This window comes from Heptranchias perlo, chromosome 35 (genome assembly GCF_035084215.1).
Source record: "Heptranchias perlo isolate sHepPer1 chromosome 35, sHepPer1.hap1, whole genome shotgun sequence".
Taxonomy (NCBI): domain Eukaryota; kingdom Metazoa; phylum Chordata; class Chondrichthyes; order Hexanchiformes; family Hexanchidae; genus Heptranchias; species Heptranchias perlo.
The window spans coordinates 396,501-540,679 of NC_090359.1; positions in this window are offsets into that span (position 1 = coordinate 396,501).

The following is a 144,179-nucleotide window of genomic DNA, read 5'->3' on the forward strand; positions in this document are numbered from 1 at the left end:
CTGCTTCTTCAGTCCTGCTCCATCTCCACCTCCTGCTCCTGCTCCTCCACCTGCTCCTTCTCCTCCTCCTGCACCTTCTCCTCCTCCTGCTCCTTCTCCACCTCCTGCTCCTTCTCCTTCTCCTGCTCCTTCTCCTTCTCCTCCTCCTTCTTCTCCGCCTGCTGCTACTTCTCCTGCTCCTTCTCAATTCTTGCTCCATCTCCAGCTCCTGCTCCTTCTCCTCCTCGTACTGCTCCTCCCCCTCCTGCTCCTTATCCACGTCCTGCTCCATCTAACCCTCCCGCACCTTCCTCCCCTCCTGCTCATCCTACCCCTCCTGCTCCTTCTCCACCTCTTGCTTCTTGTCCACCTCCTGCTCCTTGTCCACATCCTGCTCTTTGTCCACATCCTGCTCCTTGTCCACCTCCTGCTCCATATCCACCTTCTGCTCCTTCTCGTCCTCCTGCTCCTTCTCGCCCTCCTGCTCCTTCTCGCCCTCCTCCTCCTTCTCGCCCTCCTGCTCCTTCTCCACTTCCTGCTCCTTCTCCACATCCTGTTCCTTCTCCACTCCTGCTCATTCACCACCTCCTGCTCCTTCTTCTCCACCTTCTCCTCCTCCTTCTCCTCCTATTGCTTCTTCTCCACCTCCGGTTCCTTCTCCTCCTCCTGCTCCTTCTCCACCGACTTCTCCTCCTCCACCTCCTTCTCCTCCTCCTGCTCCTTGTCCACCTCCTCCTCCGTGTCCACCTCCTGATTCTTGTCCACCTCCTGCTCATTGTCCACCTCCTGCTCCGTGTCCACCTCCTGATCCTTGTCCACCTCCTGCTCCTTCTTCTTCTCCTGCTCCTTCTCCACTCCTGCTCCACCTCCACCTCCTACTCCTTCTCCTCCACCTGCTCGTTCTCCTCCTCCTGCTCCTTCTAATCCTCCTGCTCCTTCTCCACCCCCTGCACCTTCTCCTTCTCCTACTCCTTCTCCTTCTCCTGCTATTTCTTCTCCACCTGGTCCTACTTCTCCTCCTGCTCCTTCTCAATTCTTACTCCATCTCCAGCTCCTGCTCCTTCTCCTCCTCGTACTGCTCCTCCCCCTCCTGCTCCTTATCCACCTCCTGCTCCTTCTCCACCTCCTGCTCCTTCTTACCCTCCTGCTCCTCGTCCCCCTCCTGCTCCTTCTCCAACTCCTTCTTCTTGTCCACCCCCTGCTCCATATCCACCTCCTGATCCTTGTCCACCTCCTGTTCCTTGTCCACCTCCTGCTCCTTATCCACGTGGTGCTCCTTCTCGCCCTCTTGCTCCTTCTCGTCCTCCTGCTCCTTCTCGCCCTCCTGCTCCTTCACGCCCTCCTGCTTATTCTCGCCCTCCTGCTCCTTCACCACCTCCTGCTCCTTCTCCACATCCTGCTCCTTCTCCACTCCTGCTCATTCAGCACCTCCTGCTCCTTCTTCTCCTCCTTCTCCTCCTCCTGCTCCTGATCCACATCCCGCTCCTTGTCTCCCTCCTGCTCCATCTCCACCTCCTGCTCCTTCTCCACCTCTTGCTCCTTCTCCGCCTCCTGCTCCTTCTCCTCATCTTGCGCCTTCTCCACCTCCTGCTCCTTCTCCTCCTCCTGCTCCTACTCCTCCTCCTGCTCCTCCTCCTGCTAATTCTTCTTCACCTGCTCCTTTTCCACTCCTGCCCCATCTCCACCTCCTGCTCTTTCTCCACCACCTGATCCTACTCCTGCTCCTTGTCCACCTCCTGCACCTTGTCCATCTCCTGCTCCTTGTCGACCTCCTGCTCCTGATCCACCTCCTGCTCATCCTCGCCCTCCTGCTCCTTCATGCCCTCCTGCACCTTCTCCACCTCCTGCTCCTTCTCCACTCCTGCTCATTTACCTCCTCCTGCTCCATCTTCTCCTCCTTCTCCTCCTGCTGCTCCTTCTCCAACTCCTGCCCCTTGTCTTCCTTCTGCTCCTTTTCTCCGTCCTGCTCCTTATCCACCTCCTGCTCCTTCTCTAAAATATCCTGCACCTTCGCCACCTCATGCTCCTTCTCCATCTCCTGCTCCTTCTCCATGTTCTGCTCCTTCTCCTCCTCCTGCTCCTTCTCCTCATCTTGCGCATTCTCCACCTCCTGCTCCTTCTCCTCCTCCTTCTTCTACTCTTACTCCTGCTCCTCCTTCTTCTCCTGCTCCTTCTCCACTCCTGCTCCTGCTCCTCCTCCTGCTCCTCCTCCTCATGCTCCTTCTCCTCCTCCTGCTGCTACTCCACCTTCTGCTCCTGCTCCTCCTCCTGCTCCTTCTTCTTCTCCACTCCTGCTCCAACTCCACCTCCTCCTCCTGCTCCTTCTCCTCCTCCAGCTGCTACTCCTCCTCCTGCTCTTGCTCCTCCTCCTGCTCCTTCTGCTTCTCCTGCTCCGTCTCCACTCCTGCTCCATCTCCAGCTCCTGCTCCTTCTCGAAAAAATCCTGCACCTTCTCCATCTCCTGCTCCTTCTCCATGTCCTGCTCCTTCTCCTCCTCCTGCTCCTTCTCCTCATCTTGCGCCTTCTCCACCTCGTGCTCCTTCTCCTCCTCCTTCTTCTACTCCTCCTCCTGCTCCTCCTTCTTCTCCTGCTCCTTCTCCACTCCTGCTCCTGCTTCTCCTCCTGCTCCTCCTCCTCCTGCTCCTTCTCCTCCTCCTGCGGCTACTCCTCCTTCTGCTCCTGCTCCTTCTTCTTCTCCTACTCCTTCTCCACTCCTGCTCCAACTCCACCTCCTGCTCCTGCTCCTCCTCCTGCTCCTCCTCCTCCTGCTCCTTCTCCTCCTCCTGCTGCTACTCCTCCTCCTGCTCCTGCTCCTCCTCCTGCTCCTTCTTCTTCTCCTGCTCCGTCTCCACTCCTGCTCCATCTCCAGCTCCTGCTCCTTCTCCTCCTCCTCCTCCTCCCCCTCCTGTTCCACTCCACCTCCTGCTCCTTCTCCCCCTCCTGCTCCTTCTCCACTTCATGCTCCTTCTCCCGCTCGTGCTCCCACTCCCGCTTCTGCTCCTTCTGACGCTTCTGCCCTTTCTCCCGCTTCTGCTCCTTCTCCTCCTGCTGCTACTTCTACTCCTGCTGCTTCTTCTCCTCCTGCTGCAACTTCTCCACCTCCTTCTCCTGCTCCTTCTCCACCTACTGCTCAACCTCCTCCTGTTCCATCTCCTCCTCCTGCTCAACCTCCTCCCCCTGCTCCTTCTCCACCTCCACAACCTTCTCCAACTGCTCCTTCTCCATCTGCTCCGCCTGCTCCTTCTTCTCCTCCTGATCCTGCTCCTTCTCAACCTCCTGCTCCTTCTCCTCTTCTAGCTCCTTCCCCACCTCCTGCTAAAGCTCCTCCTCCTGCTCCATCTCCAGGTCCTGCTCCTTCTCCACTCATGCTCCATCTCCTCCGACTGCCCCTTCTCCTCCTTCTGCTCCTTCTCCTCCACCTGTTCCTTGTCCACCTCCTGCTCCTTCTAGCACTCCTGATCCGTCTCCCCCTCCTGCTCATTCTCCTCCTCCTGCTCCTTCTCCCCCTCCTGCTCAAACTCCTCCGCCTGCTCCTTCTCCTCCTCCTGCTCCTTCAGCTCCTCCAGCTCACCCTCCTGCTGTTGCTCACCCTCCTGCTGCTGCACCTTCCCCACCCCCGGATCAATCGCCTCCTCCTTCTTGTTCTCCACCCCTGCTCCTTCCCCACCTCCGCATCATTCTCCACCTCCTGCTCCTTCTCCACCTCCTGCTCAACCTCCTCCTCCTGCTCTTTCTCCACTTCACGCTCCTTCTCCTGCTCCTGCTCCTACTCCCGCTTCTGCTCCTTCTCCCGCTTCAGCTCCTTCTCCCGCTTCTGCTCCTTCTCCTCCTGCTGCTACTTCTACTCCTGCTGCTTCTTCTCCTCCTGCTGCAAATTATCCACCTCCTTCTCCTGCTCCTTGTCCACCTCCTGCTCAACCTCCTCCTGTTCCATCTCCTCCTCCTGCTCAACCTCCTCCCCTTGCTCCTTCTCCAACTCGACCTCCATCTCCAACTGCTCCATCTCCACCTGCTCCGCCTGCTCCATCTTCTCCTCCTGCTCCTGCTCCTTCTCCACCTCCTGCTCCTTCTCCACCTGCCGCTCCTTCTCCACTCCTGCTCATTCGCCACTACCTGCTCCTTCTTCTCCTCCTTCTCCTCTTCCTGCTCCTTCTCCACCTCCCGCTCCTTGTCTCCCTCCTGCTCCTTCTCCACCTCCTGATCATTCTCCACCTCCTGCTCCTTCTCCACCTCCTGCTCCTTCTCCTCATCTTGCGCCTTCTCCACCTCCTGCTCCTTCTCCTCCTCCTTCTTCTACTCCTCCTCCTGCTCCTCCTTCTTCTCCTGCCCCTTCTCCACTCCTGCTCCTGCTTCTCCACTTGCTCCTCCTCCTCCTGCTCCTTCTCCTCCTCCTGCGGCTACTCCTCCTTCTGCTCCTGCTCCTTCTTCTTCTCCTACTCCTTCTCCACTCCTGCTCCAACTCCACCTCCTGCTCCTGCTCCTCCTCCTGCTCCACCTCCTCCTGCTCCTTCTCCTCCTCCTGCTGCTACTCCTCCTCCTGCTCCTGCTCCTCCTCCTGCTCCTTCTTCTTCTCCTGCTCCGTCTCCACTCCTGCTTCATCTCCAGCTCCTGCTCCTCCTCCTCTCCCTCCTGTTCCACTCCACCTCCTGCTCCTTCTCCCCCTCCTGCTCCTTCTCCACTTCATGCTCCTTCTCCCGCTCCTGCTCCTACTCCCGCTTCTGCTCCTTCTGACGCTTCTGCTCTTTCTCCCGCTTCTGCTCCTTCTCCACCTGCTGCTAATCCTCCTGCTGCTGCTTCTTCTCCTTCTGCTGCAAATTCTCCAGCTCCTTCTCCTGCTCCTTGTCCACCTCCTGCTCAACCTCCTCCTGTTCCATCTCCTCCTCCTGCTCAACCTCCTCCCCCTGCTCCTTCTCCACCTCCACATCCATCTCCAACTGCTCCATCTCCACCTGCTCCGCCTGCTCCTTCTTCTCCTCCTGCTCCTGCTCCTTCTCCACCTCCTGCTCCTTCTCCACCTGCCGCTCCTTCTCCACTCCTGCTCATTCGCCACCACCTGCTCCTTCTTCTCCTCCTTCTCCTCCTCCTGCTCCGTCTCCACCTCCCGCTCCTTGTCTCCCTCCTGCTCCTTATCCACCTCCTGATCATTCTCCACCTCCTGCTCCTTCTCCACCTCCTGCTTCTTCTCCTCATCTTGTGCCTTCTCCACCTCCTGCTCCTGCTCCACCTCCTGCTCCAACAACTCCTCCTGCTCCTCAACCTGCTCCTTCTTCTCCTGCTCCTTCTCGACTCCTGCTCCATCCCCATCTCCTGTTCCTTCTCCTCCTCCTGCTCCTTCTCCTCCTCCTGCTCCTTCTCCTCCTACTCCTCCTCCTCCTCCCCCTCCTCCTCCTCCTCCTCCCTCTCCTGCTCCTTCTCAACCTCCTGCTCCTTCTCCCTCTCCTGCTCCTTCTCCCCCTCCTGCTCCTTCTCCCCCTCCTTCTCCTCATCCACCTCCTTCTCCTCCTCCTGCTCCTTGTTCGCCTTATGCTCCTTGTCCACCTCCTGCTCCTTGTCCACCTCCTGCTCCTTGTCCACCTCCTGCTCCTTGTCCACCTGCTGCTCCTTCTCGCCCTCCTGCTCCTTCCTGCCCTCCTGCTCCACTCTTGCTCATTCACCACCTCCTGATACTTCTCCCCCTCCTGCTCCTTCTCCCCCTCCTGCTCCTTCTCCCACTCCTGCTGCTTCACCCCTCCTGCTCTTTCTCCCTCTCCTTCTCCTCATCCACCTCCTTCTACTCCTCCTGCTCCTTCTCCACCTCCCGCTCCTTGTCTCCCTCCTGCTCCTTCTCCACCTCCTGCTCCTTCTCCACCTCCTGCTCCTTCTCTCCTGATCCTTCTCCACCTACTGCTCCTTCTGCACCTCCTCCTCCTTCTCCTCATCTTGCGCCTTCTCCACCTCCTGCTCCTTCTCCACCTCCTGCTCCTTCTCCACCTCCTGCTCCTTCTCAGCCTCCTGCTCCTTCTCCTCATCTTGCGCCTTCTCCACCTCCTGCTCCTTCTCCTCCTCCTGCTCCTTCAGCTCCTCCAGCTCACCCTCCTGCTGTTGCTCACGCTCCTGCTGCTGCTCCTTCCCCACCCCCGGATCAATGTCCTCCTCCTTCTTGTTCTACACCCCTGCTCCTTCTCCACCTCCTCATCATTCTCCACCTCCTGCTCCTTCTCTACCTCCTGCTCAACCTCCTCCTCCTGCTCTTTCTCCACTTCATGCTCCTTCTCCTGCTCCTCCTCCAACTCCTCCTCCTGCTCCACTTCCTGCTCCTTCTTCTTCTCCTGCTCCTTCTCCACCCAGTCTCCATCGCCATCTCCTGCTCCTTCTCCTCCTCCTGCTCCTTCTCCTCCTCCTGCTGCTTCTCCTCCTCCTGCTCCTTCTTCTTCTCCTGCTCCTTCTTCTCCGCCTGCTCCGTCGTCTCCTCCTGCTCCTTCTCAATTCCCGCTTCATTTCAAGCTCCTGATCCTTCTCCTCCTCCTCCTCCTCCTCCTCCTGTCCCTCCTGCTCCTTCTCCACCTCCTGCTCCTTCTCCCCCTCCTACTCTTTCACCACCTCGTTCTCCTCATCCACCTACTTCTCCTCCTCCAGCTCCTTGTCCACCTCCTGCTCCTTGTCCACCTCCTGCTCCTTGTCCACATTCTGCTCCTTGTCCACCTTCTGCTCCTTGTCCAGCTGATGCTCCATCTCGCCCTCGTGCTCCTTCCTGCCCTCCTGCTCCTTCTCCACCTCCTGCTCCTGCTCCACTCCTGCTCATTCACCAACTCCTTCTCCTTCTCCCCCTCCTGCTCCTTCTCCCCCTCCTGCTCCTTCTCCCACTCCGGCTCCTTCACCCCTCCTGCTCTTTCTCCCCCTCCTTCTCCTCATCCACCTCCTTCTCCTCCTCCTGCTCCTTGTCCACCATCTGCTCATTCTCCACCTCCTGCTCCTTGTCATCCTCCCGCTCCTTTTCTCCCTCCTGCACCTTCTCCACCTCCTGCTCCTTCTCCACCTCCTGCTCCTTCTACACCTCCTGCTCCTTCTCCTCCTCCTGCTCCTACTCGTCCTCCTGCTCCTTCGTCATCTGCTGCTCCTTCTCCACTCCTGATCCTTCTGCTCCTCCTGCTCCATCTCCTCCTCCTGCTCCTTCTCCGCCTCCTGCTCCTTCTCCTCATCTTGCGCCTTCTCCACCTCCTGCTCCTTCTCCTCCTCCTGCTCCTTCAGCTCCTCCAGCTCACCCTCCTGCTGTTGCTCACCCTCCTGCTGCTGCTCCTTCCCCACCCCCGGATCAATCTCCTCCTCCTTCTTGTTCTACACCCCTGCTCCTTCTCCACCTCCTCATCATTCTCCACCTCCTGCTCCTTCTCTACCTCCTGCTCAACCTCCTCCTCCTGCTCTTTCTCCACTTCATGCTCCTTCTCCTGCTCCTGCTCCTACTCCCGCTTCTGCTCCTTCTCCCGCTTCAGCTCCTTCTCCCGCTTCTGCTCCTTCTCCACCTGCTGCTAATCCTCCTGCTGCTGCTTCTTCTCCTTCTGCTGCAAATTCTCCAGCTCCTTCTCCTGCTCCTTGTCCACCTCCTGCTCAACCTCCTCCTGTTCCATCTCCACCTCCATCTCAACCTCCTCCCCCTGCTCCTTCTCCACCTCCACAACCATCTCCAACTGCTCCTTCTCCACGTGCTCCGCCTGCTCCTTCTTCTCCTCCTGCTCCTGCTCCTTCTCCACCTCCTGCTCCTTCTCCACCTGCCGCTCCTTCTCCACTCCTGCTCATTCACCACCTCCTGCTCCTTCTTCTCCTCCTTCTCCTCCTCCTGTTCCTTCTCCACCTCCCGCTCCTTGTCTCCCTCCTGCTCCTTCTCCACCTCCTGCTCCTTCTCCACCTCCTGCTCCTTCTCTCCTGATCCTTCTCCACCTCCTGCTCCTTCTCCACCTCCTGCCCCTTCTCCTCATCTTGTGCTTTCTCCACCTCCTGCTCCTTCTCCTCCTCCTCCTCCAACTCCTCCTCCTGCTCCTCTTCCTGCTCCTTCTTCTTCTCCTGCTCCTTCTCCACCCAGTCTCCATCGCCATCTCCTGCTCCTTCTCCTCCTCCTGCTCCTTCTCCTCCTCCTGCTCCTTCTCCTCCTCCTGCTCCTTCTTCTTCTCCTGCTCCTTCGTCTCCGCCTGCTCCGTCGTCTCCTCCTGCTCCTTCTCAATTCCCGCTTCATTTCAAGCTCCTGATCCTTCTCCTCCTCCTCCTCCTCCTCCCCCTCCTGCTCCTTCTCCACCTCCTGCTCCTTCTCCCCCTCCTACTCGTTCATCCCCTCGTTCTCCTCATCCACCTCCTGCTCCTCCTCCAGCTCCTTGTCCACCTCCTGCTCCTTGTCCACCTGCTGCTCCTTGTCCACCTCCTGCTCCTTGTCCACCTCCTGCTCCTTGTCCAGCTGATGCTCCTTCTCGCCCTCCTGCTCCTTCCTGCCCTCCTGCTCCTTCTCCACCTCCTGCTCCTGCTCCACTCCTGCTCATTCACCAACTCCTTCTCCTTCACCCCCTCCTGCTGCTTCTCCAACTCCGGCTCCTTCTCCCCACCTGCTCTTTCTCCCCCTCCTTCTCCTCATCCACCTCCTTCTCCTCCTCCTGCTCCTTGTCCACCTCCTGCTCATTCTCCACCTCCTGCTCCTTGTCATCCTCCTGCTCCTTTTCTCCCTCCTGCTCCTTCTCCACCTCCTGCTCCTTCTCCACCTCCTGCTCCTTCTCCACCTCCTGCTCCTTCTCCTCCTCCTGCTCCTACTCCTCCTCCTGCTCCTTCGTCATCTGCTGCTCCTTCTCCACTCCTGATCCTTCTGCTCCTCCTGCTCCATCTCCTCCTCCTGCTCCTTCTCCGCCTCCTGCTCCTTCTCCTCATCTTGCGCCTTCTCCACCTCCTGCTCCTTCTCCTCCTCCTGCTCCTACTCCTCCTCCTGCTCCTTCGACTTCTCCTGCTACTTCTCCACACCTGATCCTTCTCCACCTCCTGCCAATGCTCCTCCTCCTGCTTCTTCTCCAACTCCTTCTCCTACTCCCGTCCTGGTCCATCTCCGACACCTGATCCTTCTCCACCTTTGCTTCTTCTCCGCCTCCTGCTCAACCTCCTCCTCCTGCTCCTTCTCCACTTCATGCTCCTTCTCCAGCTCCTGCTCCTAGTCCCCCTTCTGCTCCTTCTCCCGCTTCTGCTCCTTCTCCCGCTTTTGCTCCTTCTCCTCCTGCTGCAACTTCTCCTCCTGCTGCTTCTTCTCCTCCTGCTGCAACTTCTCCACCTCCTTCTCCTGCTCCTTCTCCACCTCCTGCTCAACCTCCTCCTGTTCCATCTCCTCCTCCTGCTCAACCTCCTCCCCCTGCTCCTTCTCCACCTCCACAACCTTCTCCAACTGCTCCTTCTCCACCTGCTCCGCCTGCTCCTTCTTCTCCTCCTGCCCCTGCTCCTTCTCCACCTCTTGCTCCTTCTCCTCTTCCAGCTCCTTCTCCACCTCCTGCTAAAGCTCCTCCTCCTGCTCCAACTCCACGTCCTGCTCCTTCACCTCCTCGTTTTCCTTCTCCTCCTACTGCTCCTTATCCACCTCCTGCTCCTTTTCCACCTCCTGCTCCTTCTCCACCTACTAATACTTCTCCTCCTCCTTCTCCTTGTCCAGCTCCTGCTCCTTCTCCCCCTCCTGCTCCTTCTCCCCCTCCTGCTCCTTCCCCACCTCCTGATCAACCTCCTCCTCCTTCTTGTTCTCCACACCTGCTCCTTCTCCACCACCTCATCATTCTCCACCTCCTGCTCCTTCTCCACCTCCTTCTCAACCTCCTCCTCCTGCTCCTTCTCCACTTCATGCTCCTTCTCCCGCTCCTGCTCCTACTCCCGGTCTGCTCCTGCTCCCGCTTCTGCTCCTTCTCCTCCTGCTGCAACATCTCCAACTCCTTCTCCTGCTCCTTCTCGCCCTCCTGCTTCTCCTCGCCCTCCTGCTCCTTCTCGCCCTCCTGCTCCTTCTCCACCTCCTACTCCTTCTCCACCTGCTGCTCCTTCTCCACCTCCTCCTCAACCTCCTCCTGTTCCACCTTCTCCTCCTGATCAACCTCTTCCCCCTGCTCCTTCTCCACCTCCACAACCTTCTCCAACTGCAACTTCTCCACCTGCTCCGCCTGCTCCTTCTTCTCCTCCTGCTCCTGCTCCTTCTCCACCTCCTGCTCCTTCTCCACCTCCTGCTCCTTCTCCACCTCCTGCTCCTTCTCCACCTCCTGCTCATTAGAATCATAGAAGTTTACAACATGGAAACAGGCCCTTCGGCCCAACATGTCCATGTCGCCCAGTTTATACCACTAAGCTAGTCCCAATTGCCTGCACTTGGCCCATATCCCTCTATACCCATCTTACCCATGTAACTGTCCAAATGCTTTTTAAAAGACAAAATTGTACCCGCCTCTACTACTGCCTCTGGCAGCTCGTTCCAGACAATCACCACCCATTGAGTGAAAAAATTGCCCCTCTGGACCCTTTTGTATCTCTGCCCTCTCACCTTAAATCTATGTCCCCTCGTAATAGACTCCCCTACCTTTGGGAAAAGATTTTGACGATCTACCTTATCTATGCCCCTCATTACTTTATAGACTTGTATAAGATCACCCCTCAACCTCCTACTCTCCAGGGAAAAAAGTCCCAGTCTATCTAACCTCTCCCTATCAGTCAAACCATCAAGTCCCGGCAGCATCCTCGTAAATCTTTTCTGCACTCTTTCTAGTTTAATAATATCCTTTCTATAATAGGGTGACCAGAACTGTACACAGTATTCCAAGTGTGGCCTAACTAATGTCTTGTACAACTTCAACAAGACATCCCAACTCCTGTATTCAATGTTCTGACCAATTAAACCAAGCAAGCTGAATGCCTTCTTCACCACCCTATCCACATGTGACTCCACTTTCAAGGAGCTATGAACCTGTACTCCTAGATCTCTTTGTCCCATAACTCTCCCCAACGCCCTCCCATTAACGGAGTAGGTCCTGGCCCGATTCGATCTCCCAAAATGCATCACCTCACATTTATCTAAATTAAACTCCATTTGCCATTCATCGGCCCACTGGCCCAACTTATCAAGATCCCGTTGCAATCCGAGATAACCTTCTTCACTGTCCACGATGCCACCAATCTTGGTGTCATCTGCAAACTTACTGACCATGCCTCCTGCTTCTTCACCTCATCTCGCGGGTTCTTCTTCTCCTGATACTTCTCCTGCTCCTTCTCCACTCCAGCTCCTTCTCCACTTCCTGCTCCTTCTCCGCCTCCTGCTCGTTCTCCACCGATTGCTTATTCTCCACCTCATGCTCCTTCTCCTCCTCCTGCTCCTTGTCCCCCTCCTGCTCCTTCTCCACCTCCTGCACCTACTCCACCTCCTGCCCCTTCTCCTCATCGTGCGCCTTCTCCACCTCCTGCTCCTTCACCTCATCTCGCGCCTTCTTCTTCTCCTGATTCTTCTCCTGCTCCTTCTCCACTCCAGCTCAATCTCCACCTCCTGCTCCTTCTCATCCTCCTACTCCTTCTACTCCTTCTGCTCCTTCTACTCCTCCTGCTCCTTCTCCACCTCCGGCTCTTTCTCCACCTCTGGCTCCTTCTTCACCTCCTCCCACTTCTCCTCCTCCTGCTCCTTCTACTACTCATGCTCCTTCGATTTCACCTGCTCCGTCTCCTATTCCTGCTCCTTCTCCACCTCCTGCTCCTTCTGCACCTCCTTCTCCTCCTACTGCTCCTTCTCCTCCTCCTGCTCAAATCCTGTCCTGCTCATTCTTCTCCTCCTGCTCCTTCTCCTCCTCCTGATCCTCCTGCCCCTCCTGCTCCTTATCACAATCCGGTGTAACCTTCTCCTCCTGCTCCTTCTCCTCCTCCGGCTCCATCTCCTCCTCCTGATCCTTCGACTCCTCCTGCTCCTTCTTCTCCTCCTGCTCCTTCTCCACGTCCTTCTGCTGCTCCTGCTCCACCTCCTGATCCTTCGCCACCTCCTGCTCCTTGTCCACCTCCTGCTCCTTGTCCACCTCTTGCTCCATCTCGCCCTCCTCGTCCTTCTCCTCCTCCTCCTCCTGCTCCCAATCCAACTCCTGCTCCTTCTCCACCTCCTGCTCCTTCTCCACCTCCTGCTCGTTCCACACCTCCTGCTCCTTCTACACCTCCTGCTCCTCCTCCACCTCCTGCTCCTTCTCCTTCTCCTCCTCCTGCTCCTTCTCCTCCTCCTGATCCTTCGACTCCTCCTGCTTCTTCTTCTCCTCCTGCTACTGCTCCACCTCCTGCTCCATCTCCACCTCATGCTCCTTCTCCTCCTCGTGTTCCTAATCCACATCCTGCTCCTTCTCCACCTCCTGCTCCTTCTCCTCCTCCTGCTCAAACTTCTCGTCCTTCTCCTTCTTCTCCTCCTGTCCCTCATGCTCCTTCTGCCCCTCATGCTCCTTCTCCTCCTCCTGATCCTTCTCCTCCTCCTGCTCCTTCGACTCCTCCTGCATCCTCTTCTCCTCCTGTTCCTTCTCCATCTCCTTCTGCTGCTCCTGCTCCACCTCCTGCTACTTCTCCACTTCTGCTCCTTCTCCACGTCCTGCTCCTTCTCCACTCCTGCTCCATCTCCACCTTCTGCTCCTTCTCCACATCCTGCTCCCAATCCAACTCCTGCTCAATCTCCTCCTCCTGCTCCTAATCCACCTCCTGCTCCTTCTCCACCTCCTGCTCCGTCTCCTCCTCCTGCTCCCAATCCACCTCCTGCTCCTTCTCCTCCTCCTGCTCCTTCTCCTCCTGCTGCACAAACTTCTTGTCCTTCTCCTTCTTCTCCTCCTGATCCTCCTGCCCCTCATGCTCATTCTGCCCCTCATGCTCCTTATCATCCTCCTGTGCAACCTCCTCCTCCTGCGCCTTCTCCTCCTCCTGCTCCTTCGACTCCTCCTGCTTCTTCTTCTCCTCCTGCTCCTTCTCCACCTCCTTCTGCTGCTCCTGCTCAACCTCCTGCTACTTCTCCACTTCTGCTCCTTCTCCACATCCTGCTCCTTCTCCACTCCTGCTCCATCTCCACCTTCTGCTCCTTCTCCACCTCCTGCTCCTTCTCCGCCTCCTGATCCTTCTCCACCTACTGCTCCTTCTCCACCTCCTGCTCCTTCTCCACCTCCTGCTCCTTCTCCACCTCCTGCTCCTTCTCCACCTCCTGCTCCTTCTCCACCTCCTGCTCCATCTCCTCATCCTGCTCCTTCTCCATCTCCTGCTTCTTCTCCAACGCCTTCTCCTACTCCCCCTCCTGGTCCTCCTCCGACTCCTGCTCCTTCTCCACCGATTGCTCATTCTCCACCTCCTGCTCCTTCTCCTCCTCCTGCTTATTTTCCACATCCTTCTCCTCCTCCTGCTCAAGCTCCTCCTCCTGCTTCTTCTCCAAAACCTTCTGCTACTCCCCCGCCCTGGTCCTCCTCCGCCTCCTGCTCCTTCTCCACCGATTGCTTATTCTCCACCTCCTGCTCCTTCTCCTCCTCCTGCTCCTTTTCCACATCCTTCTCCTCCTCCTGCTCCTTGTCCACCTCCTGCTCATTGTCCACCTCCTGCTCCTTGTCCATCTCCTGCTCCTTCACGCTCTCCTGCTCCTTCTCGCCCTCCTGCTTCTTCTCGCCCTCCTGCTCCTTGTCTACCTCCTGCTCCTTGTCCACCTCCTGCTCCTTCTCCACATCCTCCTCCTACTCCACCTCCTCCTCCTACTACACCTCCTTCTCCTTCTCCATCTCCTGCTCCTTCTAATTCTGCTGCTCCATCTCCGACTGCAGCTCCTTCTCCACCTCCTGCTCCTTCTCCACCTCCTGCTCCTTCTCCACCTTCTGCTCCTGCTCCACCTCCTGTTCCTTATCCTTCTCCTCCCCCTGCTCCTTCTCCTCCTCCTGCTCAACTCCTAGTCCTCCTCCCTCTTCTCCTCCTGCTCCTTCTCCTCCTTCTGATCCTCCTGCCCCTTCTGCTCCTCATCACCCTCCTGTGAATCCTCCTATTTCTGCTCCTTCTCCTCCTCCTGATCCTTCGACTCCTCCTGCTCATTCTTCTCCTCCTGCTCCTTTTCCACCTCCTTCTGCTGCTCCTGCTCCACCTCCTGCTCCTTCTCCACCTCCTGCTCCTTCTCCACCTCCTCCTCCTTCTCCGTCTCCTGCTCCTTCTTCGCCTCCTCCTCCTTCACCTCCTCCTGCTCCTCCTCCTCCTGCTCCTCCTCATCCTCCTGCTCCTTCTCATCCTCCTGCTCCTGCTCCTTCACCACCTCCTGCTCCACCTCCTCCTCCTTCTCCACGTCCTGCTCCTTAGAATCATAGAATCATAGAAGTTTACAACATGGAAACAGGCCCTTCGGCCCAACATGTCCATGTCACCCAGTTTATAACACTAAGCTAGTCCCAATTGCCTGCACTTGGCCCATATCCCTCTATACCCATCTTACCCATGTAACTGTCCAAATGCTTTTTAAAAGACAAAATTGTACCCGCCTCGACTACTGCCTCTGGCAGCTCGTTCCAGACAATCACCACCCTTTGAGTGAAAAAATTGCCCCTCTGGACCCTTTTGTATCTCTCCCCTCTCACCTTAAATCTATGTCCCCTCGTTATAGACTCCCCTACCTTTGGGAAAAGATTTTGACTATCTACATATCTATGCCCCTCATTATTTTATAGACTTGTATAAGATCTCCCCTCAACCTCCTACTCTCCAGGGAAAAAAGTCCCAGTCTATCTAACCTCTCCTGATAAGTCAAACCATCAAGTCCCGGCAGCATCCTAGTAAATCTTTTCTGCACTCTTTCTAGTTTAGTAATATCCTTTCTATAATAGGGTGACCAGAACTGTACACAGTATTCCAAGTATGGCCTAACTAATGTCTTGTACAACTTCAACAAGACATCCCAACTCCTGCATTCAATGTTCTGACCAATTAAACCAAGCAAGCTGAATGCCTTCTTCACCACCCTATCCACCTGTGACTCCACGTTCAAGGAGCTGTGAACCTGTACTCCTAGATCTCTTTGTTCTATAACTCTCCCCAACGCCCTCCCATGAACGGAGTAGGTCCTGGCCCGATTCGATCTCCCAAAATGCATCACCTCACATTTATCTAAATTAAACTCCATCTGCCATTCATCGGCCCACTGGCCCAATTTATCAAGATCCCGTTGCAATCCTAGATAACCTTCCTCACTGTCCACGATGCCACCAATCTTGGTGTCATCTGCAAACTTACTAACCATGCCTCCTGCTCCTTCACCTCATCTCGCGGCTTCTTCTTCTCCTGATTCTTCTCCTGCTCCTTCTCCACTCCAGCTCCTTCTCCACGTCCTGCTCCTTCTCCGCCTCCTGCTCGTTCTCCACCGATTGCTTATTCTCCATCTCATGCTCCTTCTCCTCCTCCTGCTCCTTGTCCCCCTCCTGCTCCTTCTCCACCTCCTGCACCTACTCCACCTCCTGCCCCTTCTCCTCATCGTGCGTCTTCTCCACCTCCTGCTCCTTCACCTCATCTCGCGCCTTCTTCTTCTCCTGATTCTTCTCCTGCTCCTTCTCCACTCCAGCTCAATCTCCACCTCCTGCTCCTTCTCATCCTCCTGCTCCTCCTCCTCCTCCTGCTCCTAATCCACCTCCTGCTCCTTCTCATCCTCCTACTCCATCTAGTCCTTCTGCTCCTTCTACTCCTCCTGCTCCTTCTCCACCTCCGGCTCTTTCTCCACCTCAGGCTCCTTCTTCACCTCCTCCCACTTCTCCTCCTCCTGCTCCTTCTACTACTCATGCTCCTTCGATTTCTCATGCTCCTTCTCCTATTCCTGCTCCTTCTCCACCTCCTGCTCCTTCTGCACCTCCTGCTCCTTCTCCTTCTCCTCCTACTGCTCCTTCTCCTCCTCCTGCTCAAATCCATGTCCTGCTCCTTCTCCTCCTCCGGCTCCATCTCCTCCTCCTGATCCTTCGACTCCTCCTGCTTCTTCTTCTCCTCCTGCTCCTTCTCCACCTCATGCTCCTTCTCCTTCTCCTGATCCTTCTCCTCCTCCTGCTCCTTCGACTCCTCCTGCTTCTTCTTCTCCTCCTGCTCCTTCTCCACCTCCTTCTGCTGCTCCTGCTCCACCTCATGCTCCATCTCCACCTTCTGCTCCTTCTCCACATCCTGCTCCCAATCCAACTCCTGCTCCTTCTCCTCCTCCGGCTCTTTCTCCACCTCTGGCTCCTTCTTCACCTCCTCCCACTTCTCCTCCTCCTTCTCCTTCTCCTATTCCTGCTCCTTCTCCACCTCCTGCTCCTTCTGCACCTCCTGTTCCTTCTCCTTCTCCTCCTACTGCTCCTTCTCCTCCTCCTGCTCAAATCCATGTCCTGCTCATTCTTCTCCTCCTGCTCCTTCTCCTCCTCCTGATCCTCCTGCCCCTCCTGCTCCTTATCACAATCCGGTGTAACCTCCTCCTCCTGCTCCTTCTCCTCCTCCGGCTCCATCTCCTCCTCCTGATCCATCGACTCCTCCTGCTCCTTCTTCTCCTCCTGCTCCTTCTCCACGTCCTTCTGCTGCTCCTGCTCCACCTCCTGATCCTTCGCCACCTCCTGCTCCTTCCCCACCTCCTGCTCCTTGTCCACCTCTTGCTCCTTCTCGCCCTCCTCCTCCTTCTCCTCCTCCTCCTCCTGCTCCCAATCCAACTCCTGATGCTTCTCCACCTCCTGCTCCTTCTCCACCTCCTGCTCGTTCTCCACCTCCTGCTCCTTCTACACCTCCTTCTCCTCCTCCACCTCCTGCTCCTTCTCCTTCTCCGCCTCCTGCTCCTTCTCCTCCTCCTGATCCTTCAACTCCTCCTGATCCTCCTGTCCCTCCTGCTCCTGTGCAACATCCTCCTCCTGCTCCTTCTCCTCCTCCTGAGCCTTCGACTCCTCCTGCTCATTTTACTCCTCCTGTTCCTTCTCAACCTCCTTCTGCTGCTCCTGCTGCACCTCCTGCTCCTTTTCCACCTACTGCTCCTTCTCCGCCTCCTGCTCCTTCTCCGCCTCCTGCTCCTTCTCATCCTTCTGTACACCCACCACCTCCTGCTCCTTCTCAAACTCCTGCTACTTCTGCACTTCCTGCTCAACCTCCACCTGCTCAAACTCCTCCTGCTCCTTCTCCTCCTCCTCCTGCTCCTCCTCCTCCTGCTCCTTCTCATCCTCCTGATCCTTCGACACCTCCTGCTTCTTCTTCTCCTCCTGCTCCTGCTCCACCTCCTGGTCCATCTCCACATCCACATCCTGCTCCATCTCCACCTCCTGCTCCATCTCCACCTCATGCTCCTTCTCCTCCTCCTGCTCCTAATCCACCTCCTGCTTCTTCTCCACTTCCTGCTCCTGCTCAAACTTCTCGTCCTTCTCCATCTTCTCCTCCAGATCCTCCTGCCCCTCATGCTCCTTATACCCCTCATGCTCCTTTTCATCCTCCTGTGCAACCTCCTCCTCCTTCTCCTTCTCCTCCTCCTGCTCCTTGTCCTCCTCCTGCTCCTTCGACTCCTCCTGCTTCTTCTTCTCCTCCCGCTCCTTCTCCACCTCCTTCTGCTTCTCCTGATCCACCTCCTGCTACTTCTCCACCTTCTGCTCCTTCTCCACGTCCTGCTCCTTCTCCACACCAGCTCCATCTCCACCTTCTGCTCCTTCTCCTCCTCCTCCTCCTCCTCCTCCTGCTCCCAATCCAACTCCTTCTCCTTCTCCACCTCCTGCTCCTTCTCCACCTCCTGCTCCGTCTCCTCCTCCTTCTCCTTCTCCACCTCCTGCTCTTTCTGCACCTCCTGCTCCTTCTCCACCTCCTGCTCCTTCTCCACCTCCTGCTCCATCTCCTCATCCTGCTCCTTCTCCATCTCCTGCTCAACCTCCTCCTGCTCCTTCTCCACCTCCTGCTCAACCTCCTGCTCCTGCTCCTACTCCACCTCCTTCTGCTGCTCATGATCCACCTCCTGCTACTTCTCCACCTTCTGCTCCTTCTCCACGTCCTGCTCTTTCTCCACTCCAGCTCCATCTCCACGTTCTGCTCCTTCTCCTCCTCCTGCTCCTCCTCCTCCTCCTGCTCCCAATCCAACTCCTGCTCCTTCTCCACCTCCTGCTCCTTCTCCACCTCCTGCTCCTTCTCCTCCTCCTTCTCCTTCTCCACCTCCTGCTCTTTCTACACCTCCTGCTCCATCTCTTCATCCTGCTCCTTCTCCGTCTCCTGCTCAACCTCCTCCTGCTCCTTCTCCTCCTCCTTGTCCTCCTCCGACTCCTGCTCCTTCTCCACCGATTGCTTATTCTCCACCTCCTGCTCCTTCTCCTCCTCCTGCTTATTTACCACATCCTTCTCCTCCTTCTGCTCAAGCTCCTCCTCCTGCTTCTTCTCCAAAACATTCTCCTACTTCCCCTCTTGGTCCTCCTCCGCCCCCTGCTCCTTCTCCACCGATTGCTTATTCTCCACCTCCTGCTCCTGCTCCTCCACCTGCTCCTTTTCCACATCCTTCTCCACCTCCTGCTCCTTGTCCACCTCCTGCTCATTGTCCACTTCCTGCTCCTTGTCCACCTTCTGCTCCTTCACGCTCTCATGCTCCTTGCCCTCCTGCTTCTTCTCGCCCTCCTGCTCCTTGTCTCCCTAGTGCTCCTTGTCTACCTCCTGCTCCTTCTCCACATCCTCCTCCTACTCCACCTCCTCCTCCTACTCCACCTCCTTCTCCTTCTCCACCTCCTGCTCCATCTACTTCTCCTGCTCCTTCTCCACCTCCTGCTCATTCTCCACCTCCTGCTCCTTCTCCACCCCCTGCTCCTTCTCCTCCTACTGCTCCTGCTCCACCTATTGCTCCTTCTCCTTGTCCTCCTCCTGCTCCTTCTCCTCCTCCTGCTCAACTCCTCGTCCTGCTACTTCTACTCCTCCTGCTCCTTCTCCTCCTTCTGATCATTCGACTCCTCCTGCTCATTCTTCTCCTCCTGCTCCATTTCAACCTCCTCCTGCTGCTCCTGCTCCACCTCCTGCTCCTTCTCCACCTCCTGCTCCTTCTCCACCTCCTCCTCCTTCTCCGTCTCCTGCTCCTTCTTCGCCTCCTGCTCCTTCTCCTCCTTCTGTTCACCCACCTCCTCCTGCTCCTTCTCAAACACTTGCTGCTTATCCACTTCCTGATCAACCTCCTCCTGCTCCTTCTCCTACTCCTGCTCATTCTCCTCCTGCTCCTCCTCATCCTCCTGCTGCTGCTCATGTTGGTTTTCATCTAATGAACTTATTTCAGTCAGCTAGATCTTTCATCTTCAAAGCAAAAAGATTTTATCTTCATCACAAGAACTTTTCGTGGTTTTGTTGGTTTTCAGCAAATGAACATATTTCAGCGAGCAAGAAGTTTTTTCTTTACCAGCGGAAGATTTTATCTTAAAATCCAAGTACTTTTCGTGGTTCCTGTCAATTTTTGTTGGTTTTCATCTGATGAACTTATTTCAGTCAGCTTGACCTTTCTTCTTCAAAGCAAAAAGATTTTATCTTCAAATACAAGAACTTTTCGTGGTTTTGTTGGTTTTCAGCAAATGAATATATTTCAGCAAGCAAGAAGTTTTTTCTTCAATAGCTTAAGATTATATTTTAAAATACAAGAACTTTTCGTGGTTCTTGTCAATTTTTGTTGGCTTTCATCTGATGAACTTATTTCAGTCAGCGAGATCTTTCTTCTTCAAAGCAAAAAGATTTTATCTTCAAATACAAGAACATTTCGTGGTTTTGTTGGTTTTCAGCAAATGAACATATTTCAGCAAGCTAGAAGATTTTTCTTTAATAGCTTAAGATTTTATCTTAAAATACAAGCACCTTTCGTGGTTCTTGTCAATTTTTGTTGGTTTTCATCTCATGAACTTATTTCAGTCAGCGAGATCATTCTTCTTCAAAGCAAAAAGATTTTATCTTCAAATTCAAGAACTTTTCGTGGTTTTGTTGGTTTGCAGCAAATGAACATATTTCAGCGAGCTCGAAGTTTTTTCTTCAATAGCGTAAGATTTTATCTGAAAATTCAAGAACTTTTCGTGGTTCCTGTCAATTTTTGTTGGTGTTCATCTGATCAACTTATTTCAGTCAGCGAGACCTTTCTTCTTCAAAGCAAAAAGATTTTATCTTCAAATACAAGAACTTTTCGTGGTTCTTGTCAATTTTTGTTGGTTTTCATCTCATGAACTTATTTCAGTCAGCGAGATCTTTCTTCTTCAAAGCAACAAGATTTTATCTTCAAATACAAGAACTTTTCGTCGTTTGGTTGGTTTTCAGCAAATGAACATATTTCAGCGAGCGAGAAGTTTTTTCTTTAATAGCGTCAGATTTTATCTGAAAGTACAAGAACTTTTCGTGGTTCTTGTCAATTTTTGTTGGTTTTCATCTAATGAAATTATTTCAGTCATCTGGACCTTTCTTCTTCAAAGCAAAACGATTTTATCTTCAAATACAAGAACTTTTCGTGGTTTTGTTGTTTTTCAGCAAAGGAACATATTTCAGCGAGCTGCAATTTTTTTCTTTGAACAGCGTAAGATTTTATCTTAAAATACAAGAACTTTTCGTGGTTCTTGTCAATTTTTGTTGGTTTTCATCTGATGAAATTATTTCAGTCAGCCAGGTCTTTCTTTTTTGATGCAAAAAGATTTTATCTTCAAATTCAAGAGCTTTTCGTGGTTTTGTTGGTTTTCAGCAAATGAATATATTTCAGCAAGCTGGAAGTTTTTTCTTCAATAGCTTAAGATTATATTTTAAAATACAAGACCTTTTCGTGGTTCTTGTCAATTTTTGTTGGTTTTCTTCTAATGAACTTATTTCAGTCAGCTGGATCTTTCTTCTTCAAAGCAAAAAGATTTTATCTTCAAATACAAGAACTTTTCGTGGTTTTGTTGGTTTTCAGCAAATGAACATATTTCAGCGAGCTGGAAGTTTTTTCTTTAATAGCGTAAGATTTTATCTTAAAATACAAGAATTTTTAACATATTTCAGAAAGCCAGAAGTTTTTTCTTTAATAGCTTAAGATTTTATCTTAAAATGCAAGAACTTTTCGTGGTTCTTGTCAATTTTTGTTGGTTTTCATCCAATGAACTTATTTCAGTCAGCCAGATCTTTCTTCTTCAAAGCAAAAAGATTTCATCTTCAAATACAAGAACTTTTCGTCGTTTGGTTGGTTTTCAGCAAATGAACATATTTCAGCGAGCTCGAAGTTTTTTCTTTAATAGCGTAAGATTTTATCTTAAAATACAAGAAATTTTCGTGGTTCTTGTCAATTTTTGTTTGTTTTCATCCAATGAACTTATTTCAGTCAGCGAGATCTTTCTTCTTCAAAGCAAAAAGATTTTATCTTCAAATACAACAACGTTTCGTGTTTTTGTTGGTTTTCAGCAAATCAACATATTTCAGCGAGTGAGAAGTTTTTTCTTTAATAGCTTAAGATTTTATCTTAAAATACAAGAACATTTCGTGGTTCTTGTCAAATTTTGTTGGTTTTCATCCAATGAACTTATTTCATTCAGCGAAATCTTTCTTCTTCAAAGCAAAAAGATTTTATCTTCAAATACAAGAACTTTTCGTGGTTTTGTTGGTTTTCAGCAAATGAACATATTTCAGCGAGCGAGAAGTTTTTTCTTTAATAGCGTAAGATTTTATCTGAAAATACAAGAACTTTTCATGGTTCTTTTCAATTTTTGTTGGTTTTCATCCAATGAACTTATTTCAGTCACCCAGAACTTTCTTCTTCAAAGCAAAAAGATTTTATCTTCAAATACAACAACGTTTCGTGGTTTTGTTGGTTTTCAGCAAATGAACATATTTCAGCGAGCGAGAAGTTTTTTCTTTAATAGCTTAAGATTTTATCTTAAAATACAAGAACATTTCGTGGTTCTTGTCAAATTTTGTTGGTTTTCATCCAATGAACTTATTTCATTCAGCGAAATCTTTCTTCTTCAAAGCAAAAAGATTTTATCTTTCTTCCTCAAAGCAAAAAGATTTCATCTTCAAACACAAGAACTATTCGTGGTTTTGTTGGTTTTCAGCAAATGAACATATTTCAGCGAGCGAGAAGTTTTTTCTTTAATAGCTTAAGATTTTATCTTAAAATACAAGGACATTTCGTGGTTCTTGTCAAATTTTGTTGGTTTTCATCCAATGAACTTATTTCATTCAGCGAAATCTTTCTTCTTCAAAGCAAAAAGATTTTATCTTCAAATACAAGAACTTTTCGTGGTTTTGTTGGTTTTCAGCAAATGAACATATTTCAGCGAGCGAGAAGTTTTTTCTTAAATAGCGTCAGATTTTATCTGAAAATACAAGAACTTTTCGTGGTTCTTGTCAATTTTTGTTGGTTTTCATCTAATGAACTTATTTCAGTCACCCAGAACTTTCTTCTTCAAAGCAAAAAGATTTTATCTTCAAATACAAGAACTTTTCGTGGTTTTGTTGGTTTTCAGCAAATGAATATATTTCAGCGAGCGGGAAGTTTCTTTTTAATAGCGTAAATTTTATCTGAAAATACAAGAACTTTTCGTGGTTCTTGTCAATTTTTGTTGGTTTTCATCTAATGAACTTATTTCAGTCAGCTGGATCTTTCTTCTGCAAAGCAAAAAGATTTTATCTTCAAATACAAGAACTTTTCGTGGTTTTGTTGGTTTTCAGCAAATGAACATATTTCAGCGAGCGAGAAGTTTTTTCTTTAATAGCGTAAGATTTTATCTCAAAATACAAGAACATTTCGTGGTTCTTGTCAATTTTTGTTGGTTTTCATCCCATGAACTTATTTCAGTCAGCTAGATCTTTCTTCTTCAAAGCAACAAGATTTCATCTTCAAATACAAGAACTTTTCGTGGTTTTGTTGGTTTTCAGCAAATGAACATATTTCAACGAGCTAGAAGTTTTTTCTTTAATAGCGTAAGATTTTATCTTAAAATACAAGAACTTTTTGTGGTTCTTGTCAATTTTTGTTGGTTTTCATCTAATCAACTTATTTCAGTCAGCGAGATCTTTCTTCTTCAAAGCAACAAGATTTCATCTTCAAATACAAGAACTTTTCGTGGTTTTGTTGGTTTTCAGCAAATGAACATATTTCAACGAGCTAGAAGTTTTTTCTTTAATAGCGTAAGATTTTATCTTAAAATACAAGAACTTTTTGTGGTTCTTGTCAATTTTTGTTGGTTTTCATCTAATCAACTTATTTCAGTCAGCGAGATCTTTCTTCTTCAAAGCAAAAATATTTTGTCTTCAAATACAAGAACTTTTCGTGGTTTTGTTGGTTTTCAACAAATGAACATATTTCAGCGAGTGAGAAGTTTTTTCTTCAATAGCTTAAGATTTTATCTTAAAATACAAGAACATTTCGTGGTTCTTGTCAAATTTTGTTGGTTTTCATCCAATGAACTTATTTCATTCAGCGAAATCTTTCTTCTTCAAAGCAAAAAGATTTTATCTTCAAATACAAGAACTTTTCGTGGTTTTGTTCGTTTTCAGCAAATGAACATATTTCAGCGAGCGAGAAGTTTTTTCTTTAATAGCGTAAGATTTTATCTGAAAATACAAGAACTTTTCGTGGTTCTTGTCAATTTTTGTTGGTTTTCATCCAATGAACTTATTTCAGTCAGCGAGATCTTTCTTCTTCAAAGCAAAAAGATTTTATCTTCAAATACAAGAACTTTTCGTCGTTTTGTTGGTTTTCAACAAATGAACATATTTCAGCGAGTGAGAAGTTTTTTCTTCAATAGCGTAAGATTTTATCTTAAAATACAAGAACTTTTCGTGGTTCTTGTCAATTTTTGTTGGTTTTCATCCAATGAACTTATTTCAGTCAGCTGGATCTTTCTTCCTCAAAGCAAAAAGATTTCATCTTCAAACACAAGAACTATTCGTGGTTTTGTTGGTTTTCAGCAAATGAACATATTTCAGCGAGCGAGAAGTTTTTTCTTTAATAGCTTAAGATTTTATCTTAAAATACAAGAACATTTCGTGGTTCTTGTCAAATTTTGTTGGTTTTCATCCAATGAACTTATTTCATTCAGCGAAATCTTTCTTCTTCAAAGCAAAAAGATTTTATCTTCAAATACAAGAACTTTTCGTGGTTTTGTTGGTTTTCAGCAAATGAACATATTTCAGCGAGCGAGAAGTTTTTTCTTTAATAGCGTAAGATTTTATCTTCAAATACAAGAACTTTTCGTGGTTTTGTTGGTTTTCAGCAAATGAACATATTTCAGCGAGCAAGAAGTTTCTTCTTTAATAGCGTAAGATTTTATCTTCAAATACAAGAACTTTTCGTGGTTTTGTTGGTTTTCAGCAAATGAACATATTTCAGCGAGCCAGAAGTTTTTTCTTTAATAGCGTAAGATTTTATCTTAAAATACAAGAACTTTTCGTGGTTCTTGTCAATTTTTGTTGGTTTTCATCCAATGAACTTATTTCTGTCAGCGAGATCTTTCTTCTTCAAAGCAAAAAGATTTTATCTTCAAATACAAGAACTTTACGTGGTTTTGGTGGTTTTCAGCAAATGAATATATTTTAGCAAGCAAGAAGTTTTATCTTTAATAGAGTAAGATTTTATCTTAAAATACAAGAACTTTTCGTGGTTCTTGTCAATTTTTGTTGGTTTTCATCTCATGAACTTACTTCAGTCAGCTAGATCTTTCTTCTTCAAAGCAAAAAGATTTTATCTTCAAATACAAGAACTTTACGTGATTTTGTTGGTTTTCAGCAAATGAACATATTTCAGCGAGCAAGAAGTTTCTTCTTTAATAGCGTAAGATTTTATCTTCAAATACAACAACGTTTCGTGATTTTGTTGGTTTTCAGCAAATGAACATACTTCAGCGAGCAAGAAGTTTCTTCATAATAGCGTAAGATTTTATCTTCAAATACAAGAACTTTTCGTGGTTTTGTTGGTTTTCAGCAAATGAACATATTTCAGCGAGCGAGAAGTTTCTTCTTCAATAGCTTAAGATTGTATCTTAAAATACAAGAACTTTTCGTGGTTCGTGTCAATTTTTGCTGGTTTTCATCTCATGAACTTATTTCAGTCAGCTAGATCTTTCTTCTTCAAAGCAAAAATATTTCATCTTCAAATACAAGAACTTTTCGTGGTTTTGTTGGTTTTCAGCAAATGAACATATTTCAGCGAGCGAGAAGTTTTTTCTTTAATAGCGTAAGATTTTATCTGAAAATACAAGAACTTTTCATGGTTCTTTTCAATTTTTGTTGGTTTTCATCCAATGAACTTATTTCAGTCAGCTAGATCTTTCTTCTTCAAAGCAACAAGATTTCATCTTCAAATACAAGAACTTTTCGTGGTTTTGTTGGTTTTCAGCAAATGAACATATTTCAACGAGCTAGAAGTTTTTTCTTTAATAGCGTAAGATTTTATCTTAAAATACAAGAACTTTTTGTGGTTCTTGTCAATTTTTGTTGGTTTTCATCTAATCAACTTATTTCAGTCAGCGAGATCTTTCTTCTTCAAAGCAACAAGATTTCATCTTCAAATACAAGAACTTTTCGTGGTTTTGTTGGTTTTCAGCAAATGAACATATTTCAACGAGCTAGAAGTTTTTTCTTTAATAGCGTAAGATTTTATCTTAAAATACAAGAACTTTTTGTGGTTCTTGTCAATTTTTGTTGGTTTTCATCTAATCAACTTATTTCAGTCAGCGAGATCTTTCTTCTTCAAAGCAAAAATATTTTGTCTTCAAATACAAGAACTTTTCGTGGTTTTGTTGGTTTTCAACAAATGAACATATTTCAGCGAGTGAGAAGTTTTTTCTTCAATAGCTTAAGATTTTATCTTAAAATACAAGAACATTTCGTGGTTCTTGTCAAATTTTGTTGGTTTTCATCCAATGAACTTATTTCATTCAGCGAAATCTTTCTTCTTCAAAGCAAAAAGATTTTATCTTCAAATACAAGAACTTTTCGTGGTTTTGTTCGTTTTCAGCAAATGAACATATTTCAGCGAGCGAGAAGTTTTTTCTTTAATAGCGTAAGATTTTATCTGAAAATACAAGAACTTTTCGTGGTTCTTGTCAATTTTTGTTGGTTTTCATCCAATGAACTTATTTCAGTCAGCGAGATCTTTCTTCTTCAAAGCAAAAAGATTTTATCTTCAAATACAAGAACTTTTCGTCGTTTTGTTGGTTTTCAACAAATGAACATATTTCAGCGAGTGAGAAGTTTTTTCTTCAATAGCGTAAGATTTTATCTTAAAATACAAGAACTTTTCGTGGTTCTTGTCAATTTTTGTTGGTTTTCATCCAATGAACTTATTTCAGTCAGCTGGATCTTTCTTCCTCAAAGCAAAAAGATTTCATCTTCAAACACAAGAACTATTCGTGGTTTTGTTGGTTTTCAGCAAATGAACATATTTCAGCGAGCGAGAAGTTTTTTCTTTAATAGCTTAAGATTTTATCTTAAAATACAAGAACATTTCGTGGTTCTTGTCAAATTTTGTTGGTTTTCATCCAATGAACTTATTTCATTCAGCGAAATCTTTCTTCTTCAAAGCAAAAAGATTTTATCTTCAAATACAAGAACTTTTCGTGGTTTTGTTGGTTTTCAGCAAATGAACATATTTCAGCGAGCGAGAAGTTTTTTCTTTAATAGCGTAAGATTTTATCTTCAAATACAAGAACTTTTCGTGGTTTTGTTGGTTTTCAGCAAATGAACATATTTCAGCGAGCAAGAAGTTTCTTCTTTAATAGCGTAAGATTTTATCTTCAAATACAAGAACTTTTCGTGGTTTTGTTGGTTTTCAGCAAATGAACATATTTCAGCGAGCCAGAAGTTTTTTCTTTAATAGCGTAAGATTTTATCTTAAAATACAAGAACTTTTCGTGGTTCTTGTCAATTTTTGTTGGTTTTCATCCAATGAACTTATTTCTGTCAGCGAGATCTTTCTTCTTCAAAGCAAAAAGATTTTATCTTCAAATACAAGAACTTTACGTGGTTTTGGTGGTTTTCAGCAAATGAATATATTTTAGCAAGCAAGAAGTTTTATCTTTAATAGAGTAAGATTTTATCTTAAAATACAAGAACTTTTCGTGGTTCTTGTCAATTTTTGTTGGTTTTCATCTCATGAACTTACTTCAGTCAGCTAGATCTTTCTTCTTCAAAGCAAAAAGATTTTATCTTCAAATACAAGAACTTTACGTGATTTTGTTGGTTTTCAGCAAATGAACATATTTCAGCGAGCAAGAAGTTTCTTCTTTAATAGCGTAAGATTTTATCTTCAAATACAACAACGTTTCGTGATTTTGTTGGTTTTCAGCAAATGAACATACTTCAGCGAGCAAGAAGTTTCTTCATAATAGCGTAAGATTTTATCTTCAAATACAAGAACTTTTCGTGGTTTTGTTGGTTTTCAGCAAATGAACATATTTCAGCGAGCGAGAAGTTTCTTCTTCAATAGCTTAAGATTGTATCTTAAAATACAAGTACTTTTCGTGGTTCGTGTCAATTTTTGCTGGTTTTCATCTCATGAACTTATTTCAGTCAGCTAGATCTTTCTTCTTCAAAGCAAAAATATTTCATCTTCAAATACAAGAACTTTTCGTGGTTTTGTTGGTTTTCAGCAAATGAACATATTTCAGCGAGCGAGAAGTTTTTTCTTTAATAGCGTAAGATTTTATCTGAAAATACAAGAACTTTTCATGGTTCTTTTCAATTTTTGTTGGTTTTCATCCAATGAACTTATTTCAGTCACCCAGAACTTTCTTCTTCAAAGCAAAAAGATTTTATCTTCAAATACAACAACGTTTCGTGGTTTTGTTGGTTTTCAGCAAATGAACATATTTCAGCGAGCGAGAAGTTTTTTCTTTAATAGCTTAAGATTTTATCTTAAAATACAAGAACATTTCGTGGTTCTTGTCAAATTTTGTTGGTTTTCATCCAATGAACTTATTTCATTCAGCGAAATCTTTCTTCTTCAAAGCAAAAAGATTTTATCTTTCTTCCTCAAAGCAAAAAGATTTCATCTTCAAACACAAGAACTATTCGTGGTTTTGTTGGTTTTCAGCAAATGAACATATTTCAGCGAGCGAGAAGTTTTTTCTTTAATAGCTTAAGATTTTATCTTAAAATACAAGAACATTTCGTGGTTCTTGTCAAATTTTGTTGGTTTTCATCCAATGAACTTATTTCATTCAGCGAAATCTTTCTTCTTCAAAGCAAAAAGATTTTATCTTCAAATACAAGAACTTTTCGTGGTTTTGTTGGTTTTCAGCAAATGAACATATTTCAGCGAGCGAGAAGTTTTTTCTTAAATAGCGTCAGATTTTATCTGAAAATACAAGAACTTTTCGTGGTTCTTGTCAATTTTTGTTGGTTTTCATCTAATGAACTTATTTCAGTCACCCAGAACTTTCTTCTTCAAAGCAAAAAGATTTTATCTTCAAATACAAGAACTTTTCGTGGTTTTGTTGGTTTTCAGCAAATGAATATATTTCAGCGAGCGGGAAGTTTCTTCTTTAATAGCGTAAATTTTATCTGAAAATACAAGAACTTTTCGTGGTTCTTGTCAATTTTTGTTGGTTTTCATCTAATGAACTTATTTCAGTCAGCTGGATCTTTCTTCTGCAAAGCAAAAAGATTTTATCTTCAAATACAAGAACTTTTCGTGGTTTTGTTGGTTTTCAGCAAATGAACATATTTCAGCGAGCGAGAAGTTTTTTCTTTAATAGCGTAAGATTTTATCTCAAAATACAAGAACATTTCGTGGTTCTTGTCAATTTTTGTTGGTTTTCATCTAATGAACTTATTTCAGTCAGCTGGATCTTTCTTCTGCAAAGCAAAAAGATTTTATCTTCAAATACAAGAACTTTTCGTGGTTTTGTTGGTTTTCAGCAAATGAACATATTTCAGCGAGCGAGAAGTTTTTTCTTTAATAGCGTAAGATTTTATCTCAAAATACAAGAACATTTCGTGGTTCTTGTCAATTTTTGTTGGTTTTCATCCCATGAACTTATTTCAGTCAGCTAGATCTTTCTTCTTCAAAGCAACAAGATTTCATCTTCAAATACAAGAACTTTTCGTGGTTTTGTTGGTTTTCAGCAAATGAACATATTTCAACGAGCTAGAAGTTTTTTCTTTAATAGCGTAAGATTTTATCTTAAAATACAAGAACTTTTTGTGGTTCTTGTCAATTTTTGTTGGTTTTCATCTAATCAACTTATTTCAGTCAGCGAGATCTTTCTTCTTCAAAGCAACAAGATTTCATCTTCAAATACAAGAACTTTTCGTGGTTTTGTTGGTTTTCAGCAAATGAACATATTTCAACGAGCTAGAAGTTTTTTCTTTAATAGCGTAAGATTTTATCTTAAAATACAAGAACTTTTTGTGGTTCTTGTCAATTTTTGTTGGTTTTCATCTAATCAACTTATTTCAGTCAGCGAGATCTTTCTTCTTCAAAGCAAAAATATTTTGTCTTCAAATACAAGAACTTTTCGTGGTTTTGTTGGTTTTCAACAAATGAACATATTTCAGCGAGTGAGAAGTTTTTTCTTCAATAGCTTAAGATTTTATCTTAAAATACAAGAACATTTCGTGGTTCTTGTCAAATTTTGTTGGTTTTCATCCAATGAACTTATTTCATTCAGCGAAATCTTTCTTCTTCAAAGCAAAAAGATTTTATCTTCAAATACAAGAACTTTTCGTGGTTTTGTTCGTTTTCAGCAAATGAACATATTTCAGCGAGCGAGAAGTTTTTTCTTTAATAGCGTAAGATTTTATCTGAAAATACAAGAACTTTTCGTGGTTCTTGTCAATTTTTGTTGGTTTTCATCCAATGAACTTATTTCAGTCAGCGAGATCTTTCTTCTTCAAAGCAAAAAGATTTTATCTTCAAATACAAGAACTTTTCGTCGTTTTGTTGGTTTTCAACAAATGAACATATTTCAGCGAGTGAGAAGTTTTTTCTTCAATAGCGTAAGATTTTATCTTAAAATACAAGAACTTTTCGTGGTTCTTGTCAATTTTTGTTGGTTTTCATCCAATGAACTTATTTCAGTCAGCTGGATCTTTCTTCCTCAAAGCAAAAAGATTTCATCTTCAAACACAAGAACTATTCGTGGTTTTGTTGGTTTTCAGCAAATGAACATATTTCAGCGAGCGAGAAGTTTTTTCTTTAATAGCTTAAGATTTTATCTTAAAATACAAGAACATTTCGTGGTTCTTGTCAAATTTTGTTGGTTTTCATCCAATGAACTTATTTCATTCAGCGAAATCTTTCTTCTTCAAAGCAAAAAGATTTTATCTTCAAATACAAGAACTTTTCGTGGTTTTGTTGGTTTTCAGCAAATGAACATATTTCAGCGAGCGAGAAGTTTTTTCTTTAATAGCGTAAGATTTTATCTTCAAATACAAGAACTTTTCGTGGTTTTGTTGGTTTTCAGCAAATGAACATATTTCAGCGAGCAAGAAGTTTCTTCTTTAATAGCGTAAGATTTTATCTTCAAATACAAGAACTTTTCGTGGTTTTGTTGGTTTTCAGCAAATGAACATATTTCAGCGAGCCAGAAGTTTTTTCTTTAATAGCGTAAGATTTTATCTTAAAATACAAGAACTTTTCGTGGTTCTTGTCAATTTTTGTTGGTTTTCATCCAATGAACTTATTTCTGTCAGCGAGATCTTTCTTCTTCAAAGCAAAAAGATTTTATCTTCAAATACAAGAACTTTACGTGGTTTTGGTGGTTTTCAGCAAATGAATATATTTTAGCAAGCAAGAAGTTTTATCTTTAATAGAGTAAGATTTTATCTTAAAATACAAGAACTTTTCGTGGTTCTTGTCAATTTTTGTTGGTTTTCATCTCATGAACTTACTTCAGTCAGCTAGATCTTTCTTCTTCAAAGCAAAAAGATTTTATCTTCAAATACAAGAACTTTACGTGATTTTGTTGGTTTTCAGCAAATGAACATATTTCAGCGAGCAAGAAGTTTCTTCTTTAATAGCGTAAGATTTTATCTTCAAATACAACAACGTTTCGTGATTTTGTTGGTTTTCAGCAAATGAACATACTTCAGCGAGCAAGAAGTTTCTTCATAATAGCGTAAGATTTTATCTTCAAATACAAGAACTTTTCGTGGTTTTGTTGGTTTTCAGCAAATGAACATATTTCAGCGAGCGAGAAGTTTCTTCTTCAATAGCTTAAGATTGTATCTTAAAATACAAGAACTTTTCGTGGTTCGTGTCAATTTTTGCTGGTTTTCATCTCATGAACTTATTTCAGTCAGCTAGATCTTTCTTCTTCAAAGCAAAAATATTTCATCTTCAAATACAAGAACTTTTCGTGGTTTTGTTGGTTTTCAGCAAATGAACATATTTCAGCGAGCGAGAAGTTTTTTCTTTAATAGCGTAAGATTTTATCTGAAAATACAAGAACTTTTCGTGGTTCTTGACAATTTTTGTTGGTTTTCATCCAATGAACTTATTTCAGTCAGCGAGATCTTTCTTCTTCAAAGCAAAAAGATTTTATCTTCAAATACAAGAACTTTTCGTGGTTTTGTTGGTTTCCAGCAAATGTACATATTTCAGCGAGCCAGAAGTTTTTTCTTTAATAGCGTAAGATTTTATCTTAAAATACAAGAACTTTTCGTGGTTCTTGTCAATTTTTTTTGGTTTTCATCCAATGAACTTATTTCAGTCAGCTGGATCTTTCTTCCTCAAAGCAAAAAGATTTCATCTTCAAACACAAGAACTATTCGTGGTTTTGTTGGTTTTCAGCAAATGAACATATTTCAGCGAGCGAGAAGTTTTTTCTTTAATAGCTTAAGATTTTATCTTAAAATACAAGAACATTTCGTGGTTCTTGTCAAATTTTGTTGGTTTTCATCCAATGAACTTATTTCATTCAGCGAAATCTTTCTTCTTCAAAGCAAAAAGATTTTATCTTCAAATACAAGAACTTTTCGTGGTTTTGTTGGTTTTCAGCAAATGAACATATTTCAGCGAGCGAGAAGTTTTTTCTTTAATAGCGTAAGATTTTATCTTCAAATACAAGAACTTTTCGTGGTTTTGTTGGTTTTCAGCAAATGAACATATTTCAGCGAGCAAGAAGTTTCTTCTTTAATAGCGTAAGATTTTATCTTCAAATACAAGAACTTTTCGTGGTTTTGTTGGTTTTCAGCAAATGAACATATTTCAGCGAGCCAGAAGTTTTTTCTTTAATAGCATAAGATTTTATCTTAAAATACAAGAACTTTTCGTGGTTCTTGTCAATTTTTGTTGGTTTTCATCCAATGAACTTATTTCTGTCAGCGAGATCTTTCTTCTTCAAAGCAAAAAGATTTTATCTTCAAATACAAGAACTTTACGTGGTTTTGGTGGTTTTCAGCAAATGAATATATTTTAGCAAGCAAGAAGTTTTATCTTTAATAGAGTAAGATTTTATCTTAAAATACAAGAACTTTTCGTGGTTCTTGTCAATTTTTGTTGGTTTTCATCTCATGAACTTACTTCAGTCAGCTAGATCTTTCTTCTTCAAAGCAAAAAGATTTTATCTTCAAATACAAGAACTTTACGTGATTTTGTTGGTTTTCAGCAAATGAACATATTTCAGCGAGCAAGAAGTTTCTTCTTTAATAGCGTAAGATTTTATCTTCAAATACAACAACGTTTCGTGATTTTGTTGGTTTTCAGCAAATGAACATACTTCAGCGAGCAAGAAGTTTCTTCATAATAGCGTAAGATTTTATCTTCAAATACAAGAACTTTTCGTGGTTTTGTTGGTTTTCAGCAAATGAACATATTTCAGCGAGCGAGAAGTTTCTTCTTCAATAGCTTAAGATTGTATCTTAAAATACAAGAACTTTTCGTGGTTCGTGTCAATTTTTGCTGGTTTTCATCTCATGAACTTATTTCAGTCAGCTAGATCTTTCTTCTTCAAAGCAAAAATATTTCATCTTCAAATACAAGAACTTTTCGTGGTTTTGTTGGTTTTCAGCAAATGAACATATTTCAGCGAGCTGGATGTTTTTTCTTTAATAGCTTAAGATTTTATCTTAAAATACAAGAACTTTTCGTGGTTCTTGTCAATTTTTGTTGGTTTTCATCCAAAGAACTTATTTCAGTCAGCGAGATCTTTCTTCTTCAAAGGAAAAAGATTTTATCTTCAAATGCAAGAACTTTTCGTGCTTTTGTTGGTTTTCAGCAAATGAACATACTTCAGCGAGCGAGAAGTTTCTTCTTTAATAGCGTAAGAATTTATCTTAAAATACAAGAAATTTTCGTGGTTCTTGTCAATTTTTGTTGGTTTTCATCTCATGAACTTATTTCAGTTAGCAAGATCTTTCTTCTTCAAAGCAAAAAGATTTTAGCTTCAAATACAAGAACTTTTCGTGGTTTTGTTGGTTTTCAGCAAATGAACATATTTCAGCGAGCGAGAATTTTTTTCTTTAATAGCATCAGATTTTATCTTAAAGTACAAGAACTTTTCGTGGTTCTTGTCAATTTTTGTTGGTTTTCATCTGATCAACTTATTTCAGTCAGCTGGACCTTTCTTCTTCAAGGCAAATGATTTTATCTTCAAATACAAGAACTTTTCGTGGTTTTGTTGGTTTTCAGCAAATGATCATATTTCAGCAAGCGAGAAGATTTTTCTTCAATAGCTTAAGATTTTATCTTAAAATACAAGAAATTTTCGTGGTTCTTGTCAATTTTTGTTGGTTTTCATCCAATGAACTTATTTCTGTCAGCGAGATCTTTCTTCTTCAAAGCAAAAAGATTTTATCTTCAAATACAAGACCTTTTCGTGGTTTTGTTGGTTTTCAGCAAATGTACATATTTCAGCGAGCGAGAAGTTTTTTCTTTAATAGCGTAAGATTTTATCTTAAAATACAAGAACTTTTCGTGGTTCTTGTCAATTTTTGTTGGTTTTCATCCAATGAACTTATTTCAGTCAGCGAGATCTTTCTTCTTCAAAGCAAAAAGATTGTTTCTTCAAATACAACAACGTTTCGTGATTTTGTTGGTTTTCAGCAAATGAACATATTTCAGCGAGCAAGAAGTTTCTTCTTTAATAGCGTAAGATTTTATCTTCAAATACAAGAACTTTTCGTGGTTCTTGTCAATTTTTGTTGGTTTTCATCCAATGAACTTATTTCAGTCAGCTGGATCTTTCTTCTTCAAAGCAAAAAGATTTTATCTTCAAATACAAGAACTTTTCGTGGTTTTGTTGGTTTTCAGCAAATGAACATATTTCAACGAGCTAGAAGTTTTTTCTTTAATAGCGTAAGATTTTATCTTAAAATACAAGAACTTTTTGTGGTTCTTGTCAATTTTTGTTGGTTTTCATCTAATGAACTTATTTCAGTCACCCAGAACTTTCTTCTTCAAAGCAAAAAGATTTTATCTTCAAATACAACAACGTTTCGTGGTTTTGTTGGTTTTCAGCAAATGAACATATTTCAGCGAGCGAGAAGTTTTTTCTTTAATAGCGTCAGATTTTATCTTAAAGTACAAGAACTTTTCGTGGTTCTTGTCAATTTTTGTTGGTTTTCATCTCATCAACTTATTTCAGTCAGCGAGATCTTTCTTCTTCAAAGCAAAAATATTTTGTCTTCAAATACAAGAACTTTTCGTGGTTTTGTTGGTTTTCAACAAATGAACATATTTCAGCGAGTGAGAAGTTTTTTCTTCAATAGCTTAAGATTTTATCTTAAAATACAAGAACATTTCGTGGTTCTTGTCAAATTTTGTTGGTTTTCATCCAATGAACTTACTTCATTCAGCGAAATCTTTCTTCTTCAAAGCAAAAAGATTTTATCTTCAAATACAACAACTTTTCGTGGTTTTGTTGGTTTTCAGCAAATGAACATATTTCAGCGAGCGAGAAGTTTTTTCTTTAATAGCGTAAGATTTTATCTGAAAATACAAGAACTTTTCGTGGTTCTTGTCAATTTTTGTTGGTTTTCATCCAATGAACTTATTTCAGTCAGCTGGATCTTTCTTCCTCAAAGCAAAAAGATTTCATCTTCAAACACAAGAACTATTCGTGGTTTTGTTGGTTTTCAGCAAATGAACATATTTCAGCGAGCGAGAAGTTTCTTCTTCAATAGCTTAAGATTTTATCTTAAAATACAAGAACATTTCGTGGTTCTTGTCAATTTTTGTTGGTTTTCATCTCATGAACTTATTTCAGTCAGCGAGATCTTTCTTCTTCAAAGCAAAAATATTTCATCTTCAAATACAAGAACTTTTCGTGGTTTTGTTGGTTTTCAGCAAATGAACATATTTCAGCGAGCAAGAAGTTTCTTCTTTCATAGCGTAAGATTTTATCTTCAAATACAAGAACTTTTCGTGGTTTTGTTGGTTTTCAGCAAATGAACATATTTCAGCGAGCGAGAAGTTTCTTCTTCAATAGCTTAAGATTTTATCTTAAAATACAAGAACATTTCGTGGTTCTTGTCAATTTTTGTTGGTTTTCATCTCATGAACTTATTTCAGTCAGCGAGATCTTTCTTCTTCAAAGCAAAAATATTTCATCTTCAAATACAAGAACTTTTCGTGGTTTTGTTGGTTTTCAGCAAATGAACATATTTCAGCGAGCTGGTTGTTTTTTCTTTAATAGCTTAAGATTTTATCTTAAAATACAAGAACTTTTCGTGGTTTTGTTGGTTTTCAGCAAATGATCATATTTCAGCAAGCGAGAAGATTTTTCTTCAATAGCTTAAGATTTTATCTTAAAATACAAGAAATTTTCGTGGTTCTTGTCAATTTTTGTTGGTTTTCATCCAATGAACTTATTTCTGTCAGCGAGATCTTTCTTCTTCAAAGCAAAAAGATTTTATCTTCAAATACAAGACCTTTTCGTGGTTTTGTTGGTTTTCAGCAAATGAATATATTTCAGCAAGCTAGAAGTTTTTTCTTTAATAGCGTAAGATTTTATCTTCAAATACAAGAACGTTTCGTGGTTTTGTTGGTTTTCAGCAAATGAACATATTTCAGCGAGCGAGAAGTTTCTTCTTCAATAGCTTAAGATTTTATCTTAAAATACAAGAACATTTCGTGGTTCTTGTCAATTTTTGTTGGTTTTCATCTCATGAACTTATTTCAGTCAGCGAGATCTTTCTTCTTCAAAGCAAAAATATTTCATCTTCAAATACAAGAACTTTTCGTGGTTTTGTTGGTTTTCAGCAAATGAACTTATTTCAGCGAGAAAGAAGTTTCTTCTTTAATAGCGTGAGATTTTATCTTCAAATACAAGAACTTTTCGTGGTTTTGTTGGTTTTCAGCAAATGAACATATTTCAGCGAGCCAGAAGTTTTTTCTTTAATAGCGTAAGATTTTATCTTAAAATACAAGAACTTTTCGTGGTTCTTGTCAATTTTTGTTGGTTTTCATCCAATGAACTTATTTCTGTCAGCGAGATCTTTCTTCTTCAAAGCAAAAAGATTTTATCTTCAAATACAAGAACTTTACGTGGTTTTGTTGGTTTTCAGCAAATGAATATATTTCAGCAAGCGAGAAGTTTTTTCTTTAATAGAGTAAGATTTTATCTTAAAATACAAGAACTTTTCGTGGTTCTTGTCAATTTTTGTTGGTTTTCATCTCATGAACTTACTTCAGTCAGCTGGATCTTTCTTCTTCAAAGCAAAAACATTTTATCTTCAAATACAACAACGTTTCGTGATTTTGTTGGTTTTCAGCAAATGAACATATTTCAGCGAGCAAGAAGTTTCTTCTTTAATAGCGTAAGATTTTATCTTCAAATACAAGAACTTTTCGTGGTTTTGTTGGTTTTCAGCAAATAAACATATTTCAGCGAGCGAGAAGTTTCTTCTTCAATAGCTTAAGATTTTATCTTAAAATACAAGAACATTTCGTGGTTCTTGTCAATTTTTGTTGGTTTTCATCTCATGAACTTATTTCAGTCAGCGAGATCTTTCTTCTTCAAAGCAAAAAGATTGTATCTTCAAAGACAAGAACTTTTCGTGGTTTTGTTGGTTTTCAGCAAATGAACATATTTCAGCGAGCGAGAAGTTTTTTCTTTAATAGCGTAAGATTTTATCTTAAAATACAAGAACTTTTCGTGGTTCTTGTCAATTTTTGTTGGTTTTCATCCAATGAACTTATTTCAATCAGCGAGATCTTTCTTCTTCAAAGCAAAAAGATTGTTTCTTCAAATACAACAACGTTTCGTGATTTTGTTGGTTTTCAGCAAATGAACATATTTCTGCGAGCAAGAAGTTTCTTCTTTAATAGCGTAAGATTTTATCTTCAAATACAAGAACTTTTCGTGGTTCTTGTCAATTTTTGTTGGTTTTCATCTAATGAACTTATTTCAGTCAGCTGGATCTTTCTTCTTCAAATCAAAAAGATTTTATCTTCAAATACAAGAACTTTTCGTGGTTTTGTTGGTTTTCAGCAAATGAACATATTTCAGCGAGCGAGAAGTTTTTTCTTTAATAGCGTCAGATTTTATCTTAAAGTACAAGAACTTTTCGTGGTTCTTGTCAATTTTTGTTGGTTTTCATCTCATCAACTTATTTCAGTCAGCGAGATCTTTCTTCTTCAAAGCAAAAATATTTTGTCTTCAAATACAAGAACTTTTCGTGGTTTTGTTGGTTTTCAACAAATGAACATATTTCAGCGAGTGAGAAGTTTTTTCTTCAATAGCTTAAGATTTTATCTTAAAATACAAGAACATTTCGTGGTTCTTGTCAAATTTTGTTGGTTTTCATCCAATGAACTTACTTCATTCAGCGAAATCTTTCTTCTTCAAAGCAAAAAGATTTTATCTTCAAATACAACAACTTTTCGTGGTTTTGTTGGTTTTCAGCAAATGAACATATTTCAGCGAGCGAGAAGTTTTTTCTTTAATAGCGTAAGATTTTATCTGAAAATACAAGAACTTTTCGTGGTTTTTGTCAATTTTTGTTGGTTTTCATCCAATGAACTTATTTCAGTCAGCGAGATCTTTCTTCTTCAAAGCAAAAAGATTTTATCTTCAAATACAAGAACTTTTCGTGGTTTTGTTGGTTTCCAGCTAATGTACATATTTCAGCGAGCCAGAAGTTTTTTCTTTAATAGCGTAAGATTTTATCTTAAAATACAAGAACTTTTCGTGGTTCTTGTCAATTTTTGTTGGTTTTCATCCAATGAACTTATTTCAGTCAGCTGGATCTTTCTTCCTCAAAGCAAAAAGATTTCATCTTCAAACACAAGAACTATTCGTGGTTTTGTTGGTTTTCAGCAAATGAACATATTTCAGCGAGCAAGAAGTTTTTTCTTTAATAGCTTAAGATTTTATCTTAAAATACAAGAACTTTTCGTGGTTCTTGTCAATTTTTGTTGGTTTTCATCCAATGAACTTATTTCTGTCAGCGAGATCTTTCTTCTTCAAAGCAAAAAGATTTTATCTTCAAATACAAGAACTTTACGTGGTTTTGTTGGTTTTCAGCAAATGAATATATTTCAGCAAGCGAGAAGTTTTTTCTTTAATAGAGTAAGATTTTATCTTAAAATACAAGAACTTTTCGTGGTTCTTGTCAATTTTTGTTGGTTTTCATCTCATGAACTTACTTCAGTCAGCTAGATCTTTCTTCTTCAGAGCAAAAAGATTTTATCTTCAAATACAACAACGTTTCGTGATTTTGTTGGTTTTCAGCAAATGAACATATTTCAGCGAGCAAGAAGTTTCTTCTTTAATAGCGTAAGATTTTATCTTCAAATACAAGAACTTTTCGTGGTTTTGTTGGTTTTCAGCAAATGAACATATTTCAGCGAGCGAGAAGTTTCTTCTTCAATAGCTTAAGATTTTATCTTAAAATACAAGAACATTTCGTGGTTCTTGTCAATTTTTGTTGGTTTTCATCTCATGAACTTATTTCAGTCAGCGAGATCTTTCTTCTTCAAAGCAAAAATATTTCATCTTCAAATACAAGAACTTTTCGTGGTTTTGTTGGTTTTCAGCAAATGAACATATTTCAGCGAGCAAGAAGTTTCTTCTTTAATAGCGTGAGATTTTATCTTCAAATACAAGAACTTTTCGTGGTTTTGTTGGTTTTCAGCAAATGAACATATTTCAGCGAGCCAGAAGTTTTTTCTTTAATAGCGTCAGATTTTATCTTAAAATACAAGAACTTTTCGTGGTTCTTGTCAATTTTTGTTGGTTTTCATCCAATGAACTTATTTCTGTCAGCGAGATCTTTCTTCTTCAAAGCAAAAAGATTTTATCTTCAAATACAAGAACTTTACGTGGTTTTGTTGGTTTTCAGCAAATGAATATATTTCAGCAAGCGAGAAGTTTTTTCTTGAATAGAGTAAGATTTTATCTTAAAATACAAGAACTTTTCGTGGTTCTTGTCAATTTTTGTTGGTTTTCATCTCATGAACTTACTTCAGTCAGCTGGATCTTTCTTCTTCAAAGCAAAAACATTTTATCTTCAAATACAACAACGTTTCGTGATTTTGTTGGTTTTCAGCAAATGAACATATTTCAGCGAGCAAGAAGTTTCTTCTTTAATAGCGTAAGATTTTATCTTCAAATACAAGAACTTTTCGTGGTTTTGTTGGTTTTCAGCAAATGAACATATTTCAGCGAGCCAGAAGTTTTTTCTTTAATAGCGTCAGATTTTATCTTAAAATACAAGAACTTTTCGTGGTTCTTGTCAATTTTTGTTGGTTTTCATCTCATGAACTTATTTCAGTCAGCGAGATCTTTCTTCTTCAAAGCAAAAATATTTCATCTTCAAATACAAGAACTTTTCGTGGTTTTGTTGGTTTTCAGCAAATGAACATATTTCAGCGAGCTGGTTGTTTTTTCTTTAATAGATTCAGATTTTATCTTAAAATACAAGAACTTTTCGTGGTTCTTGTCAATTTTTGTTGGTTTTCATCTAATGAACTTATTTCAGTCAGCAAGACCTTTCTTCTTCAAAGCAAATGATTTTATCTTCAAATACAAGAACTTTTCGTGGTTTTGTTGGTTTTCAGCAAATGATCATATTTCAGCAAGCGAGAAGTTTTTTCTTTCATAGCTTAAGATTTTATCTTAAAATACAAGAACTTTTCGTGGTTCTTGTCAATTTTTGTTGGTTTTCATCCAATGAACTTATTTCAGTCAGCTGGATCTTTCTTCTTCAAAGCAAAAAGATTTTATCTTCAAACACAAGAACTTTTCGTGGTTTTGTTGGTTTTCAGCAAATGAACATATTTCAGCGAGCTGGATGTTTTTTGTTTAATAGCGTAAGATTTTATCTTAAAATACAAGAACTTTTCGTGGTTCTTGTCAATTTTTGTTGGTTTTCATCTAATGAAGTTATTTCAGTAAGCTGGACCTTTCTTCTTCAAAGCAAATGATTTTATCTTCAAATACAAGAAGTTTTCGTGGTTTTGTTGCTTTTCCGCAAATTAACATATTTCAGCAAGCGATAAGTTTTTTCTTTAATAGCGTAAGATCTTATCTTGAAATACAAGAACTTTTCGTGGTTCTTGTCAATTTTTGTTGGTTTTCATCCAATGAACTTATTTCATTCAGCGAAATCTTTCTTCTTCAAAGCAAAAAGATTTTATCTTCAAATACAAGAACTTTTCGTGGTTTTGTTGGTTTCCAGCAAATGTACATATTTCAGCGAGCCAGAAGTTTTTTCTTTAATAGCGTAAGATTTTATCTTAAAATACAAGAACTTTTCGTGGTTCTTGTCAATTTTTGTTGGTTTTCATCCAATGAACTTATTTCAGTCAGCTGGAACTTTCTTCCTCAAAGCAAAAAGATTTCATCTTCAAACACAAGAACTATTCGTGGTTTTTTATCGTTTTCAGCAAATGAACATATTTCAGCGAGCAAGAAGTTTTTTCTTTAATAGCTTAAGATTTTATCTTAAAATACAAGAACTTTTCGTGGTTCTTGTCAATTTTTGTTGGTTTTCATCCAATGAACTTATTTCTGTCAGCGAGATCTTTCTTCTTCAAAGCAAAAAGATTTTATCTTCAAATACAAGAACTTTACGTGGTTTTGTTGGTTTTCAGCAAATGAATATATTTCAGCAAGCGAGAAGTTTTTTCTTTAATAGAGCAAGATTTTATCTTAAAATACAAGAACTTTTCGTGGTTCTTGTCAATTTTTGTTGGTTTTCATCTCATGAACTTATTTCAGTCAGCAAGATCTTTCTTCTTCAAAGCAAAAATATTTTATCTTCAAATACAAGAACTTTTCGTGGTTTTGTTGGTTTTCAGCAAATTAACATATTTCAGCGAGCCAGAAGTTTTTTCTTTAATAGCGTAAGATTTTATCTTAAAATACAAGAACTTTTCGTGGTTATGTCAATTTTTGTTCGTTTTCATCCAATGAACTTATTTCTGTCAGCGAGATCTTTCTTCTTCAAAGCAAATGATTTTATCTTCAAATACAAGAACTTTTCGTGGCTTTTGTTGGTTTTCAGCAAATGATCATATTTCAGCAAGCGAGAAGTTTTTTCTTTCATAGCTTAAGATTTTATCTTAAAATACAAGAACTTTTCGTGGTTCTTGTCAATTTTTGTTGGTTTTCATCCAATGAACTTATTTCAGTCAGCTGGATCTTTCTTCTTGAAAGCAAAAAGATTTTATCTTCAAACACAAGAACTTTTCGTGGTTTTGTTGGTTTTCAGCAAATGAACATATTTCAGCGAGTTGGATGTTTTTTGTTTAATAGCGTAAGATTTTATCTTAAAATACAAGAACTTTTCGTGGTTCTTGTCAATTTTTGTTGGTTTTCATCTAATGAACTTTTTTCAGTCAGCTAGATCTTTCTTCTTCAAAGCAAAAAGATTTTACCTTCAAATACAACAACGTTTCGTGATTTTGTTGTTTTTCAGCAAATGAACATATTTCAGCGAGCAAGAAGTTTCTTCATAATAGCGTAAGATTTTATCTTAAAATACAAGAACTTTTCGTGGTTCTTGTCAATTTTTGTTGGTTTTCATCTAATGAAGTTATTTCAGTAAGCTGGACCTTTCTTCTTCAAAGCAAATGATTTTATCTTCAAATACAAGAAGTTTTCGTGGTTTTGTTGCTTTTCCGCAAATTAACATATTTCAGCAAGCGATAAGTTTTTTCTTTAATAGCGTAAGATCTTATCTTGAAATACAAGAACTTTTCGTGGTTCTTGTCAATTTTTGTTGGTTTTCATCCAATGAACTTATTTCATTCAGCGAAATCTTTCTTCTTCAAAGCAAAAAGATTTTATCTTCAAATACAAGAACTTTTCGTGGTTTTGTTGGTTTCCAGCAAATGTACATATTTCAGCGAGCCAGAAGTTTTTTCTTGAATAGCGTAAGATTTTATCTTAAAATACAGGAACTTTTCGTGGTTCTTGTCAATTTTTGTTGGTTTTCATCCAATGAACTTATTTCAGTCAGCTGGAACTTTCTTCCTCAAAGCAAAAAGATTTCATCTTCAAACACAAGAACTATTCGTGGTTTTTTATCGTTTTCAGCAAATGAACATATTTCAGCGAGCAAGAAGTTTTTTCTTTAATAGCTTAAGATTTTATCTTAAAATACAAGAACTTTTCGTGGTTCTTGTCAATTTTTGTTGGTTTTCATCCAATGAACTTATTTCTGTCAGCGAGATCTTTCTTCTTCAAAGCAAAAAGATTTTATCTTCAAATACAAGAACTTTACGTGGTTTTGTTGGTTTTCAGCAAATGAATATATTTCAGCAAGCGAGAAGTTTTTTCTTTAATAGAGCAAGATTTTATCTTAAAATACAAGAACTTTTCGTGGTTCTTGTCAATTTTTGTTGGTTTTCATCTCATGAACTTATTTCAGTCAGCAAGATCTTTCTTCTTCAAAGCAAAAATATTTTATCTTCAAATACAAGAACTTTTCGTGGTTTTGTTGGTTTTCAGCAAATTAACATATTTCAGCGAGCCAGAAGTTTTTTCTTTAATAGCGTAAGATTTTATCTTAAAATACAAGAACTTTTCGTGGTTATGTCAATTTTTGTTCGTTTTCATCCAATGAACTTATTTCTGTCAGCGAGATCTTTCTTCTTCAAAGCAAATGATTTTATCTTCAAATACAAGAACTTTTCGTGGCTTTTGTTGGTTTTCAGCAAATGATCATATTTCATCAAGCGAGAAGTTTTTTCTTTCATAGCTTAAGATTTTATCTTAAAATACAAGAACTTTTCGTGGTTCTTGTCAATTTTTGTTGGTTTTCATCTAATGAACTTTTTTCAGTCAGCTAGATCTTTCTTCTTCAAAGCAAAAAGATTTTACCTTCAAATACAACAACGTTTCGTGATTTTGTTGTTTTTCAGCAAATGAACATATTTCAGCGAGCAAGAAGTTTCTTCATAATAGCGTAAGATTTTATCTTAAAATACAAGAACTTTTCGTGGTTCTTGTCAATTTTTGTTGGTTTTCATCTAATGAAGTTATTTCAGTAAGCTGGACCTTTCTTCTTCAAAGCAAATGATTTTATCTTCAAATACAAGAAGTTTTCGTGGTTTTGTTGCTTTTCCGCAAATTAACATATTTCAGCAAGCGATAAGTTTTTTCTTTAATAGCGTAAGATCTTATCTTGAAATACAAGAACTTTTCGTGGTTCTTGTCAATTTTTGTTGGTTTTCATCCAATGAACTTATTTCATTCAGCGAAATCTTTCTTCTTCAAAGCAAAAAGATTTTATCTTCAAATACAAGAACTTTTCGTGGTTTTGTTGGTTTCCAGCAAATGTACATATTTCAGCGAGCCAGAAGTTTTTTCTTTAATAGCGTAAGATTTTATCTTAAAATACAGGAACTTTTCGTGGTTCTTGTCAATTTTTGTTGGTTTTCATCCAATGAACTTATTTCAGTCAGCTGGAACTTTCTTCCTCAAAGCAAAAAGATTTCATCTTCAAACACAAGAACTATTCGTGGTTTTTTATCGTTTTCAGCAAATGAACATATTTCAGCGAGCAAGAAGTTTTTTCTTTAATAGCTTAAGATTTTATCTTAAAATACAAGAACTTTTCGTGGTTCTTGTCAATTTTTGTTGGTTTTCATCCAATGAACTTATTTCTGTCAGCGAGATCTTTCTTCTTCAAAGCAAAAAGATTTTATCTTCAAATACAAGAACTTTACGTGGTTTTGTTGGTTTTCAGCAAATGAATATATTTCAGCAAGCGAGAAGTTTTTTCTTTAATAGAGCAAGATTTTATCTTAAAATACAAGAACTTTTCGTGGTTCTTGTCAATTTTTGTTGGTTTTCATCTCATGAACTTATTTCAGTCAGCAAGATCTTTCTTCTTCAAAGCAAAAATATTTTATCTTCAAATACAAGAACTTTTCGTGGTTTTGTTGGTTTTCAGCAAATTAACATATTTCAGCGAGCCAGAAGTTTTTTCTTTAATAGCGTAAGATTTTATCTTAAAATACAAGAACTTTTCGTGGTTATGTCAATTTTTGTTCGTTTTCATCCAATGAACTTATTTCTGTCAGCGAGATCTTTCTTCTTCAAAGCAAATGATTTTATCTTCAAATACAAGAACTTTTCGTGGCTTTTGTTGGTTTTCAGCAAATGATCATATTTCAGCAAGCGAGAAGTTTTTTCTTTCATAGCTTAAGATTTTATCTTAAAATACAAGAACTTTTCGTGGTTCTTGTCAATTTTTGTTGGTTTTCATCCAATGAACTTATTTCAGTCAGCTGGATCTTTCTTCTTGAAAGCAAAAAGATTTTATCTTCAAACACAAGAACTTTTCGTGGTTTTGTTGGTTTTCAGCAAATGAACATATTTCAGCGAGTTGGATGTTTTTTGTTTAATAGCGTAAGATTTTATCTTAAAATACAAGAACTTTTCGTGGTTCTTGTCAATTTTTGTTGGTTTTCATCTAATGAACTTTTTTCAGTCAGCTGGATCTTTCTTCTTCAAAGCAAAAAGATTTTACCTTCAAATACAACAACGTTTCGTGATTTTGTTGGTTTTCAGCAAATGAACATATTTCAGCGAGCAAGAAGTTTCTTCATAATAGCGTAAGATTTTATCTTCAAATACAAGAACTTTTCGTGGTTTTGTTGGTTTTCAGCAAATGAACATATTTCAGCGAGCGAGAAGTTTCTTCTTCAATAGCTTAAGATTGTATCTTAAAATACAAGAACTTTTCGTGGTTCGTGTCAATTTTTGTTGGTTTTCATCTCATGAACTTATTTCAATCAGCTAGATCTTTCTTCTTCGAAGCAAAAATATTTCATCTTCAAATACAAGAACTTTTCGTGATTTTGTTGGTTTTCAGCAAATGAACATATTTCAGAGAGCTGGATGTTTTTTCTTTAATAGCGCAAGAATTTATCTTAAAATACAAGAAATTTTCGTGGTTGTTGTCAATTTTTGTTGGTTTTCATCTCATGAACTTATTTCAGTTAGCAAGATCTTTCTTCTTCAAAGCAAAAAGATTTCATCTTCAAATACAAGAACTTTTCGTGATTTTGTTGGTTTTCAGCAAATGAACATATTTCAGTGAGCAAGAAGTTTCTTCTTTAATAGCGTAAGATTTTATCTTCAAAGACAAGAACTTTTCGTGGTTTTGTTGGTTTTCAGCAAATCAACATATTTCAGCGAGCGAGAAGTTTTTTCTTTAATTGCGTAAGATTTTAGCTTAAAACACAAGAATTTTTCGTGGTTCTTCTCAATTTTTGTTGGTTTTCATCTTATGAACTTATTTCAGTCAGCTAGATTATTCTTCTTCAAACCAAAAAGATTTTATCTTCAAATACAAGAACTTTTCGTGGTTTTGTTCGTTTTCAGCAAATGAACATATTTCAGCGAGCGAGAAGTTTTTTCTTTGATAGCGTCAGATTTTATCTTAAACTACAAGAACTTTTCGTGGTTCTTGTCAATTTTTGTTGGTTTTCATCTAATAAACTTATTTCAGTCAGCTCGATCTTTCTTCTTCAAAGCAAAAAGATTTTATCTTCAAATACAAGAACTTTTCGTGGTTTTGTTGGTTTTCAGCAAATGAACATATTTCAGCGAGCTAGATGTTTTTTGTTTAATAGCGTAAGATTTTATCTTAAAATACAAGAACTTTTCGTGGTTCTCGTCAATTTTTGTTGGTTTTCAGCAAATGAACATATTTCAGCGAGCTGGATGTTTTTTCTTTAATAGCTTAAGATTTTATCTTAAAATACAAGAACTTTTCGTGGTTCTTGTCAATTTTTGTTGGTTTTCATCCAACGAACTTATTTCAGTCAGCGAGATCTTTCTTCTTCAAAGCAAAAGGATTTTATCTTCAAATACAAGACCTTTTCGTGGTTTTGTTGGTTTTCAGCAAATGAATATATTTCAGCAAGCTAGAAGTTTTTTCTTTAATAGCTTAAGATTTTATCTTAAAATACAAGAACTTTTCGTGGTTCTTGTCAATTTTTGTTGGTTTTCATCTAATGAACTCATTTCAGTCAGCTAGATCTTTCTTCTTCAAAGCAAATGATTTTATCTTCAAATACAAGAACTTTTCGTGGTTTTGTTGGTTTTCAGCAAATGATCATATTTCAGCAAGCGAGAAGTTTTTTCTTTCATAGCTTAAGATTTTATCTTAAAATACAAGAACTTTTCGTGGTTCTTGTCAATTTTTGTTGGTTTTCATCCAATGAACTTATTTCAGTCAGCTGGATCTTTCTTCTTCAAAGCAAAAAGATTTTATCTTCAAACACAAGAACTTTTCGTGGTTTTGTTGGTTTTCAGCAAATGAACATATTTCAGCGAGCTGGATGTTTTTTGTTTAATAGCGTAAGATTTTATCTTAAAATACAAGAACTTTTCGTGGTACTTGTCAATTTTTGTTGGTTTTCATCTAATGAACTCATTTCAGTCAGCTAGATCTTTCTTCTTCAAAGCAAAAATATTTCATCTTCAAAGACAAGAACTTTTCGTGGTTTTGTTGGTTTTCAGCAAATGAACATATTTCAGCGAGCGAGAAGTTTTTTCTTTAATAGCGTAAGATTTTATCTTAAAATACAAGAACTTTTCGTGGTTCTTGTCAATTCTTCTTGGTTTTCATCTCATGAACTTATTTCAGTCAGCGAGATCTTTCTTCTTCAAAGCAAAAAGATTTTATCTTCAAATACAACAACGTTTCGTGATTTTGTTGGTTTTCAGCAAATGAACATATTTCAGCGAGCAAGAAGTTTCTTCTTTAATAGCGTAAGATTTTATCTTCAAACACAAGAACTTTTCGTGGTTTTGTTGGTTTTCAGCAAATCAACATATTTCAGCGAGCGAGAAGTTTTTTCTTTAATTGCGTAAGATTTTAGCTTAAAACACAAGAATTTTTCGTGGTTCTTCTCAATTTTTGTTGGTTTTCATCTTATGAACTTATTTCAGTCAGCTGGATCTTTCTTCTTCAAAGCAAAAAGATTTTATCTTCAAATGCAACAACTTTTCGTGGTTTTGTTGGTTTTCAGAAAATGAACATTTTTCAGCGAGCGAGAAGTTTCTTCTTTAATAGCGTAAATTTTATCTTAAAATACAAGAACTTTTCGTGGTTCTTGTCAATTTTTGTTGGTTTTCATCCAATGAACTTATTTCAGTCAGCTAGATTATTCTTCTTCAAACCAAAAAGATTTTATCTTCAAATACAAGAACTTTTCGTGGTTTTGTTCGTTTTCAGCAAATGAACATATTTCAGCGAGCGAGAAGTTTTTTCTTTGATAGCGTCAGATTTTATCTTAAACTACAAGAACTTTTCGTGGTTCTTGTCAATTTTTGTTGGTTTTCATCTAATAAACTTATTTCAGTCAGCTCGATCTTTCTTCTTCAAAGCAAAAAGATTTTATCTTCAAATCCAAGAACTTTTCGTGGTTTTGTTGGTTTTCAGCAAATGAACATATTTCAGCGAGCTAGATGTTTTTTGTTTAATAGCGTAAGATTTTATCTTAAAATACAAGAACTTTTCGTGGTTCTCGTCAATTTTTGTTGGTTTTCAGCAAATGAACATATTTCAGCGAGCTGGATGTTTTTTCTTCAATAGCTTAAGATTTTATCTTAAAATACAAGAACTTTTCGTGGTTCTTGTCAATTTTTGTTGGTTTTCATCCAACGAACTTATTTAAGTCAGCGAGATCTTTCTTCTTCAAAGCAAAAGGATTTTATCTTCAAATACAAGAACTTTTCGTGGTTTTGTTGGTTTTCAGCAAATGAACATATTTCAGCGAGCGAGAAGTTTCTTCTTTAATAGCATAAGAATTTATCTTAAAATACAAGAACTTTTCGTGGTTCTTGTCAATTTTTGTTGGTTTTCATCTAATGAACTTATTTCAGTCAGCAAGATCTTTCTTCTTCAAAGCAAATGATTTTATCTTCAAATACAAGAACTTTTCGTGGTTTTGTTGGTTTTCAGCAAATGATCATATTTCAGCAAGCGAGAAGTTTTTTCTTTCATAGCTTAAGATTTTATCTTAAAATACAAGAGCTTTTCGTGGTTCTTGTCAATTTTTGTTGGTTTTCATTCAATGAACTTATTTCAGTCAGCTAGATCTTTCTTCAAAGCAAAAAGATTTTATCTTCAAACACAAGAACTTTTCGTGGTTTTGTTGGTTTTCAGCAAATGAACATATTTCAGCGAGCGAGAAGTTTTCTCTTTAATAGCGTAAGATTTTATCTTAAAATACAAGAACTTTTAGTGGTTCTTGTCAATTTTTGTTGGTTTTCATCTGAGGAACTCATTTCAGTCAGCTCGACCTTTCTTCTTGAAAGCAAATGATTTTATCTTCAAATACAAGAACTTTTCTTGGTTTTGTTGGTTTTCCGCAAATGAACATATTTCAGCAAGCGAGAAGTTTTTTCTATAATAGCATAAAATTTTATCTTAAAATACAAGAACTTTTCGTGGTTCTTGTCAATTTTTGTTGGTTTTCATCTAATGAACTTATTTCAGTCAGCGAGATCTTTCTTCTTCAAAGCAAAAAGATTTTACCTTCAAATACAACAACGTTTCGTGATTTTGTTGGTTTTCAGCAAATGAACATATTTCAGCGAGCAAGAAGTTTCTTCATAATAGCGTAAGATTTTATCTTCAAATACAAGAACTTTTCGTGGTTTTGTTGGTTTTCAGCAAATGAACATATTTCAGCGAGCGAGAAGTTCCTTCTTCAATAGCTTAAGATTTTATCTTAAAATACAAGAACTTTTCGTGGTTCGTGTCAATTTTTGTTGGTTTTCATCTCATGAACTTATTTCAGTCAGCTAGATCTTTCTTCTTCAAAGCAAAAATATTTCATCTTCAAATACAAGAACTTTTCATGGTTTTGTTGGTTTTCAGCAAATGAACATATTTCAGCGAGCTGGATGTTTTTTCTTTAATAGCTTAAGATTTTATCTTAAAATACAAGAACTTTTCGTGGTTCTTGTCAATTTTTGTTGGTTTTCATCCAACGAACTTATTTCAGTCAGCGAGATCTTTCTTCTTCAAAGGAAAAAGATTTTATCTTCAAATACAAGAACATTTCGTGGTTTTGTTGGTTTTCAGCAAATGAACATATTTCAGCAAGCGAGAAGTTTCTTCTTTAATAGCGTAAGATTTTATCTTCAAATACAAGAACTTTTCGTGGTTTTGTTGGTTTTCAGCAAATGAACATATTTCAGCGAGCGAGAAGTTTCTTCTTCAATAGCTTAAGATTTTATCTTAAAATACAAGAACTTTTCGTGGTTCGTGTCAATTTTTGGTGGTTTTCATCTCATGAACTTATTTCAGTCAGCTTGATCTTTCTTCTTCAAAGCAAAAATATTTCATCTTCAAATACAAGAACTTTTCGTGGTTTTGTTGGTTTTCAGCAAATGAACATATTTCAGCGAGCTGGATGTTTTTTCTTTAATAGCTTAAGATTTTATCTTAAAATACAAGAACTTTTCGTGGTTCTTGTCAATTTTTGTTGGTTTTCATCCAATGAACTTATTTCAGTCAGCTGGATCTTTCTTCTTGAAAGCAAAAAGATTTTATCTTCAAACACAAGAACTTTTCGTGGTTTTGTTGGTTTTCAGCAAATGAACATATTTCAGCGAGTTGGATGTTTTTTGTTTAATAGCGTAAGATTTTATCTTAAAATACAAGAACTTTTCGTGGTTCTTGTCAATTTTTGTTGGTTTTCATCTAATGAACTTTTTTCAGTCAGCTAGATCTTTCTTCTTCAAAGCAAAAAGATTTTACCTTCAAATACAACAACGTTTCGTGATTTTGTTGGTTTTCAGCAAATGAACATATTTCAGCGAGCAAGAAGTTTCTTCATAATAGCGTAAGATTTTATCTTCAAATACAAGAACTTTTCGTGGTTTTGTTGGTTTTCAGCAAATGAACATATTTCAGCGAGCGAGAAGTTTCTTCTTCAATAGCTTAAGATTGTATCTTAAAATACAAGAACTTTTCGTGGTTCGTGTCAATTTTTGTTGGTTTTCATCTCATGAACTTATTTCAATCAGCTAGATCTTTCTTCTTCGAAGCAAAAATATTTCATCTTCAAATACAAGAACTTTTCGTGATTTTGTTGGTTTTCAGCAAATGAACATATTTCAGAGAGCTGGATGTTTTTTCTTTAATAGCGCAAGAATTTATCTTAAAATACAAGAAATTTTCGTGGTTCTTGTCAATTTTTGTTGGTTTTCATCTCATGAACTTATTTCAGTTAGCAAGATCTTTCTTCTTCAAAGCAAAAAGATTTTAGCTTCAAATACAAGAACTTTTCGTGGTTTTGTTGGTTTTCAGCAAATGAACATATTTCAGCGAGCGAGAATTTTTTTCTTTAATAGCATCAGATTTTATCTTAAAGTACAAGAACTTTTCGTGGTTCTTGTCAATTTTTGTTGGTTTTCATCTGATCAACTTATTTCAGTCAGCTGGACCTTTCTTCTTCAAAGCAAATGATTTTATCTTCAAATACAAGAACTTTTCGTGGTTTTGTTGGTTTTCAGCAAATGATCATATTTCAGCAAGCGAGAAGTTTTTTCTTCAATAGCTTAAGATTTTATCTTAAAATACAAGAAATTTTCGTGGTTCTTGTCAATTTTTGTTGGTTTTCATCCAATGAACTTATTTCTGTCAGCGAGATCTTTCTTCTTCAAAGCAAAAAGATTTTATCTTCAAATACAAGACCTTTTCGTGGTTTTGTTGGTTTTCAGCAAATGAAAATATTTCAGCAAGCTAGAAGTTTTTTCTTTAATAGCTTAAGATTTTATCTTAAAATACAAGAACTTTTCGTGGTTCTTGTCAATTTTTGTTGGTTTTCATCTAATGAACTCATTTCAGTCAGCTAGATCTTTCTTCTTCAAAGCAAATGATTTTATCTTCAAATACAAGAACTTTTCGTGGTTTTGTTGGTTTTCAGCAAATGATCATATTTCAGCAAGCGAGAAGTTTTTTCTTTCATAGCTTAAGATTTTATCTTAAAATACAAGAACTTTTCGTGGTTCTTGTCAATTTTTGTTGGTTTTCATCCAATGAACTTATTTCAGTCAGCTGGATCTTTCTTCTTCAAAGCAAAAAGATTTTATCTTCAAACACAAGAACTTTTCGTGGTTTTGTTGGTTTTCAGCAAATGAACATATTTCAGCGAGCTGGATGTTTTTTGTTTAATAGCGTAAGATTTTATCTTAAAATACAAGAACTTTTCGTGGTTCTTGTCAATTTTTGTTGGTTTTCATCTAATGAACTCGTTTCAGTCAGCTAGATCTTTCTTCTTCAAAGCAAAAATATTTCATCTTCAAAGACAAGAACTTTTCGTGGTTTTGTTGGTTTTCAGCAAATGAACATATTTCAGCGAGCGAGAAGTTTTTTCTTTAATAGCGTAAGATTTTATCTGAAAATACAAGAACTTTTCGTGGTTCTTGTCAATTCTTCTTGGTTTTCATCCAATGAACTTATTTCAGTCAGCTGGATCTTTCTTCTTCAAAGCAAAAAGATTTTATCTTCAAATACAAGAACTTTACGTGGTTTTGTTGGTTTTCAGCAAAAGAATATATTTCAGCAAGCGAGAAGTTTTTTCTTTAATAGCGTAAGATTTTATCTTAAAATACAAGAACTTTTCGTGGTTCTTGTCAATTTTTGTTGGTTTTCATCCAACGAACTTATTTCAGTCAGCGACATCTTTCTTCTTCAAAGGAAAAAGATTTTATCTTCAAATACAAGAACATTTCGTGGTTTTGTTGGTTTTCAGCAAATGAACATATTTCAGCGAGCGAGAAGTTTCTTCTTTAATTGCGTAAGAATTTATCGTAAAATAGAAGAACTTTTCGTGGTTCTTGTCAATTTTTGTTGGTTTTCAGCAAATGATCATATTTCAGCAAGCGAGAAGTTTTTTCTTTCATACCTTAAGATTTTATCTTAAAATACAAGAACTTTTCGTGGTTCTTGTCAATTTTTGTTGGTTTTCATCCAATGAACTTATTTCAGTCAGCTGGATCTTTCTTCTTGAAAGCAAAAAGATTTTATCTTTAAACACAAGAACTTTTCGTGGTTTTGTTGGTTTTCAGCAAATGAACATATTTCAGCGAGTTGGATGTTTTTTGTTTAATAGCGTAAGATTTTATCTTAAAATACAAGAACTTTTCGTGGTTCTTGTCAATTTTTGTTGGTTTTCATCTAATGAACTTTTTTCAGTCAGCTAGATCTTTCTTCTTCAAAGCAAAAAGATTTTACCTTCAAATACAACAACGTTTCGTGATTTTGTTGGTTTTCAGCAAATGAACATATTTCAGCGAGCAAGAAGTTTCTTCATAATAGCGTAAGATTTTATCTTCAAATACAAGAACTTTTCGTGGTTTTGTTGGTTTTCAGCAAATGAACATATTTCAGCGAGCGAGAAGTTTCTTCTTCAATAGCTTAAGATTGTATCTTAAAATACAAGAACTTTTCGTGGTTCATGTCAATTTTTGTTGGTTTTCATCTCATGAACTTATTTCAATCAGCTAGATCTTTCTTCTTCGAAGCAAAAATATTTCATCTTCAAATACAAGAACTTTTCGTGATTTTGTTGGTTTTCAGCAAATGAACATATTTCAGAGAGCTGGATGTTTTTTCTTTAATAGCGCAAGAATTTATCTTAAAATACAAGAAATTTTCGTGGTTCTTGTCAATTTTTGTTGGTTTTCATCTCATGAACTTATTTCAGTTAGCAAGATCTTTCTTCTTCAAAGCAAAAAGATTTTAGCTTCAAATACAAGAACTTTTCGTGGTTTTGTTGGTTTTCAGCAAATGAACATATTTCAGCGAGCGAGAATTTTTTTCTTTAATAGCATCAGATTTTATCTTAAAGTACAAGAACTTTTCGTGGTTCTTGTCAATTTTTGTTGGTTTTCATCTGATCAACTTATTTCAGTCAGCTGGACCTTTCTTCTTCAAAGCAAATGATTTTATCTTCAAATACAAGAACTTTTCGTGGTTTTGTTGGTTTTCAGCAAATGAACATATTTCAGCGAGCTGGATGTTTTTTGTTTAATAGCATAAGATTTTATCTTAAAATACAAGAACTTTTCGTGGTTCTTGTCAATTTTTGTTGGTTTTCATCTAATGAACTCATTTCAGTCAGCTAGATCTTTCTTCTTCAAAGCAAAAATATTTCATCTTCAAAGACAAGAACTTTTCGTGGTTTTGTTGGTTTTCAGCAAATGAACATATTTCAGCGAGCGAGAAGTTTTTTCTTTAATAGCGTAAGATTTTATCTGAAAATACAAGAACTTTTCGTGGTTCTTGTCAATTCTTCTTGGTTTTCATCCAATGAACTTATTTCAGTCAGCTGGATCTTTCTTCTTCAAAGCAAAAAGATTTTATCTTCAAATACAAGAACTTTACGTGGTTTTGTTGGTTTTCAGCAAAAGAATATATTTCAGCAAGCGAGAAGTTTTTTCTTTAATAGCGTAAGATTTTATCTTAAAATACAAGAACTTTTCGTGGTTCTTGTCAATTTTTGTTGGTTTTCATCTCATGAACTTATTTCAGTCAGCGAGATCTTTCTTCTTCAAAGCAAAAAGATTTTATCTTCAAATACAACAACGTTTCGTGATTTTGTTGGTTTTCAGCAAATGAACATATTTCAGCGAGCAAGAAGTTTCTTCTTTAATAGCGTAAGATTTTATCTTCAAACACAAGAACTTTTCGTGGTTTTGTTGGTTTTCAGCAAATCAACATATTTCAGCGAGCGAGAAGTTTTTTCTTTAATTGCGTAAGATTTTAGCTTAAAACACAAGAATTTTTCGTGGTTCTTCTCAATTTTTGTTGGTTTTCATCTTATGAACTTATTTCAGTCAGCTGGATCTTTCTTCTTCAAAGCAAAAAGATTTTATCTTCAAATGCAACAACTTTTCGTGGTTTTGTTGGTTTTCAGCAAATGAATATATTTCAGCAAGCTAGAAGTTTTTTCTTCAATAGCTTAAGATTTTATCTTAAAATACAAGAAATTTTCGTGGTTCTTGTCAATTTTTGTTGGTTTTCATCCAATGAACTTATTTCTGTCAGCGAGATCTTTCTTCTTCAAAGCAAAAAGATTTTATCTTCAAATACAAGACCTTTTCGTGGTTTTGTTGGTTTTCAGCAAATGAATATATTTCAGCAAGCTAGAAGTTTTTTCTTTAATAGCTTAAGATTTTATCTTAAAATACAAGAACTTTTCGTGGTTCTTGTCAATTTTTGTTGGTTTTCATCCAATGAACTTATTTCAGTCAGCTGGATCTTTCTTCTTCAAAGCAAAAAGATTTTATCTTCAAATACAAGAACTTTTCGTGGTTTTGTTCGTTTTCAGCAAATGAACATATTTCAGCGAGCGAGAAGTTTTTTCTTTGATAGCGTCAGATTTTATCTTAAACTACAAGAACTTTTCGTGGTTCTTGTCAATTTTTGTTGGTTTTCATCTAATAAACTTATTTCAGTCAGCTCGATCTTTCTTCTTCAAAGCAAAAAGATTTTATCTTCAAATACAAGAACTTTTCGTGGTTTTGTTGGTTTTCAGCAAATGAACATATTTCAGCGAGCTCGATGTTTTTTGTTTAATAGCGTAAGATTTTATCTTAAAATACAAGAACTTTTCGTGGTTCTCGTCAATTTTTGTTGGTTTTCAGCAAATGAACATATTTCAGCGAGCTGGATGTTTTTTCTTTAATAGCTTAAGATTTTATCTTAAAATACAAGAACTTTTCGTGGTTCTTGTCAATTTTTGTTGGTTTTCATCCAACGAACTTATTTCAGTCAGCGAGATCTTTCTTCTTCAAAGCAAAAGGATTTTATCTTCAAATACAAGAACTTTTCGTGGTTTTGTTGGTTTTCAGCAAATGAACATATTTCAGCTAGCAAGAATTTTTTTCTTTAATAGCATCAGATTTTATCTTAAAGTACAAGAACTTTTCGTGGTTCTTGTCAATTTTTGTTGGTTTTCATCTGATCAACTTATTTCAGTCAGCTGGACCTTTCTTCTTCAAAGCAAATGATTTTATCTTCAAATACAAGAACTTTTCGTGGTTTTGTTGGTTTTCAGCAAATGAATATATTTCAGCAAGCTAGAAGTTTTTTCTTTAATAGCTTAAGATTTTATCTTAAAATACAAGAACTTTTCGTGGTTCTTGTCAATTTTTGTTGGTTTTCATCCAATGAACTTATTTCAGTCAGCTGGATCTTTCTTCTTCAAAGCAAAAAGATTTTATCTTCAAACACAAGAACTTTTCGTGGTTTTGTTGGTTTTCAGCAAATGAACATATTTCAGCGAGCTGGATGTTTTTTGTTTAATAGCGTAAGATTTTATCTTAAAATACAAGAACTTTTCGTGGTTCTTGTCAATTTTTGTTGGTTTTCATCTAATGTACTCATTTCAGTCAGCTAGATCTTTCTTCTTCAAAGCAAAAATATTTCATCTTCAAAGACAAGAACTTTTCGTGGTTTTGTTGGTTTTCAGCAAATGAACATATTTCAGCGAGCGAGAAGTTTTTTCTTTAATAGCGTAAGATTTTATCTGAAAATACAATAACTTTTCGTGGTTCTTGTCAATTCTTCTTGGTTTTCATCCAATGAACTTATTTCAGTCAGCTGGATCTTTCTTCTTCAAAGCAAAAAGATTTTATCTTCAAATACAAGAACTTTACGTGGTTTTGTTGGTTTTCAGCAAAAGAATATATTTCAGCAAGCGAGAAGTTTTTTCTTTAATAGCGTAAGATTTTATCTTAAAATACAAGAACTTTTCGTGGTTCTTGTCAATTTTTGTTGGTTTTCATCTCATGAACTTATTTGAGTCAGCGAGATCTTTCTTCTTCAAAGCAAAAAGATTTTATCTTCAAATACAACAACGTTTCGTGATTTTGTTGGTTTTCAGCAAATGAACATATTTCAGCGAGCAAGAAGTTTCTTCTTTAATAGCGTAAGATTTTATCTTCAAATACAAGAACTTTTCGTGGTTTTGTTGGTTTTCAGCAAATGATCATATTTCAGCAAGCGAGAAGTTTTTTCTTCAATAGCTTAAGATTTTATCTTAAAATACAAGAAATTTTCGTGGTTCTTGTCAATTTTTGTTGGTTTTCATACAATGAACTTATTTCTGTCAGCGAGATCTTTCTTCTTCAAAGCAAAAAGATTTTATCTTCAAATACAAGACCTTTTCGTGGTTTTGTTGGTTTTCAGCAAATGAATATATTTCAGCAAGCTAGAAGTTTTTTCTTTAATAGCTTAAGATTTTATCTTAAAATACAAGAACTTTTCGTGGTTTTGTTGGTTTTCAGCAAATCAACATATTTCAGCGAGCGAGAAGTTTTTTCTTTAATTGCGTAAGATTTTAGCTTAAAACACAAGAATTTTTCGTGGTTCTTCTCAATTTTTGTTGGTTTTCATCTTATGAACTTATTTCAGTCAGCTGGATCTTTCTTCTTCAAAGCAAAAAGATTTTATCTTCAAATGCAACAACTTTTCGTGGTTTTGTTGGTTTTCAGAAAATGAACATTTTTCAGAGAGCGAGAAGTTTCTTCTTTAATAGCGTAAATTTTATCTTAAAATACAAGAACTTTTCGTGGTTCTTGTCAATTTTTGTTGGTTTTCATCCAATGAACTTATTTCAGTCAGCGAGATCTTTCTTCTTCAAAGCAAAAAGATTTTATCTTCAAATACAAGAACTTTTCGTGGTTTTGTTGGTTTTCAGCAAATGAACATATTTCAGCGAGCTAGATGTTTTTTGTTTAATAGCGTAAGATTTTATCTTAAAATACAAGAACTTTTCGTGGTTCTCGTCAATTTTTGTTGGTTTTCAGCAAATGAACATATTTCAGCGAGCTGGATGTTTTTTCTTTAATAGCTTAAGATTTTATCTTAAAATACAAGAACTTTTCGTGGTTCTTGTCAATTTTTGTTGGTTTTCATCCAACGAACTTATTTCAGTCAGCGAGATCTTTCTTCTTCAAAGCAAAAGGATTTTATCTTCAAATACAAGAACTTTTCGTGGTTTTGTTGGTTTTCAGCAAATGAACATATTTCAGCGAGCGAGAATTTTTTTCTTTAATAGCATCAGATTTTATCTTAAAGTACAAGAACTTTTCGTGGTTCTTGTCAATTTTTGTTGGTTTTCATCTGATCAACTTATTTCAGTCAGCTGGACCTTTCTTCTTCAAAGCAAATGATTTTATCTTCAAATACAAGAACTTTTCGTGGTTTTGTTGGTTTTCAGCAAATGATCATATTTCAGCAAGCGAGAAGTTTTTTCTTCAATAGCTTAAGATTTTATCTTAAAATACAAGAAATTTTCGTGGTTCTTGTCAATTTTTGTTGGTTTTCATCCAATGAACTTATTTCTGTCAGCGAGATCTTTCTTCTTCAAAGCAAAAAGATTTTATCTTCAAATACAAGACCTTTTCGTGGTTTTGTTGGTTTTCAGCAAATGAATATATTTCAGCAAGCTAGAAGTTTTTTCTTTAATAGCTTAAGATTTTATCTTAAAATACAAGAACTTTTCGTGGTTCTTGTCAATTTTTGTTGGTTTTCATCTAATGAACTCATTTCAGTCAGCAAGATCTTTCTTCTTCAAAGCAAATGATTTTATCTTCAAATACAAGAACTTTTCGTGGTTTTGTTGGTTTTCAGCAAATGATCATATTTCAGCAAGCGAGAAGTTTTTTCTTTCATAGCTTAAGATTTTATCTTAAAATACAAGAACTTTTCGTGGTTCTTGTCAATTTTTGTTGGTTTTCATCCAATGAACTTATTTCAGTCAGCTGGATCTTTCTTCTTCAAAGCAAAAAGATTTTATCTTCAAACACAAGAACTTTTCGTGGTTTTGTTGGTTTTCAGCAAATGAACATATTTCAGCGAGCTGGATGTTTTTTGTTTAATAGCGTAAGATTTTATCTTAAAATACAAGAACTTTTCGTGGTTCTTGTCAATTTTTGTTGGTTTTCATCTAATGAACTCATTTCAGTCAGCTAGATCTTTCTTCTTCAAAGCAAAAATATTTCATCTTCAAAGACAAGAACTTTTCGTGGTTTTGTTGGTTTTCAGCAAATGAACATATTTCAGCGAGCGAGAAGTTTTTTCTTTAATAGCGTAAGATTTTATCTGAAAATACAAGAACTTTTCGTGGTTCTTGTCAATTCTTCTTGGTTTTCATCCAATGAACTTATTTCAGTCAGCTGGATCTTTCTTCTTCAAAGCAAAAAGATTTTATCTTCAAATACAAGAACTTTACGTGGTTTTGTTGGTTTTCAGCAAAAGAATATATTTCAGCAAGCGAGAAGTTTTTTCTTTAATAGCGTAAGATTTTATCTTAAAATACAAGAACTTTTCGTGGTTCTTGTCAATTTTTGTTGGTTTTCATCTCATGAACTTATTTCAGTCAGCGAGATCTTTCTTCTTCAAAGCAAAAATATTTTATCTTCAAATACAACAACGTTTCGTGATTTTGTTGGTTTTCAGCAAATGAACATATTTCAGCGAGCAAGAAGTTTCTTCTTTAATAGCGTAAGATTTTATCTTCAAATACAAGAACTTTTCGTGGTTTTGTTGGTTTTCAGCAAATGATCATATTTCAGCAAGCGAGAAGTTTTTTCTTCAATAGCTTAAGATTTTATCTTAAAATACAAGAAATTTTCGTGGTTCTTGTCAATTTTTGTTGGTTTTCATCCAATGAACTTATTTCTGTCAGCGAGATCTTTCTTCTTCAAAGCAAAAAGATTTTATCTTCAAATACAAGACCTTTTCGTGGTTTTGTTGGTTTTCAGCAAATGAATATATTTCAGCAAGCTAGAAGTTTTTTCTTTAATAGCTTAAGATTTTATCTTAAAATACAAGAACTTTTCGTGGTTCTTGTCAATTTTTGTTGGTTTTCATCTAATGAACTCATTTCAGTCAGCTAGATCTTTCTTCTTCAAAGCAAATGATTTTATCTTCAAATACAAGAACTTTTCGTGGTTTTGTTGGTTTTCAGCAAATGATCATCTTTCAGCAAGCGAGAAGTTTTTTCTTTCATAGCTTAAGATTTTATCTTAAAATACAAGAACTTTTCGTGGTTCTTGTCAATTTTTGTTGGTTTTCATCCAATGAACTTATTTCAGTCAGCTGGATCTTTCTTCTTCAAAGCAAAAAGATTTTATCTTCAAACACAAGAACTTTTCGTGGTTTTGTTGGTTTTCAGCAAATGAATATATTTCAGCAAGCTAGAAGTTTTTTCTTTAATAGCTTAAGATTTTATCTTAAAATACAAGAACTTTTCGTGGTTCTTGTCAATTTTTGTTGGTTTTCATCTAATGAACTCATTTCAGTCAGCTAGATCTTTCTTCTTCAAAGCAAAAATATTTCATCTTCAAAGACAAGAACTTTTCGTGGTTTTGTTGGTTTTCAGCAAATGAACATATTTCAGCGAGCGAGAAGTTTTTTCTTTAATAGCGTAAGATTTTATCTGAAAATACAAGAACTTTTCGTGGTTCTTGTCAATTCTTCTTGGTTTTCATCCAATGAACTTATTTCAGTCAGCTGGATCTTTCTTCTTCAAAGCAAAAAGATTTTATCTTCAAATACAAGAACTTTACGTGGTTTTGTTGGTTTTCAGCAAAAGAATATATTTCAGCAAGCGAGAAGTTTTTTCTTTAATAGCGTAAGATTTTATCTTAAAATACAAGAACTTTTCGTGGTTCTTGTCAATTTTTGTTGGTTTTCATCTCATGAACTTATTTCAGTCAGCGAGATCTTTCTTCTTCAAAGCAAAAAGATTTTATCTTCAAATACAACAACGTTTCGTGATTTTGTTGGTTTTCAGCAAATGAACATATTTCAGCGAGCAAGAAGTTTCTTCTTTAATAGCGTAAGATTTTATCTTCAAACACAAGAACTTTTCGTGGTTTTGTTGGTTTTCAGCTAATCAACATATTTCAGCGAGCGAGAAGTTTTTTCTTTAATTGAGTAAGATTTTAGCTTAAAACACAAGAATTTTTCGTGGTTCTTCTCAATTTTTGTTGGTTTTCATCTTATGAACTTATTTCAGTCAGCTGGATCTTTCTTCTTCAAAGCAAAAAGATTTTATCTTCAAATGCAACAACTTTTCGTGGTTTTGTTGGTTTTCAGAAAATGAACATTTTTCAGCGAGCGAGAAGTTTCTTCTTTAATAGCGTAAATTTTATCTTAAAATACAAGAACTTTTCGTGGTTCTTGTCAATTTTTGTTGGTTTTCATCCAATGAACTTATTTCAGTCAGCTAGATTATTCTTCTTCAAACCAAAAAGATTTTATCTTCAAATACAAGAACTTTTCGTGGTTTTGTTCGTTTTCAGCAAATGAACATATTTCAGCGAGCGAGAAGTTTTTTCTTTGATAGCGTCAGATTTTATCTTAAACTACAAGAACTTTTGGTGGTTCTTGTCAATTTTTGTTGGTTTTCATCTAATAAACTTATTTCAGTCAGCTCGATCTTTCTTCTTCAAAGCAAAAAGATTTTATCTTCAAATACAAGAACTTTTCGTGGTTTTGTTGGTTTTCAGCAAATGAACATATTTCAGCGAGCTAGATGTTTTTTGTTTAATAGCGTAAGATTTTATCTTAAAATACAAGAACTTTTCGTGGTTCTCGTCAATTTTTGTTGGTTTTCAGCAAATGAACATATTTCAGCGAGCTGGATGTTTTTTCTTCAATAGCTTAAGATTTTATCTTAAAATACAAGAACTTTTCGTGGTTCTTGTCAATTTTTGTTGGTTTTCATCCAACGAACTTATTTAAGTCAGCGAGATCTTTCTTCTTCAAAGCAAAAGGATTTTATCTTCAAATACAAGAACTTTTCGTGGTTTTGTTGGTTTTCAGCAAATGAACATATTTCAGCGAGCGAGAAGTTTCTTCTTTAATAGCATAAGAATTTATCTTAAAATACAAGAACTTTTCGTGGTTCTTGTCAATTTTTGTTGGTTTTCATCTAATGAACTTATTTCAGTCAGCAAGATCTTTCTTCTTCAAAGCAAATGATTTTATCTTCAAATACAAGAACTTTTCGTGGTTTTGTTGGTTTTCAGCAAATGATCATATTTCAGCAAGCGAGAAGTTTTTTCTTTCATAGCTTAAGATTTTATCTTAAAATACAAGAGCTTTTCGTGGTTCTTGTCAATTTTTGTTGGTTTTCATCCAATGAACTTATTTCAGTCAGCTAGATCTTTCTTCTTCAAAGCAAAAAGATTTTATCTTCAAACACAAGAACTTTTCGTGGTTTTGTTGGTTTTCAGCAAATGAACATATTTCAGCGAGCGAGAAGTTTTCTCTTTAATAGCGTAAGATTTTATCTTAAAATACAAGAACTTTTAGTGGTTCTTGTCAATTTTTGTTGGTTTTCATCTGAGGAACTCATTTCAGTCAGCTCGACCTTTCTTCTTGAAAGCAAAAAGATTTTCCCTTCAAATACAACAACTTTTCGTGATTTTGTTGGTTTTCAGCAAATGAACATATTTCAGCGAGCAAGAAGTTTCTTCATAATAGCGTAAGATTTTATCTTCAAATACAAGAACTTTTCGTGGTTTTGTTGGTTTTCAGCAAATGAACATATTTCAGCGAGCGAGAAGTTTCTTCTTCAATAGCTTAAGATTTTATCTTAAAATACAAGAACTTTTCGTGGTTCGTGTCAATTTTTGTTGGTTTTCATCTCATGAACTTATTTCAGTCAGCTAGATCTTTCTTCTTCAAAGCAAAAATATTTCATCTTCAAATACAAGAACTTTTCGTGGTTTTGTTGGTTTTCAGCAAATGAACATATTTCAGCGAGCTGGATGTTTTTTCTTTAATAGCTTAAGATTTTATCTTAAAATACAAGAACTTTTCGTGGTTCTTGTCAATTTTTGTTGGTTTTCATCCAACGAACTTATTTCAGTCAGCGAGATCTTTCTTCTTCAAAGGAAAAAGATTTTATCTTCAAATACAAGAACATTTCGTGGTTTTGTTGGTTTTCAGCAAATGAACATATTTCAGCAAGCGAGAAGTTTCTTCTTTAATAGCGTAAGATTTTATCTTCAAATACAAGAACTTTTCGTGGTTTTGTTGGTTTTCAGCAAATGAACATATTTCAGCGAGCGAGAAGTTTCTTCTTCAATAGCTTAAGATTTTATCTTAAAATACAAGAACTTTTCGTGGTTCGTGTCAATTTTTGGTGGTTTTCATCTCATGAACTTATTTCAGTCAGCTTGATCTTTCTTCTTCAAAGCAAAAATATTTCATCTTCAAATAAAAGAACTTTTCGTGGTTTTGTTGGTTTTCAGCAAATGAACATATTTCAGCGAGCTGGATGTTTTTTCTTTAATAGATTAAGATTGTATCTTAAAATACAAGAACTTTTCGTGGTTCTTGTCAATTTTTGTTGGTTTTCATCCAACGAACTTATTTCAGTCAGCGAGATCTTTCTTCTTCAAAGGAAAAAGATTTTATATTCAAATACAAGAACATTTCGTGGTTTTGTTGGTTTTCAGCAAATGAACATATTTCAGCGAGCGAGAAGTTTCTTCTTTAATTGCGTAAGAATTTATCGTAAAATACAAGAAATTTTCGTGGTTCTTGTCAATTTTTGTTGGTTTTCATCTGATCAACTTATTTCAGTCAGCTGGACCTTTCTTCTTCAAAGCAAATGATTTATCTTCAAATACAAGAACTTTTCGTGGTTTTGTTGGTTTTCAGCAAATGATCATATTTCAGCAAGCGAGAAGTTTTTTCTTTAATAGCTTAAGATTTTATCTTAAAATACAAGAACTTTTCGTGGTTCTTGTCAATTTTTGTTGGTTTTCATCCAATGAACTTATTTCTGTCAGCGAGATCTTTCTTCTTCAAAGCAAAAAGATTTTATCTTCAAATACAAGAACTTTTCGTGGTTTTGTTCGTTTTCAGCAAATGAATATATTTCAGCAAGCGAGAAGTTTTTTCTTTAATAGCTTAAGATTTTGTCTTAAAATACAAGAACTTTTCGTGCTTCTTGTCAATTTTTGTTGGTTTTCATCTAATGAACTCATTTCAGTCAGCTAGATCTTTCTTCTTCAAGCAAAAATATTTCATCTTCAAACACAAGAACTTTTCGTGGTTTTGTTGGTTTTCAGCATATGAACATATTTCAGCGAGCTGGAAGTTTTTTCTTTAATAGCTTAAGATTTTATCTTAAAATAGAAGAACTTTTCGTGGTTCTTGTCAATTTTTGTTGGTTTTCATCCAATGAACTCATTTCAGTCAGCTAGATCTTTCTTCTTCAAAGCAAAAATATTTCATCTTCAAATACAAGAACTTTTCGTGGTTTTGTTGGTTTTCAGCATATGAACATATTTCAGCGAGCTGGAAGTTTTTTCTTTAATAGCTTAAGATTTTATCTTAAAATAGAAGAACTTTTCGTGGTTCTTGTCAATTTTTGTTGGTTTTCATCCAATGAACTTATTTCAGTCAGCGAGATCTTTCTTCTTCAAAGCAAAAATATTTCATCTTCAAATACAAGAACTTTTCGTGGTTTTGTTGGTTTTCAGCAAATGAACATATTTCAGCGAGCTGGATGTTTTTTCTTCAATAGCTTAAGATTTTATCTTAAAATACAAGAACTTTTCGTGGTTCTTGTCAATTTTTGTTGGTTTTCATCTAATGAACTTATTTCAGTCAGCAAGATCTTTCTTCTTCAAAGCAAATGATTTTATCTTCAAATACAAGACCTTTTCGTGGCTTTTGTTGGTTTTCAGCAAATGATCATATTTCAGCAAGCGAGAAGTTTTTTCTTTCATAGCTTAAGATTTTATCTTAAAATACAAGAACTTTTCGTGGTTCTTGTCAATTGTTGTTGGTTTTCATCCAATGAACTTATTTCAGTCAGCTGGATCTTTCTTCTTCAAAGCAAAAAGATTTTATCTTCAAACACAAGAACTTTTCGTGGTTTTGTTGGTTTTCAGCAAATGAACATATTTCAGCGAGCTGGATGTTTTTTGTTTAATAGCGTAAGATTTTATCTTAAAATACAAGAACTTTTCGTGGTTCTTGTCAATTTTTGTTGGTTTTCATCTAATGAACTTATTTCAGTCAGCTAGATTATTCTTCTTCAAACCAAAAAGATTTTATCTTCAAATACAAGAACTTTTCGTGGTTTTGTTCGTTTTCAGCAAATGAACATATTTCAGCGAGCGAGAAGTTTTTTCTTTGATAGCGTCAGATTTTATCTTAAACTACAAGAACTTTTCGTGGTTCTTGTCAATTTTTGTTGGTTTTCATCTAATAAACTTATTTCAGTCAGCTCGATCTTTCTTCTTCAAAGCAAAAAGATTTTATCTTCAAATACAAGAACTTTTCGTGGTTTTGTTGGTTTTCAGCAAATGAACATATTTCAGCGAGCTAGATGTTTTTTGTTTAATAGCGTAAGATTTTATCTTAAAATACAAGAACTTTTCGTGGTTCTCGTCAATTTTTGTTGGTTTTCATCTAATGAACTTATTTCAGCGAGCTAGATGTTTTTTCTTTAATAGCGTAAGATTTTATCTTAAAATACAAGAACTTTTCGTGGTTCTCGTCAATTTTTGTTGGTTTTCAGCAAATGAACATATTTCAGCGAGCTGGATGTTTTTTCTTTAATAGCTTAAGATTTTATCTTAAAATACAAGAACTTTTCGTGGTTCTTGTCAATTTTTGTTGGTTTTCATCTAATGAACTTATTTCAGTCAGCTAGATCTTTCTTCTTCAAAGCAAAACGATTTTATCTTCAAACACAAGAACTTTTCGTGGTTTTGTTGGTTTTCAGCAAATGAACATATTTCAGCGAGCGAGAAGTTTCTTCTTCAATAGCTTAAGATTTTATCTTAAAATACAAGAACTTTTCGTGGTTCGTGTCAATTTTTGTTGGTTTTCATCTCATGAACTTATTTCAGTCAGCTAGATCTTTCTTCTTCAAAGCAAAAATATTTCATCTTCAAATACAAGAACTTTTCGTGGTTTTGTTGGTTTTCAGCAAATGAACATATTTCAGCGAGCTGGATGTTTTTTCTTTAATAGCTTAAGATTTTATCTTAAAATACAAGAACTTTTCGTGGTTCTTGTCAATTTTTGTTGGTTTTCATCCAACGAACTTATTTCAGTCAGCGAGATCTTTCTTCTTCAAAGGAAAAAGATTTTATCTTCAAATACAAGAACATTTCGTGGTTTTGTTGGTTTTCAGCAAATGAACATATTTCAGCAAGCGAGAAGTTTCTTCTTTAATAGCGTAAGATTTTATCTTCAAATACAAGAACTTTTCGTGGTTTTGTTGGTTTTCAGCAAATGAACATATTTCAGCGAGCGAGAAGTTTCTTCTTCAATAGCTTAAGATTTTATCTTAATATACAAGAACTTTTCGTGGTTCGTGTCAATTTTTGGTGGTTTTCATCTCATGAACTTATTTCAGTCAGCTAGATCTTTCTTCTTCAAAGCAAAAATATTTCATCTTCAAATACAAGAACTTTTCGTGGTTTTGTTGGTTTTCAGCAAATGAACATATTTCAGCGAGCTGGATGTTTTTTCTTTAATAGCTTAAGATTTTATCTTAAAATACAAGAACTTTTCGTGGTTCTTGTCAATTTTTGTTGGTTTTCATCCAACGAACTTATTTCAGTCAGCAAGATCTTTCTTCTTCAAAGGAAAAAGATTTTATCTTCAAATACAAGAACCTTTCGTGGTTTTGTTGGTTTTCAGCAAATGAACATATTTCAGCGAGCGAGAAGTTTCTTCTTTAATTGCGTAAGAATTTATCGTAAAATACAAGAACTTTTCGTGGTTCTTGTCAATTTTTGTTGGTTTTCATCTGATCAACTTATTTCAGTCAGCTGGACCTTTCTTCTTCAAAGCAAATGATTTATCTTCAAATACAAGAACTTTTCGTGGTTTTGTTGGTTTTCAGCAAATGATCATATTTCAGCAAGCGAGAAGTTTTTTCTTTAATAGATTAAGATTTTATCTTAAAATACAAGAACTTTTCGTGGTTCTTGTCAATTTTTGTTGGTTTTCATCCAATGAACTTATTTCTGTCAGCGAGATCTTTCTTCTTCAAAGCAAAAAGATTTTATCTTCAAATACAAGAACTTTTCGTGGTTTTGTTCGTTTTCAGCAAATGAATATATTTCAGCAAGCAAGAAGTTTTTTCTTTAATAGCTTAAGATTTTATCTTAAAATACAAGAACTTTTCGTGGTTCTTGTCAATTTTAGTTGGTTTTCATCTAATGAACTCATTTCAGTCAGCTAGATCTTTCTTCTTCAAAGCAAAAATATTTCATCTTCAAATACAAGAACTTTTCGTGGTTTTGTTGGTTTTCAGCATATGAACATATTTCAGCGAGCTGGAAGTTTTTTCTTTAATAGCTTAAGATTTTATCTTAAAATAGAAGAACTTTTCGTGGTTCTTGTCAATTTTTGTTGGTTTTCATCCAATGAACTTATTTCAGTCAGCGAGATCTTTCTTCTTCAAAGCAAAAAGATTTTATCTTCAAATACAAGAACTTTTCGTGGTTTTGTTGGTTTTCAGCAAATGAACATATTTCAGCGAGCGAGAAGTTTCTTCTTCAATAGCTTAAGATTTTATCTTAAAATACAAGAACTTTTCGTGGTTTTGTTCGTTTTCAGCAAATGAATATATTTCAGCAAGCGAGAAGTTTTTTCTTTAATAGCTTAAGATTTTATCTTAAAATACAAGAACTTTTCATGGTTCTTGTCAATTTTTGTTGGTTTTCATCTAATGAACTCATTTCAGTCAGCTAGATCTTTCTTCTTCAAAGCAAAAATATTTCATCTTCAAATACAAGAACTTTTCGTGGTTTTGTTGGTTTTCAGCATATGAACATATTTCAGCGAGCTGGAAGTTTTTTCTTTAATAGCTTAAGATTTGATCTTAAAATAGAAGAACTTTTCGTGGTTCTTGTCAATTTTTGTTGGTTTTCATCCAATGAACTTATTTCAGTCAGCGAGATCTTTCTTCTTCAAAGCAAAAAGATTTTATCTTCAAATACAAGAACTTTTCGTGGTTTTGTTGGTTTTCAGCAAATGAACATATTTCAGCGAGCGAGAAGTTTCTTCTTCAATAGCTTAAGATTTTATCTTAAAATACAAGAACATTTCGTGGTTCTTGTCAATTTTTGTTGGTTTTCATCTCATAAACTTATTTCAGTCAGCGAGATCTTTCTTCTTCAAAGCAAAAATATTTCATCTTCAAATACAAGAACTTTTCGTGGTTTTGTTGGTTTTCAGCAAATGAACATATTTCAGCGAGCTGGATGTTTTTTCTTCAATAGCTTAAGATTTTATCTTAAAATACAAGAACTTTTCGTGGTTCTTGTCAATTTTTGTTGGTTTTCATCTCATGAACTTATTTCAGTCAGCAAGATCTTTCTTCTTCAAAGCAAATGATTTTATCTTCAAATACAAGAACTTTTCGTGGCTTTTGTTGGTTTTCAGCAAATGATCATATTTCAGCAAGCGAGAAGTTTTTTCTTTCATAGCTTAAGATTTTATCTTAAGATACAAGAACTTTTCGTGGTTCTTGTCAATTTTTGTTGGTTTTCATCCAATGAACTTATTTCAGTCAGCTGGATCTTTCTTCTTCAAAGCAAAAAGATTTTATCTTCAAACACAAGAACTTTTCGTGGTTTTGTTGGTTTTCAGCAAATGAACATATTTCAGCGAGCTGGATGTTTTTTGTTTAATAGCGTAAGATTTTATCTTAAAATACAAGAACTTTTCGTGGTTCTCGTCAATTTTTGTTGGTTTTCAGCAAATGAACATATTTCAGCGAGCTGGATGTTTTTTCTTTAATAGCTTAAGATTTTATCTTAAAATACAAGAACTTTTCGTGGTTCTTGTCATTTTTTGTTGGTTTTGATCCAACGAACTTATTTCAGTCAGCGAGATCTTTCTTCTTCAAAGCAAAAAGATTTTATCTTCAAATACAAGAACTTTTCGTGGTTTTGTTGGTTTTCAGCAAATGAACATATTTCAGCGAGCGAGAAGTTTCTTCTTTAATAGCATAAGAATTTATCTTAAAATACAAGAACTTTTCGTGGTTCTTGTCAATTTTTGTTGGTTTTCATCTAATGAACTTATTTCAGTCAGCAAGATCTTTCTTCTTCAAAGCAAATGATTTTATCTTCAAATACAAGAACTTTTCGTGGTTTTGTTGGTTTTCAGCAAATGATCATATTTCAGCAAGCGAGAAGTTTTTTCTTTCATTGCTTAAGATTTTATCTTAAAATACAAGAGTTTTTCGTGGTTCTTGTCAATTTTTGTTGGTTTTCATCCAATGAACTTATTTCAGTCATCTAGATCTTTCTTCTTCAAAGCAAAAAGATTTTATCTTCAAACACAAGAACTTTTAGTGGTTTTGTTGGTTTTCAGCAAATGAACATATTTCAGCGAGCGAGAAGTTTTCTCTTTAATAGCGTAAGATTTTATCTTAAAATACAAGAACTTTTAGTGGTTCTTGTCAATTTTTGTTGGTTTTCATCTGAGGAACTCATTTCAGTCAGCTGGACCTTTCTTCTTGAAAGCAAATGATTTTATCTTCAAATACAAGAACTTTTCTTGGTTTTGTTGGTTTTCCGCAAATGAACATATTTCAGCAAGCGAGAAGTTTTTTCTATAATAGCGTAAAATTTTATCTTAAAATACAAGAACTTTTCGTGGTTCTTGTCAATTTTTGTTGGTTTTCATCTAATGAACTTATTTCAGTCAGCTAGATCTTTCTTCTTCAAAGCAAAAAGATTTTACCTTCAAATACAACAACGTTTCGTGATTTTGTTGGTTTTCAGCAAATGAACATATTTCAGCGAGCAAGAAGTTTCTTCATAATAGCGTAAGATTTTATCTTCAAATACAAGAACTTTTCGTGGTTTTGTTGGTTTTCAGCAAATGAACATATTTCAGCGAGCGAGAAGTTTCTTCTTCAATAGCTTAAGATTTTATCTTAAAATACAAGAACTTTTCGTGGTTCGTGTCAATTTTTGTTGGTTTTCAACTCATGAACTTATTTCAGTCAGCTAGATCTTTCTTCAAAGCAAAAATATTTCATCTTCAAATACAAGAACTTTTCGTGGTTTTGTTGGTTTTCAGCAAATGAACATATTTCAGCGAGCTGGATGTTTTTTCTTTAATAGCTTAAGATTTTATCTTAAAATACAAGAACTTTTCGTGGTTCTTGTCAATTTTTGTTGGTTTTCATCCAACGAACTTATTTCAGTCAGCGAGATCTTTCTTCTTCAAAGGAAAAAGATTTTATCTTCAAATACAAGAACATTTCGTGGTTTTGTTGGTTTTCAGCAAATGAACATATTTCAGCAAGCGAGAAGTTTCTTCTTTAATAGCGTCAGATTTTATCTTCAAATACAAGAACTTTTCGTGGTTTTGTTGGTTTTCAGCAAATGAACATATTTCAGCGAGCGAGAAGTTTCTTCTTCAATAGCTTAAGATTTTATCTTAAAATACAAGAACTTTTCGTGGTTCGTGTCAATTTTTGGTGGTTTTCATCTCATGAACTTATTTCAGTCAGCTAGATCTTTCTTCTTCAAAGCAAAAATATTTCATCTTCAAATACAACAACTTTTCGTGGTTTTGTTGGTTTTCAGCAAATGAACATATTTCAGCGAGCTGGATGTTTTTTCTTTAATAGCTTAAGATTTTATCTTAAAATACAAGAACTTTTCGTGGTTCTTGTCAATTTTTGTTGGTTTTCATCCAACGAACTTATTTCAGTCAGCGAGATCTTTCTTCTTCAAAGGAAAAAGATTTTATCTTCAAATACAAGAACATTTCGTGGTTTTGTTGGTTTTCAGCAAATGAACATATTTCAGCGAGCGAGAAGTTTCTTCTTTAATTGCGTAAGATTTTATCTTAAAATACAAGAACTTTTCGTGGTTCTTGTCAATTTTTGTTGGTTTTCATCCAATGAACTTATTTCAGTCAGCGAGATCTTTCTTCTTCAAAGCAAAAAGATTTTATCTTCAAATACAAGAACTTTTCGTGGTTTTGTTGGTTTTCAGCAAATGAACATATTTCAGCGAGCGAGAAGTTTCTTCTTCAATAGCTTAAGATTTTATCTTAAAATACAAGAACTTTTCGTGATTTTGTTCGTTTTCAGCAAATGAATATATTTCAGCAAGCGAGAAGTTTTTTCTTTAATAGCTTAAGATTTTATCTTAAAATACAAGAACTTTTCGTGGTTCTTGTCAATTTTTGTTGGTTTTCATCTAATGAACTCATTTCAGTCAGCTAGATCTTTCTTCTTCAAAGCAAAAATATTTCATCTTCAAATACAAGAACTTTTCGTGGTTTTGTTGGTTTTCAGCACATGAACATATTTCAGCGAGCTGGAAGTTTTTTCTTTAATAGCTTAAGATTTTATCTTAAAATAGAAGAACTTTTCGTGGTTCTTGTCAATTTTTGTTGGTTATCATCCAACGAACTTATTTCAGTCAGCGAGATCTTTCTTCTTCAAAGCAAAAAGATTTTATCTTCAAATACAAGAACTTTTCGTGGTTTTGTTGGTTTTCAGCAAATGAACATATTTCAGCGAGCGAGAAGTTTCTTCTTCAATAGCTTAAGATTTTATCTTAAAATACAAGAACATTTCGTGGTTCTTGTCAATTTTTGTTGGTTTTCATCTCATGAACTTATTTCAGTCAGCGAGATCTTTCTTCTTCAAAGCAAAAATATTTCATCTTCAAATACAAGAACTTTTCGTGGTTTTGTTGGTTTTCAGCAAATGAACATATTTCAGCGAGCTGGATGTTTTTTCTTCAATAGCTTAAGATTTTATCTTAAAATACAAGAACTTTTCGTGGTTCTTGTCAATTTTTGTTGGTTTTCATCCAATGAACTTATTTCAGTCAGCTGGATCTTTCTTCTTCAAAGCAAAAAGATTTTATCTTCAAACACAAGAACTTTTCGTGGTTTTGTTGGTTTTCAGCAAATGAACATATTTCAGCGAGCTGGATGTTTTTTGTTTAATAGCGTAAGATTTTATTTTAAATACAAGAACTTTTCGTGGTTCTTGTCAATTTTAGTTGGTTTTCATCTAATGAACTCATTTCAGTCAGCTAGATCTTTCTTCTTCAAAGCAAAAATATTTCATCTTCAAATACAAGAACTTTTCGTGGTTTTGTTGGTTTTCAGCATATGAACATATTTCAGCGAGCTGGAAGTTTTTTCTTTAATAGCTTAAGATTTTATCTTAAAATAGAAGAACTTTTCGTGGTTCTTGTCAATTTTTGTTGGTTTTCATCCAATGAACTTATTTCAGTCAGCGAGATCTTTCTTCTTCAAAGCAAAAAGATTTTATCTTCAAATACAAGAACTTTTCGTGGTTTTGTTGGTTTTCAGCAAATGAACATATTTCAGCGAGCGAGAAGTTTCTTCTTCAATAGCTTAAGATTTTATCTTAAAATACAAGAACTTTTCGTGGTTTTGTTCGTTTTCAGCAAATGAATATATTTCAGCAAGCGAGAAGTTTTTTCTTTAATAGCTTAAGATTTTATCTTAAAATACAAGAACTTTTCATGGTTCTTGTCAATTTTTGTTGGTTTTCATCTAATGAACTCATTTCAGTCAGCTAGATCTTTCTTCTTCAAAGCAAAAATATTTCATCTTCAAATACAAGAACTTTTCGTGGTTTTGTTGGTTTTCAGCATATGAACATATTTCAGCGAGCTGGAAGTTTTTTCTTTAATAGCTTAAGATTTGATCTTAAAATAGAAGAACTTTTCGTGGTTCTTGTCAATTTTTGTTGGTTTTCATCCAATGAACTTATTTCAGTCAGCGAGATCTTTCTTCTTCAAAGCAAAAAGATTTTATCTTCAAATACAAGAACTTTTCGTGGTTTTGTTGGTTTTCAGCAAATGAACATATTTCAGCGAGCGAGAAGTTTCTTCTTCAATAGCTTAAGATTTTATCTTAAAATACAAGAACATTTCGTGGTTCTTGTCAATTTTTGTTGGTTTTCATCTCATAAACTTATTTCAGTCAGCGAGATCTTTCTTCTTCAAAGCAAAAATATTTCATCTTCAAATACAAGAACTTTTCGTGGTTTTGTTGGTTTTCAGCAAATGAACATATTTCAGCGAGCTGGATGTTTTTTCTTCAATAGCTTAAGATTTTATCTTAAAATACAAGAACTTTTCGTGGTTCTTGTCAATTTTTGTTGGTTTTCATCTCATGAACTTATTTCAGTCAGCAAGATCTTTCTTCTTCAAAGCAAATGATTTTATCTTCAAATACAAGAACTTTTCGTGGCTTTTGTTGGTTTTCAGCAAATGATCATATTTCAGCAAGCGAGAAGTTTTTTCTTTCATAGCTTAAGATTTTATCTTAAGATACAAGAACTTTTCGTGGTTCTTGTCAATTTTTGTTGGTTTTCATCCAATGAACTTATTTCAGTCAGCTGGATCTTTCTTCTTCAAAGCAAAAAGATTTTATCTTCAAACACAAGAACTTTTCGTGGTTTTGTTGGTTTTCAGCAAATGAACATATTTCAGCGAGCTGGATGTTTTTTGTTTAATAGCGTAAGATTTTATCTTAAAATACAAGAACTTTTCGTGGTTCTCGTCAATTTTTGTTGGTTTTCAGCAAATGAACATATTTCAGCGAGCTGGATGTTTTTTCTTTAATAGCTTAAGATTTTATCTTAAAATACAAGAACTTTTCGTGGTTCTTGTCATTTTTTGTTGGTTTTGATCCAACGAACTTATTTCAGTCAGCGAGATCTTTCTTCTTCAAAGCAAAAAGATTTTATCTTCAAATACAAGAACTTTTCGTGGTTTTGTTGGTTTTCAGCAAATGAACATATTTCAGCGAGCGAGAAGTTTCTTCTTTAATAGCATAAGAATTTATCTTAAAATACAAGAACTTTTCGTGGTTCTTGTCAATTTTTGTTGGTTTTCATCTAATGAACTTATTTCAGTCAGCAAGATCTTTCTTCTTCAAAGCAAATGATTTTATCTTCAAATACAAGAACTTTTCGTGGTTTTGTTGGTTTTCAGCAAATGATCATATTTCAGCAAGCGAGAAGTTTTTTCTTTCATTGCTTAAGATTTTATCTTAAAATACAAGAGTTTTTCGTGGTTCTTGTCAATTTTTGTTGGTTTTCATCCAATGAACTTATTTCAGTCATCTAGATCTTTCTTCTTCAAAGCAAAAAGATTTTATCTTCAAACACAAGAACTTTTCGTGGTTTTGTTGGTTTTCAGCAAATGAACATATTTCAGCGAGCGAGAAGTTTTCTCTTTAATAGCGTAAGATTTTATCTTAAAATACAAGAACTTTTAGTGGTTCTTGTCAATTTTTGTTGGTTTTCATCTGAGGAACTCATTTCAGTCAGCTGGACCTTTCTTCTTGAAAGCAAATGATTTTATCTTCAAATACAAGAACTTTTCTTGGTTTTGTTGGTTTTCCGCAAATGAACATATTTCAGCAAGCGAGAAGTTTTTTCTATAATAGCGTAAAATTTTATCTTAAAATACAAGAACTTTTCGTGGTTCTTGTCAATTTTTGTTGGTTTTCATCTAATGAACTTATTTCAGTCAGCTAGATCTTTCTTCTTCAAAGCAAAAAGATTTTACCTTCAAATACAACAACGTTTCGTGATTTTGTTGGTTTTCAGCAAATGAACATATTTCAGCGAGCAAGAAGTTTCTTCATAATAGCGTAAGATTTTATCTTCAAATACAAGAACTTTTCGTGGTTTTGTTGGTTTTCAGCAAATGAACATATTTCAGCGAGCGAGAAGTTTCTTCTTCAATAGCTTAAGATTTTATCTTAAAATACAAGAACTTTTCGTGGTTCGTGTCAATTTTTGTTGGTTTTCATCTCATGAACTTATTTCAGTCAGCTAGATCTTTCTTCTTCAAAGCAAAAATATTTCATCTTCAAATACAAGAACTTTTCGTGGTTTTGTTGGTTTTCAGCAAATGAACATATTTCAGCGAGCTGGATGTTTTTTCTTTAATAGCTTAAGATTTTATCTTAAAATACAAGAACTTTTCGTGGTTCTTGTCAATTTTTGTTGGTTTTCATCCAACGAACTTATTTCAGTCAGCGAGATCTTTCTTCTTCAAAGGAAAAAGATTTTATCTTCAAATACAAGAACATTTCGTGGTTTTGTTGGTTTTCAGCAAATGAACATATTTCAGCAAGCGAGAAGTTTCTTCTTTAATAGCGTCAGATTTTATCTTCAAATACAAGAACTTTTCGTGGTTTTGTTGGTTTTCAGCAAATGAACATATTTCAGCGAGCGAGAAGTTTCTTCTTCAATAGCTTAAGATTTTATCTTAAAATACAAGAACTTTTCGTGGTTCGTGTCAATTTTTGGTGGTTTTCATCTCATGAACTTATTTCAGTCAGCTAGATCTTTCTTCTTCAAAGCAAAAATATTTCATCTTCAAATACAACAACTTTTCGTGGTTTTGTTGGTTTTCAGCAAATGAACATATTTCAGCGAGCTGGATGTTTTTTCTTTAATAGCTTAAGATTTTATCTTAAAATACAAGAACTTTTCGTGGTTCTTGTCAATTTTTGTTGGTTTTCATCCAACGAACTTATTTCAGTCAGCGAGATCTTTCTTCTTCAAAGGAAAAAGATTTTATCTTCAAATACAAGAACATTTCGTGGTTTTGTTGGTTTTCAGCAAATGAACATATTTCAGCGAGCGAGAAGTTTCTTCTTTAATTGCGTAAGATTTTATCTTAAAATACAAGAACTTTTCGTGGTTCTTGTCAATTTTTGTTGGTTTTCATCCAATGAACTTATTTCAGTCAGCGAGATCTTTCTTCTTCAAAGCAAAAAGATTTTATCTTCAAATACAAGAACTTTTCGTGGTTTTGTTGGTTTTCAGCAAATGAACATATTTCAGCGAGCGAGAAGTTTCTTCTTCAATAGCTTAAGATTTTATCTTAAAATACAAGAACTTTTCGTGGTTTTGTTCGTTTTCAGCAAATGAATATATTTCAGCAAGCGAGAAGTTTTTTCTTTAATAGCTTAAGATTTTATCTTAAAATACAAGAACTTTTCGTGGTTCTTGTCAATTTTTGTTGGTTTTCATCTAATGAACTCATTTCAGTCAGCTAGATCTTTCTTCTTCAAAGCAAAAATATTTCATCTTCAAATACAAGAACTTTTCGTGGTTTTGTTGGTTTTCAGCACATGAACATATTTCAGCGAGCTGGAAGTTTTTTCTTTAATAGCTTAAGATTTTATCTTAAAATAGAAGAACTTTTCGTGGTTCTTGTCAATTTTTGTTGGTTATCATCCAATGAACTTATTTCAGTCAGCGAGATCTTTCTTCTTCAAAGCAAAAAGATTTTATCTTCAAATACAAGAACTTTTCGTGGTTTTGTTGGTTTTCAGCAAATGAACATATTTCAGCGAGCGAGAAGTTTCTTCTTCAATAGCTTAAGATTTTATCTTAAAATACAAGAACATTTCGTGGTTCTTGTCAATTTTTGTTGGTTTTCATCTCATGAACTTATTTCAGTCAGCGAGATCTTTCTTCTTCAAAGCAAAAATATTTCATCTTCAAATACAAGAACTTTTCGTGGTTTTGTTGGTTTTCAGCAAATGAACATATTTCAGCGAGCTGGATGTTTTTTCTTCAATAGCTTAAGATTTTATCTTAAAATACAAGAACTTTTCGTGGTTCTTGTCAATTTTTGTTGGTTTTCATCCAATGAACTTATTTCAGTCAGCTGGATCTTTCTTCTTCAAAGCAAAAAGATTTTATCTTCAAACACAAGAACTTTTCGTGGTTTTGTTGGTTTTCAGCAAATGAACATATTTCAGCGAGCTGGATGTTTTTTGTTTAATAGCGTAAGATTTTATTTTAAATACAAGAACTTTTCGTGGTTCTTGTCAATTTTTGTTGGTTTTTATCTAATGAACTTTTTTCAGTCAGCTAGATCTTTCTTCTTCAAAGCAAAAAGATTTTAGCTTCAAATACAAGAACATTTCGTGGTTTTGTTGGTTTTCAGCAAATGAACATATTTCAGCGAGCAAGAAGTTTCTTCATAATAGCGTAAGATTTTATCTTCAAATACAAGAACTTTTCGTGGTTTTGTTGGTTTTCAGCAAATGAACATATTTCAGCGAGCGAGAAGTTTCTTCTTCAATAGCTTAAGATTGTATCTTAAAATACAAGAACTTTTCGTGGTTCTTGTCAATTTTTGTTGGTTTTCATCTGATCAACTTATTTCAGTCAGCTGGACCTTTCTTCTTCAAAGCAAATGATTTATCTTCAAATACAAGAACTTTTCGTGATTTTGTTGGTTTTCAGCAAATGAACATATTCAGCGAGCTGGATGTTTTTTCTTTAATAGCGTAAGAATTTATCTTAAAATACAAGAAATTTTCGTGGTTCTTGTCAATTTTTGTTGGTTTTCATCTCATGAACTTATTTCAGTTAGCAAGATCTTTCTTCTTCAAAGCAAAAAGATTTTAGCTTCAAATACAAGAACATTTCGTGGTTTTGTTGGTTTTCAGCAAATGAACATATTTCAGCGAGCTGGATGTTTTTTCTTTAATAGCGTAAGAATTTATCTTAAAATACAAGAAATTTTCGTGGTTCTTGTCAATTTTTGTTGGTTTTCATCTCATGAACTTATTTCAGTTAGCAAGATCTTTCTTCTTCACAGCAAAAAGATTTTAGCTTCAAATACAAGAACATTTCGTGGTTTTGTTGGTTTTCAGCAAATGAACATATTTCAGCGAGCGAGAAGTTTCTTCTTTAATTGCGTAAGAATTTATCGTAAAATACAAGAACTTTTCGTGGTTCTTGTCAATTTTTGTTGGTTTTCATCTGATCAACTTATTTCAGTCAGCTGGACCTTTCTTCTTCAAAGCAAATGATTTATCTTCAAATACAAGAACTTTTCGTGGTTTTGTTGGTTTTCAGCAAATGATCATATTTCAGCAAGCGAGAAGTTTTTTCTTTAATAGCTTAAGATTTTATCTTAAAATACAAGAACTTTTCGTGGTTCTTGTCAATTTTTGTTGGTTTTCATCTAATGAACTGATTTCAGTCAGCTCGATCTTTCTTCTTCAAAGCAAAAAGATTTTATCTTCAAATACAAGAACTTTTCGTGGTTTTGTTCGTTTTCAGCAAATGAACATATTTCAGCGAGCGAGAAGTTTTTTCATTCATAGCTTAAGATTTTATCTTAAAGTACAAGAACTTTTCGTGGTTCTTCTCAATTTTTGTTGGTTTTCAGCAAATGAACATATTTCAGCGAGCGAGAAGTTTTTTCATTCATAGCTTAAGATTGTATCTTAAAATACACGAACTTTTCGTGGTTCTTGACAATTTTTGTTGGATTTCATCTTATGAACTTATTTCAGTCAGCTGGATCTTTCTTCTTCAAAGCAAAAAGATTTTATCTTCAAATGCAACAACTTTTCGTGGTTTTGTTGGTTTTCAGCAAATGAACATTTTTCAGCGAGTGAGAAGTTTTTTCTTTAATAGCGTAAGATTTTATCTTAAAATGCATGAACTTTTCGTGGTTCTTGTCAATCTTTGTTGATTTTCATCCAATGAACTTATTTCAGTCAGCTCGATCTTTCTTCTTCAAAGCAAAAAGATGTTATCTTCAAATACAAGAACTTTTAGTGGTTTTGTTGGTTTTCAGCAAATGAATATATTTCAGCGAGCTACAAGTTTTTTCTTGAATAGCGTACGATTTTATCTTAAAATACAAGAACTTTTCGTGGTTTTGTTGGTTTTCAGCAAATGAACATATTTCAGCGAGCTGGATGTTTTTTCTTTAATAGCTTAAGATTTTATCTTAAAATACAAGAACTTTTCGTGGTTCTTGTCAATTTTTGTTGGTTTTCATCCAACGAACTTATTTCAGTCAGCGAGATCTTTCTTCTTCAAAGGAAAAAGATTTTATCTTCAAATACAAGAACATTTCGTGGTTTTGTTGGTTTTCAGCAAATGAACATATTTCAGCGAGCGAGAAGTTTCTTCTTTAATTGCGTAAGAATTTATCGTAAAATACAAGAACTTTTCGTGGTTCTTGTCAATTTTTGTTGGTTTTCATCTGATCAACTTATTTCAGTCAGCTGGACCTTTCTTCTTCAAAGCAAATGATTTATCTTCAAATACAAGAACTTTTCGTGGTTTTGTTGGTTTTCAGCAAATGATCATATTTCAGCAAGCGAGAAGTTTTTTCTTTAATAGCTTAAGATTTTATCTTAAAATACAAGAACTTTTCGTGGTTCTTGTCAATTTTTGTTGGTTTTCATCCAATTAACTTATTTCTGTCAGCGAGATCTTTCTTCTTCAAAGCAAAAAGATTTTATCTTCAAATACAAGAACTTTTCGTGGTTTTGTTGGTTTTCAGCAAATGAACATATTTCAGCGAGCGAGAAGTTTCTTCTTTAATAGCGTTAGATTTTATCTTAAAATACAAGAACTTTTCGTGGTTCTTGTCAATTTTTGTTGGTTTTCATCTAATGAACTTATTTCAGTCAGCTAGATCTTTCTTCTTCAAAGCAAAAAGATTTCATCTTCAAATACAAGAACTTTTCGTGGTTTTGTTGGTTTTCAGCAAATGAACATATTTCAGCGAGCGAGAAGTTTTTTCTTTGATTGCGTAAGATTTTATCTTAAAATACAAGAACTTTTCGTGGTTCTTGTCAATTTTTGTTGGTTTTCATCTAATGAACTGATTTCAGTCAGCTCGATCTTTCTTCTTCAAAGCAAAAAGATTTTATCTTCAAATACAAGAACTTTTCGTGGTTTTGTTCGTTTTCAGCAAATGAACATATTTCAGCGAGCGAGAAGTTTTTTCATTCATAGCTTAAGATTTTATCTTAAAGTACAAGAACTTTTCGTGGTTCTTCTCAATTTTTGTTGGTTTTCAGCAAATGAACATATTTCAGCGAGCTAGATGTTTTTTCTTTAATAGCGTAAGATTTTAGCTTCAAATACAAGAACTTTTCGTGGTTTTGTTGGTTTTCAGCAAATGAACATATTTCAGCAAGCGAGAAGTTTTTCTTTAATAGCGTCAGATTTTATCTTAAAGTACAAGAACTTTTCGTGGTTCTTGTCAAATTTTGTTGGTTTTAATCTAATGAACTTATTTCATTCAGCTCGATCTTTCTTCTTCAAAGCAAAAATATTTCATCTTCAAATACAAGAACTTTTCGTGGTTTTGTTGGGTTTCAGCAAATGAACATATTTCAGCGAGCGAGATGTTTTTTCTTCAATGGCTTAAGATTTTATCTTAAAATACAAGAACTTTTCGTGGTTCTTGTCAATTTTTGTTGGTTTTCATCCAATGAACTTATTTCAGTCAGCTAGATTATCCTTCTTCAAACCAAAAAGATTTTATCTTCAAATACAAGAACTTTTCGTGGTTTTGTTCGTTTACAGCAAATGAACATATTTCAGCTCGCGAGAAGTTTTTTCTTTCATAGCGTCAGATTTTATCTTAAAGTACAAGAACTTTTCGTGGTTCTTGTCAATTTTTGTTGGTTTTCATCTAATCAACTTATTTCAGTCAGCTGGATCTTTCTTCTTCAAAGCAAAAATATTTCATCTTCAAATACAAGAACTTTTCGTGGTTCTGTTGGTTTTCAGCAAATGAACATATTTCAGCGAGCTAGATGTTTTTTCTTTAATAGCTTAAGATTTTATCTTAAAATGCAAGAACTTTTCTTGGTTCTTGTCAATTTTTGTTGGTTTTCATCCAATGAACTTATTTCAGTCAGCGAGATCTTTCTTCTTCAAAGCAAAAACATTTTATCTTCAAATACAAGAACTTTTCGTGGTTTTGTTGGTTTTCAGCAAATGAATATATTTCAGCAAGCTCGAAGTTTTATCTTTAATAGCGTCAGATTTTATCTTAAAGTACAAGAACTTTTAGTGGTTCTTGTCAATTTTTGTTGGTTTTCATCGAATCAACTTATTTCAGTCAGCGAGATCTTTCTTCTTCAAAGCAAAAACATTTTATCTTCAAATACAAGAACTTTTCGTGGTTTTGTTGGTTTTCAGCAAATGAATTTATTTCAGCAAGCTCGAAGTTTTTTCATTCATAGCTTAAGATTTTATCTTAAAATATAAGAACTTTTCGTGGTTCTTCTCAATTTTTGTTGGTTTTCATCAAATGAACTAATTTCAGTCAACTAGATCTTTCTTCTTCAAAGCAAAAACATTTTATCTTCAAATACAAGAACTTTTCGTGGTTTTGTTGGTTTTCAGCAAATGAATTTATTTCAGCAAGCTCGAAGTTTTTTCATTCATAGCTTAAGATTTTATCTTAAAATATCAGAACTTTTCGTGGTTCTTCTCAATTTTTGTTGGTTTTCATCAAATGAACTAATTTCAGTCAACAAGATCTTTCTTCTTCAAAGCAAAAATATTTTATCTTCAAATACAAGAACTTTTCGTGGTTTTGTTGGTTTTCAGCAAATGAATATATTTCAGCAAGCGAGAAGTTTTTTCTTTAATTGCGTAAGATTTTCTCTTAAAATACAAGAACTTTTCGTGGTTCTTGTCAATTTTTGTTGGTTTTCATCTGATGAACTTATTTCAGTCAGCAAGATCTTTCTTCTTCAAAGCAAAAAGATTTTATCTTCAAATGCAACAACTTTTCGTGGTTTTGTTGGTTTTCAGCAAATGAACATTTTTCAGCGAGCGAGAAGTTTCTTTAATAGCGTAAGATTTTATCTTACAATACAAGAACTTTTCGTGGTTCTTGTCAATTTTTGTTGGTTTTCATCTGATAAACTTATTTCAGTCAGCTCGATCTTTCTTCTTCAAAGCAAAAAGATTTTATCTTCAAATACAAGAACTTTTCGTGGTTTTGTTGGTTTTCAGCAAATGAACATATTTCAGCGAGCGAGAAGTTTTTCTTTAATAGCGTCAGATTTTATCTTAAAGTACAAGTACATTTCGTGGTTCTTGTCAATTTTTGTTGATTTTAATCCAATGAACTTATTTCAGTCAGCTGGATCTTTCTTCTTCAAAGCAAAAAGATGTTATTTTCAAATACAAGATCTTTTCGTGGTTTTGTTGGTTTTCAGCAAATGAATATATTTCAGCGAGCTACAAGTTTTTTTCTTGAATAGCGTAAGATTTTATCTTAAAATACAAGAACTTTTCGTGGTTCTTGTCAATTTTTGTTGGTTTTCATCCAATGAACTTATTTCAGTCATCAAGATCTTTCTTCTTTAAATCAAAAAGATTTTATCTTAAATACAAGATCTTTTCGTGGTTTTGTTGGTTTTCAGCAAATGAACATATTTCAGCGAGCTAGAAATTTTTTCTTTAATAGCTTAAGATTTTATCTCAAAATGCAAGAACTTTTCGTGGGTCATGTCAATTTTTGTTGGTTTTCATCTCATGAACTTATTTCAGTCAGCTAGAACTTTCTTCTTCAAAGCAAAAATATTTCATCTTCAAATACAAGAACTTTTCGTGGTTTTGTTGGTTTTCAGCAAATGAACATATTTCAGCGAGCTCGATGTTTTTTCTTTAATAGCTTAAGATTTCATCTTAAAATACAAGAACTTTTCGTGGTTCTTGTCAATTTTTGTTGGTTTTCATCTGATGAACTTATTTCAGTCAGCTAGATCTTTCTTCTTCAAAGCAAAAAGATTTTATCTTAAAATACAAGAACTTTTCGTGGTTCTTGTCAAATTTTGTTGGTTTTCATCTGATGAACTTATTTCAGTCAGCTCGATCTTTCTATTTAATGCAAAAAGATTTTATCTTAAAATACAAGAACTTTTCGTGGTTTTGTTGGTTTTCAGCAAATGAACATATTTCAGCGAGCGAGAAGTTTTTTCTTTAACAGCGTAAGATTTTATCTTAAAATACAACAACTTTTCTTGGTTCTTGACAATTTTTGTTGGTTTTCATCTAATGAATTTATTTCAGTCAGCTGGATCTTTCTTCTTCAAAGCAAAAATATTTCATCTTCAAATACAAGAACTTTTCGTGATTTTGTTGGTTTTCAGTAAATGAATATATTTCAGCGAGCGAGAAGTTTTTTCTTTAATAGCTTAAGATTTTATCTGAAAATACAAGAACTTTTCGTGGTTCTTGTCAAATTTTGTTGGTTTTCATCTGATGAACTTATTTCAGTCAGCTCGATCTTTCTTCTTTAATGCAAAAAGATTTCATCTGCAAATACAAGAACTTTTCGTGGTTTTGTTGGTTTTCAGCAAATGAATATATTTCAGCAAGCGAGAAGTTTTTTCTTTAATTGCGTAAGATTTTCTCTTAAAATACAAGAACTTTTCGTGGTTCTTGTCAATTTTTGTTGGTTTTCATCTTATGAACTTATTTCAGTCAGCAAGATCTTTCTTCTTCAAAGCAAAAAGATTTTATCTTCAAATGCAACAACTTTTCGTGGTTTTGTTGGTTTTCAGCAAATGAACATTTTTCAGCGAGCGAGAAGTTTCTTTAATAGCGTAAGATTTTATCTTACAATACAAGAACTTTTCGTGGTTCTTGTCAATTTTTGTTGGTTTTCATCTGATAAACTTATTTCAGTCAGCTCGATCTTTCTTCTTCAAAGCAAAAAGATTTTATCTTCAAATGCAACAACTTTTCGTGGTTTTGTTGGTTTTCAGCAAATGAACATATTTCAGTGAGCGAGAAGTTTTTCTTTAATAGCGTCAGATTTTATCTTAAAGTACAAGTACATTTCGTGGTTCTTGTCAATTTTTGTTGATTTTAATCCAATGAACTTATTTCAGTCAGCTGGATCTTTCTTCTTCAAAGCAAAAAGATGTTATCTTCAAATACAAGATCTTTTCGTGGTTTTGTTGGTTTTCAGCAAATGAATATATTTCAGCGAACTACAAGTTTTTTTCTTGAATAGCGTAAGATTTTATCTTAAAATACAAGAACTTTTCGTGGTTCTTGTCAATTTTTGTTGGTTTTCATCCAATGAACTTATTTCAGTCATCAAGATCTTTCTTCTTTAAATCAAAAAGATTTTATCTTAAATACAAGATCTTTTCGTGGTTTTGTTGGTTTTCAGCAAATGAACATATTTCAGCGAGCTAGAAATTTTTTCTTTAATAGCTTAAGATTTTATCTCAAAATGCAAGAACTTTTCGTGGGTCATGTCAATTTTTGTTGGTTTTCATCTCATGAACTTATTTCAGTCAGCTAGAACTTTCTTCTTCAAAGCAAAAATATTTCATCTTCAAATACAAGAACTTTTCGTGGTTTTGTTGGTTTTCAGCAAATGAACATATTTCAGCGAGCTCGATGTTTTTTCTTTAATAGCTTAAGATTTCATCTTAAAATACAAGAACTTTTCGTGGTTCTTGTCAATTTTTGTTGGTTTTCATCTGATGAACTTATTTCAGTCAGCTAGATCTTTCTTCTTCAAAGCAAAAAGATTTTATCTTAAAATACAAGAACTTTTCGTGGTTTTGTTGGTTTTCAGCAAATGAACATATTTCAGCGAGCTAGATGTTTTTTCTTTAATAGCTTAAGATTTCATCTTAAAATACAAGAACTTTTCGTGGTTCTTGTCAATTTTTGTTGGTTTTCATCTGATGAACTTATTTCAGTCAGCTAGATCTTTCTTCTTCAAAGCAAAAAGATTTTATCTTAAAATACAAGAACTTTTCGTGGTTCTTGTCAAATTTTGTTGGTTTTCATCTGATGAACTTATTTCAGTCAGCTCGATCTTTCTATTTAATGCAAAAAGATTTTATCTTAAAATACAAGAACTTTTCGTGGTTTTGTTGGTTTTCAGCAAATGAACATATTTCAGCGAGCGAGAAGTTTTTTCTTTAACAGCGTAAGATTTTATCTTAAAATACAACAACTTTTCTTGGTTCTTGACAATTTTTGTTGGTTTTCATCTAATGAATTTATTTCAGTCAGCTGGATCTTTCTTCTTCAAAGCAAAAATATTTCATCTTCAAATACAAGAACTTTTCGTGATTTTGTTGGTTTTCAGTAAATGAATATATTTCAGCGAGCGAGAAGTTTTTTCTTTAATAGCTTAAGATTTTATCTGAAAATACAAGAACTTTTCGTGGTTCTTGTCAAATTTTGTTGGTTTTCATCTGATGAACTTATTTCAGTCAGCTCGATCTTTCTTCTTTAATGCAAAAAGATTTCATCTGCAAATACAAGAACTTTTCGTGGTTTTGTTGGTTTTCAGCAAATGAATATATTTCAGCAAGCGAGAAGTTTTTTCTTTAATTGCGTAAGATTTTCTCTTAAAATACAAGAACTTTTCGTGGTTCTTGTCAATTTTTGTTGGTTTTCATCTTATGAACTTATTTCAGTCAGCAAGATCTTTCTTCTTCAAAGCAAAAAGATTTTATCTTCAAATGCAACAACTTTTCGTGGTTTTGTTGGTTTTCAGCAAATGAACATTTTTCAGCGAGCGAGAAGTTTCTTTAATAGCGTAAGATTTTATCTTACAATACAAGAACTTTTCGTGGTTCTTGTCAATTTTTGTTGGTTTTCATCTGATAAACTTATTTCAGTCAGCTCGATCTTTCTTCTTCAAAGCAAAAAGATTTTATCTTCAAATGCAACAACTTTTCGTGGTTTTGTTGGTTTTCAGCAAATGAACATATTTCAGCGAGCGAGAAGTTTTTCTTTAATAGCGTCAGATTTTATCTTAAAGTACAAGTACATTTCGTGGTTCTTGTCAATTTTTGTTGATTTTAATCCAATGAACTTATTTCAGTCAGCTGGATCTTTCTTCTTCAAAGCAAAAAGATGTTATCTTCAAATACAAGATCTTTTCGTGGTTTTGTTGGTTTTCAGCAAATGAATATATTTCAGCGAGCTACAAGTTTTTTTCTTGAATAGCGTAAGATTTTATCTTAAAATACAAGAACTTTTCGTGGTTCTTGTCAATTTTTGTTGGTTTTCATCCAATGAACTTATTTCAGTCATCAAGATCTTTCTTCTTTAAATCAAAAAGATTTTATCTTAAATACAAGATCTTTTCGTGGTTTTGTTGGTTTTCAGCAAATGAACATATTTCAGCGAGCTAGAAATTTTTTCTTTAATAGCTTAAGATTTTATCTCAAAATGCAAGAACTTTTCGTGGGTCATGTCAATTTTTGTTGGTTTTCATCTCATGAACTTATTTCAGTCAGCTAGAACTTTCTTCTTCAAAGCAAAAATATTTCATCTTCAAATACAAGAACTTTTCGTGGTTTTGTTGGTTTTCAGCAAATGAACATATTTCAGCGAGCTCGATGTTTTTTCTTTAATAGCTTAAGATTTCATCTTAAAATACAAGAACTTTTCGTGGTTCTTGTCAATTTTTGTTGGTTTTCATCTGATGAACTTATTTCAGTCAGCTAGATCTTTCTTCTTCAAAGCAAAAAGATTTTATCTTAAAATACAAGAACTTTTCGTGGTTTTGTTGGTTTTCAGCAAATGAACATATTTCAGCGAGCTAGATGTTTTTTCTTTAATAGCTTAAGATTTTATCTTAAAATACAAGAACTTTTCGTGGTTCTTGTCAAATTTTGTTGGTTTTCATCTGATGAACTTATTTCAGTCAGCTCGATCTTTCTATTTAATGCAAAAAGATTTTATCTTAAAATACAAGAACTTTTCGTGGTTTTGTTGGTTTTCAGCAAATGAACATATTTCAGCGAGCGAGAAGTTTTTTCTTTAACAGCGTAAGATTTTATCTTAAAATACAACAACTTTTCTTGGTTCTTGACAATTTTTGTTGGTTTTCATCTAATGAATTTATTTCAGTCAGCTGGATCTTTCTTCTTCAAAGCAAAAATATTTCATCTTCAAATACAAGAACTTTTCGTGATTTTGTTGGTTTTCAGTAAATGAATATATTTCAGCGAGCGAGAAGTTTTTTCTTTAATAGCTTAAGATTTTATCTGAAAATACAAGAACTTTTCGTGGTTCTTGTCAAATTTTGTTGGTTTTCATCTGATGAACTTATTTCAGTCAGCTCGATCTTTCTTCTTTAATGCAAAAAGATTTCATCTTCAAATACAAGAACTTTTCGTGGTTTTGTTGGTTTTCAGCAAATGAACATATTTCGGCGAGCGAGAAGTTTTTTCTTTAATAGCGTAAGATTTTATCTTAAAATACAAGAACTTTTCGTTGTTCTTGTCAATTTTTGTTGGTTTTCATCCAATGAACTTATTTCAGTCAGCGAGATCTTTCTTCTTCAAAGCAAAAACATTTTATCTTCAAATACAAGAACTTTTCGTGGTTTTGTTGGTTTTCAGCAAATGAATATATTTCAGCAAGCGAGAAGTTTTTTCTTTAATTGCATAAGATTTTATCTTAAAATACAAGAACTTTTCGTGGTTCTTGTCAATTTTTGTTGGTTTTCATCTTATGAACTTATTTCAGTCAGCTAGATCTTTCTTCTTCAAAGCAAAAAGATTTTATCTTCAAATGCAACAACTTTTCGTGGTTTTGTTGGTTTTCAGCAAATGAACATTTTTCAGCGAGCGAGAAGTTTCTTCTTTAATAGAGTAAGATTTTATCTTACAATACAAGAACTTTTCGTGGTTCTTGTCAATTTTTGTTGGTTTTCATCTGATAAACTTATTTCAGTCAGCTCGATCTTTCTTCTTCAAAGCAAAAAGATTTTATCTTCAAATACAAGAACTTTTCGTGGTTTTGTTGGTTTTCAGCAAATGAACATATTTCAGCGAGCGAGAAGTTTTTTCTTTAATAGCATCAGATTTTATCTTAAAGGACAAGAACTTTTTGTGGTTCTTGTCAATTTTTGTTGGTTTTCATCTAATCAACTTATTTCAGTCAGCCAGATCTTTCTTCTTCAAAGCAAAAAGATTTTATTTTCAAATACAAGAACTTTTCGTGATTTTGTTGGTTTTCAGTAAATGAATATATTTCAGCGAGTGAGAAGTTTTTTCTTTAACAGCTTAAGATTTTATCTGAAAATACAAGAACTTTTCGTGGTTCTTGTCAAATTTTGTTGGTTTTCATCTGATGAACTTATTTCAGTCAGCTCGATCTTTCTTCTTTAATGCAAAAAGATTTTATCTTCAAATACAAGAACTTTTCGTGGTTTTGTTGGTTTTCAGCAAATGAACATATTTCGGCGAGCGAGAAGTTTTTTCTTTAATAGCGTAAGATTTTTTCTTAAAATACAATAACTTTTCGTTGTTCTTGTCAATGTTTGTTGGTTTTCATCCAATGAACTTATTTCAGTCAGCGAGATCTTTCTTCTTCAAAGCAAAAACATTTTATCTTCAAATACAAGAACTTTTCGTGGTTTTGTTGGCTTTCAGCAAATGAATATATTTCAGCAAGCGAGAAGTTTTTTCTTTAATTGCGTAAGATTTTATCTTAAAATACAAGAACTTTTCGTGGTTCTTGTCAATTTTTGTTGGTTTTCATCTTATGAACTTATTTCAGTCAGCTGGATCTTTCTTCTTCAAAGCAAAAAGATTTTATCTTCAAATGCAACAACTTTTCGTGGTTTTGTTGGTTTCCAGCAAATGAACATATTTCAGCGAGCGAGAAGTTTTTTCTTTAATAGCGTCAGATTTTATCTTAAAGTACAAGAACTTTTTGTGGTTATTGTCAATTTTTGTTGGTTTTCATCTAATCAACTTATTTCAGTCAGCCAGATCTTTCTTCTTCAAAGCAAAAAGATTTTATTTTCAAATACTAGAACTTTTCGTGGTTATGTTCGTTTTCAGCAAATCAACATATTTCAGCGAGCGAGAAGTTTTTTCTTTAATAGCATCAGATTTTATCTTAAAGTACAAGTACATTTCGTGGTTCTTGTCAATTTTTGTTGGTTTTCATCTAATCAACTTATTTCATTCATCTCGATCTTTCTTCTTTAATGCAAAAAAATTTTATCTTCAAATACAAGAACTTTTCGTGGTTTTGTTGGTTTTCAGCAAATGAACATATTTCAGCGAGCGAGAAGTTTTTTCTTTAATAGCGTAAGATTTTATCTTAAGATACAAGAACTTTTCGTGGTTCTTGTCAATTTTTGTTGGTTTTCATCTTATGAACTTATTTCAGTCAGCTGGATCTTTCTTCTTCAAAGCAAAAAGATTTTATCTTCAAATGCAAGAACTTTTCGTGGTTTTGTTGGTTTTCAGCAAATGAACATATTTCAGCGAGCTGGAAGTTTTTTCTTTAATAGCTTAAGATTTTATCTCAAAATACAAGAACTTTTCGTGGTTCTTGTCAATTTTTGTTGGTTTTCATCTCATGAACTTATTTCATTCATCTCGATCTTTCTTCTTTAATGCAAAAAAATTTTATCTTCAAATACAAGAACTTTTCGTGGTTTTGTTGGTTTTCAGCAAATGAACATTTTTCAGCGAGCGAGAAGTTTCGACTTTAATAGCGTATATTTTTATCTTAAAATGCATGAACTTTTCGTGGTTCTTGTCAATTATTGTTGATTTTCATCCAATGAACTTATTTCAGTCAGCAAGATCTTTCTTCATCAAAGCAAAAACATTTTATCTTCAAATACAAGAACTTTTCGTGGTTTTGTTGGCTTTCAGCAAATGAATATATTTCAGCAAGCGAGAAGTTTTTTCTTTAATTGCGTAAGATTTTATCTTAAAATACAAGAACTTTTCGTGGTTCTTGTCAATTTTTGTTGGTTTTCATCTTATGAACTTATTTCAGTCAGCTGGATCTTTCTTCTTCAAAGCAAAAAGATTTTATCTTCAAATGCAACAACTTTTCGTGGTTTTGTTGGTTTCCAGCAAATGAACATATTTCAGCGAGCGAGAAGTTTTTTCTTTAATAGCGTCAGATTTTATCTTAAAGTACAAGAACTTTTTGTGGTTATTGTCAATTTTTGTTGGTTTTCATCTAATCAACTTATTTCAGTCAGCCAGATCTTTCTTCTTCAAAGCAAAAAGATTTTATTTTCAAATACTAGAACTTTTCGTGGTTATGTTCGTTTTCAGCAAATCAACATATTTCAGCGAGCGAGAAGTTTTTTCTTTAATAGCATCAGATTTTATCTTAAAGTACAAGTACATTTCGTGGTTCTTGTCAATTTTTGTTGGTTTTCATCTAATCAACTTATTTCATTCATCTCGATCTTTCTTCTTTAATGCAAAAAAATTTTATCTTCAAATACAAGAACTTTTCGTGGTTTTGTTGGTTTTCAGCAAATGAACATATTTCAGCGAGCGAGAAGTTTTTTCTTTAATAGCGTAAGATTTTATCTTAAGATACAAGAACTTTTCGTGGTTCTTGTCAATTTTTGTTGGTTTTCATCTTATGAACTTATTTCAGTCAGCTGGATCTTTCTTCTTCAAAGCAAAAAGATTTTATCTTCAAATGCAAGAACTTTTCGTGGTTTTGTTGGTTTTCAGCAAATGAACATATTTCAGCGAGCTGGAAGTTTTTTCTTTAATAGCTTAAGATTTTATCTCAAAATACAAGAACTTTTCGTGGTTCTTGTCAATTTTTGTTGGTTTTCATCTCATGAACTTATTTCATTCATCTCGATCTTTCTTCTTTAATGCAAAAAAATTTTATCTTCAAATACAAGAACTTTTCGTGGTTTTGTTGGTTTTCAGCAAATGAACATTTTTCAGCGAGCGAGAAGTTTCGACTTTAATAGCGTATATTTTTATCTTAAAATGCATGAACTTTTCGTGGTTCTTGTCAATTATTGTTGATTTTCATCCAATGAACTTATTTCAGTCAGCAAGATCTTTCTTCATCAAAGCAAAAACATTTTATCTTCAAATACAAGAACTTTTCGTGGTTTTGTTGGTTTTCAGCAAATGAACATATTTCGGCGAGCTAGAAGTTTTTTCTTTAATAGCGTAAGATTTTATCTTAAAATACAAGAACTTTTCGTTGTTCTTGTCAATTTTTGTTGGTTTTCATCCAATGAACTTATTTCAGTCAGCGAGATCTTTCTTCATCAAAGCAAAAACATTTTATCTTCAAAGACAAGAACTTTTCGTGGTTATGTTCGTTTTCAGCAAATGAACATATTTCAGCGAGCGAGAAGTTTTTTCTTTAATAGCGTCAGATTTTATCTTAAAGTACAAGTACATTTCGTGGTTCTTGTCAATTTTTGTTCGTTTTCATCTAATCAACTTATTTCATTCATCTCGATCTTTCTTCTTTAATGCAAAAAAATTTTATCTTCAAATACAAGAACTTTTCGTGGTTTTGTTGGTTTTCAGCAAATGAAGATATTTCAGCGAGCGAGAAGTTTTTTCTTTAATAGCGTAAGATTTTATCTTAAAATACAAGAACTTTTCGTGGTTCTTGTCAATTTTTGTTGGTTTTCATCTTATGAACTTATTTCAGTCAGCTGGATCTTTCTTCTTCAAAGCAAAAATATTTTATCTTCAAATGCAACAACTTTTCGTGGTTTTGTTAGTTTTCAGCAAATGAACATTTTTCAGCGAGCGAGAAGTTTCTACTTTAATAGCGTATATTTTTTTCTTAAAATGCATGAACTTTTCGTGGTTCTTGTCAATTTTTGTTGATTTTCATCCAATGAACTTATTTCAGTCAGCTCGATCTTTCTTCTTCAAAGCAAAAAGATGTTATCTTCAAATACAAGATCTTTTCGTGGTTTTGTTGGTTTTCAGCAAATGAATATATTTCAGCGAGCTCCAAGTTTTTTCTTGAATAGCGTAAGATTTTATCTTAAAATACAAGAACTTTTCATGGTTCTTGTCAATTTTTGTTGGTTTTCATCCAATGAACTTATTTCTGTCAGCAAGATCTTTCTTCTTTAAATCAAAAAGATTTTATCTTCAAATACAAGAACTTTTCATGGTTTTGTTGGTTTTCAGCAAATGAACATATAAAAGTTCTTGTATTTTAAGATAAAATCTGACGCTATTGAAGAAAAAACTTCGAGCTCGCTGAAATGTGTTCATTTGCTGAAAACCAACAAAACCACGAAAAGTTCTTGTATTTGAAGATAAAATCTTTTTGCTTTGAAGAAGAAAGATCTAGCTGACTGAAAAAAGTTAATCAGATCAAAACCAACAAAAATTGACAAGAACCACTGAAAGTTCTTGTATTTTATGATAAAATCTGACGCGATTGAAGAAAAAACTTCCAGCTTGCTGAAATATGTTCATTTGCTGAAAACCAACAAAACCACGAAAAGTTCTTGTATTTGAAGATAAAATCTTTTTGCTTTGAAGAAGATAGATCTAGCTGACTGAAATAAGTTCATTGGATGAAAACCAACAAAAATTGACAAGAACCACGAAAAGTTCTTGTATTTTTAGATAAAATCTGAAGCTATTAAAGAAAAAACTTCTCGCTTGCTGAAATATGTTCATTTGCTGAAAACCAACAAAACCATAAAAAGTTCTTGTATTTGAAGATAAAATCTTTTTGCTTTGAAGAAGAAAGATGTGGCTGATTGAAATAAGTTCATTCGATCAAAACCAACAAAAATTGACAGGAACCACGAAAAGTTCTTGCATTTCAAGATAAAATATTTCGCTGTTAAACAAAAAACATCTCACTCGCTGAAATATGCTCATTTGCTGAAAACCAACAAAACCACGAAAAGTTCTTCTTTTTGAAGATAAAATCTTTTTGCTTTGAAGAAGAAAGATCTAGCTGACTGAAATAAGTTCATGAGATGAAAACCAACAAAAATTGACAAGAACCACGAAATGTTCTTGTATTTTAAGATAAAATCTTACGCTATTAAAGAAAAAACTTCTCACTCGCTGAAATATGCTCATTTGCTGAAAACCAACAAAACCACGAAAAGTTCTTGTATTTTAAGATAAAATCTGACGCTATGAAAGAAAAAATTTCCAGCTCGCTGAAATATGTTCATTTGCTGAAAACCAACAAAACCACGAAAAGTTCTTGTATTTGAAGATAAAATCTTTTTGCTTTGAAGAAGAAAGATCCAGCTGACTGAAATACGTTCAATAGATGAAAACCAACAAAAATTGACCAGAACCACGAAAAGTTCTTGTATTTTAAGATAAAATCTTACGCTGTTCAAGAAAAAACTTCTCACTCGCTGAAATATGCTCATTTGCTGAAAACCAACAAAACCACGAAAAGTTCTTGTATTTTAAGATAAAATCTGACGCTATTAAAGGAAAAATTTCCAGCTCGCTGAAATATGTTCATTTGCTGAAAACCAACAAAACCACGAAAAGTTCTTGTATTTGAAGATAAAATCTTTTTGCATTAAAGAAGAAAGATCTAGCTGACTGAAATAAGTTCATTGGATGAAAACAAACAAAAATTGACAAGAACCACGAAAAGTTCTTGTATTTTAAGATAAAATCTTACGCTATTGAAGAAAAAACTTCTCACTCGCTGAAATATGCTCATTTGCTGAAAACCAACAAAACCACGAAAAGTTCTTGTATTTTAAGATAAAATCTGACGCTATTAAAGAAAAAATTTCCAGCTCGCTGAAATATGTTCATTTGCTGAAAACCAACAAAACCACGAAAAGTTCTTGTATTTGAAGATAAAATCTTTTTGCTTTGAAGAAGAAAGATCCAGCTGACTGAAATAAGTTCAATAGATGAAAAGCAACAAAAATTGACAAGAACCACGAAAAGTTCTTGTATTTTAAGATAAAATCTTACGCTATTCAAGAAAAAACTTCTCACTCGCTGAAATATGCTCATTTGCTGAAAACCAACAAAACCACGAAAAGTTCTTGTATTTTAAGATAAAATCTGACGCTATTGAAGAAAAAATTTATAGCTCGCTGAAATATGTTCATTTGCTGAAAACCAACAAAACCACGAAAAGTTCTTGTATTTGAAGATAAAATCTTTTGCTTTGAAGAAGAAAGATCGAGGTGACTGAAATAAGTTCATTCGATGAAAATCAACAAAAATTGACAAGAACCACGAAAAGTTCTTGTATTTTAAGATAAAATCTGACGCTATTAAAGAAAAAACTTCTCGCTCGCTGAAATATGTTCATTTGCTGAAAATCAACAAAACCACGAAAAGTTCTTGTATTTGAAGATAAAATCTTTTTGCTTTGAAGAAGAAAGATCGAGCTGACTGAAATAAGTTAATCAGATCAAAACCAACAAAAATTGACAACAACCACTGAAAGTTCTTGTATTTTATGATAAAATCTGACGCGATTGAAGAAAAAACTTCCAGCTTGCTGAAATATGTTCATTTGCTGAAAACCAACAAAACCACGAAAAGTTCTTGTATTTGAAGATAAAATCTTTTTGCTTTGAAGAAGATAGATCTAGCTGACTGAAATAAGTTCATTGGATGAAAACCAACAAAAATTGACAAGAACCACGAAAAGTTCTTGTATTTTAAGATAAAATCTTACGCTATTCAAGAAAAAACTTCTCACTCGCTGAAATATGCTCATTTGCTGAAAACCAACAAAACCACGAAAAGTTCTTGTATTTTAAGATAAAATCTGACGCTATTAATGAAAAAATTTCCAGCTCGCTGAAACATGTTCATTTGCTGAAAACCAACAAAACCACGAAAAGTTCTTGTATTTGAAGATAAAATCTTTTTGCTTTGAAGAAGAAAGATCCAGCTGACTGAAATAAGTTCATTGGATGAAAACCAACAAAAATTGACAAGAACCACGAAAAGTTCTTGTATTTTAAGATAAAATCTTACGCTATTCAAGAAAAAACTTCTCACTCGCTGAAATATGCTCATTTGCTGAAAACCAACAAAACCACGAAAAGTTCTTGTATTTGAAGATAAAATCTTTTTGCTTTGAAGAAGAAAGATCCAGCTGACTGAAATAAGTTCATCAGATGAAAACCAACAAAAATTGACATGAACCACGAAAAGTTCTTGTATTTTAAGATAAAATCTGACGCTATTTAAGAAAAAACTTCTCGCTCGCTGAAATATCTTCATTTGCTGAAAACCAACAAAACCACGAAAAGTTCTTGTATTTGAAGATAAAATCTTTTTGCTTTGAAGAAGAAAGATCTAGCTGACTGAAATAAGTTCATCAGATGAAAACCAACAAAAATTGACAAGAACCACGAAAAGTTCTTGTATTTTAAGATAAAATCTGACGCTATTGAAGAAAAAACTTCGAGCTCGCTGAAATGTGTTCATTTGCTGAAAACCAACAAAACCACGAAAAGTTCTTGTATTTGAAGATAAAATCTTTTTGCTTTGAAGAAGAAAGATCTAGCTGACTGAAATAAGTTAATCAGATCAAAACCAACAAAAATTGACAAGAACCACTGAAAGTTTTTGTATTTTATGATAAAATCTGACGCGATTGAAGAAAAAACTTCCAGCTTGCTGAAATATGTTCATTTGCTGAAAACCAACAAAACCACAAAAAGTTCTTGTATTTGAAGATAAAATCTTTTTGCTTTGAAGAAGTAAGTTCGAGCTGACTGAAATAAGTTCACCAGATGAAAACCAACAAAAATTGACAAGAACCACGAAAAGTTCTTGTATTTTAAGATAAAATCTTACGCTATTCAAGAAAAAACTTCTCACTCGCTGAAATATGCTCATTTGCTGAAAACCAACAAAACCACGAAAAGTTCTTGTATTTTAAGATAAAATCTGACGCTATTAAAGAAAAAATTTCCAGCTCGCTGAAATATGTTCATTTGCTGAAAACCAACAAAAACACGAAAAGTTCTTGTATTTGAAGATAAAATCTTTTTGCTTTGAAGAAGAAAGATCCAGCTGACTGAAATAAGTTCATTGGATGAAAACCAACAAAAATTGACAAGAACCACGAAAAGTTCTTGTATTTTAAGATAAAATCTTACGCTATTCAAGAAAAAATTTCTCACTCGCTGAAATATGCTCATTTGCTGAAAACCAACAAAACCACGAAAAGTTCTTGTATTTGAAGATAAAATCTTTTTGCTTTGAAGAAGACAGATCGAGCTGACTGAAATAAGTTCATTGGATGAAAACCAACAAAAATTGACAAGATCCACGAAAAGTTCTTGTATCTTAAGATAAAATCTGACGCGATTAAAGAAAAAACTTCTAGCTCGCTGAAATATGTTCATTTGCTGAAAACCAACAAAACCACGAAAAGTTCTTGTATTTGAAGATAAAATCTTTTTGCATTAAAGAAGAAAGATCTAGTTGACTGAAATAAGTTCATTGGATGAAAACCAACAAAAATTGACAAGAACCACGAAAAGTTCTTGTATTTTAAGATAAAATCTTACGCTATTGAAGAAAAAACTTCTCACTCGCTGAAATGTGCTCATTTGCTGAAAACCAACAAAACCACGAAAAGTTCTTGCATATGAAGATAAAATCTTTTTGCTTTGAAGAAGAAAGATCTCGCTGACTGAAATAAGTTCATCAGATGAAAACCAACAAAAATTGACAAGAACCACGAAAAGTTCTTGTATTTTAAGATAAAATCTGACGCTATTGAAGAAAAAACTTCGAGCTCGCTGAAATGTGTTCATTTGCTGAAAACCAACAAAACCACGAAAAGTTCTTGTATTTGAAGATAAAATCTTTTTGCATTAAAGAAGAAAGATCTCGCTGACTGAAATAAGTTCATTGGATGAAAACCAACAAAAATTGACAAGAACCACGAAAAGTTCTTGTATTTTTAGATAAAATCTGGCGCTATTAAAGAAAAAACTTCAAGCTCTCTGAAATATGTTCATTTGCTAAAAACCAACAAAACCACGAAAAGTTTTTGTATTTGAAGATAAAATCTTTTTGCTTTGAAGAAGAAAGATCTCGCTGACTGAAATAAGTTCATCAGATGAAAACCAACAAAAATTGACATGAACCACGAAAAGTTCTTGTATTTTAAGATAAAATCTGACGCTATTTAAGAAAAAACTTCTCGCTCGCTGAAATATGTTCATTTGCTGAAAACCAACAAAACCACGAAAAGTTCTTGTATTTGAAGATAAAATCTTTTTGCTTTGAAGAAGAAAGATCTAGCTGACTGAAATAAGTTCATCAGATGAAAACCAACAAAAATTGACAAGAACCACGAAAAGTTCTTGTATTTTAAGATAAAATCTGACGCTATTGAAGAAAAAACTTCGAGCTCGCTGAAATGTGTTCATTTGCTGAAAACCAACAAATCCACGAAAAGTTCTTGTATTTGAAGATAAAATCTTTTTGCTTTGAAGAAGATAGATCTCGCTGACTGAAATAAGTTCATTGGATGAAAACCAACAAAAATTGACAAGATCCACGAAAAGTTCTTGTATTTTAAGATAAAATCTGACGCTATCAAAGAAAAAACTTCGAGCTCGCTGAAATATGTTCATTTGCTGAAAACCAACAAAACCACGAAAAGTTCTTGTATTTGAAGATAAAATCTTTTTGCTTTGAAGAAGAAAGATCTAGCTGACTGAAATAAGTTCATCAGATGAAAACCAACAAAAATTGACAAGAACCACGAAATGTTCTTGTATTTTAAGATAAAATCTTACTCTATGAAGGAAAAAACTTCCAGCTCGCTGAAATATGTTCATTTGCTGAAAACCATCAAAACCACGAAAAGTTCTTGTATTTGAAGATAAAATCTTTTTGCTCTGAAGAAGAAAGATCTAGCTGACTGAAAGAAGTTCATTAGATGAAAACCAACAAAATTTGACAAGAACCACGAAAAGTTCTTGTATTTTAAGATAAAATCTTACTCTATTAAGGAAAAAACTTCCAGTTCGCTGAAATATGTTCATTTCCTGAAAACCATCAAAACCACCAAAAGTTCTTGTATTTGAAGATAAAATCTTACGCTATTATGAAGAAACTTCTTGCTCGCTGAAATATGTTCATTTGCTGAAAACCAACAAAATCACGAAACGTTGTTGTATTTGAAGATAAAATCTTTTTGCTTTGAAGAAGTAAGTTCGAGCTGACTGAAATAAGTTCACCAGATGAAAACCAACAAAAATTGACAAGAAGCACGAAAAGTTCTTGTATTTTAAGATAAAATCTTACGCTATTCAAGAAAAAACTTCTCACTCGCTGAAATATGCTCATTTGCTGAAAACCAACAAAACCACGAAAAGTTCTTGTATTTTAAGATAAAATCTGACGCTATTAAAGAAAAAATTTCCAGCTCGCTGAAATATGTTCATTTGCTGAAAACCAACAAAAACACGAAAAGTTCTTGTATTTGAAGATAAAATCTTTTTGCTTTGAAGAAGAAAGATCCAGCTGACTGAAATAAGTTCATTGGATGAAAACCAACAAAAATTGACAAGAACCACGAAAAGTTCTTGTATTTTAAGATAAAATCTTACGCTATTCAAGAAAAAATTTCTCACTCGCTGAAATATGCTCATTTGCTGAAAACCAACAAAACCACGAAAAGTTCTTGTATTTGAAGATAAAATCTTTTTGCTTTGAAGAAGACAGATCGAGCTGACTGAAATAAGTTCATTGGATGAAAACCAACAAAAATTGACAAGATCCACGAAAAGTTCTTGTATCTTAAGATAAAATCTGACGCGATTAAAGAAAAAACTTCTAGCTCGCTGAAATATGTTCATTTGCTGAAAACCAACAAAACCACGAAAAGTTCTTGTATTTGAAGATAAAATCTTTTTGCATTAAAGAAGAAAGATCTAGTTGACTGAAATAAGTTCATTGGATGAAAACCAACAAAAATTGACAAGAACCACGAAAAGTTCTTGTATTTTAAGATAAAATCTTACGCTATTGAAGAAAAAACTTCTCACTCGCTGAAATGTGCTCATTTGCTGAAAACCAACAAAACCACGAAAAGTTCTTGCATATGAAGATAAAATCTTTTTGCTTTGAAGAAGAAAGATCTCGCTGACTGAAATAAGTTCATCAGATGAAAACCAACAAAAATTGACAAGAACCACGAAAAGTTCTTGTATTTTAAGATAAAATCTGACGCTATTGAAGAAAAAACTTCGAGCTCGCTGAAATGTGTTCATTTGCTGAAAACCAACAAAACCACGAAAAGTTCTTGTATTTGAAGATAAAATCTTTTTGCATTAAAGAAGAAAGATCTCGCTGACTGAAATAAGTTCATTGGATGAAAACCAACAAAAATTGACAAGAACCACGAAAAGTTCTTGTATTTTTAGATAAAATCTGGCGCTATTAAAGAAAAAACTTCAAGCTCTCTGAAATATGTTCATTTGCTAAAAACCAACAAAACCACGAAAAGTTTTTGTATTTGAAGATAAAATCTTTTTGCTTTGAAGAAGAAAGATCTCGCTGACTGAAATAAGTTCATCAGATGAAAACCAACAAAAATTGACATGAACCACGAAAAGTTCTTGTATTTTAAGATAAAATCTGACGCTATTTAAGAAAAAACTTCTCGCTCGCTGAAATATGTTCATTTGCTGAAAACCAACAAAACCACGAAAAGTTCTTGTATTTGAAGATAAAATCTTTTTGCTTTGAAGAAGAAAGATCCAGCTGACTGAAATAAGTTCATCAGATGAAAACCAACAAAAATTGACAAGAACCACGAAAAGTTCTTGTATTTTAAGATAAAATCTGACGCTATTGAAGAAAAAACTTCGAGCTCGCTGAAATGTGTTCATTTGCTGAAAACCAACAAATCCACGAAAAGTTCTTGTATTTGAAGATAAAATCTTTTTGCTTTGAAGAAGATAGATCTCGCTGACTGAAATAAGTTCATTGGATGAAAACCAACAAAAATTGACAAGATCCACGAAAAGTTCTTGTATTTTAAGATAAAATCTGACGCTATCAAAGAAAAAACTTCGAGCTCGCTGAAATATGTTCATTTGCTGAAAACCAACAAAACCACGAAAAGTTCTTGTATTTTAAGATAAAATCTTTTTGCTTTGAAGAAGAAAGATCTAGCTGACTGAAATAAGTTCATCAGATGAAAACCAACAAAAATTGACAAGAACCACGAAATGTTCTTGAATTTTAAGATAAAATACTTCGCTGTTAAAGAAAAAACATCTCACTCGCTGAAATGTGCTCATTTGCTGAAAACCAACAAAACCACGAAAAGTTCTTCTTTTTGAAGATGAAATCTTTTTGCTTTGAAGAAGAAAGATCTAGCTGACTGAAATAAGTTCATCAGATGAAAACCAACAAAAATTGACAAGAACCACGAAATGTTCTTGTATTTTAAGATAAAATCTTACTCTATGAAGGAAAAAACTTCCAGCTCGCTGAAATATGTTCATTTGCTGAAAACCATCAAAACCACGAAAAGTTCTTGTATTTGAAGATAAAATCTTTTTGCTCTGAAGAAGAAAGATCTAGCTGACTGAAATAAGTTCATTAGATGAAAACCAACAAAAATTGACAAGAACCACGAAAAGTTCTTGTATTTTAAGATAAAATCTTAGGCAATTAAAGAAAAAACTTCCAGCTCGCTGAAATCTGTTCATTTGCTGAAAACCATCAAAACCACGAAAAGTTCTTGTATTTGAAGATAAAATCTTTTTGCTTTGAAGAAGAAAGATCTAGCTGACTGAAATAAGTTCATTAGATGAAAACCAACAAAAATTGACAAGAACCACGAAAAGTTCTTGTATTTTAAGATAAAATCTCACTCTATTCTGGAAAAAACTTCCAGCTCGCTGAAATATGTTCATTTGCTGAAAACCAACAAAACCACCAAAAGTTCTTGTATTTGAAGATAAAATCTTTTTGCTTTGAAGAAGAAAGATCCAGCTGACTGAAATAAGTTCATTAGATGAAAACCAACAAAAATTGACAAGAACCACGAAAAGTTCTTGTATTTTAAGATAAAATCTTACTCTATTAAGGAAAAAACTTCCAGTTCGCTGAAATATGTTCATTTCCTGAAAACCATCAAAACCACCAAAAGTTCTTGTATTTGAAGATAAAATCTTTTTGCTCTGAAGAAGAAAGATCTAGCTGACTGAAATAAGTTCATTAGATGAAAACCAACAAAAATTGACAAGAACCACGAAAAGTTCTTGTATTTTAAGATAAAATCTTACGCTATTCAAGAAAAAACTCCCAGCTCGCTGAAATATGTTCATTTGCTGAAAACCAACAAAACCACGAAAAGTTCTTGTATTTGAAGATAAAATCTTTTTTCTTTGAAGAAGAATGATCTAGCTGACTGAAATAAGTTCATTAGATGAAAACCAACAAAAATTGACAAGAACCACGAAAAGTTCTTGTATTTTAAGATAAAATCTTACTCTATTAAGGAAAAAACTTCCAGCTCGCTGAAATATGTTCATTTGCTGAAAACCATCAAAACCATGAAAAGTTCTTGTATTTGAAGATAAAATCTTTTTGCTTTGAAGAAGAAAGATCCAGCTGACTGAAATAAGTTCATTAGATGAAAACCAACAAATATTGACAAGAACCACGAAAAGTTCTTGTATTTTAAGATAAAATCTTACTCTATTAAGGAAAAAACTTCCAGCTCGCTGAAATCTGTTCATTTGCTGAAAACCATCAAAACCACGAAAAGTTCTTGTATTTGAAGATAAAATCTTTTTGCTTTGAAGAAGAAAGATCTAGCTGACTGAAATAAGTTCATTAGATGAAAACCAACAAAAATTGACAAGAACCACGAAAAGTTCTTGTATTTTAAGATAAAATCTTAGGCAATTAAAGAAAAAACTTCCAGCTCGCTGAAATCTGTTCATTTGCTGAAAACCATCAAAACCACGAAAAGTTCTTGTATTTGAAGATAAAATCTTTTTGCTTTGAAGAAGAAAGATCGAGCTGACTGAAATAAGTTCATTAGATGAAAACCAACAAAAATTGACAAGAACCACGAAAAGTTCTTGTATTTTAAGATAAAATCTTACTCTCTTCAGGAAAAAACTTCCAGCTCGCTGAAATATGTTCATTTGCTGAAAACCATCAAAACCACGAAAAGTTCTTGTATTTGAAGATAAAATCTTTTTGCTTTGAAGAAGAAAGATCTCGCTGACTGAAATAAGTTCATTAGATGAAAACCAACAAAAATTGACAAGAACCACGAAAAGTTCTTGTATTTTAAGATAAAATCTTACGCTATTAAAGAAAAAACTCCCAGCTCGCTGAAATATGTTCATTTGCTGAAAACCATCAAAACCACGAAAAGTTCTTGTATTTGAAGATAAAATCTTTTTTCTTTGAAGAAGAAAGATCTAGCTGACTGAAATAAGTTCATTAGATGAAAACCAACAAAAATTGACAAGAACCACGAAAGGTTCTTGTATTTCAAGATAAAATCTTACGCTATTAAGGAAAAAACATCCAGCTCGCTGAAATATGTTCATTTGCTGAAAACCAACAAAACCACCAAAAGTTCTTGTATTTGAAGATAAAATCTTTTTGCTCTGAAGAAGAAAGATCTAGCTGACTGAAAGAAGTTCATTAGATGAAAACCAACAAAATTTGACAAGAACCACGAAAAGTTCTTGTATTTTAAGATAAAATCTTACTCTATTAAGGAAAAAACTTCCAGTTCGCTGAAATATGTTCATTTCCTGAAAACCATCAAAACAACGAAAAGTTCTTGTATTTGAAGATAAAATCTTTTTTCTTTGAAGAAGAATGATCTAGCTGACTGAAATAAGTTCATTAGATGAAAACCAACAAAAATTGACAAGAAACACGAAAAGTTCTTGTATTTTAAGATAAAGTCTTACTCTATTCAGGAAAAAACTTCCAGCTCGCTGAAATATGTTCATTTGCTGAAAACCATCAAAACCACGAAAAGTTCTTGTATTTGAAGATAAAATCTTTTTGCTTTGAAGAAGAAAGATCTGGCTGACTGAAATAAGTTCATTAGATGAAAACCAACAAAAATTGACAAGAACCACGAAAAGTTCTTGTATTTTAAGATAAAATCTTACTCTATTGAGGAAAAAACTTCCAGCTCGCTGAAATCTGTTCATTTGCTGAAAACCAACAAAACCACCAAAAGTTCTTGTATTTGAAGATAAAATCTTTTTGCTCTGAAGAAGAAAGATCTAGCTGACTGAAATAAGTTCATTAGATGAAAACCAACAAAAATTGACAAGAACCACGAAAAGTTCTTGTATTTTAAGATAAAATCTTACTCTATTAAGGAAAAAACATCCAGCTCGCTGAAATATGTTCATTTGCTGAAAACCAACAAAACCACCAAAAGTTCTTGTATTTGAAGATAAAATCTTTTTGCTCTGAAGAAGAAAGATCTAGCTGACTGAAATAAGTTCATTAGATGAAAACCAACAAAAATTGACAAGAACCACGAAAAGTTCTTGTATTTTAAGATAAAATCTTACTCTATTCAGGAAAAAACTTCCAGCTCGCTGAAATATGTTCATTTGCTGAAAACCATCAAAACCACGAAAAGTTCTTGTATTTGAAGATAAAATCTTTTTGCTTTGAAGAAGAAAGATCCAGCTGACTGAAATAAGTTCATTAGATGAAAACCAACAACAATTGACAAGAACCACGAAAAGTTCTTGTATTTTAAGATAAAATCTTACGCTATTCAAGAAAAAACTCCCAGCTCGCTGAAATATGTTCATTTGCTGAAAACCAACAAAACCACGAAAAGTTCTTGTATTTGAAGATAAAATCTTTTTTCTTTGAAGAAGAATGATCTAGCTGACTGAAATAAGTTCATTAGATGAAAACCAACAAAAATTGACAAGAAACACGAAAAGTTCTTGTATTTTAAGATAAAATCTTACTCTATTAAGGAAAAAACTTCCAGCTCGCTGAAATATGTTCATTTGCTGAAAACCATCAAAACCACGAAAAGTTCTTGTATTTGAAGATAAAATCTTTTTGCTTTGAAGAAGAAAGATCTAGCTGACTGAAATAAGTTCATCAGATGAAAACCAACAAAAATTGACAAGAACCACGAAAAGTTCTTGTATTTTAAGATAAAATCTTACTCTATTAAGGAAAAAACATCCAGCTCTCTGAAATATGTTCATTTGCTGAAAACCATCAAAACCACGAAAAGTTCTTGTATTTGAAGATAAAATCTTTTTGCTTTGAAGAAGAAAGATCTAGCTGACTGAAATAAGTTCATTAGATGAAAACCAACAAAAATTGACAAGAACCACGAAAAGTTCTTGTATTTTAAGATAAAATCTTACTCTATCAAGGAAAAAACTTCCAGCTCGCTGAAATATGTTCATTTGCTGAAAACCAACAAAACCACCAAAAGTTCTTGTATTTGAAGATAAAATCTTTTTGCTTTGAAGAAGAAAGATCCAGCTGACTGAAATAAGTTCATTAGATGAAAACCAACAAAAATTGACAAGAACCACGAAAAGTTCTTGTATTTTAAGATAAAATCTTACTCTATTAAGGAAAAAACTTCCAGCTCGCTGAAATATGTTCATTTGCTGAAAACCATCAAAACCATGAAAAGTTCTTGTATTTGAAGATAAAATCTTTTTGCTTTGAAGAAGAAAGATCCAGCAACTGAAATAAGTTCATTAGATGAAAACCAACAAATATTGACAAGAACCACGAAAAGTTCTTGTATTTTAAGATAAAATCTTACTCTATTAAGGAAAAAACTTCCAGCTCGCTGAAATCTGTTCATTTGCTGAAAACCAACAAAACCATGAAAAGTTCTTCTATTTGAAGATAAAATCTTTTTGCTCTGAAGAAGAAAGATCTAGCTGACTGAAATAAGTTCATTAGATGAAAACCAACAAAAATTGACAAGAACCACGAAAAGTTCTTGTATTTTAAGATAAAATCTTAGGCAATTAAAGAAAAAACTTCCAGCTCGCTGAAATCTGTTCATTTGCTGAAAACCATCAAAACCACGAAAAGTTCTTGTATTTGAAGATAAAATCTTTTTGCTTTGAAGAAGAAAGATCTAGCTGACTGAAATAAGTTCATTAGATGAAAACCAACAAAAATTGACAAGAACCACGAAAAGTTCTTGTATTTTAAGATAAAATCTTACTCTATTCAGGAAAAAACTTCCAGCTCGCTGAAATATGTTCATTTGCTGAAAACCATCAAAACCACGAAAAGTTCTTGTATTTGAAGATAAAATCTTTTTGCTTTGAAGAAGAAAGATCTAGCTGACTGAAATAAGTTCATTAGATGAAAACCAACAAAAATTGACAAGAACCACGAAAAGTTCTTGTATTTTAAGATAAAATCTTACTCTATTAAGGAAAAAACATCCAGCTCTCTGAAATATGTTCATTTGCTGAAAACCATCAAAACCACGAAAAGTTCTTGTATTTGAAGATAAAATCTTTTTGCTTTGAAGAAGAAAGATCTAGCTGACTGAAATAAGTTCATTAGATGAAAACCAACAAAAATTGACAAGAACCACGAAAAGTTCTTGTATTTTAAGATAGAATCTTACTCTATTAAGGAAATAACTTCCAGCTCGCTGAAATCTGTTCATTTGCTGAAAACCATCAAAACCACGAAAAGTTCTTGTATTTGAAGATAAAATCTTTTTGCTTTGAAGAAGAAAGATCTAGCTGACTGAAATAAGTTCATTAGATGAAAACCAACAAAAATTGACAAGAACCATGAAAAGTTCTTGTATTTTAAGATAAAATCTTACTCTATTAAGGAAAAAACATCCAGCTCTCTGAAATATGTTCATTTGCTGAAAACCATCAAAACCACGAAAAGTTCTTGTATTTGAAGATAAAATCTTTTTGCTTTGAAGAAGAAAGATCTAGCTGACTGAAATAAGTTCATTAGATGAAAACCAACAAAAATTGACAAGAACCACGAAAAGTTCTTGTATTTTAAGATAAAATCTTAGGCAATTAAAGAAAAAACTTCCAGCTCGCTGAAATCTGTTCATTTGCTGAAAACCATCAAAACCACGAAAAGTTCTTGTATTTGAAGATAAAATCTTTTTGCTTTGAAGAAGAAAGATCTAGCTGACTGAAATAAGTTCATCAGATGAAAACCAACAAAAATTGACAAGAACCACGAAAAGTTCTTGTATTTTAAGATAAAATCTTACTCTATTAAGGAAAAAACATCCAGCTCTCTGAAATATGTTCATTTGCTGAAAACCATCAAAACCACGAAAAGTTCTTGTATTTGAAGATAAAATCTTTTTGCTTTGAAGAAGAAAGATCTAGCTGACTGAAATAAGTTCATTAGATGAAAACCAACAAAAATTGACAAGAACCACGAAAAGTTCTTGTATTTTAAGATAAAATCTTACTCTATCAAGGAAAAAACTTCCAGCTCGCTGAAATATGTTCATTTGCTGAAAACCAACAAAACCACCAAAAGTTCTTGTATTTGAAGATAAAATCTTTTTGCTTTGAAGAAGAAAGATCCAGCTGACTGAAATAAGTTCATTAGATGAAAACCAACAAAAATTGACAAGAACCACGAAAAGTTCTTGTATTTTAAGATAAAATCTTACTCTATTAAGGAAAAAACTTCCAGCTCGCTGAAATATGTTCATTTGCTGAAAACCATCAAAACCATGAAAAGTTCTTGTATTTGAAGATAAAATCTTTTTGCTTTGAAGAAGAAAGATCCAGCAACTGAAATAAGTTCATTAGATGAAAACCAACAAATATTGACAAGAACCACGAAAAGTTCTTGTATTTTAAGATAAAATCTTACTCTATTAATGAAAAAACTTCCAGCTCGCTGAAATCTGTTCATTTGCTGAAAACCAACAAAACCATGAAAAGTTCTTCTATTTGAAGATAAAATCTTTTTGCTCTGAAGAAGAAAGATCTAGCTGACTGAAATAAGTTCATTAGATGAAAACCAACAAAAATTGACAAGAACCACGAAAAGTTCTTGTATTTTAAGATAAAATCTTAGGCAATTAAAGAAAAAACTTCCAGCTCGCTGAAATCTGTTCATTTGCTGAAAACCATCAAAACCACGAAAAGTTCTTGTATTTGAAGATAAAATCTTTTTGCTTTGAAGAAGAAAGATCTAGCTGACTGAAATAAGTTCATTAGATGAAAACCAACAAAAATTGACAAGAACCACGAAAAGTTCTTGTATTTTAAGATAAAATCTTACTCTATTAAGGAAAAAACATCCAGCTCTCTGAAATATGTTCATTTGCTGAAAACCATCAAAACCACGAAAAGTTCTTGTATTTGAAGATAAAATCTTTTTGCTTTGAAGAAGAAAGATCTAGCTGACTGAAATAAGTTCATTAGATGAAAACCAACAAAAATTGACAAGAACCACGAAAAGTTCTTGTATTTTAAGATAGAATCTTACTCTATTAAGGAAATAACTTCCAGCTCGCTGAAATCTGTTCATTTGCTGAAAACCATCAAAACCACGAAAAGTTCTTGTATTTGAAGATAAAATCTTTTTGCTTTGAAGAAGAAAGATCTAGCTGACTGAAATAAGTTCATTAGATGAAAACCAACAAAAATTGACAAGAACCATGAAAAGTTCTTGTATTTTAAGATAAAATCTTACTCTATTAAGGAAAAAACTTCCAGCTCGCTGAAATATGTTCATTTGCTGAAAACCATCAAAACCACGAAAAGTTCTTGTATTTGAAGATAAAATCTTTTTGCTTTGAAGAAGAAAGATCTAGCTTACTGAAATAAGTTCATCAGATGAAAACCAACAAAAATTGACAAGAACCACGAAAAGTTCTTGTATTTTAAGATAAAATCTTACGCTATTAAGGAAAAAACATCCAGCTCGCTGAAATATGTTCATTTGCTGAAAACCAACAAAACCACCAAAAGTTCTTGTATTTGAAGATAAAATCTTTTTGCTCTGAAGAAGAAAGATCTAGCTGACTGAAAGAAGTTCATTAGATGAAAACCAACAAAATTTGACAAGAACCACGAAAAGTTCTTGTATTTTAAGATAAAATCGTACTCTATTAAGGAGAAAACTTCCAGTTCGCTGAAATATGTTCATTTCCTGAAAACCATCAAAACAACGAAAAGTTCTTGTATTTGAAGATAAAATCTTTTTTCTTTGAAGAAGAATGATCTAGCTGACTGAAATAAGTTCATTAGATGAAAACCAACAAAAATTGACAAGAAACACGAAAAGTTCTTGTATTTTAAGATAAAATCTTACTCTATTCAGGAAAAAACTTCCAGCTCGCTGAAATATGTTCATTTGCTGAAAACCATCAAAACCACGAAAAGTTCTTGTATTTGAAGATAAAATCTTTTTGCTTTGAAGAAGAAAGATCTAGCTTACTGAAATAAGTTCATTAGATGAAAACCAACAAAAATTGACAAGAACCACGAAAAGTTCTTGTATTTTAAGATAAAATCTTACTCTATTAAGGAAAAAACTTCCAGCTCGCTGAAATCTGTTCATTTGCTGAAAACCAACAAAACCATGAAAAGTTCTTGTATTTGAAGATAAAATCTTTTTGCTCTGAAGAAGAAAGATCTAGCTGACTGAAATAAGTTCATTAGATGAAAACCAACAAAAATTGACAAGAACCACGAAAAGTTCTTGTATTTTAAGATAAAATCTTACTCTATTAAGGAAAAAACATCCAGCTCGCTGAAATATGTTCATTTGCTGAAAACCAACAAAACCACCAAAAGTTCTTGTATTTGAAGATAAAATCTTTTTGCTCTGAAGAAGAAAGATCCAGCTGACTGAAAGAAGTTCATTAGATGAAAACCAACAAAATTTGACAAGAACCACGAAAAGTTCTTGTATTTTAAGATAAAATCTTACTCTATTAAGGAAAAAACTTCCAGTTCGCTGAAATATGTTCATTTCCTGAAAACCATCAAAACAACGAAAAGTTCTTGTATTTGAAGATAAAATCTTTTTGCTTTGAAGAAGAAAGATCTCGCTGACTGAAATAAGTTCATCAGATGAAAACCAACAAAAATTGACAAGAACCACGAAAAGTTCTTGTATTTTAAGATAAAATCATAGGCTATTGAAGAAAAAACTTCCAGCTCGCTGAAATCTGTTCATTTGCTGAAAACCATCAAAACCACGAAAAGTTCTTGTATTTGAAGATAAAATCTTTTTGCTTTGAAGAAGAAAGATCTAGCTGACTGAAATAAGTTCATTAGATGAAAACCAACAAAAATTGACAAGAACCACGAAAACTTCTTGTATTTTAAGATAATATCTTACGCTATTAAAGAAAAAACTTCTGGCTCGCTGAAATATGTTCATTTGCTGAAAACCATCAAAACCACGAAAAGTTCTTGTATTTGAAGATAAAATCTTTTTGCTTTGAAGAAGAAAGATCTAGCTGACTGAAATAAGTTCATTAGATGAAAACCAACAAAAATTGACAAGAACCACGAAAAGTTCTTGTATTTTAAGATAAAATCTTACTCTATCAAGGAAAAAACTTCCAGCTCGCTGAAATATGTTCATTTGCTGAAAACCAACAAAACCACCAAAAGTTCTTGTATTTGAAGATAAAATCTTTTTGCTTTGAAGAAGAAAGATCCAGCTGACTGAAATAAGTTCATTAGATGAAAACCAACAAAAATTGACAAGAACCACGAAAAGTTCTTGTATTTTAAGATAAAATCTTACTCTATTAAGGAAAAAACTTCCAGCTCGCTGAAATATGTTCATTTGCTGAAAACCATCAAAACCATGAAAAGTTCTTGTATTTGAAGATAAAATCTTTTTGCTTTGAAGAAGAAAGATCCAGCAACTGAAATAAGTTCATTAGATGAAAACCAACAAATATTGACAAGAACCACGAAAAGTTCTTGTATTTTAAGATAAAATCTTACTCTATTAAGGAAAAAACTTCCAGCTCGCTGAAATCTGTTCATTTGCTGAAAACCAACAAAACCATGAAAAGTTCTTGTATTTGAAGATAAAATCTTTTTGCTCTGAAGAAGAAAGATCTGGCTGACTGAAATAAGTTCATTAGATGAAAACCAACAAAAATTGACAAGAACCACGAAAAGTTCTTGTATTTTAAGATAAAATCTTAGGCAATTAAAGAAAAAACTTCCAGCTCGCTGAAATCTGTTCATTTGCTGAAAACCATCAAAACCACGAAAAGTTCTTGTATTTGAAGATAAAATCTTTTTGCTTTGAAGAAGAAAGATCTAGCTGACTGAAATAAGTTCATTAGATGAAAACCAACAAAAATTGACAAGAACCACGAAAAGTTCTTGTATTTTAAGATAAAATCTTACTCTATTCAGGAAAAAACTTCCAGCTCGCTGAAATATGTTCATTTGCTGAAAACCATCAAAACCACGAAAAGTTCTTGTATTTGAAGATAAAATCTTTTTGCTTTGAAGAAGAAAGATCTAGCTGACTGAAATAAGTTCATTAGATGAAAACCAACAAAAATTGACAAGAACCACGAAAAGTTCTTGTATTTTAAGATAAAATCTTACTCTATTAAGGAAAAAACATCCAGCTCTCTGAAATATGTTCATTTGCTGAAAACCATCAAAACCACGAAAAGTTCTTGTATTTGAAGATAAAATCTTTTTGCTTTGAAGAAGAAAGATCTAGCTGACTGAAATAAGTTCATTAGATGAAAACCAACAAAAATTGACAAGAACCACGAAAAGTTCTTGTATTTTAAGATAGAATCTTACTCTATTAAGGAAATAACTTCCAGCTCGCTGAAATCTGTTCATTTGCTGAAAACCATCAAAACCACGAAAAGTTCTTGTATTTGAAGATAAAATCTTTTTGCTTTGAAGAAGAAAGATCTAGCTGACTGAAATAAGTTCATTAGATGAAAACCAACAAAATTTGACAAGAACCACGAAAAGTTCTTGTATTTTAAGATAAAATCGTACTCGATTAAGGAGAAAACTTCCAGTTCGCTGAAATATGTTCATTTCCTGAAAACCATCAAAACAACGAAAAGTTCTTGTATTTGAAGATAAAATCTTTTTTCTTTGAAGAAGAATGATCTAGCTGACTGAAATAAGTTCATTAGAAGAAAACCAACAAAAATTGACAAGAAACACGAAAAGTTCTTGTATTTTAAGATAAAATCTTACTCTATTCAGGAAAAAACTTCCAGCTCGCTGAAATATGTTCATTTGCTGAAAACCATCAAAACCACGAAAAGTTCTTGTATTTGAAGATAAAATCTTTTTGCTTTGAAGAAGAAAGATCTAGCTTACTGAAATAAGTTCATTAGATGAAAACCAACAAAAATTGACAAGAACCACGAAAAGTTCTTGTATTTTAAGATAAAATCTTACTCTATTAAGGAAAAAACTTCCAGCTCGCTGAAATCTGTTCATTTGCTGAAAACCAACAAAACCACCAAAAGTTCTTGTATTTGAAGATAAAATCTTTTTGCTCTGAAGAAGAAAGATCTAGCTGACTGAAATAAGTTCATTAGATGAAAACCAACAAAAATTGACAAGAACCACGAAAAGTTCTTGTATTTTAAGATAAAATCTTACTCTATTAAGGAAAAAACATCCAGCTCGCTGAAATATGTTCATTTGCTGAAAACCAACAAAACCACCAAAAGTTCTTGTATTTGAAGATAAAATCTTTTTGCTCTGAAGAAGAAAGATCCAGCTGACTGAAAGAAGTTCATTAGATGAAAACCAACAAAATTTGACAAGAACCACGAAAAGTTCTTGTATTTTAAGATAAAATCTTACTCTATTAAGGAAAAAACATCCAGCTCTCTGAAATATGTTCATTTGCTGAAAACCATCAAAACCACGAAAAGTTCTTGTATTTGAAGATAAAATCTTTTTGCTTTGAAGAAGAAAGATCTAGCTGACTGAAATAAGTTCATTAGATGAAAACCAACAAAAATTGACAAGAACCACGAAAAGTTCTTGTATTTTAAGATAGAATCTTACTCTATTAAGGAAATAACTTCCAGCTCGCTGAAATCTGTTCATTTGCTGAAAACCATCAAAACCACGAAAAGTTCTTGTATTTGAAGATAAAATCTTTTTGCTTTGAAGAAGAAAGATCTAGCTGACTGAAATAAGTTCATTAGATGAAAACCAACAAAATTTGACAAGAACCACGAAAAGTTCTTGTATTTTAAGATAAAATCGTACTCTATTAAGGAGAAAACTTCCAGTTCGCTGAAATATGTTCATTTCCTGAAAACCATCAAAACAACGAAAAGTTCTTGTATTTGAAGATAAAATCTTTTTTCTTTGAAGAAGAATGATCTAGCTGACTGAAATAAGTTCATTAGAAGAAAACCAACAAAAATTGACAAGAAACACGAAAAGTTCTTGTATTTTAAGATAAAATCTTACTCTATTCAGGAAAAAACTACCAGCTCGCTGAAATATGTTCATTTGCTGAAAACCATCAAAACCACGAAAAGTTCTTGTATTTGAAGATAAAATCTTTTTGCTTTGAAGAAGAAAGATCTAGCTTACTGAAATAAGTTCATTAGATGAAAACCAACAAAAATTGACAAGAACCACGAAAAGTTCTTGTATTTTAAGATAAAATCTTACTCTATTAAGGAAAAAACTTCCAGCTCGCTGAAATCTGTTCATTTGCTGAAAACCAACAAAACCACCAAAAGTTCTTGTATTTGAAGATAAAATCTTTTTGCTCTGAAGAAGAAAGATCCAGCTGACTGAAAGAAGTTCATTAGATGAAAACCAACAAAATTTGACAAGAACCACGAAAAGTTCTTGTATTTTAAGATAAAATCTTACTCTATTAAGGAAAAAACTTCCAGTTCGCTGAAATATGTTCATTTCCTGAAAACCATCAAAACAACGAAAAGTTCTTGTATTTGAAGATAAAATCTTTTTGCTTTGAAGAAGAAAGATCTCGCTGACTGAAATAAGTTCATCAGATGAAAACCAACAAAAATTGACAAGAACCACGAAAAGTTCTTGTATTTTAAGATAAAATCATAGGCTATTGAAGAAAAAACTTCCAGCTCGCTGAAATCTGTTCATTTGCTGAAAACCATCAAAACCACGAAAAGTTCTTGTATTTGAAGATAAAATATTTTTGCTTTGAAGAAGAAAGATCTAGCTGACTGAAATAAGTTCATTAGATGAAAACCAACAAAAATTGACAAGAACCACGAAAACTTCTTGTATTTTAAGATAATATCTTACGCTATTAAAGAAAAAACTTCTGGCTCGCTGAAATATGTTCATTTGCTGAAAACCAACAAAACCACGAAAAGTTCTTGTATTTGAAGATAAACTCTTTTTGCTTTGAAGAAGAAAGATCCAGCTGACTGAAATACGTTCATTCGATGAAAACCAACAAAAATTGACAAGAACCACGAAAAGTTCTTGTATTTTAAGATAAAATCTTACTCTATTAAGGAAAAAACTTCCAGCTCGCTGAAATATGTTCATTTGCTGAAAACCATCAAAACCACGAAAAGTTCTTGTATTTGAAGATAAAATCTTTTTGCTTTGAAGAAGAAAGATCTCGCTGACTGAAATAAGTTCATTAGATGAAAACCAACAAAAATTGACAAGAACCACGAAAAGTTCTTGTATTTTAAGATAAAATCTTACTCTATTAAGGAAAAAACATCCAGCTCGCTGAAATATGTTCATTTGCTGAAAACCATCAAAACCACGAAAAGTTCTTGTATTTGAAGATAAAATCTTTTTGCTTTGAAGAAGAAAGATCTAGCTGACTGAAATAAGTTCATTAGATGAAAACCAACAAAAATTGACAAGAACCACGAAAAGTTCTTGTATTTTAAGATAGAATCTTACTCTATTAAGGAAATAACTTCCAGCTCGCTGAAATCTGTTCATTTGCTGAAAACCATCAAAACCACGAAAAGTTCTTGTATTTGAAGATAAAATCTTTTTGCTTTGAAGAAGAAAGATCTAGCTGACTGAAATAAGTTCATTGGATGAAAATCAACCAAAATTGACAAGAACCACGAAAAGTTCTTGTATTTTAAGATAAAATCTCACTCTATTCGGGAAAAAACTTCCAGCTCGCTGAAATATGTTCATTTGCTGAAAACCAACAAAACCACCAAAAGTTCTTGTATTTGAAGATAAAATCTTTTTGCTTTGAAGAAGAAAGATCCAGCTGACTGAAATAAGTTCATTAGATGAAAACCAACAAAAATTGACAAGAACCACGAAAAGTTCTTGTATTTTAAGATAAAATCTTACTCTATGAAGGAAAAAACTTCCAGCTCGCTGAAATATGTTCATTTGCTGAAAACCATCAAAACCACGAAAAGTTCTTGTATTTGAAGATAAAATCTTTTTGCTCTGAAGAAGAAAGATCCAGCTGACTGAAAGAAGTTCATTAGATGAAAACCAACAAAATTTGACAAGAACCACGAAAAGTTCTTGTATTTTAAGATAAAATCTTACTCTATTAAGGAAAAAACATCCAGCTCTCTGAAATATGTTCATTTGCTGAAAACCATCAAAACCACGAAAAGTTCTTGTATTTGAAGATAAAATCTTTTTGCTTTGAAGAAGAAAGATCTAGCTGACTGAAATAAGTTCATTAGATGAAAACCAACAAAAATTGACAAGAACCACGAAAAGTTCTTGTATTTTAAGATAGAATCTTACTCTATTAAGGAAATAACTTCCAGCTCGCTGAAATCTGTTCATTTGCTGAAAACCATCAAAACCACGAAAAGTTCTTGTATTTGAAGATAAAATCTTTTTGCTTTGAAGAAGAAAGATCTAGCTGACTGAAATAAGTTCATTAGATGAAAACCAACAAAATTTGACAAGAACCACGAAAAGTTCTTGTATTTTAAGATAAAATCGTACTCTATTAAGGAGAAAACTTCCAGTTCGCTGAAATATGTTCATTTCCTGAAAACCATCAAAACAACGAAAAGTTCTTGTATTTGAAGATAAAATCTTTTTTCTTTGAAGAAGAATGATCTAGCTGACTGAAATAAGTTCATTAGAAGAAAACCAACAAAAATTGACAAGAAACACGAAAAGTTCTTGTATTTTAAGATAAAATCTTACTCTATTCAGGAAAAAACTACCAGCTCGCTGAAATATGTTCATTTGCTGAAAACCATCAAAACCACGAAAAGTTCTTGTATTTGAAGATAAAATCTTTTTGCTTTGAAGAAGAAAGATCTAGCTTACTGAAATAAGTTCATTAGATGAAAACCAACAAAAATTGACAAGAACCACGAAAAGTTCTTGTATTTTAAGATAAAATCTTACTCTATTAAGGAAAAAACTTCCAGCTCGCTGAAATCTGTTCATTTGCTGAAAACCAACAAAACCACCAAAAGTTCTTGTATTTGAAGATAAAATCTTTTTGCTCTGAAGAAGAAAGATCCAGCTGACTGAAAGAAGTTCATTAGATGAAAACCAACAAAATTTGACAAGAACCACGAAAAGTTCTTGTATTTTAAGATAAAATCTTACTCTATTAAGGAAAAAACTTCCAGTTCGCTGAAATATGTTCATTTCCTGAAAACCATCAAAACAACGAAAAGTTCTTGTATTTGAAGATAAAATCTTTTTGCTTTGAAGAAGAAAGATCTCGCTGACTGAAATAAGTTCATCAGATGAAAACCAACAAAAATTGACAAGAACCACGAAAAGTTCTTGTATTTTAAGATAAAATCATAGGCTATTGAAGAAAAAACTTCCAGCTCGCTGAAATCTGTTCATTTGCTGAAAACCATCAAAACCACGAAAAGTTCTTGTATTTGAAGATAAAATATTTTTGCTTTGAAGAAGAAAGATCTAGCTGACTGAAATAAGTTCATTAGATGAAAACCAACAAAAATTGACAAGAACCACGAAAACTTCTTGTATTTTAAGATAATATCTTACGCTATTAAAGAAAAAACTTCTGGCTCGCTGAAATATGTTCATTTGCTGAAAACCAACAAAACCACGAAAAGTTCTTGTATTTGAAGATAAACTCTTTTTGCTTTGAAGAAGAAAGATCCAGCTGACTGAAATACGTTCATTCGATGAAAACCAACAAAAATTGACAAGAACCACGAAAAGTTCTTGTATTTTAAGATAAAATCTTACTCTATTAAGGAAAAAACTTCCAGCTCGCTGAAATATGTTCATTTGCTGAAAACCATCAAAACCACGAAAAGTTCTTGTATTTGAAGATAAAATCTTTTTGCTTTGAAGAAGAAAGATCTCGCTGACTGAAATAAGTTCATTAGATGAAAACCAACAAAAATTGACAAGAACCACGAAAAGTTCTTGTATTTTAAGATAAAATCTTACTCTATTAAGGAAAAAACATCCAGCTCGCTGAAATATGTTCATTTGCTGAAAACCATCAAAACCACGAAAAGTTCTTGTATTTGAAGATAAAATCTTTTTGCTTTGAAGAAGAAAGATCTAGCTGACTGAAATAAGTTCATTAGATGAAAACCAACAAAAATTGACAAGAACCACGAAAAGTTCTTGTATTTTAAGATAGAATCTTACTCTATTAAGGAAATAACTTCCAGCTCGCTGAAATCTGTTCATTTGCTGAAAACCATCAAAACCACGAAAAGTTCTTGTATTTGAAGATAAAATCTTTTTGCTTTGAAGAAGAAAGATCTAGCTGACTGAAATAAGTTCATTGGATGAAAATCAACCAAAATTGACAAGAACCACGAAAAGTTCTTGTATTTTAAGATAAAATCTCACTCTATTCGGGAAAAAACTTCCAGCTCGCTGAAATATGTTCATTTGCTGAAAACCAACAAAACCACCAAAAGTTCTTGTATTTGAAGATAAAATCTTTTTGCTTTGAAGAAGAAAGATCCAGCTGACTGAAATAAGTTCATTAGATGAAAACCAACAAAAATTGACAAGAACCACGAAAAGTTCTTGTATTTTAAGATAAAATCTTACTCTATGAAGGAAAAAACTTCCAGCTCGCTGAAATATGTTCATTTGCTGAAAACCATCAAAACCACGAAAAGTTCTTGTATTTGAAGATAAAATCTTTTTGCTTTGAAGAAGAAAGATCCAGCTGACTGAAATAAGTTCATTAGATGAAAACCAACAAATATTGACAAGAACCACGAAAAGTTCTTGTATTTTAAGATAAAATCTTACTCTATTAAGGAAAAAACTTCCAGCTCGCTGAAATCTGTTCATTTGCTGAAAACCAACAAAACCACCAAAAGTTCTTGTATTTGAAGATAAAATCTTTTTGCTCTGAAGAAGAAAGATCCAGCTGACTGAAAGAAGTTCATTAGATGAAAACCAACAAAATTTGACAAGAACCACGAAAAGTTCTTGTATTTTAAGATAAAATCTTACTCTATTAAGGAAAAAACTTCCAGTTCGCTGAAATATGTTCATTTCCTGAAAACCATCAAAACAACGAAAAGTTCTTGTATTTGAAGATAAAATCTTTTTGCTTTGAAGAAGAAAGATCTCGCTGACTGAAATAAGTTCATCAGATGAAAACCAACAAAAATTGACAAGAACCACGAAAAGTTCTTGTATTTTAAGATAAAATCATAGGCTATTGAAGAAAAAACTTCCAGCTCGCTGAAATCTGTTCATTTGCTGAAAACCATCAAAACCACGAAAAGTTCTTGTATTTGAAGATAAAATCTTTTTGCTTTGAAGAAGAAAGATCTAGCTGACTGAAATAAGTTCATGAGATGAAAACCAACAAAAATTGACAAGAACCACGAAAACTTCTTGTATTTTAAGATAATATCTTACGCTATTAAAGAAAAAACTTCTGGCTCGCTGAAATATGTTCATTTGCTGAAAACCAACAAAACCACGAAAAGTTCTTGTATTTGAAGATAAACTCTTTTTGCTTTGAAGAAGAAAGATCCAGCTGACTGAAATACGTTCATTCGATGAAAACCAACAAAAATTGACAAGAACCACGAAAAGTTCTTGTATTTTAAGATAAAATCTTACTCTATTAAGGAAAAAACTTCCAGCTCGCTGAAATATGTTCATTTGCTGAAAACCATCAAAACCACGAAAAGTTCTTGTATTTGAAGATAAAATTTTTTTGCTTTGAAGAAGAAAGATCTCGCTGACTGAAATAAGTTCATTAGATGAAAACCAACAAAAATTGACAAGAACCACGAAAAGTTCTTGTATTTTAAGATAAAATCTTACTCTATTAAGGAAAAAACATCCAGCTCGCTGAAATATGTTCATTTGCTGAAAACCATCAAAACCACGAAAAGTTCTTGTATTTGAAGATAAAATCTTTTTGCTTTGAAGAAGAAAGATCTAGCTGACTGAAATAAGTTCATTAGATGAAAACCAACAAAAATTGACAAGAACCACGAAAAGTTCTTGTATTTTAAGATAGAATCTTACTCTATTAAGGAAATAACTTCCAGCTCGCTGAAATCTGTTCATTTGCTGAAAACCATCAAAACCACGAAAAGTTCTTGTATTTGAAGATAAAATCTTTTTGCTTTGAAGAAGAAAGATCTAGCTGACTGAAATAAGTTCATTGGATGAAAATCAACCAAAATTGACAAGAACCACGAAAAGTTCTTGTATTTTAAGATAAAATCTCACTCTATTCGGGAAAAAACTTCCAGCTCGCTGAAATATGTTCATTTGCTGAAAACCAACAAAACCACCAAAAGTTCTTGTATTTGAAGATAAAATCTTTTTGCTTTGAAGAAGAAAGATCCAGCTGACTGAAATAAGTTCATTAGATGAAAACCAACAAAAATTGACAAGAACCACGAAAAGTTCTTGTATTTTAAGATAAAATCTTACTCTATGAAGGAAAAAACTTCCAGCTCGCTGAAATATGTTCATTTGCTGAAAACCATCAAAACCACGAAAAGTTCTTGTATTTGAAGATAAAATCTTTTTGCTTTGAAGAAGAAAGATCCAGCTGACTGAAATAAGTTCATTAGATGAAAACCAACAAATATTGACAAGAACCACGAAAAGTTCTTGTATTTTAAGATAAAATCTTACTCTATTAAGGAAAAAACTTCCAGCTCGCTGAAATCTGTTCATTTGCTGAAAACCAACAAAACCACCAAAAGTTCTTGTATTTGAAGATAAAATCTTTTTGCTCTGAAGAAGAAAGATCCAGCTGACTGAAAGAAGTTCATTAGATGAAAACCAACAAAATTTGACAAGAACCACGAAAAGTTCTTGTATTTTAAGATAAAATCTTACTCTATTAAGGAAAAAACTTCCAGTTCGCTGAAATATGTTCATTTCCTGAAAACCATCAAAACAACGAAAAGTTCTTGTATTTGAAGATAAAATCTTTTTGCTTTGAAGAAGAAAGATCTCGCTGACTGAAATAAGTTCATCAGATGAAAACCAACAAAAATTGACAAGAACCACGAAAAGTTCTTGTATTTTAAGATAAAATCATAGGCTATTGAAGAAAAAACTTCCAGCTCGCTGAAATCTGTTCATTTGCTGAAAACCATCAAAACCACGAAAAGTTCTTGTATTTGAAGATAAAATCTTTTTGCTTTGAAGAAGAAAGATCTAGCTGACTGAAATAAGTTCATTCGATGAAAACCAACAAAATTTGACAAGAACCACGAAAAGTTCTTGTATTTTAAGATAAAATCTTACTCTATGAAGGAAAAAACTTCCAGCTCGCTGAAATATGTTCATTTGCTGAAAACCATCAAAACCACGAAAAGTTCTTGTATTTGAAGATAAAATCTTTTTGCTTTGAAGAAGAAAGATCCAGCTGACTGAAATAAGTTCATTAGATGAAAACCAACAAATATTGACAAGAACCACGAAAAGTTCTTGTATTTTAAGATAAAATCTTACTCTATTAAGGAAAAAACTTCCAGCTCGCTGAAATCTGTTCATTTGCTGAAAACCAACAAAACCACCAAAAGTTCTTGTATTTGAAGATAAAATCTTTTTGCTCTGAAGAAGAAAGATCTAGCTGACTGAAATAAGTTCATTAGATGAAAACCAACAAAAATTGACAAGAACCACGAAAAGTTCTTGTATTTTAAGATAAAATCTTAGGCAATTAAAGAAAAAACTTCCAGCTCGCTGAAATCTGTTCATTTGCTGAAAACCATCAAAACCACGAAAAGTTCTTGTATTTGAAGATAAAATCTTTTTGCTTTGAAGAAGAAAGATCTAGCTGACTGAAATAAGTTCATTAGATGAAAACCAACAAAAATTGACAAGAAACACGAAAAGTTCTTGTATTTTAAGATAAAATCTTACTCTATTAAGGAAAAAACTTCCAGCTCGCTGAAATATGTTCATTTGCTGAAAACCATCAAAACCACGAAAAGTTCTTGTATTTGAAGATAAAATCTTTTTGCTTTGAAGAAGAAAGATCTAGCTGACTGAAATAAGTTCATCAGATGAAAACCAACAAAAATTGACAAGAACCACGAAAAGTTCTTGTATTTTAAGATAAAATCTTACTCTATTAAGGAAAAAACATCCAGCTCTCTGAAATATGTTCATTTGCTGAAAACCATCAAAACCACGAAAAGTTCTTGTATTTGAAGATAAAATCTTTTTGCTTTGAAGAAGAAAGATCTAGCTGACTGAAATAAGTTCATTAGATGAAAACCAACAAAAATTGACAAGAACCACGAAAAGTTCTTGTATTTTAAGATAAAATCTTACTCTATTAAGGAAAAAACATCCAGCTCTCTGAAATATGTTCATTTGCTGAAAACCATCAAAACCACGAAAAGTTCTTGTATTTGAAGATAAAATCTTTTTGCTTTGAAGAAGAAAGATCTAGCTGACTGAAATAAGTTCATTAGATGAAAACCAACAAAAATTGACAAGAACCACGAAAAGTTCTTGTATTTTAAGATAAAATCTTACTCTATTAAGGAAATAACTTCCAGCTCGCTGAAATATGTTCATTTGCTGAAAACCATCAAAACCATGAAAAGTTCTTGTATTTGAAGATAAAATCTTTTTGCTTTGAAGAAGAAAGATCCAGCTGACTGAAATAAGTTCATTAGATGAAAACCAACAAATATTGACAAGAACCACGAAAAGTTCTTGTATTTTAAGATAAAATCTTACTCTATTAAGGAAAAAACTTCCAGCTCGCTGAAATCTGTTCATTTGCTGAAAACCAACAAAACCATGAAAAGTTCTTGTATTTGAAGATAAAATCTTTTTGCTTTGAAGAAGAAAGATCTAGCTGACTGAAATAAGTTCATTAGATGAAAACCAACAAAAATTGACAAGAACCACGAAAAGTTCTTGTATTTTAAGATAAAATCTTAGGCAATTAAAGAAAAAACTTCCAGCTCGCTGAAATCTGTTCATTTGCTGAAAACCATCAAAACCACGAAAAGTTCTTGTATTTGAAGATAAAATCTTTTTGCTTTGAAGAAGAAAGATCTAGCTGACTGAAATAAGTTCATTAGATGAAAACCAACAAAAATTGACAAGAACCACGAAAAGTTCTTGTATTTTAAGATAAAATCTTACTCTATTCAGGAAAAAACTTCCAGCTCGCTGAAATATGTTCATTTGCTGAAAACCATCAAAACCACGAAAAGTTCTTGTATTTGAAGATAAAATCTTTTTGCTCTGAAGAAGAAAGATCCAGCTGACTGAAAGAAGTTCATTAGATGAAAACCAACAAAATTTGACAAGAACCACGAAAAGTTCTTGTATTTTAAGATAAAATCTTACTCTATTAAGGAAAAAACTTCCAGTTCGCTGAAATATGTTCATTTCCTGAAAACCATCAAAACAACGAAAAGTTCTTGTATTTGAAGATAAAATCTTTTTGCTTTGAAGAAGAAAGATCTCGCTGACTGAAATAAGTTCATCAGATGAAAACCAACAAAAATTGACAAGAACCACGAAAAGTTCTTGTATTTTAAGATAAAATCATAGGCTATTGAAGAAAAAACTTCCAGCTCGCTGAAATCTGTTCATTTGCTGAAAACCATCAAAACCACGAAAAGTTCTTGTATTTGAAGATAAAATCTTTTTGCTTTGAAGAAGAAAGATCTAGCTGACTGAAATAAGTTCATTAGATGAAAACCAACAAAAATTGACAAGAACCACGAAAACTTCTTGTATTTTAAGATAATATCTTACGCTATTAAAGAAAAAACTTCTGGCTCGCTGAAATATGTTCATTTGCTGAAAACCAACAAAACCACGAAAAGTTCTTGTATTTGAAGATAAACTCTTTTTGCTTTGAAGAAGAAAGATCCAGCTGACTGAAATAAGTTCATTCGATGAAAACCAACAAAAATTGACAAGAACCACGAAAAGTTCTTGTATTTTAAGATAAAATCTTACTCTATTAAGGAAAAAACTTCCAGCTCGCTGAAATATGTTCATTTGCTGAAAACCATCAAAACCACGAAAAGTTCTTGTATTTGAAGATAAAATCTTTTTGCTTTGAAGAAGAAAGATCTCGCTGACTGAAATAAGTTCATTAGATGAAAACCAACAAAAATTGACAAGAACCACGAAAAGTTCTTGTATTTTAAGATAAAATCTTACTCTATTAAGGAAAAAACATCCAGCTCGCTGAAATATGTTCATTTGCTGAAAACCATCAAAACCACGAAAAGTTCTTGTATTTGAAGATAAAATCTTTTTGCTTTGAAGAAGAAAGATCTAGCTGACTGAAATAAGTTCATTAGATGAAAACCAACAAAAATTGACAAGAACCACGAAAAGTTCTTGTATTTTAAGATAGAATCTTACTCTATTAAGGAAATAACTTCCAGCTCGCTGAAATCTGTTCATTTGCTGAAAACCATCAAAACCACGAAAAGTTCTTGTATTTGAAGATAAAATCTTTTTGCTTTGAAGAAGAAAGATCTAGCTGACTGAAATAAGTTCATTGGATGAAAATGAACCAAAATTGACAAGAACCACGAAAAGTTCTTGTATTTTAAGATAAAATCTCACTCTATTCGGGAAAAAACTTCCAGCTCGCTGAAATATGTTCATTTGCTGAAAACCAACAAAACCACCAAAAGTTCTTGTATTTGAAGATAAAATCTTTTTGCTTTGAAGAAGAAAGATCCAGCTGACTGAAATAAGTTCATTAGATGAAAACCAACAAAAATTGACAAGAACCACGAAAAGTTCTTGTATTTTAAGATAAAATCTTACTCTATGAAGGAAAAAACTTCCAGCTCGCTGAAATATGTTCATTTGCTGAAAACCATCAAAACCACGAAAAGTTCTTGTATTTGAAGATAAAATCTTTTTGCTTTGAAGAAGAAAGATCCAGCTGACTGAAATAAGTTCATTAGATGAAAACCAACAAATATTGACAAGAACCACGAAACGTTCTTGTATTTTAAGATAAAATCTTACTCTATTAAGGAAAAAACTTCCAGCTCGCTGAAATCTGTTCATTTGCTGAAAACCAACAAAACCACCAAAAGTTCTTGTATTTGAAGATAAAATCTTTTTGCTCTGAAGAAGAAAGATCTAGCTGACTGAAATAAGTTCATTAGATGAAAACCAACAAAAATTGACAAGAACCACGAAAAGTTCTTGTATTTTAAGATAAAATCTTAGGCAATTAAAGAAAAAACTTCCAGCTCGCTGAAATCTGTTCATTTGCTGAAAACCATCAAAACCACGAAAAGTTCTTGTATTTGAAGATAAAATCTTTTTGCTTTGAAGAAGAAAGATCTAGCTGACTGAAATAAGTTCATTAGATGAAAACCAACAAAATTTGACAAGAACCACGAAAAGTTCTTGTATTTTAAGATAAAATCTTACTCTATGAAGGAAAAAACATCCAGCTCGCTGAAATATGTTCATTTGCTGAAAACCATCAAAACCACGAAAAGTTCTTGTATTTGAAGATAAAATCTTTTTGCTTTGAAGAAGAAAGATCTAGCTGACTGAAATAAGTTCATTAGATGAAAACCAACAAAAATTGACAAGAACCACGAAAAGTTCTTGTATTTTATGATAGAATCTTACTCTATTAAGGAAATAACTTCCAGCTCGCTGAAATCTGTTCATTTGCTGAAAACCATCAAAACCACGAAAAGTTCTTGTATTTGAAGATAAAATCTTTTTGCTTTGAAGAAGAAAGATCTAGCTGACTGAAATAAGTTCATTGGATGAAAACCAACCAAAATTGACAAGAACCACGAAAAGTTCTTGTATTTTAAGATAAAATCTCACGCTATTCGGGAAAAAACTTCCAGCTCGCTGAAATATGTTCATTTGCTGAAAACCAACAAAACCACCAAAAGTTCTTGTATTTGAAGATAAAATCTTTTTGCTTTGAAGAAGAAAGATCCAGCTGACTGAAATAAGTTCATTAGATGAAAACCAACAAAAATTGACAAGAACCACGAAAAGTTCTTGTATTTTAAGATAAAATCTTACTCTATGAAGGAAAAAACTTCCAGCTCGCTGAAATATGTTCATTTGCTGAAAACCATCAAAACCACGTAAAGTTCTTGTATTTGAAGATAAAATCTTTTTGCTTTGAAGAAGAAAGATCCAGCTGACTGAAATAAGTTCATTAGATGAAAACCAACAAATATTGACAAGAACCACGAAAAGTTCTTGTATTTTAAGATAAAATCTTACTCTATTAAGGAAAAAACTTCCAGCTCGCTGAAATCTGTTCATTTGCTGAAAACCAACAAAACCACCAAAAGTTCTTGTATTTGAAGATAAAATCTTTTTGCTCTGAAGAAGAAAGATCTAGCTGACTGAAATAAGTTCATTAGATGAAAACCAACAAAAATTGACAAGAACCACGAAAAGTTCTTGTATTTTAAGATAAAATCTTAGGCAATTAAAGAAAAAACTTCCAGCTCGCTGAAATCTGTTCATTTGCTGAAAACCATCAAAACCACGAAAAGTTCTTGTATTTGAAGATAAAATCTTTTTGCTTTGAAGAAGAAAGATCTAGCTGACTGAAATAAGTTCATTAGATGAAAACCAACAAAAATTGACAAGAAACACGAAAAGTTCTTGTATTTTAAGATAAAATCTTACTCTATTAAGGAAAAAACTTCCAGCTCGCTGAAATATGTTCATTTGCTGAAAACCATCAAAACCACGAAAAGTTCTTGTATTTGAAGATAAAATCTTTTTGCTTTGAAGAAGAAAGATCTAGCTGACTGAAATAAGTTCATTAGATGAAAACCAACAAAAATTGACAAGAACCACGAAAAGTTCTTGTATTTTAAGATAAAATCTTACTCTATTAAGGAAAAAACATCCAGCTCTCTGAAATATGTTCATTTGCTGAAAACCATCAAAACCACGAAAAGTTCTTGTATTTGAAGATAAAATCTTTTTGCTTTGAAGAAGAAAGATCTAGCTGACTGAAATAAGTTCATTAGATGAAAACCAACAAAAATTGACAAGAACCACGAAAAGTTCTTGTATTTTAAGATAAAATCTTACTCTATTAAGGAAAAAACATCCAGCTCTCTGAAATATGTTCATTTGCTGAAAACCATCAAAACCACGAAAAGTTCTTGTATTTGAAGATAAAATCTTTTTGCTTTGAAGAAGAAAGATCTAGCTGACTGAAATAAGTTCATTAGATGAAAACCAACAAAAATTGACAAGAACCACGAAAAGTTCTTGTATTTTAAGATAAAATCTTACTCTATTAAGGAAAAAACTTCCAGCTCGCTGAAATATGTTCATTTGCTGAAAACCATCAAAACCATGAAAAGTTCTTGTATTTGAAGATAAAATCTTTTTGCTTTGAAGAAGAAAGATCCAGCTGACTGAAATAAGTTCATTAGATGAAAACCAACAAATATTGACAAGAACCACGAAAAGTTCTTGTATTTTAAGATAAAATCTTACTCTATTAAGGAAAAAACTTCCAGCTCGCTGAAATCTGTTCATTTGCTGAAAACCAACAAAACCATGAAAAGTTCTTGTATTTGAAGATAAAATCTTTTTGCTCTGAAGAAGAAAGATCTAGCTGACTGAAATAAGTTCATTAGATGAAAACCAACAAAAATTGACAAGAACCACGAAAAGTTCTTGTATTTTAAGATAAAATCTTAGGCAATTAAAGAAAAAACTTCCAGCTCGCTGAAATCTGTTCATTTGCTGAAAACCATCAAAACCACGAAAAGTTCTTGTATTTGAAGATAAAATCTTTTTGCTTTGAAGAAGAAAGATCTAGCTGACTGAAATAAGTTCATTAGATGAAAACCAACAAAAATTGACAAGAACCACGAAAAGTTCTTGTATTTTAAGATAAAATCTTACTCTATTCAGGAAAAAACTTCCAGCTCGCTGAAATATGTTCATTTGCTGAAAACCATCAAAACCACGAAAAGTTCTTGTATTTGAAGATAAAATCTTTTTTCTTTGAAGAAGAAAGATCCAGCTGACTGAAATAAGTTCATTAGATGAAAACCAACAAAAATTGACAAGAACCAAGAAAAGTTCTTGTATTTTAAGATAAAATCTTACTCTATTAAGGAAAAAACATCCAGCTCTCTGAAATATGTTCATTTGCTGAAAACCATCAAAACCACGAAAAGTTCTTGTATTTGAAGATAAAATCTTTTTGCTTTGAAGAAGAAAGATCTAGCTGACTGAAATAAGTTCATTAGATGAAAACCAACAAAAATTGACAAGAACCACGAAAAGTTCTTGTATTTTAAGATAGAATCTTACTCTATTAAGGAAATAACTTCCAGCTCGCTGAAATCTGTTCATTTGCTGAAAACCATCAAAACCACGAAAAGTTCTTGTATTTGAAGATAAAATCTTTTTGCTTTGAAGAAGAAAGATCTAGCTGACTGAAATAAGTTCATCAGATGAAAACCAACAAAAATTGACAAGAACCACGAAAAGTTCTTGTATTTTAAGATAAAATCTTACTCTATCAAGGAAAAAACTTCCAGCTCGCTGAAATATGTTCATTTGCTGAAAACCAACAAAACCACCAAAAGTTCTTGTATTTGAAGATAAAATCTTTTTGCTTTGAAGAAGAAAGATCTAGCTGACTGAAATAAGTTCATTGGATGAAAACCAACCAAAATTGACAAGAACCACGAAAAGTTCTTGTATTTTAAGATAAAATCTCACTCTATTCGGGAAAAAACTTCCAGCTCGCTGAAATATGTTCATTTGCTGAAAACCAACAAAACCACCAAAAGTTCTTGTATTTGAAGATAAAATCTTTTTGCTTTGAAGAAGAAAGATCCAGCTGACTGAAATAAGTTCATTAGATGAAAACCAACAAAAATTGACAAGAACCACGAAAAGTTCTTGTATTTTAAGATAAAATCTTACTCTATGAAGGAAAAAACTTCCAGCTCGCTGAAATATGTTCATTTGCTGAAAACCATCAAAACCACGAAAAGTTCTTGTATTTGAAGATAAAATCTTTTTGCTTTGAAGAAGAAAGATCCAGCTGACTGAAATAAGTTCATTAGATGAAAACCAACAAATATTGACAAGAACCACGAAAAGTTCTTGTATTTTAAGATAAAATCTTACTCTATTAAGGAAAAAACTTCCAGCTCGCTGAAATCTGTTCATTTGCTGAAAACCAACAAAACCACCAAAAGTTCTTGTATTTGAAGATAAAATCTTTTTGCTCTGAAGAAGAAAGATCTAGCTGACTGAAATAAGTTCATTAGATGAAAACCAACAAAAATTGACAAGAACCACGAAAAGTTCTTGTATTTTAAGATAAAATCTTAGGCAATTAAAGAAAAAACTTCCAGCTCGCTGAAATCTGTTCATTTGCTGAAAACCATCAAAACCACGAAAAGTTCTTGTATTTGAAGATAAAATCTTTTTGCTTTGAAGAAGAAAGATCTAGCTGACTGAAATAAGTTCATTAGATGAAAACCAACAAAAATTGACAAGAAACACGAAAAGTTCTTGTATTTTAAGATAAAATCTTACTCTATTAAGGAAAAAACTTCCAGCTCGCTGAAATATGTTCATTTGCTGAAAACCATCAAAACCACGAAAAGTTCTTGTATTTGAAGATAAAATCTTTTTGCTTTGAAGAAGAAAGATCTAGCTGACTGAAATAAGTTCATTAGATGAAAACCAACAAAAATTGACAAGAACCACGAAAAGTTCTTGTATTTTAAGATAAAATCTTACTCTATTAAGGAAAAAACATCCAGCTCTCTGAAATATGTTCATTTGCTGAAAACCATCAAAACCACGAAAAGTTCTTGTATTTGAAGATAAAATCTTTTTGCTTTGAAGAAGAAAGATCTAGCTGACTGAAATAAGTTCATTAGATGAAAACCAACAAAAATTGACAAGAACCACGAAAAGTTCTTGTATTTTAAGATAAAATCTTACTCTATTAAGGAAAAAACATCCAGCTCTCTGAAATATGTTCATTTGCTGAAAACCATCAAAACCACGAAAAGTTCTTGTATTTGAAGATAAAATCTTTTTGCTTTGAAGAAGAAAGATCTAGCTGACTGAAATAAGTTCATTAGATGAAAACCAACAAAAATTGACAAGAACCACGAAAAGTTCTTGTATTTTAAGATAAAATCTTACTCTATTAAGGAAAAAACTTCCAGCTCGCTGAAATATGTTCATTTGCTGAAAACCATCAAAACCATGAAAAGTTCTTGTATTTGAAGATAAAATCTTTTTGCTTTGAAGAAGAAAGATCCAGCTGACTGAAATAAGTTCATTAGATGAAAACCAACAAATATTGACAAGAACCACGAAAAGTTCTTGTATTTTAAGATAAAATCTTACTCTATTAAGGAAAAAACTTCCAGCTCGCTGAAATCTGTTCATTTGCTGAAAACCAACAAAACCATGAAAAGTTCTTGTATTTGAAGATAAAATCTTTTTGCTCTGAAGAAGAAAGATCTAGCTGACTGAAATAAGTTCATTAGATGAAAACCAACAAAAATTGACAAGAACCACGAAAAGTTCTTGTATTTTAAGATAAAATCTTAGGCAATTAAAGAAAAAACTTCCAGCTCGCTGAAATCTGTTCATTTGCTGAAAACCATCAAAACCACGAAAAGTTCTTGTATTTGAAGATAAAATCTTTTTGCTTTGAAGAAGAAAGATCTAGCTGACTGAAATAAGTTCATTAGATGAAAACCAACAAAAATTGACAAGAACCACGAAAAGTTCTTGCATTTTAAGATAAAATCTTACTCTATTAAGGAAAAAACTTCCAGCTCGCTGAAATATGTTCATTTGCTGAAAACCAACAAAACCACGAAAAGTTCTTGTATTTGAAGATAAAATCTTTTTTCTTTGAAGAAGAAAGATCTAGCTGACTGAAATAAGTTCATCAGATGAAAACCAACAAAAATTGACAAGAACCACGAAAAGTTCTTGTATTTTAAGATAAAATCTTACTCTATTAAGGAAAAAACTTCCAGCTCGCTGAAATATGTTCATTTGCTGAAAACCAACAAAACCACCAAAAGTTCTTGTATTTGAAGATAAAATCTTTTTGCTTTGAAGAAGAAAGATCCAGCTGACTGAAATAAGTTCATTAGATGAAAACCAACAAAAATTGACAAGAACCACGAAAAGTTCTTGTATTTTAAGATAAAATCTTACTCTATTAAGGAAAAAACTTCCAGCTCGCTGAAATATGTTCATTTGCTGAAAACCAACAAAACCATGAAAAGTTCTTGTATTTGAAGATAAAATCTTTTTGCTCTGAAGAAGAAAGATCTAGCTGACTGAAATAAGTTCATTAGATGAAAACCAACAAAAATTGACAAGAACCACGAAAAGTTCTTGTATTTTAAGATAAAATCTTAGGCAATTAAAGAAAAAACTTCCAGCTCGCTGAAATCTGTTCATTTGCTGAAAACCATCAAAACCACGAAAAGTTCTTGTATTTGAAGATAAAATCTTTTTGCTTTGAAGAAGAAAGATCTGGCTGACTGAAATAAGTTCATTAGATGAAAACCAACAAAAATTGACAAGAACCACGAAAAGTTCTTGTATTTTAAGATAAAATCTTACTCTATTCAGGAAAAAACTTCCAACTCGCTGAAATATGTTCATTTGCTGAAAACCATCAAAACCACGAAAAGTTCTTGTATTTGAAGATAAAATCTTTTTGCTTTGAAGAAGAAAGATCTAGCTGACTGAAATAAGTTCATTAGATGAAAACCAACAACAATTGACAAGAACCACGAAAAGTTCTTGTATTTTAAGATAAAATCTTACGCTATTCAAGAAAAAACTCCCAGCTCGCTGAAATATGTTCATTTGCTGAAAACCAACAAAACCACGAAAAGTTCTTGTATTTGAAGATAAAATCTTTTTTCTTTGAAGAAGAATGATCTAGCTGACTGAAATAAGTTCATTAGATGAAAACCAACAAAAATTGACAAGAAACACGAAAAGTTCTTGTATTTTAAGATAAAATCTTACTCTATTAAGGAAAAAACTTCCAGCTCGCTGAAATATGTTCATTTGCTGAAAACCATCAAAACCACGAAAAGTTCTTGTATTTGAAGATAAAATCTTTTTGCTTTGAAGAAGAAAGATCCAGCTGACTGAAATAAGTTCATTAGATGAAAACCAACAAAAATTGACAAGAACCACGAAAAGTTCTTGTATTTTAAGATAAAATCTTACTCTATTAAGGAAAAAACATCCAGCTCTCTGAAATATGTTCATTTGCTGAAAACCATCAAAACCACGAAAAGTTCTTGTATTTGAAGATAAAATCTTTTTGCTTTGAAGAAAAAAGATCTAGCTGACTGAAATAAGTTCATTAGATGAAAACCAACAAAAATTGACAAGAACCACGAAAAGTTCTTGTATTTTAAGATAAAATCTTACTCTATTAAGGAAAAAACATCCAGCTCTCTGAAATATGTTCATTTGCTGAAAACCATCAAAACCACGAAAAGTTCTTGTATTTGAAGATAAAATCTTTTTGCTTTGAAGAAGAAAGATCCAGCTGACTGAAATAAGTTCATTAGATGAAAACCAACAAAAATTGACAAGAACCACGAAAAGTTCTTGTATTTTAAGATAAAATCTTACTCTATTAAGGAAAAAACATCCAGCTCTCTGAAATATGTTCATTTGCTGAAAACCATCAAAACCACGAAAAGTTCTTGTATTTGAAGATAAAATCTTTTTGCTTTGAAGAAGAAAGATCTAGCTGACTGAAATAAGTTCATTAGATGAAAACCAACAAAAATTGACAAGAACCACGAAAAGTTCTTGTATTTTAAGATAAAATCTTACTCTATCAAGGAAAAAACTTCCAGCTCGCTGAAATATGTTCATTTGCTGAAAACCAACAAAACCACCAAAAGTTCTTGTATTTGAAGATAAAATCTTTTTGCTTTGAAGAAGAAAGATCCAGCTGACTGAAATAAGTTCATTAGATGAAAACCAACAAAAATTGACAAGAACCACGAAAAGTTCTTGTATTTTAAGATAAAATCTTACTCTATTAAGGAAAAAACTTCCAGCTCGCTGAAATATGTTCATTTGCTGAAAACCATCAAAACCATGAAAAGTTCTTGTATTTGAAGATAAAATCTTTTTGCTTTGAAGAAGAAAGATCCAGCAACTGAAATAAGTTCATTAGATGAAAACCAACAAATATTGACAAGAACCACGAAAAGTTCTTGTATTTTAAGATAAAATCTTACTCTATTAAGGAAAAAACTTCCAGCTCGCTGAAATCTGTTCATTTGCTGAAAACCAACAAAACCATGAAAAGTTCTTGTATTTGAAGATAAAATCTTTTTGCTCTGAAGAAGAAAGATCTAGCTGACTGAAATAAGTTCATTAGATGAAAACCAACAAAAATTGACAAGAACCACGAAAAGTTCTTGTATTTTAAGATAAAATCTTAGGCAATTAAAGAAAAAACTTCCAGCTCGCTGAAATCTGTTCATTTGCTGAAAACCATCAAAACCACGAAAAGTTCTTGTATTTGAAGATAAAATCTTTTTGCTTTGAAGAAGAAAGATCTAGCTGACTGAAATAAGTTCATTAGATGAAAACCAACAAAAATTGACAAGAACCACGAAAAGTTCTTGTATTTTAAGATAAAATCTTACTCTATTCAGGAAAAAACTTCCAGCTCGCTGAAATATGTTCATTTGCTGAAAACCATCAAAACCACGAAAAGTTCTTGTATTTGAAGATAAAATCTTTTTGCTTTGAAGAAGAAAGATCTAGCTGACTGAAATAAGTTCATTCGATGAAAACCAACAAAAATTGACAAGAACCACGAAAAGTTCTTGTATTTTAAGATAAAATCTTACTCTATTAAGGAAAAAACATCCAGCTCTCTGAAATATGTTCATTTGCTGAAAACCATCAAAACCACGAAAAGTTCTTGTATTTTAAGATAAAATCTTACTCTATTCAGGAAAAAACTTCCAGCTCGCTGAAATATGTTCATTTGCTGAAAACCAACAAAACCACCAAAAGTTCTTGTATTTGAAGATAAAATCTTTTTGCTTTGAAGAAGAAAGATCCAGCTGACTGAAATAAGTTCATTAGATGAAAACCAACAAAAATTGACAAGAACCACGAAAAGTTCTTGTATTTTAAGATAAAATCTTAGGCAATTAAAGAAAAAACTTCCAGCTCGCTGAAATCTGTTCATTTGCTGAAAACCATCAAAACCACGAAAAGTTCTTGTATTTGAAGATAAAATCTTTTTGCTTTGAAGAAGAAAGATCTGGCTGACTGAAATAAGTTCATTAGATGAAAACCAACAAAAATTGACAAGAACCACGAAAAGTTCTTGTATTTTAAGATAAAATCTTACTCTATTCAGGAAAAAACTTCCAGCTCGCTGAAATATGTTCATTTGCTGAAAACCATCAAAACCACGAAAAGTTCTTGTATTTGAAGATAAAATCTTTTTGCTTTGAAGAAGAAAGATCTAGCTGACTGAAATAAGTTCATTAGATGAAAACCAACAACAATTGACAAGAACCACGAAAAGTTCTTGTATTTTGAGATAAAATCTTACGCTATTCAAGAAAAAACTCCCAGCTCGCTGAAATATGTTCATTTGCTGAAAACCAACAAAACCACGAAAAGTTCTTGTATTTGAAGATAAAATCTTTTTTCTTTGAAGAAGAATGATCTAGCTGACTGAAATAAGTTCATTAGATGAAAACCAACAAAAATTGACAAGAAACACGAAAAGTTCTTGTATTTTAAGATAAAATCTTACTCTATTAAGGAAAAAACTTCCAGCTCGCTGAAATATGTTCATTTGCTGAAAACCATCAAAACCACGAAAAGTTCTTGTATTTGAAGATAAAATCTTTTTGCTTTGAAGAAGAAAGATCTAGCTGACTGAAATAAGTTCATTAGATGAAAACCAACAAAAATTGACAAGAACCACGAAAAGTTCTTGTATTTTAAGATAAAATCTTACTCTATTAAGGAAAAAACATCCAGCTCTCTGAAATATGTTCATTTGCTGAAAACCATCAAAACCACAAAAAGTTCTTGTATTTTAAGATAAAATCTTACTCTATTCAGGAAAAAACTTCCAGCTCGCTGAAATATGTTCATTTGCTGAAAACCAACAAAACCACCAAAAGTTCTTGTATTTGAAGATAAAATCTTTTTGCTTTGAAGAAGAAAGATCCAGCTGACTGAAATAAGTTCATTAGATGAAAACCAACAAAAATTGACAAGAACCACGAAAAGTTCTTGTATTTTAAGATAAAATCTTACTCTATTAAGGAAAAAACTTCCAGCTCGCTGAAATATGTTCATTTGCTGAAAACCAACAAAACCATGAAAAGTTCTTGTATTTGAAGATAAAATCTTTTTGCTCTGAAGAAGAAAGATCTAGCTGACTGAAATAAGTTCATTAGATGAAAACCAACAAAAATTGACAAGAACCACGAAAAGTTCTTGTATTTTAAGATAAAATCTTAGGCAATTAAAGAAAAAACTTCCAGCTCGCTGAAATCTGTTCATTTGCTGAAAACCATCAAAACCACGAAAAGTTCTTGTATTTGAAGATAAAATCTTTTTGCTTTGAAGAAGAAAGATCTGGCTGACTGAAATAAGTTCATTAGATGAAAACCAACAAAAATTGACAAGAACCACGAAAAGTTCTTGTATTTTAAGATAAAATCTTACTCTATTCAGGAAAAAACTTCCAGCTCGCTGAAATATGTTCATTTGCTGAAAACCATCAAAACCACGAAAAGTTCTTGTATTTGAAGATAAAATCTTTTTGCTTTGAAGAAGAAAGATCTAGCTGACTGAAATAAGTTCATTGGATGAAAACCAACAACAATTGACAAGAACCACGAAAAGTTCTTGTATTTTAAGATAAAATCTTACGCTATTCAAGAAAAAACTCCCAGCTCGCTGAAATATGTTCATTTGCTGAAAACCAACAAAACCACGAAAAGTTCTTGTATTTGAAGATAAAATCTTTTTTCTTTGAAGAAGAATGATCTAGCTGACTGAAATAAGTTCATTAGATGAAAACCAACAAAAATTGACAAGAAACACGAAAAGTTCTTGTATTTTAAGATAAAATCTTACTCTATTGAGGAAAAAACTTCCAGCTCGCTGAAATATGTTCATTTGCTGAAAACCATCAAAACCACGAAAAGTTCTTGTATTTGAAGATAAAATCTTTTTGCTTTGAAGAAGAAAGATCTAGCTGACTGAAATAAGTTCATTAGATGAAAACCAACAAAAATTGACAAGAACCACGAAAAGTTCTTGTATTTTAAGATAAAATCTTACTCTATTAAGGAAAAAACATCCAGCTCTCTGAAATATGTTCATTTGCTGAAAACCATCAAAACCACGAAAAGTTCTTGTATTTGAAGATAAAAACTTTTTGCTTTGAAGAAGAAAGATCTAGCTGACTGAAATAAGTTCATTAGATGAAAACCAACAAAAATTGACAAGAACCACGAAAAGTTCTTGTATTTTAAGATAAAATCTTACTCTATCAAGGAAAAAACTTCCAGCTCGCTGAAATATGTTCATTTGCTGAAAACCAACAAAACCACCAAAAGTTCTTGTATTTGAAGATAAAATCTTTTTGCTTTGAAGAAGAAAGATCCAGCTGACTGAAATAAGTTCATTAGATGAAAACCAACAAAAATTGACAAGAACCACGAAAAGTTCTTGTATTTTAAGATAAAATCTTACTCTATTAAGGAAAAAACTTCCAGCTCGCTGAAATATGTTCATTTGCTGAAAACCATCAAAACCATGAAAAGTTATTGTATTTGAAGATAAAATCTTTTTGCTTTGAAGAAGAAAGATCCAGCAACTGAAATAAGTTCATTAGATGAAAACCAACAAATATTGACAAGAACCACGAAAAGTTCTTGTATTTTAAGATAAAATCTTACTCTATTAAGGAAAAAACTTCCAGCTCGCTGAAATCTGTTCATTTGCTGAAAACCAACAAAACCATGAAAAGTTCTTGTATTTGAAGATAAAATCTTTTTGCTCTGAAGAAGAAAGATCTAGCTGACTGAAATAAGTTCATTAGATGAAAACCAACAAAAATTGACAAGAACCACGAAAAGTTCTTGTATTTTAAGATAAAATCTTAGGCAATTAAAGAAAAAACTTCCAGCTCGCTGAAATCTGTTCATTTGCTGAAAACCATCAAAACCACGAAAAGTTCTTGTATTTGAAGATAAAATCTTTTTGCTTTGAAGAAGAAAGATCTAGCTGACTGAAATAAGTTCATTAGATGAAAACCAACAAAAATTGACAAGAACCACGAAAAGTTCTTGTATTTTAAGATAAAATCTTACTCTATTCAGGAAAAAACTTCCAGCTCGCTGAAATATGTTCATTTGCTGAAAACCATCAAAACCACGAAAAGTTCTTGTATTTGAAGATAAAATCTTTTTGCTTTGAAGAAGAAAGATCTAGCTGACTGAAATAAGTTCATTAGATGAAAACCAACAAAAATTGACAAGAACCACGAAAAGTTCTTGTATTTTAAGATAAAATCTTACTCTATTAAGGAAAAAACATCCAGCTCTCTGAAATATGTTCATTTGCTGAAAACCATCAAAACCACGAAAAGTTCTTGTATTTGAAGATAAAATCTTTTTGCTTTGAAGAAGAAAGATCTAGCTGACTGAAATAAGTTCATTAGATGAAAACCAACAAAAATTGACAAGAACCACGAAAAGTTCTTGTATTTTAAGATAGAATCTTACTCTATCAAGGAAATAACTTCCAGCTCGCTGAAATCTGTTCATTTGCTGAAAACCATCAAAACCACGAAAAGTTCTTGTATTTGAAGATAAAATCTTTTTGCTTTGAAGAAGAAAGATCTAGCTGACTGAAATAAGTTCATTAGATGAAAACCAACAAAAATTGACAAGAACCATGAAAAGTTCTTGTATTTTAAGATAAAATCTTACTCTATTAAGGAAAAAACTTCCAGCTCGCTGAAATATGTTCATTTGCTGAAAACCATCAAAACCACGAAAAGTTCTTGTATTTGAAGATAAAATCTTTTTGCTTTGAAGAAGAAAGATCTAGCTTACTGAAATAAGTTCATCAGATGAAAACCAACAAAAATTGACAAGAACCACGAAAGGTTCTTGTATTTTAAGATAAAATCTTACGCTATTAAGGAAAAAACATCCAGCTCGCTGAAATATGTTCATTTGCTGAAAACCAACAAAACCACCAAAAGTTCTTGTATTTGAAGATAAAATCTTTTTGCTCTGAAGAAGAAAGATCTAGCTGACTGAAAGAAGTTCATTAGATGAAAACCAACAAAATTTGACAAGAACCACGAAAAGTTCTTGTATTTTAAGATAAAATCGTACTCTATTAAGGAGAAAACTTCCAGTTCGCTGAAATATGTTCATTTCCTGAAAACCATCAAAACAACGAAAAGTTCTTGTATTTGAAGATAAAATCTTTTTTCTTTGAAGAAGAATGATCTAGCTGACTGAAATAAGTTCATTAGATGAAAACCAACAAAAATTGACAAGAAACACGAAAAGTTCTTGTATTTTAAGATAAAATCTTACTCTATTCAGGAAAAAACTTCCAGCTCGCTGAAAGATGTTCATTTGCTGAAAACCATCAAAACCACGAAAAGTTCTTGTATTTGAAGATAAAATCTTTTTGCTTTGAAGAAGAAAGATCTAGCTTACTGAAATAAGTTCATTAGATGAAAACCAACAAAAATTGACAAGAACCACGAAAAGTTCTTGTATTTTAAGATAAAATCTTACTCTATTAAGGAAAAAACTTCCAGCTCGCTGAAATCTGTTCATTTGCTGAAAACCAACAAAACCACCAAAAGTTCTTGTATTTGAAGATAAAATCTTTTTGCTCTGAAGAAGAAAGATCTAGCTGACTGAAAGAAGTTCATTAGATGAAAACCAACAAAATTTGACAAGAACCACGAAAAGTTCTTGTATTTTAAGATAAAATCTTACTCTATTAAGGAAAAAACTTCCAGTTCGCTGAAATATGTTCATTTCCTGAAAACCATCAAAACAACGAAAAGTTCTTGTATTTGAAGATAAAATCTTTTTGCTTTGAAGAAGAAAGATCTCGCTGACTGAAATAAGTTCATCAGATGAAAACCAACAAAAATTGACAAGAACCACGAAAAGTTCTTGTATTTTAAGATAAAATCATAGGCTATTGAAGAAAAAACTTCCAGCTCGCTGAAATCTGTTCATTTGCTGAAAACCATCAAAACCACGAAAAGTTCTTGTATTTGAAGATAAAATCTTTTTGCTTTGAAGAAGAAAGATCTAGCTGACTGAAATAAGTTCATTAGATGAAAACCAACCAAAATTGACAAGAACCACGAAAAGTTCTTGTATTTTAAGATAAAATCTCACTCTATTCGGGAAAAAACTTCCAGCTCGCTGAAATATGTTCATTTGCTGAAAACCAACAAAACCACCAAAAGTTCTTGTATTTGAAGATAAAATCTTTTTGCTTTGAAGAAGAAAGATCCAGCTGACTGAAATAAGTTCATTAGATGAAAACCAACAAAAATTGACAAGAACCACGAAAAGTTCTTGTATTTTAAGATAAAATCTTACTCTATGAAGGAAAAAACTTCCAGCTCGCTGAAATATGTTCATTTGCTGAAAACCATCAAAACCACGAAAAGTTCTTGTATTTGAAGATAAAATCTTTTTGCTTTGAAGAAGAAAGATCCAGCTGACTGAAATAAGTTCATTAGATGAAAACCAACAAATATTGACAAGAACCACGAAAAGTTCTTGTATTTTAAGATAAAATCTTACTCTATTAAGGAAAAAACTTCCAGCTCGCTGAAATCTGTTCATTTGCTGAAAACCAACAAAACCACCAAAAGTTCTTGTATTTGAAGATAAAATCTTTTTGCTCTGAAGAAGAAAGATCGAGCTGACTGAAATAAGTTCATTAGATGAAAACCAACAAAAATTGACAAGAACCACGAAAAGTTCTTGTATTTTAAGATAAAATCTTAGGCAATTAAAGAAAAAACTTCCAGCTCGCTGAAATCTGTTCATTTGCTGAAAACCATCAAAACCACGAAAAGTTCTTGTATTTGAAGATAAAATCTTTTTGCTTTGAAGAAGAAAGATCTAGCTGACTGAAATAAGTTCATTAGATGAAAACCAACAAAAATTGACAAGAAACACGAAAAGTTCTTGTATTTTAAGATAAAATCTTACTCTATTAAGGAAAAAACTTCCAGCTCGCTGAAATATGTTCATTTGCTGAAAACCATCAAAACCACGAAAAGTTCTTGTATTTGAAGATAAAATCTTTTTGCTTTGAAGAAGAAAGATCTAGCTGACTGAAATAAGTTCATTAGATGAAAACCAACAAAAATTGACAAGAACCACGAAAAGTTCTTGTATTTTAAGATAAAATCTTACTCTATTAAGGAAAAAACATCCAGCTCTCTGAAATATGTTCATTTGCTGAAAACCATCAAAACCATGAAAAGTTCTTGTATTTGAAGATAAAATCTTTTTGCTTTGAAGAAGAAAGATCCAGCTGACTGAAATAAGTTCATTAGATGAAAACCAACAAATATTGACAAGAACCACGAAAAGTTCTTGTATTTTAAGATAAAATCTTACTCTATTAAGGAAAAAACTTCCAGCTCGCTGAAATCTGTTCATTTGCTGAAAACCAACAAAACCATGAAAAGTTCTTGTATTTGAAGATAAAATCTTTTTGCTCTGAAGAAGAAAGATCTAGCTGACTGAAATAAGTTCATTAGATGAAAACCAACAAAAATTGACAAGAACCACGAAAAGTTCTTGTATTTTAAGATAAAATCTTAGGCAATTAAAGAAAAAACTTCCAGCTCGCTGAAATCTGTTCATTTGCTGAAAACCATCAAAACCACGAAAAGTTCTTGTATTTGAAGATAAAATCTTTTTGCTTTGAAGAAGAAAGATCTAGCTGACTGAAATAAGTTCATTAGATGAAAACCAACAAAAATTGACAAGAACCACGAAAAGTTCTTGTATTTTAAGATAGAATCTTACTCTATTAAGGAAATAACTTCCAGCTCGCTGAAATCTGTTCATTTGCTGAAAACCATCAAAACCACGAAAAGTTCTTGTATTTGAAGATAAAATCTTTTTGCTTTGAAGAAGAAAGATCTAGCTGACTGAAATAAGTTCATCAGATGAAAACCAACAAAAATTGACAAGAACCACGAAAAGTTCTTGTATTTTAAGATAAAATCTTACTCTATCAAGGAAAAAACTTCCAGCTCGCTGAAATATGTTCATTTGCTGAAAACCAACAAAACCACCAAAAGTTCTTGTATTTGAAGATAAAATCTTTTTGCTTTGAAGAAGAAAGATCTAGCTGACTGAAATAAGTTCATTGGATGAAAACCAACCAAAATTGACAAGAACCACGAAAAGTTCTTGTATTTTAAGATAAAATCTCACTCTATTCGGGAAAAAACTTCCAGCTCGCTGAAATATGTTCATTTGCTGAAAACCAACAAAACCACCAAAAGTTCTTGTATTTGAAGATAAAATCTTTTTGCTTTGAAGAAGAAAGATCCAGCTGACTGAAATAAGTTCATTAGATGAAAACCAACAAAAATTGACAAGAACCACGAAAAGTTCTTGTATTTTAAGATAAAATCTTACTCTATGAAGGAAAAAACTTCCAGCTCGCTGAAATATGTTCATTTGCTGAAAACCATCAAAACCACGAAAAGTTCTTGTATTTGAAGATAAAATCTTTTTGCTTTGAAGAAGAAAGATCCAGCTGACTGAAATAAGTTCATTAGATGAAAACCAACAAATATTGACAAGAACCACGAAAAGTTCTTGTATTTTAAGATAAAATCTTACTCTATTAAGGAAAAAACTTCCAGCTCGCTGAAATCTGTTCATTTGCTGAAAACCAACAAAACCACCAAAAGTTCTTGTATTTGAAGATAAAATCTTTTTGCTCTGAAGAAGAAAGATCTAGCTGACTGAAATAAGTTCATTAGATGAAAACCAACAAAAATTGACAAGAACCACGAAAAGTTCTTGTATTTTAAGATAAAATCTTAGGCAATTAAAGAAAAAACTTCCAGCTCGCTGAAATCTGTTCATTTGCTGAAAACCATCAAAACCACGAAAAGTTCTTGTATTTGAAGATAAAATCTTTTTGCTTTGAAGAAGAAAGATCTAGCTGACTGAAATAAGTTCATTAGATGAAAACCAACAAAAATTGACAAGAAACACGAAAAGTTCTTGTATTTTAAGATAAAATCTTACTCTATTAAGGAAAAAACTTCCAGCTCGCTGAAATATGTTCATTTGCTGAAAACCATCAAAACCACGAAAAGTTCTTGTATTTGAAGATAAAATCTTTTTGCTTTGAAGAAGAAAGATCTAGCTGACTGAAATAAGTTCATTAGATGAAAACCAACAAAAATTGACAAGAACCACGAAAAGTTCTTGTATTTTAAGATAAAATCTTACTCTATTAAGGAAAAAACATCCAGCTCTCTGAAATATGTTCATTTGCTGAAAACCATCAAAACCACGAAAAGTTCTTGTATTTGAAGATAAAATCTTTTTGCTTTGAAGAAGAAAGATCTAGCTGACTGAAATAAGTTCATTAGATGAAAACCAACAAAAATTGACAAGAACCACGAAAAGTTCTTGTATTTTAAGATAAAATCTTACTCTATTAAGGAAAAAACATCCAGCTCTCTGAAATATGTTCATTTGCTGAAAACCATCAAAACCACGAAAAGTTCTTGTATTTGAAGATAAAATCTTTTTGCTTTGAAGAAGAAAGATCTAGCTGACTGAAATAAGTTCATTAGATGAAAACCAACAAAAATTGACAAGAACCACGAAAAGTTCTTGTATTTTAAGATAAAATCTTAGGCAATTAAAGAAAAAACTTCCAGCTCGCTGAAATCTGTTCATTTGCTGAAAACCATCAAAACCACGAAAAGTTCTTGTATTTGAAGATAAAATCTTTTTGCTTTGAAGAAGAAAGATCTAGCTGACTGAAATAAGTTCATTAGATGAAAACCAACAAAAATTGACAAGAACCACGAAAAGTTCTTGTATTTTAAGATAAAATCTTACTCTATTCAGGAAAAAACTTCCAGCTCGCTGAAATATGTTCATTTGCTGAAAACCATCAAAACCACGAAAAGTTCTTGTATTTGAAGATAAAATCTTTTTGCTTTGAAGAAGAAAGATCCAGCTGACTGAAATAAGTTCATTAGATGAAAACCAACAAAAATTGACAAGAACCAAGAAAAGTTCTTGTATTTTAAGATAAAATCTTACTCTATTAAGGAAAAAACATCCAGCTCTCTGAAATATGTTCATTTGCTGAAAACCATCAAAACCACGAAAAGTTCTTGTATTTGAAGATAAAATCTTTTTGCTTTGAAGAAGAAAGATCTAGCTGACTGAAATAAGTTCATTAGATGAAAACCAACAAAAATTGACAAGAACCACGAAAAGTTCTTGTATTTTAAGATAGAATCTTACTCTATTAAGGAAATAACTTCCAGCTCGCTGAAATCTGTTCATTTGCTGAAAACCATCAAAACCACGAAAAGTTCTTGTATTTGAAGATAAAATCTTTTTGCTTTGAAGAAGAAAGATCTAGCTGACTGAAATAAGTTCATTAGATGAAAACCAACAAAAATTGACAAGAACCACGAAAAGTTCTTGTATTTTAAGATAAAATCTTACTCTATCAAGGAAAAAACTTCCAGCTCGCTGAAATATGTTCATTTGCTGAAAACCAACAAAACCACCAAAAGTTCTTGTATTTGAAGATAAAATCTTTTTGCTTTGAAGAAGAAAGATCCAGCTGACTGAAATAAGTTCATTAGATGAAAACCAACAAAAATTGACAAGAACCACGAAAAGTTCTTGTATTTTAAGATAAAATCTTACTCTATTAAGGAAAAAACTTCCAGCTCGCTGAAATATGTTCATTTGCTGAAAACCATCAAAACCATGAAAAGTTCTTGTATTTGAAGATAAAATCTTTTTGCTTTGAAGAAGAAAGATCCAGCTGACTGAAATAAGTTCATTAGATGAAAACCAACAAATATTGACAAGAACCTCGAAAAGTTCTTGTATTTTAAGATAAAATCTTACTCTATTAAGGAAAAAACTTCCAGCTCGCTGAAATCTGTTCATTTGCTGAAAACCAACAAAACCATGAAAAGTTCTTGTATTTGAAGACAAAATCTTTTTGCTCTGAAGAAGAAAGATCTAGCTGACTGAAATAAGTTCATTAGATGAAAACCAACAAAAATTGACAAGAACCACGAAAAGTTCTTGTATTTTAAGATAAAATCTTACTCTATGAAGGAAAAAACTTCCAGCTCGCTGAAATATGTTCATTTGCTGAAAACCATCAAAACCACGAAAAGTTCTTGTATTTGAAGATAAAATCTTTTTGCTTTGAAGAAGAAAGATCCAGCTGACTGAAATAAGTTCATTAGATGAAAACCAACAAATATTGACAAGAACCACGAAAAGTTCTTGTATTTTAAGATAAAATCTTACTCGATTAAGGAAAAAACTTCCAGCTCGCTGAAATCTGTTCATTTGCTGAAAACCAACAAAACCACCAAAAGTTCTTGTATTTGAAGATAAAATCTTTTTGCTCTGAAGAAGAAAGATCGAGCTGACTGAAATAAGTTCATTAGATGAAAACCAACAAAAATTGACAAGAACCACGAAAAGTTCTTGTATTTTAAGATAAAATCTTAGGCAATTAAAGAAAAAACTTCCAGCTCGCTGAAATCTGTTCATTTGCTGAAAACCATCAAAACCACGAAAAGTTCTTGTATTTGAAGATAAAATCTTTTTGCTTTGAAGAAGAAAGATCTAGCTGACTGAAATAAGTTCATTAGATGAAAACCAACAAAAATTGACAAGAACCACGAAAAGTTCTTGTATTTTAAGATAGAATCTTACTCTATTAAGGAAATAACTTCCAGCTCGCTGAAATCTGTTCATTTGCTGAAAACCATCAAAACCACGAAAAGTTCTTGTATTTGAAGATAAAATCTTTTTGCTTTGAAGAAGAAAGATCTAGCTGACTGAAATAAGTTCATTAGATGAAAACCAACAAAAATTGACAAGAACCACGAAAAGTTCTTGTATTTTAAGATAAAATCTTACTCTATGAAGGAAAAAACTTCCAGCTCGCTGAAATATGTTCATTTGCTGAAAACCATCAAAACCACGAAAAGTTCTTGTATTTGAAGATAAAATCTTTTTGCTTTGAAGAAGAAAGATCCAGCTGACTGAAATAAGTTCATTAGATGAAAACCAACAAATATTGACAAGAACCACGAAAAGTTCTTGTATTTTAAGATAAAATCTTACTCTATTAAGGAAAAAACTTCCAGCTCGCTGAAATCTGTTCATTTGCTGAAAACCAACAAAACCACCAAAAGTTCTTGTATTTGAAGATAAAATCTTTTTGCTCTGAAGAAGAAAGATCTAGCTGACTGAAATAAGTTCATTAGATGAAAACCAACAAAAATTGACAAGAACCACGAAAAGTTCTTGTATTTTAAGATAAAATCTTAGGCAATTAAAGAAAAAACTTCCAGCTCGCTGAAATCTGTTCATTTGCTGAAAACCATCAAAACCACGAAAAGTTCTTGTATTTGAAGATAAAATCTTTTTGCTTTGAAGAAGAAAGATCTAGCTGACTGAAATAAGTTCATTAGATGAAAACCAACAAAAATTGACAAGAAACACGAAAAGTTCTTGTATTTTAAGATAAAATCTTACTCTATTAAGGAAAAAACTTCCAGCTCGCTGAAATATGTTCATTTGCTGAAAACCATCAAAACCACGAAAAGTTCTTGTATTTGAAGATAAAATCTTTTTGCTTTGAAGAAGAAAGATCTAGCTGACTGAAATAAGTTCATTAGATGAAAACCAACAAAAATTGACAAGAACCACGAAAAGTTCTTGTATTTTAAGATAAAATCTTACTCTATTAAGGAAAAAACATCCAGCTCTCTGAAATATGTTCATTTGCTGAAAACCATCAAAACCACGAAAAGTTCTTGTATTTGAAGATAAAATCTTTTTGCTTTGAAGAAGAAAGATCTAGCTGACTGAAATAAGTTCATTAGATGAAAACCAACAAAAATTGACAAGAACCACGAAAAGTTCTTGTATTTTAAGATAAAATCTTACTCTATTAAGGAAAAAACATCCAGCTCTCTGAAATATGTTCATTTGCTGAAAACCATCAAAACCACGAAAAGTTCTTGTATTTGAAGATAAAATCTTTTTGCTTTGAAGAAGAAAGATCTAGCTGACTGAAATAAGTTCATTAGATGAAAACCAACAAAAATTGACAAGAACCACGAAAAGTTCTTGTATTTTAAGATAAAATCTTAGGCAATTAAAGAAAAAACTTCCAGCTCGCTGAAATCTGTTCATTTGCTGAAAACCATCAAAACCACGAAAAGTTCTTGTATTTGAAGATAAAATCTTTTTGCTTTGAAGAAGAAAGATCTAGCTGACTGAAATAAGTTCATTAGATGAAAACCAACAAAAATTGACAAGAACCACGAAAAGTTCTTGTATTTTAAGATAAAATCTTACTCTATTCAGGAAAAAACTTCCAGCTCGCTGAAATATGTTCATTTGCTGAAAACCATCAAAACCACGAAAAGTTCTTGTATTTGAAGATAAAATCTTTTTGCTTTGAAGAAGAAAGATCCAGCTGACTGAAATAAGTTCA